The sequence below is a fragment of the Rhyacophila brunnea genome, unplaced genomic scaffold, assembly GCF_057557595.1.
Source record: "Rhyacophila brunnea isolate RB1 unplaced genomic scaffold, BYU_Rbru_1.0 scaffold_4, whole genome shotgun sequence".
In the NCBI taxonomy this organism is placed as follows: domain Eukaryota; kingdom Metazoa; phylum Arthropoda; class Insecta; order Trichoptera; family Rhyacophilidae; genus Rhyacophila; species Rhyacophila brunnea.
The window spans coordinates 51933985-52072517 of NW_028233068.1; the positions used below are offsets into that span (position 1 = coordinate 51933985).

General features: G+C 31.8%; 1 protein-coding gene across 1 annotated transcript; it reads left to right on the forward strand.

Annotated features, from left to right (window-relative positions):
- Window positions 1-56505: 56505 nt before the first annotated feature.
- On the forward strand, window positions 56506-115673 carry Cadps (calcium-dependent secretion activator 1). The gene is made up of 28 exons (XM_085953888.1): window positions 56506-56720; window positions 58137-58217; window positions 58917-59086; window positions 62780-62806; window positions 64570-64717; window positions 65780-65901; window positions 66701-66845; window positions 66933-67039; window positions 67733-67908; window positions 68379-68399; window positions 68847-69023; window positions 72170-72306; window positions 77980-78170; window positions 83457-83598; window positions 84538-84685; window positions 86929-87041; window positions 92349-92387; window positions 96119-96275; window positions 96939-96989; window positions 100796-100937; window positions 101857-102031; window positions 103579-103713; window positions 104887-105045; window positions 106262-106342; window positions 107785-107919; window positions 111864-112003; window positions 112088-112190; window positions 114740-115673. The coding sequence occupies exons 1-28, from the start codon at window positions 56535-56537 to the stop codon at window positions 114809-114811; spliced, it is 3480 nt and encodes a 1159-aa protein (XP_085810014.1). The 5' UTR covers window positions 56506-56534; the 3' UTR covers window positions 114812-115673.
- Window positions 115674-138533: the final 22860 nt, after the last annotated feature.

The window sequence follows — 138533 nt, forward strand, 5'->3', positions numbered from 1 at the left end:
TTTATTACAATTAGCTGGTACTTAATATAGTATGCACGAATACTAATTGATTATGACTTATGACAAATGTCAATGGATTAATAATCATTATGAATATCTATTTTGCAATAGACATCCAGCAACTTTTAAATCTCGGGAGTGACTAGCAAAATTATTTGGATAAATTAAAAAATACGGAGGTATGTACCTACCTATAAATCTCTACCATAATGTTCCTTGTTTCGTCACCAACGTTGAAATCTATATAGGTAGTATTAATTTGTTTCAATACCTACCTACGTCGCTTGTTCGGCGCCAGCTATGGCGCGACGGCTTTTGCGCGTATACCATAATATCACTGTTATGAAAGGAACTCTTTAATCTGAGCAAATGACATTAGGTATATTATTATATTATTTATGAGTATTATGACTGATTTATTATGGTTTTTTGGTGTTTTACATTTATCATTTATAATGTGTCTACGTAGCAAGAGTAGTAAAAATATTTTTTATTGTCATTTGTATACGAAACCGAGCAGTCAAAAATAAAACAAAAATTCCTCGCGAAGCGTGGTGACATCATACTAAAATATAGTAAGTACTGGATAAAAAAAACATCCGGAAAAAAACATCTCCAACGCTCTGGTTATAATATAACTAATATAGGTAGCTATTTCTATATAATACCAAATAATTCGACTCGATTTGCCGCCCTTCGAGTATCTGCCGCCCCCAAGCGACGCTCAATCTGCCTACCCCCACGGGACGTCACTGTTAACTATTGGTTTTCAATACTCACTGAAGCGCTTCCCAAATTGAGCTATTTATTGGCGATCGGCTTTTGTATTTTAAATCAAATTAGGTAGTATTAATTTAATTACTAACCGACGTCACGGATCAAAATTTATAATATTAAACAAATATTACAAACGTGTGTTTTGTGAATAACGATGATGTCACTGTGAACGTATTCGACACGTTGCAGACGAGATGAGTTTTGATGTGAGAGCAAACCGTTGGTGTCCGTTTTTGTCGTTTGCGCCGCGCTATGTCGCCTTTTAGACATGCCGTATAACAGTATTCAGAATAAATAATATGTCTTTTAACGCGGTATATTCCGTGCAACATAAATGATTTTTTGTGAGCTTTTTTCGTTTCTGACGGTAGTATAGTGTCTACATTACTGTGTAGTGTGTATACTGTCCAAATGTGCACTAAACTCTTGGGTAAGTTACTAATAATTATTTACCTTCGTCACGTAGGAAATTTTCCCATCTTTTGTTGAACGTCTGTTGTGGGGAAATCCCGGAAACGCCTTTGCGGGTTTTTTGAATTGAAAAATTAATACTCATAATGAAAAGTTAAACGTAATGACGTGACTTGCGGGCCAAGCGATTGAATCAATACAAAGACTTCGGCGAACAATTTTTATACGTCATATTATTGAAATGCGACTCCGGCTCGAATCGGCCAAGTGTCATTTTGATTTATTGCCTCGCCTATTATTCAATAAGAATATTTTTGATTGATTTCGGCCAGAATTTTTTAGATATATAAAGTAACCCGTTTCAGACGGGACACCGGTGTCGCGCTCGATATAATATAGGATGCCTTTGTATTCGAATAAATGGGCCTTAGTATTATGTTTATGAACGCCCCAGAGCTAATGAGTCAACGCGTGTTCGGTACACTTTTCCGTAGCCGCTACATTTTCAAGCCGCCGATACACTTGTTTTTATTACCGCAGCCAGTTTTACGTTCTAATTTATAACGCGAAATTATGCGTTGACTCATTAGCTCTGGGGCGTTCATACACATAATACAAACGGCCCTTTATTCGAATACAAAGGCCTCCTATATTACATTGAGCGCGACACCGGTGTCCCGTCTGAAACGGGCCTAAGGTTACACTTCAGTTGAGGCATGGTCTAAAAAGATCGTGGTTAGGCGATGCGCGGATTGTGCAAATGACGCGTGCCGAACGAAATAATTTGTCATAAAAATCAAACATGCGTCCATTTAATGTTATGTTTATTGTTATATTACTAATAATAATAGTATTTTCATAGACATGTTTTCTTTTTTAATTACATAGGTAAAGTTTTTTAGTCGTCTTTACACGATTTAAGAATATTTTCATCCGACGCTATGACAATTTCTATTTAATCTAACCTAAAAAGTTGCTTTATTCGTCAGCAATGTATGACATAGGTACTAGCTACATTGGATAACACTGCAGCCACTTTCATTTCCCACAAATTTTAAATCCATGTGAAATCCTCCATTTTATTAAATCAGTTGCTAAGGTGGGAAAAGTGTTCTACAAAAACAATTTTATTCCGTGAGAGAAAGTATTAGATGTCACAAACAAATTTAATACAACACTGGGATGTATCACTTTGTATTAAGATTGTCTGGAGTTATTATTCCTTTTCAACTCATCTCACTTTCTGGTACTTACAATAGTATTTAATGAATTATTTATAATAATAATAATACTATTGTAGAGATCAATGACTTCGGGCCTTGCCAGCATTATTTCGACAGTGTAAGAATTAGCAAATCATTTAAACCATCGCACAATAGTCGCATCCACAGTCAGCATATTCTACACGCGTGACATCAAAATGCAATAATGCAGAGGCCAGCAGATTTCTCAATTGCAAACTTCATCAGCAATGATTCGCAATTTACCGAATTTTCATGCATATAATTAGCAGGTCATAGTTGATTAGTTCCTTGGTCTAAACACCTATTAGGATCAATCATAATCTCCGTCCGATCAGCTTCATGTCAGCCGCATTCGATTCTACTAAGTTTGGACCTCGGAACATTATCATAAGTATTGTAACATAACGCTCTTGTAACATACTCTTGTACCAATTGTTTACGCTGCAAATAAAACTCGCTCCTGCATCCATCGTACCAACCACCACCAAATCTCGACATCTCATCTCTAGGGATTGCAATACCGGTATTCAATTATTTATCGATACCGAAATACCGGTTTCAAAAATTCAAAATATCGGTATTTTCGGTATTAAAAAAGCATTCACGTTTATGTTTTTCGAAAATGAATTTAATGTTATTTTTCATTACTTACTACTATTAATTTATTAATTATTGTATATTAAATTAAGTGTATAAGTTTTATGTTGTCGAAACGCAAATATATTGACTTGAAACACAAAAAGTTACATAAAATTAAAACAAAATCCCTCAAACATACTTATGGAATTTTCGCTATAAATTAACATGTTTCGAAAAAGAAATTATTCGTGGCAAACATTTCCAATGTATCTATAACTTGCTACATACGTCCAACAAACGTTGAATTTGGGAGAGATTTTTCTGTGCCTACCCGTACTATTTGTAAAAATATCGATAAAGGTCAACATAATATATGTAGGTAGGTACTTTAGGTTGTCATACAATAATGTTTTATTATAATATAATAATAGTTATATTTATTGATAGGTACTTCTTTTTTTCTATTTTATGTTTTGACGAATACCGGTATTCAATAAGAAATACCGAAATACCGGTATTGATATATTCATTCGGTATTACAATCCCTATACATCTCCTTATCAACCCCAAACATAGCGGTCACGTCCCTCAACAACTAGACCCGCAAAACTATCATGTTTTATCTCATCTATTCACTAGATTTTGATAAACTAAAACATTTTATAATGTCCCTAATTCTTTAATAAAAAATATTACCATCCCATACCTAAATGTTAAATGAAATATATTATGTTTCATTGAACAGGCGTAATTATTGACTCTTGTATCACTTAATAGTTAGTAGAATTATGAGGGTTTAACTACGTAGACACTCGAGTATGATTATATATTATTATTATGGGGCTTAGCACGTACTCCTAGAATCGTGGCGTGTTTTCTATTTTATGAATTATCTGGAAGAAAATCTCACGCAAGCTTTGCAGTAAATTATTGTCAGGCTTATAGAAATATTAACTTGGTTTTTATTTAGTTATTTTATCACTGTATTTCTATTCACCGAAATTATCGACTTTCACCAGGACATTTTCCATATCATCGGTGTTTTGTAAAAAGGGCAAAACAACCATTTTGGCGAAATCGAAATTTTAATGAAAAAACAATATGTACCTCACTAGCTTTGTTGTGTAAAAACGGCGAATTTGTATCTCCACAGGAAAAATATTTTAATTTAGAATACATAAACCGATCGCTTACCGTAACTCAATTTGGAGAGCGCTTATGAGCAGGTATTAAAAAGGCCAATAGTTAAAGTTTGTCGCAATTAATATGTCATCCATGGACTGAAACCGTATGCGGTGTCGAATCGTGTGCTATAATAAGCTTATCGTTTCTGGTTATGAAAATATATTGCCACAAAGTATATTATAAGCATCTGATCGTATCCGTTCATACCATACACGTACACTTACAAATTTAGTGAAAATATATTTTTATGAACAAAAATCATACGTTTAGTATGGCACACGGATCTAAGCCGCATACGGTTTCAGTCCATGGATGGCCTCTAAGCATGGCAGTCGTAGCCATGACCGCCACATCCTGAAATGGGCTCTGAGGCCAGGATCTCTAGCGGTCCTCCCTACCTATCACTGGGGTTAAAGACGGTGTGATGCTCTATTGAAGCGTTTTTGCAAACGGTGTTCCAGGTAAATGAAAGGTGTATTTTTATCATGTTTTGTATTATTGAATAAATCCACTTGAATGATGAGTTTTTGAATATCGACACACAATCATCAAAATTTACATCACATCACCACATATTTTAAAATGTTTTAAAACTTTTTTACCATTACAGAAAACTTGTAATGTGTGTATATCTCACTTGATAGGTCGACCCGCCACGACGGGCCCTCCAAACCCCGGTCCCCGAGGCTAGAGCCCTGTCAGCCCTCCCTTTGTGGGGGCCATGGTCGTAGCATGTCTTATTTTTTCATTCTTTTTTTCTATTGGCTATATTTTCTCATGAGTGTTTTCAGAATTATAAATACATATTGTTCACTCTTTAGTGAATATGAATTTAATGTAACATAAAAACATCAAGGAAATTTCACACAAAGATTCCTAGATTTATTTAAAAGTTATATCTATACGCAGATTTATAACTGTTTTTAAATAAAGTAATCATCTTATAGTTAAACTTCCCCAATTCAACATGTATAGTGCAGGATCCCATAGACTTTTCGTATACATATTATGCGGAACGCATTCTGACAATTGGAATAGGTTTTAGGGGTCACCAAGATATATAATGTCGATGTTGCCAGGCGATATTAGTGGTCAATTTTTTATTATTGAGGTTTTAATTTTTTTTCTCATAACCCACCAAAAATTGTTCTGAATTCTTCAATAAAACCAGGACCGAATCAGGGATTGATTGAAAATGCAATAATTGTACCATGCCATCGGCATGGTCGTAGAACGGTTCGTCCCATTTGAAAAAATAAAAATAGCGGGTAGTGCAATGTGATCATAATTATCGATGCTTAGGATACTCCTTGGCTTAAATTATTTTATTTAGTAGATTTTTTGTATAAAATCACCCAGATTGGTTTCTTTACTATATCTATGCATATGACATTAGTTTTAGTATTATGGTTAATCCAGAAACAGTATAGGTTGAATATAGAGGTAGGTGAATAAATGAAATAACGATAACCACTAACCACACTAAGTACACATTTATTAAAAAAAAGAAACAACAAGTCAATTGTTCAAACTGCTTTAAGTAAAGTATCATGATCACAGTTTTTACAAACACTACTTACACATTTGCACAATGATATAAATGTCAAAGCCGAATTCTTATAACTACATGATAATGTACGGCAGTTAGAATTACATTTGTAAAATACAATTATTGCATTTTCAATCAATCCCCGATTCGGTCTTGGTTTTATTGAAGAATTCAGAACAATTTTTGGTGGGTTATAAGAAAAAAAATTAAAACCTCAATAAAAAAAAATTGATCACTAATATCGCCTGGCAACATTGACATTATATATCTTGGTGACCCCTAAAACCTATTCCAATTGTCAGAATGCGTTCCGCATATTATGTATACGAGAAGTCTATGGGATCCTGCACTATAAAGCTAATCCCGAAATCGAATGTGGTACTGGGATTCGTAATTCTACTTGTGATGTGTCACCAAATAATGTCCGTAATCAGTGCGTCAATATTTGACACACATTATTTACTCTCTTTGGGTCCTTTCATAGGTCAGTTCAGTTGTTTGTTCAGTCGCAGTTTCAGTTCGGTTTGGAAGCGGCGATGCATTTAGACGACCAGTTCAGTTGTCCCTCGTCTGAGTTGTCAGTTCAGTTCGTAAATAGCGATGTATATTTACGTGTATTTTATCCTAAACAACGATTGTTATTTACCACGTTTTTATTAGCCCGTATTCTTGTATGTCCAGTACATTTTTTTTCTTGTTTGTCCAATACAAATCTTGCAATCGATTTTTAACTAACTTTCCGACTAGATAGACATTTGAAACTTTTAGAATACATCAGAACACGATGACAATGCATTCTTTTAATACTTTTAGCCATCTTTAAGCAGAATTAAATTCATTTTCATTTAATTCTGTTTTGTATGGAAAGTCATTTCGGAAAAAAATCGTAAAAAGTAAAACACTATTATTGGTTGCTAAGGGGGCCCTAACAACTAAATTGTTAATATATACGTGCGTTACTATGGAAATAAATATGAAATGTCAAAATGACATCTCAGTATTCTATATGTATTCAGTATTTCTATCGAGTACAAAAAAAATATTTATTAATACATAGAATTGTCAAGTTTATATGATTCAACAGAAAATTTAAAAACGTGGAATATAAAAAGTTCTTTTTATCTTGTAATTATTTTTATAATGACTTTCCTGACAAAAATGTTGATTGATAGAACGCACTACGTATATGTGAATAATAATATTAATATATTATATACAATTATTTCAATCGAAATTAGAAGAGTGGTATGAAAAACACGACATTGCAGTGTGTCCCTGCGATTATGGTCATATCTAAATACTCATATTAAGTTAAATGGGTAGGTACCTAAATTAATTGGGTCCTTTCTTAGTTACAAAAAAAAACCTTTATATTTGGTACGTAATTCGATTTTTGTCGTATTTTGGTCAAACTAATTAATCGTTGTAGAAAACTTCTTTTTGACGTGGTGAAGTGATATCGCCTCCTGGGTGATGTGCGGTTCAGCGAAATACAAACGAAAGTTTGCGGTGTAGTTGAATTTTAGCGAGACTTGGGTCAGGTTGGGTTAGGTTATGTTAGAATGGCAATATGGTGATAACTCGTTGTTTCCATAACCTCAAACAATTGAAATAAATCTCAATACACCCTGTCATAATTTGGTAGTCTTAAGCCATAGCTTACGGGCCGCACAAAATTGTGTTTTTGCTAATTACTTTTCAAATACAAATTAACACGTTAATTACAAAATTAATTAAAAGGGCCCGTAAGCATTGTGTTAATATTGCGAGGAATTTGTGGTCTATAGGCTATCGTGACAGCCTGAGCCAGGCACGGACGGTTCTGTCTACGCGTCAGTTTAATTGACAACCCTAATAATAACTGATGGCATATCGGGCCACGTCTCCGTGTCAGTTTCAGTTGTCCACTACAGTTTAACAGTTCAATTGAAACTGACACTGAACGAACAACTGAACTGATAGTATAAAGGCACATTTTACCGTTGCATATTAAAACCTTATTAGATTATTTAATTAAAATTGTTAGGGGATTGTTTAATTCAAATTTAACAAAACAATAAAGCCCCTTACACACTATCAACTAGTTGCTGGCAACCAGGTTGACGGCAACCAGTCGACAGTGTGTAAAAGACCTAAAACTTACTATTATAGGAACTCTATCATATTTTTGTAACGTAATTATTAGCATATTATATACATAATCAGTATAACTTATTCATTTAATTGTAGTTAGTTGTATATAGCGATGATGATAAACTTTCGCTCGAAATGTTTAGATACAGTATTGGAGTAATTAGTTTTTTTCTGTTTTAATATAATATTATGAGAAAGTATTTTAATGATATTTGAATATATTGAAGTATCCATATTAGTTGTAGAATAGTTTCAATACTCGTGCAGTAATAAAATGTAAAAAAAGAATAACGGTCTGAAACATTTTTTGTAAAAATCCCGACACGGTTACCAGATCGCAGATTTTTTTATTATTCTGTTAGGGGTCGTCCATAAATGATATCACACGATTTTATTGAATTTTCCATAGTCACTGTTGTTACTCTTCCCATTCGTTATAAATCGTATATTTCAGTATAAATTATTAACTCGTTTAGTGCTAACAACGCGACTGGCGCGTTTGCAGTTGTTGGCCATTAGATATAATTAACATGATATTTAAATGTGATTAACTGGTCAGCAGTGAATGTATTAACAGCAACAAAAATGTATGTATTATAATATGTTTAACTGGTTTTGTGAGGTCAATTTTCCACCACCCTCTCTCCTCCCCCCTCTACCCATACGTCGCAAATCATCACATTGTATCAGACCACTGAATCCTTCCTAGAGCGTGACGTCATAATATGTGGACAACCCCGTATACATATTGTTATATATCTGAAATAAAATAAATAAATTGCTTAATTTATTATTCTTCAGATATAAAAAAAGTTTAATTATTAAGTTGACCTACAAGCATTTTTTACAATTAGAAAAATGCGATAAATTCAATTAATTAAAATGTTTAAAGACGGAAGAAAACCACTAGGCAATAAAACTTTAATGATTTGAATCGCGTTCCTCCTTTAGCTTTGTGTTGGGCTTTGTCCAAGAGTAAAACGTGACTCGTTGAACCTGATTCACCGACTCGGTGAGCTGTCGGGAATTTTTAATCCGCATACCGAGGGGAAAAGACTGTAAGTCACCCTACGTAATATATCGGGAATGGGACGACTGGACTCCGGACAATTGGACGCCGCACTGTCGTAGACACGTATACAGAACATAGATGAGGTATTTTAATCATTTCCTATCTACTACTTAGTACAGTGATGGGCAAACTCATTTGTCAACAGAGCCAAATATCAACAGTACAACGATTGAGATTTCTTTTGAGAGCCAAATTTTTTAATCTTAAATTATATAATAGTATGTAGGTAGGTACAATGTTTATTAACTTGATATCATACGTAATAAAGATCTTATTTATTTATAAAAATTAAATTGTAAGTATGGTACCATAAAATTAAATCATGACAATGACTGACAAACACTCAATATGAATAGTGGTCTTGCATCTCCTTGGATAGTTTGGGAAGTCGGGTTTGCATGTTGTTGTTTTTAATTTTAAGCACAATTCCAGGTTCTCATCAATAAGACAACTTCTCAGTTTACTCTTGATTTTCTCTCTTAGAAATCTCTTTACTAACCGGAAAACTTGCAATAATAACATTGTTGGAAGATTGTCTTCAGTAATTAAATACAGAACTTGATTTTTCTTGACTCTTCTAAAGTTTCTCAACTGCTTTCTTCCTTGCATCACCGACATGATATTTAGTGCTAAATGACGTGATAGGGCGTGTTTAGTTGTAAAGTGTCTTTCCAAATTTGACCTCTTGTTATACGTCAATTTTTCCCGACAAATAATACAGGTCGGTGGGCGATTTAGGTTATGAATAAACGCGAAAGTCTCGGTCCATTCAACTTTAAATTCACGGTTTTCATCTTCCGTTTTTCTTTGCTTCTTCTTTGTAGCCATGCTAAATAGGGCAAAGGGCATTTGTGGAAGAGCCGCACTCAAGGGGCCAAAGAGCCGCATGTGGCTCGCGAGCCGCGGTTTGCCGACCACTGACTTAGTAGTTTTAATTCATTTGACTCTTAATATAATATATTCTTTATTGCGGATTGAGAATTACCATGCCTAAGGCTTTATATAAAATAAAAAACTCTTTTTTCGTTGGAACTTAAACATATGCACGATTAAATCATTATTTACGTCTGCATATTTACATTCTCACCAACTATTAAATCACAATATAATCATATATGAATAATAATATTAAATTTTTTTAAGTACCTACCTACCTACCTACCTGCCTACCTAAGGTCTATTTATTTTCGAATTCCGTGGCGTCCAGTTGTCCCGGTGCCAAATCGTCCTAGACCCAATATACCAGTGGGTAGGTACCAACTTTCTTTGATTTTTGTATACATTTTTTATGCGTATTATAATAACATTATGTCAATTGATTGATGCCCAGCAGTGACATCCCTAGGTAAAGTGCCGCTTTTGAGCAGACTTATAGGCCATCCATGGACTGAAACCGTATGCGGTTTTGAACCGTGTGCTATACTAAGCTTATCTTTTCTGATCATGCAAATATATTTCCACAAAGTATATTATAAGCATCCGATCGTATCCGTTCAGACCATACATTTACACTTACACTTACAAACTTAGTCAAAATATATTTTCATGAACAAAAATCATAAGTTTAGTATGGCACATGGATCTAAACCGAATATGGTTTCAGTCCATGGATGGCCTCTTAGCATGTCGCTCCGTTCCATTTTACAACGTTTTTATTAGCTTGTATTCTTATTTGTCCGGTACAAATCTTGCAATCGATTTTTAACTAACTTCCCGACTAGCTAGACGTTCGAAACTTTTAGAATATATCAGAACACGATGCCAATGTATTTTTTAATACTTTTAGCCATCTTTAAATAGAATTGAATTCATTGTCAGTTAATTCTGTTTTGTATAAAAAGTTATTTCGACACCATTATTGGTTGGTAGGGGTCTGGGGTCCTAGCAATTAAATTATTAATATATACGTACGTTACTATGGAAAACAATATGACATTTCAGTATTATTTCTATCAAGTACAAATTTTTTTGATCGTTTAAGCTAGTTAAGTCAAGTTTATATGATTCAATAGAAAATTTAAAAACGTTGTGTATAAGAAGTTCTTTTTATCTTGTAATTATGTAATTTCAAATTATCTCAAAATTTGTTAGATACCTACTTACAGCCCTACAAACTAATCTGGTTTTCGATTGTGGCTCCCTTATCAATTTGTAGGTTTATAGGTACTTATTTTATTATTTATTTTCGGTTATCCTAAACACCAATAATCTTTAAATTTACATATTATATACCATCTACTGATAATTATAAAATTTCCACGTCTACTCGGAAACTGTGATAATTTTATTTATGGTAAGGCTTGTGGCGATGACAGGTATGAAGGCACCATTGTGAAAATTATGCGTGTATGGTAAACCGACATAAAATATGTATTGCAGTGGGCATGGCCCCCATATCCTAAAACGCGCCCCTTTGCCAGGATCTTTGGTGGGCCCACCTACCTATCGCTAAGGTTAATGGTAGCGTGATGCACTACAGTTGTGTTTCCCAATTTGTACACGGAAATTATCATTTAAGTATATCAATCATCGTATCACATTAAATTTCAACGCACAACCATATAATTATAATATTTAATAACAATAAAGGAAAGTAGCGCCTCAGGCGACGTTTTTTACTATTAGTATAAATTTGTGATGTATGTTAATTTCACTTAGCTGGTCAACCTGCCACGTCGGGCCCCCAAGTTGGAGCTAGCCCCCCCCATGTCGGGGCCATGGCAGTGGGTATTGCAATAAAATAACAGTTATGTTGTCAGGGTTTTTAGGCTTCGATTATTTTTTAAACTAAGATATTGATACTATCAAATAATGCAACAGCTTTGTCTTCTTCATGAAAACTCGCCACTATTCTTAAAAGTTGTATAATTGATATTCGTTTCTTTCAGGGAACACAAATGTTGTGTTCCCTGGTTCCTTTATATTCCTTATAATGTGCCGCCCCTATGCAACGCATGGCCTGCATACCCCTACGGGACGTCACTGATGCCTAGTCAGTGTAGGTACACTGCAAATATAGTATATTTTTTGTCAAAATTTTCGAATTGGAGTGCTCAATATCGTACTCGACCTTTTTGTTATATACCTTGAACGGACGTCTAATATGTATATTTACCGGAGATTTGGGAAGGCAACGCTTATCAGCGCCGCAGGCAAAAAATCTAACTTCCAAGAAATACAGTAGAGCCTTGGTTATCCAGATCTCGATTATCCGAATAAAAAAAACAGTTCAATGTTATTGCGATTATATAGTAAATAAATATAAAAATTTACGAGTTTCGCTTGACGTAGCTTATCTTAAGATTGGATAAATGAGCAATAATATTTACATATCTTTTGAAAGAATCATATTTTGTTTTATTCATAAGATCTTTGTTATGAAAATAGTGTCTCGAAACTTTGCTTTTTTGTGTTTCACTCAAATTTCCTCTTGTAAAAAGACACACTTATAAACATCAATATTAAAAAAAAAAATGACACGGAAAATTTATTTTTTATTTAGATAGCTCTGTGCAATATAAGAAAACGTACATACATACTGATAATTTATTTATCATCATCATCATCAGTGGCGCGACAACCCGGTGTGGGTCCTGGCCTCCTCCAACAGCTCCCTCCACCTGTCCCTATCCAGTGGCACGGCAGTCACTGGCAGCTCCATCCAACCAGCGAATCTTTGGCCTGCCTCTTCTTCTACGCCCTATTGGATTGCTGGACATCACTCTCTTTGCCGGTTCATTGTCATTCATATGGTGCACATGACCTAGCCATCGCAGTCTCCCAATCTTAATTGATTGAACTGCGCTGCAATATTCGTACAGCCCGTAGAGCTCAGCATTATATCTTCTCCTCCAATTGGTGCCGTCCTTGATCGGTCCATATATACGGCGGAGAATTTTTCTTTCGAAGATGTTCAGGGCTCATTTATTTCGCAGAGTTAATGTCCAGGTTTCCGATGCGTAGGTGAGCACTTGTTTTACAAGTGTCTTGTAAAGAGTGCTTTTAATTCAGCGGATAATTTATTTATAGTCTGTTTTAATACTTACATTTACATGTTAACATAACATTTTTCTTTATATTGGCGTCGTATGTGTAGCTATAAAGAAGGTTAACTAATAATTTTGCCAAAACGCAGTGACATATTTTTATTATGAAAAAGCCAAAAAGTGACTCAATTGTTTTACCGCACTGTTCTGTCCCCAATTCGTCTAATATGGGAAGTAATTCTGGCCCAATTTACTTTTCTAACCCCTCAATATTTGGCGCGAGTTTTACCCGCGTAAGTGTAAACATAACGATACAAGTTTGATGGCCCGTGTAGTGGTCGCCAATTTCATAATAATATGGAACTTAAATATGGGGATGATTTACGAACATTCACTCTATCGTTAAAGTAACCACTATATTTATTCCGAATCCGTGGTGGATACTTTATAGATTGTATTATAGAAAATGATTATTAATTATTATAGTTTATATTGACTAATAAAAAATGTTCACTTCCATCTATACAGCAGAGTGCTTAGCCTTATACGAAGCCACTAAAATTGCACTTAATTACAAAAATAAAAATATCAACATTTTCACTGACTCCTTAAGTCTGATTCACTCGCTCGAAAATCCAAATTTCAGCATCAAAACTAATGACTACATTCTTAATATTAGAACCAACATTTCCAAATTTAGCAATAGTAACGAACACGGTACAAATATACAGATATACTGGATTCCAGCACATAAAGGAATTAATGGCAATGAAATTGCGGATCAATTTGCAAAAAAATCTGTAAAATACCCATCAGAAAATATAAGAATTCCATTCACAGATTTTAAAGCCCAGTTTAAACAAACAATGAGCGAAAATAACGGTAAATATTTAGAAAATCTTGGGAAAGAAAAGGGAACACACTACTATCAAAACTTTTATAGTAGATCTCCTAAAACTTGGTTTAGTAAACATTGTAAAATAAAGCGAGATGTAATAGTGACAATAGCTAGAAGCAGGTCAGGGCATTACAGTCTTAACGAATCATTGTACAAAATTAAAGTGGTAGATAGCCCTCAGTGTCAGTGTGGACATCCCACTCAAGATCTTAACCACATTGTCTGGCAATGTGATGCCTATGACCAGGAGAGAGAAGTGTTATTGAATAAGTTGGGGAAATGCAGGTTATACCCTCCTTTTACGATTAATTCGTTCCTGGCAAAACCAAATATTTCAGTTATGAAAATTGTACATGAATTTCTCCAAAAATGTAACGTAAATGTCTAGTGTATAGTGTAACAAAAATGTAATTCTGTATCATTAACAATGTAACTATTTATGCCTGTCGTTAAAAAAAAAAATGTATGTATACTTTTGTAAACCATTGTAAAGCAGAATAGCCTTCCATTCAGAGAAGAGCTCAATTGCTTCCAAATAAAGAAAAAAAAAAAAAAAAAAAAAAAAAGATCCGCCGTAAATAGTGCACATTAAATTTTGTCAGTCATACCTATTTGTTTTCATTGAAATAAGACTACAATTTACAGATGGTGTTGGTTAGTTTTTAAAATTCAATTAAAACCTGCGAAACCATGCCATAATAGATAATAATAAAAAATACTCGTCTATCTATAAAACATCTAAAATTATGCAATTAAATCATACATACCTTTGGATATTTTATAGATAGAATATAATTTCTATGTATTATTACTTTTTAGGCAGGGTTTGATTGATTTGGCTGTTAAGACCCGCCATAAACAGTGCACATTAAACTTTGTCAGTCATACGTATTCGTTTTTATTGAACTAAGACTACAATTTACGGATGGGGTTGAATAGTTTTTAAAAATCAATTAAACCCTGCCTAAAGCAAACCATAATAGTATTGGTATATTTTGAGCGATACGACAAAATTGTGCACACTTTTTCATTCATACTTATTAGTTTTCGTTGGATTAATAATACATATTACACATAGTGTTGGTTCATTTTTTTTAATTCATCAAACACTGCCTAAACCAAACTATAATAGATAACAAATATTAGTCTTATCTACATAATATCCAAAGTTATGTATGATTTAATTGCATAATTTTCGATTTTTTTATAAATAGACGACTATTATTTATTATGGCTTGATTTTCGCAGGGTTTAATTGAAATTTAATAACCAACCAACACTCTTAGTCTTATTTCAATGAAAATGAATACGTATGACTGACAGAGTTTAATGTGCACTATTTATGTCGGATCTTAACAGCCTACCTCCACCCTTCGCCACTGGTAAAGATTATAGGAGCCAGTCAGCGGACCATGCCCTGTAAATATAGAGGGAAAAATATCCTTGTAGTAGTGGACTTTGCCGCTTATTTTATTTGATGTAAGTAATGTTTTTTCTAACAATAATATTGATAGTTAACACAATTAAAGTAATGTTTCACTTCTTTTATTCGTTATCTGATTACACAAAAGGTGGATTAAGTGTACTTAATACATTTTGTTTGACTGTATTTACCATGTCAACATGTTTGGATGCGCTATTTTCGAAATTCACTTACCGGCCTCCGGTAAATTAATTTTCACTCCGTCGCGGAAGGGGGAGTGAGGTGACACACAAGTTTGAGAACCGTATTTATTATTGCTTTAACGCTTCGAGCCCCGGCGGAGTATGATGAAACTTTTCCAACTTAACTTTATTACTATACTTGCGTTTAAGTTTTATCCTAATAACGAGAGGGAATTGAAATTTCGTTTAAAGACAGTACGTGACGTCTTACTGTTTCATACAAGAACAATGATAAAGGATTCTGTGAGATTATTTTAGAGAAAATTGTTTCAAATTTTATTCCAGTTTATAAATATTATTTTTAGCAACAAAAATATGATTTTATAATATTAGATTTTATCATTTAACATTGACAACAAACCCAGTTTAAAATATTGTAGTATAAATAAAAATAATTATTGTAAATATTTCCTTTCGTTGAAATTATATTTTTCACAGAAAGGTGTTGAAAACAACCCTGTTCTATAGATACGGAACCTCGATAAATTATATGGTAGTGAAATTGAAAAAATGTTAGGAATTAAAGTAGTGATTGTATTATTTATTAGCTGTAAGTTATTTCGTATTGCACATAGCTTTGAAGCAACTCTACACTTTTGTATATTCTGACATTTATTTAATAAGGACGTACTGAGTTAACAAGGCAATACGTGAGAGTATAGACCCCACAAGACGGGGGCTGACAGGGCTCTAGTCTGGGGGCCCGGGATCAAGAGGGGCCGGGCGTGGCGGGTAGTCCAGATAACTGAGATAAACCTACATCAAAAATTTGCTCTAATAGTAAAAAATGTCGCCTGCGTTTACTTCTTGACCATTAATTTTTTATAATATTATGTGACAATGCGATATAATTTTTGATTCTTGTGTGTCGAAATACAAAAATCGCTAATAATACACTGAATACCCTTAATTTTAACTTAAGCACCATTTACAAAATACCATTGTAGAGCGTCACACTGCCTTTAACCATATCAATAGGTAGGGGGGCCGCTAAAGAACCTAGCCCGAGGGCCCGCTTCAAAATGTGGGGGCCATGCATGAGAGTTACAAGCGTTGACCAGTGAAAAACTAAGTAGGTATACCTCGAGTAAAATTATTTAAATTTAAAATTCAAAATTACGTAAATCGCAGGGGTGGTGGAAAGGCATTGCTTTTATACCGAAATCTACAAGTAATTCGTACACATCATGAATTGAATATTTTCTTGAACCATTTTTATTAAGAAAAAAATAGTTAAAAACGTGACTATCACTGTGTGCATTCCATAGTATAGATATTAATTAGTTTTTTTCACTGACGACTTTTATGATGTAAGTACTCAATGCTCAAACATTGAAATTTATTTCAATGTCAATTTTATTTATTTATTTTTATTTATTTATTTTTCAATTTATTTATTTATTTTACATATTGTGGACATTACAAATTATAAGTTTAAGACGTTCACAATATGACATTTAGAAACAAAGAAATATTATTAAAACAGTTTTATGTACAGTATAAATGTGTAAATACAAAAAATATTAAGTATATAGGTACAAGGAAGTACACCGGATGAGTTAAGCAGACCCTAATTTAAGAATTTAAAAAACCACGTCCACCTAAATTCACCCTCACGTAAGTGGAATATATCAATATCTGCAGCGATTTCATTAAACATGGTTATTGCCCTCCCAATTAGCATTACTAATGGCAGGTTAGTTCTGCACCATGGGAGAACAAACAACGGATGCCCTCGATTCCTAAGGTAATTATCAGAGACACACAAGCCAACACCACCAAGAATGGCAGAGTTCACATTTACGCCTCAATTGCCTACCTACGATATCCCAAACAACAAAGGATATGTGTAACGCATTCGTATAACGCATGCTTTTAACGCACATGCGAAAGTACGATCTTTGTGCATCAGAAATAATTATTGTCCTGCACATCTATTCTATACACAATACTGCTTTCGGCCTTTACGGCAGCTAACTAGGGTAGAAAAGTATCGATATATTAACACTTGTTGTATCAATTACAACTAACTAAAGTAATTATTACAGTAAGTGCCTAATACTTGGATACTTTCCTACCGGGTCTAGGACGATTTGGCACAGGACAACTGGACGCCACGGAATTTGAAAATAAATAGACGTTAGGTGCTTATAGGTACTTAAAAAAAAATATTCAGTATTATTATTTATATTTCAATGATTATATTATGATTTAATAGTTGGTGAAAATGTAAATATGCAGACGTAAACAATGATTTAATCGTGCATACGTTTAAGTTCCAACGAAAAAAGAGTTTTTTATTTTATATAAAGCCTTAGGCATGGTAATTTTCAATCCGCGATAAAGAATACATTATGTTAAGAGTAAAATAAATTCAAACTACTAGGTAGTAGATAGAAAATGATTAAAATATCTCGTCTACACGTGTCTATGACAGTGCGGCGTCCAATTGTCCGTAGGGCAGTCGTCCCATTCCCTTTCCTACCCTAGATGGCGGCCGAAAGTAGTCTTATGTATAGAATAGATGCGCTGTAATAGCTTATTACTTGAAGACCACTTTTATTTTATTTATTATTACATACATTATATTATATAGGTAACACAAATGTGATTTAAAGAAGGGGATTAGTAAAGTTTCTAAACAAAAATATACCGAAAACTCATAGTCATCTAACTTTCACGATCAGACGGGATCGGATAAAATAAATTATAAAAACATCGATTAATTAGATTAATTAAATTATGAATCAAGTGAGATTTCATGTATGTTTCATTTTGTTTAAAAATATTTTGATATTGTGTTGATACTACCCACAGATATTGCGTAAAATTGTGTTGTTCTTGTCTAATTCCGGGATTTAAATAAGGTTCAGGATTACAATCCCTAATAGGGATGATATTGTAGATAATTTTTCACGCATTATAATAGCTGTACTCAGCAGTAGCGAAGAGTAGAGGTAGGCTGTTAATAGCTGCCATAAATAGTGTACGTTAAACTTTTTTAGTCATACGTATTTGTTGTAATTAAATTACAATTAGATGGTGTTTGTTGTTTTTAAAAATCAATTAAACCCTGCCTAAACCAAACCATAACAGTTGTGATATACTTTGGGTGATACGACAAAATTTTGGACACTTTTTCATTCATAATTATTTATTTTCCTTGAATTGAGAATACAGATTACAGAATATATTGTTGGATATTTTTTTAATTCATTAAGCCCTGCCTGCACCAAATTATAATGGATAAAAATATTATTCTATCTATAAAATATCGAAGAGTTATGTATGATTTGGTTGCATAATTTTAGATATTTTATAGATATACGAGTATTTTTGACGTATCTTTTATGGCTTGGTTTTCGCAGGGTTTAATTTAATTTTAAAAACTAACTAACACCATCTGTAAATTGTAGTCTTATTTCAATGAAAATAAATATGTATGATTGACAAAATTTAGTGTGCACTATTTACACTGCAAATAAAATATGTTATGTTTGCAAAAGTATTGGTAAACAATTCGAAAACGGCGAATAGCGAAATAAAATGTCTTTAACATCATTACAACTCGATGATGACGAAAATGATGTTTAAAGTTATTCGTAAATATAAAAATGATGGCTGATTTATTATAAACAACTTTACAATCATCCTCTGTTTTGATTGTATCTAACTATAAAACGGAGCTGGTTTTGATATTTTATTAACATACATACGCTGAAAATGTACTTACAGAATCAAAATTTCAGAGAAATATCAAAAAAAGTAAAACGGTGGTCACTTTGAAACTTATAATATAAGTCATATTATGACGTAGCCTCATATAAAGAATAAATAAATACTTATATGAAAATTATTGTATAAATCTTTTTGTAAACTATTAATTCACTATGAAACAATATTGTCAATTACTTCTAATTGGTGTAAATACGAGAATGAAAGAAACAAACCTACAAATTTAATAAACACGACGTTTGCCAACTTAGACAAACTTTCGTGAAAAACTTTGCAGACTAACTTTGCTGGTTAATAGTTAAGTCGAGATGTGCTGATTATTTAATAGGGAGCGGAACCGAACTTGTATCGTGTGAAACGGCCTTAACCTAAAGTCTAAACAAGACTCAATAATAATTGATAATTGACATCCGTCGGTCCGTATCGGGTTTTGTTTGCACTAAAAGCATTGGTCCTAAAATAGTGCATTCACTCATAAGGCGGCAGGAGGTCATTTTTACATATAGATAATAATTATAATAAAATACAGAAATATTATAAAGAAAACAATGATGATCCCAGTGGGTACTCAAATAATGATCAAAATGTTAGTTCATCATTAAAAAGTTGGAAAATGGTTGGCTGATATGTAGACAAAAATAAAGATAATGTTATAATTATAGATAGACCAACTTCTAAAGTATTTAGTAATATGAGTTTAATATTTTTGTAGCATAATTATTTTAGTTTTATAATTAAACTTTATGTTGTCACAAATTATAATATTTTTAAGGATATATTTTGATTTTAAATTCAAAATCGTTATTTTTATAACCGAGGTGAGTTCACCTCGGTTATGAATATTACATACATTTTTTTTATTATGCGAGATGGTCATTAAAAATGTAGGTATTCTGGCATCAGATTCTTGTGGCAGCGAAGGCAACTCATTAAGGTGTTGATATACTATGACTTCTTTTTCCACGGCGCTACATCCCGGGGTGGGATTTGGCCTCCTCCACAACCGCTTTCCACTCACTCCGGACTCTCGCCACACTTCTACAGTTACCGGGTCTTCTTATATGAAGCCAGTCCACTTCTACGGTGTCAGCCCATCTCCTTCTTGGACGTCTCCGTTGGGGTAGCCACTTCGTCATGATTCTTGGCGATCTAACTTCAGGCATTCTCTCCACATGTCCCGCCCATCGTGGTCTTTGGGACTTACAGTATATTATGATTGTTTACTGTTCAATCAGCTCTTCCAACTCGTGGTTCATTTTTATTCTGTAGTTCCCATTTTCCAACGTGGGTCCAAAGATTTTTCGAAGTATTTTGCGCTCGAAGACATCTAATTTGTTTTCCTCGTTTTGAGTTAAGCACCAAGTCTCACAGCCATAAGTGACCACTGGCCTTATAATTGTTTTTTTATATATTAGAAGTTTACTTCTTCGGCCTAGAATTTCGACCCCACCAGTCAGTCGCTTGCAGGCATGCCAGCATTTATTCCCGGTGTATTATAAGGCGGATTTTTATCTCCTCTGCTGTCTTATTTTGGGTATTTAGGCTGGATCCGAGATACGTGAACTTGTCCACCTCTTCATATGCATGCTGTCCTATGTCTATTTATTAGTCTATACCAGGGCTTTTTTTCCATTTAACGCGGTGGAACGGCGTTCCGGCACCTTTTTTCACGGTTTTATTTCAAAATCAATTAAACGAAAAAATATTTGCGCTTAAGTAATTACAATAATAATTCGTTAAAATGATAAAATAAGGTACAGGTGGAAGCCATTTTGAATGTTGGCGTGTTAGTGTTAGTGAAGTAACCGTATAGTTTAAATAGCAAACATGCGTATGTAACTAGCTTCATACGTATGCTGCGTATTATGATTTTGACAGTTTGACGTTTATCGCATGGCAGCATCTGCGTATATTGTTATTTACGTTTGTTTAGTCAGTTTGTGTTACGATTACGTGTTGTGCAACTATTTTATATATTATTTAGTGCAACCCCAAGTTTAAATATGAAAAAAATTTCCTGTTACTTCTCAACCACCGGCAGCGGCGCCGATTCCGCAAATAAAAAGCTCAAAACAGAAACGATGACAGAAGATATGGAAATATCGGTACATGTAGATGTTCCTGAATCATCTCTAGCTGATCTCGGGGATCAAGGTCGAACTCAAAACGATTGGCCAGACTGCTGGTCATTAGATCAAAAAAACGATTTTTGCTCAAAAAACGAATGGTTGAACGTACACAAAATGAAACTTGGCTGCACAATTTGCAGAAACGTTGGAACTCTTGGAACTGAAACGACAATGGGAATGAAAATATCCAAAGAATGGGCCAATAATGAAATCACGTATTCTGGGAAAGAGAGGAAGCTACAATTGGGGTCACTTCGAAAAAAAATTTTCGATCACAGAGGATCTATTGCACACAAAGCAGCGTTAAAAATCATTTCTGAAGCCAAAAAAAAGCAGATTGAAAATACTTTTTTAAAATCGTTATCTCGCGAAAAAGTAATAACAGCAAACATTTTTCGAACTGCATATAAAGTAGCTAAGGAAAATCAATCATTCAATATGTTTGAAAGTGAAATTAATCTCCAAGAACTAAATGGGATCGAAATGGGTCATATTCTGCATTCCACTAACGCATGTGTTAACATTGTAAATCATATATGTGATGAAATGAGAAAAAATGTTTTCAAAGAAATTGTTCAATCGAAAAATATAATTTCTTTGATAATTGATGAGTCTACCACCATAAGCCAAAAAACCACCCTCATTGTGTATGTTCGATGCTGTGTCGAAAGTGTTGGAATGAATTCACCAATTAATTTGTTTTTGGATTTGATTGAACTTAAAGACGTAACGGCAAAAGGAATATTTGAATCATTACTCCAATCTCTTGATTTATATGGGATGACAGAAGAATATTTAAAAAAATATTTAGTTTCGGTTGCATGCGACGGCGCTGCTGTGATGTTAGGTTCTAAAAATGGAGTGAAAAAATTGCTGACAGAAAAATTTCCTTCAATTATAGTTTGGCATTGTACTAATCACAGATTAGAATTATCAGTAAGTGATGTTGTAAAAAAAATTTCAGGGATCAATAGATTCAAATCATTTATTGATAAACTTTATGTTTTATACCACGCGTCGCCGAAAAATAATAGAGAGTTGCATTTATGTGCAGAATCACTAGGCGTTGAGGTACTGAAAATCGGAAGAGTTTTAAGTACCCGATGGGTGGCATCTAGTTTTCGTTCAGTTTCGGCTGTGTGGAATAATTATGAATCCCTTGTGCGTCATTTTGAAGAAGCGATGAATGACCCTACAAGAGATAAAAATGACAAGTGTACTTACAGTGGCTTAAAGAACAAAATAACATCAACAGCATTTTTATTGGATCTAGCATTGATGTGCGACGCTCTCCAAGAATTGTCGGAACTTAGTTTGGACCTACAAAATCGCAATGTGAACCTTTACATTGCAAATCGAAAAATAAATGAACTCGTTCAAGTTTTTGAAGAAAGAAAACAGAATTTTGGACCCTATTATAAATGTGCTGCAGCTGCTATAAGCAATCTGCATTTTCGTGGAGTTTTACTTCACGAAAAAGTTTCTAAAAATGATCCTCCTATTGATCCGAAAATATTTTATTCCACGTTGAAAACGTCAATTGAAAAAAGGCTGCTAGATAATAAAGATGTTGAGTTTGCACTTTGGGCTCGCGTACTTGACCAAAAATATTGGCCTGAAGACATTGATAATCGGTTGACATTTGGAGAGATGGAAATTAGAAACATTTCGATCAGGCTACAACTAGATGAACGAGAAATGATTCGTGGATTTCGCGAATACATTCTCGAAAAGACATATTCTGAAAAACTCTTGCGTTTGGTATATGCTCTGAATTCTATTCCCATTTCTTCAAGTGAATGTGAACGGGGGTTTTCGCAAATGAATCTTATTATTACCCCAACAAGAGCTTCGTTAAACACTAAAACAGTTTCGGCACTCTTTTTCATCAAACTCGTGGGACCACCCTTGACACTTTTCGATCCTTCAAAATATGTTGATAGGTGGTTACTTAAAGGAAGACATTCGGCCTTAGACTCTAACACTAAGAAAAGGAATCGAGATGATGTATCAGACGAGAATTGGAAAAAACTTTGGAAATCACTCTAAACTTTTATTCAAGTTCATAAATAAATACATTACATATGTATTTACAATTATATTTTAAAGTTAGTCTTATTTAGTCTTATTTGTACAATATATTTCAAATATAATGTATGTATTTTATTGTTTCTGTAGCTTTGTTTTGACTAAAATAAAAAATTATCGTAAAAATCAACCTTTTTTTGTTCGCTTCGTGGCATAGCTCCTTTAAATTTCATTTAAGTGACATTTGAATATAATTTTATTTAGTAAAAAGCTTGACATGAAGTGAGTTCCGGCACCTTTTTTTTTAAAAAAAAAAGCCCTGGTCTATACTATGAATAGACCAGATTTTAATTTTAATTGGAAATAAATTTTGATTAAACTGATCATTTTTTTAGAATTTATTGATAGCATAGAATTGTTTTGACTGTTATGTTAATTGATTTATGTACTAAGTTAATGGATGTCAAAAAAGTGCAGGTATTAATTGCTACTATACTGCTTTGAAATGGAAGTAATGTAAAATGTAAAATATGCAAGTTTAAATGTAAAAATTGTGTCAATCCACCTCGGTCTCCCCTGCCGGAATTAGTTAATTTATATTTAAAACTTAAACAGTTTATTTTGGGTATCGTTTTTTGGAATTAGACGTCTTCCATCGAAATGATTTTTTTCCTTTATAAAAAGTTTTCGTTAGACTGCTTTAACAACAAAATTAATACCAACTTCTACACTACTAATATTTATTATAGTTTAGTAATTGAATCATCAAATTTAATACCTCGGCATCGCGCTGAAGTTTGGAAAGCAGCTGTTATAATAAAGCCGTGTTAATTTTAAATTAATTAGAGTAGGTAGGTACGCCGTAGATTAAATTCTACCACACCAAGTCTTAACGAAGTTGAGTGATGAAGGTGCTATATTAGGAAGGAATATTAGGCAGGTACTAAAATGTCCTGAAATATCTACATATCTGTTCGATATAACAGAGCTTCAATATATATTTTTTCTGATAAATTAGGTAGAGAGTAAAGGAGATATTATCCTTCTGGGTTTTGAATGTGTGAGTATCCTACGAAAATAAACCACGCATTATGGACGTGCAATAGTGTGTATAATACACTAATATTAAATGAGCATCAATGGATAACCCGAGACCAGTTCTCAGTATTCGACGTATGACGTATCTTGACACGTGTTTAAGTTTATCCCGTATTCTTCCGCACTCGAGATCGGTTGCCTGCTACTCCTTACCCGTTAGGTATTTCAGTTAGCATTATTTCTGAGTTCCCTGCTACCCACCTACAGAATTAAAATACTACAACCACATAATATTATATTAAGTCGATATTGTAGCAATTCGCAAACAAAACACCGCATCTATAGCGATGTCGTTTTTACGATATGTCAACCTTTATTGTAATTTTTTTTGTGTCTTACCTATAATCTTTATTTTACTAATTTATGTTACCAATTTATACTTAGTCATATTATCTATTAATTGAATGAGCAGTGGTTACACTCGGTTTCATACTACACTCGGTATCACAGTTCATCTTGAGCTGTCGTACCGGAAAAAGATGAGCACATATAGTTGCATTGCAATAAAAAATGTCGCGTCGTTCGTTGACCACCTACCTATTTTCTTCTGTCTTTCCCTTATATTCCGGTGGTTTTTATTGGGTATTTTGTTTTATTTCGACTGATCACAATGATATACGGCCATCAATTTCTGATACACATTCTTACGGTTAAATGTGATGCGGCCAACTGCATACGTCAAATTAACACGACTACACAGTTCTTATTTTTTCTGAAATTTTGATCGCTTTATAATAATGGTTATCAACTCATGGAAAACCCCCTTGAGGACGCAAGATGTTTCTAAATAGTAAATAGAAAAACATATTGCGAATCAAGAAATCTAGAGGCCATTCATGGACTGAAACCGTATGCGGTTTAGATCCGTGTGCCATGCTAAACTTATGATTTTTGTTCATGAAAATATATTTTCACTACATTTGTAAGTGTAAGTGTATGGTATAAACGGATACGATCAGATGCTTATAATATAGTTTGTGAAAATATATTTCCAAGAACAGAAAAGATAAGCTTAGTATGGCACACGGTTCTAAACCGTATACGGTTTCAGTCCATGGATGGCCTACTACACTCGATTAGCCTCGTCAACAAAAAATCAGATAATGCAGTTTGATCATACAATTTTTGATTAAAAGTGCAATGAACAATATAACCTCAATCAACTTGTGGAAACAACAATGGAAAGATAAAAATATAACATCAAGATACTATAAAAATTGCAATATTAATTTTGACGTTTTTTAGATTTTTATGTAGACATTGTAAACCTCTTTTAACTTACAACTTTATTTAAGTGCTTTATACGGAAAATTTATACTATATCCATTCTATCAGAGCTAAAACCAACCAACGCACAAACATATTTTAAATATTAGTCGTTTGACTCTATACTTGATTATTATAATATTAATAAAAATATATTTTTCTATTTTTTGTAGCTTGCTGTGACGCTGGCAAGCTAATCATATTCAATATTGGCTGAAGGAAGGAGTCACCCACAGTAATGTAAGTATTAATTTTCAATTACCTACCTATAATATTTTCTCCACCGAAGCTGTTTCGGCCGCTATTGGCAGTAATTGAGAGTGGTTTTTATTTTTTAGTATTGAAGTATTATCACTTATTGTAACAATTACAAAAGGTGCCATGTTTTAACAGCACTTCTCTTGGCTGTGTTAAATTTCGGAGCGAGATAGACAGTTTTGACTATTTAGACGGCTAACTTATTGTAACAATTATAATACTTCGATACAAACATATGAAAAACTACCCTCGATAGCTGCCGATAGCAGTCTTGTGTATAGAATACATGCGAAGATCTTTAAAAACTGTTCTGGAAATAATTTTGGAATGCAGTTTTTCGTTAAAGCTTTGACAGAAAGTTCCATAATATTCTCATACGCGTATTTTTCACAATTTGAGCTTTTTAAATTTATAAACTCATTGCAGTACAACTTTACTATATTACCCTTAAAGCTTCGATGACATTGAACTACTTTACAAGCTGCTAGTCGACGAGTGTAAAAGCGGACGAGTCAGCTAGTACGATTGTGATGATGACGTGATTTGACAGGACGTCATCATCACTACAAATATTAGTTAGTTCTTTTACCGGCAGGTTCGCCATTATCGCTCTACTGCGCAGACGCAGATCGGCCCACACGCCAGTGAGTAGCCCAGCTTTCAACTTTTCTCGATAGATTGTTTACAATCTGCTTGTTAACAATCTGCTTGTTAGCTAGTTCGATGATGACACTCAGTGACGTCACTAGACAAAATGCCGCCCCTGGGCAGCGCCATAATGCCGTCCCACTGTTTATACAATATTTTTTATCTTCCGTGCTCGTGTCGTTTCTGGTCACCAAGGACGTCGAAGGGCAATGGAAGTAAACTAGACATCGCGAACCCGATAAAAAAATTAAAGTCCTGTTAAACCTTTTATGTTATTTAATACACTTTTTTTCCAACCAGTCAGCGGAATTGTTAAGGAAAAGATATTTTCGTTATTAAGTACTCAATTCAGGTAGCTATTTCTATATTATATACCTACCAAATGATTCTCCTCGATTTGCCGCCCTTCAAGTAACTGCCGCCCCTAAGCGACGCTCAATCTGCCTAACCCCACGGGACTTCACTGATGACACTGGGCGAGCTTACAAGCAGATTTTAAATTCGCTGACTTGTAGCTTGTAAAGTAGCTCAATGTCATCGACGCCTAATTTATAACTTAGTGGCGGATTTTCGAATAGGGTATATTTTGCAAGACTGCCTCTTAACCATAATTTTTACTAACATATAAATTATACATGAAACAGCTTCGTACGTAGAAAGTACGTAAAAGTAATTAGTAGCTCTAACTTTATATATTAACGAAACTATATGTATATTTAGAAGATTTTTGGTTTAATATATTATTTATAAATATAATATAATACAAAGGGGGTCGAACTCAGGCTCCTGAGCCCTGCACGTAGGTACCTTACACCGCCATTGATAATCTTAGTAAAGCACAGAGCTTAAAGTTGTTAAGTACTTTTGACTCTTGCCAGCTTGAAGATTTGTAGGATAATAACTTGAATACGTTTTGTACTATTTGGCTGAAACTCATAGACGAAACTCTTGACTCAGTTCCGTAGTTTAATGGGTCTTATGTGGGTTAATGCTTTTTGCACAACGTACATATTATTATTTTCTCAGATGCGTTTCAGTAAATGGTACGTTATAGTCTTAAAACGTGTAGTATACTAGTATGCACGTATTGTACATAATATAAGCAGTAAATAATATGTTTTAATCGTTTTTTTTAATACCGACGTATTATAATAGATTAAATTCTTTATTGCGCACTCGAATACATCGTAGGGAAAAGTATTATTTGTAGACCGTCGACTGGTAGTCGTTTGTAGCGGTTTTGAAGCGCACATCTTGTTTATTATATGTGTATTTGAACCCGGAGCATGTTCATTATAAGTTGAATGTTTTACCTATATATAAATAGGAAACAACTAAATATGTTTAATATATGAACATAGAGATGGAGTTTCAAATTTAAGAAAGTTAAGATGAAAAAAGCTGCTCTACTAAGAGTCCGATAGGCATCCAATATTTTTGTTGTATTGCCAAGTGACACATAATGTCAAACTGAAACTTGCTTGAGCGATTTAGTTAGGAAAACACAGAGGGCTTCACCTGGGAGGAAAAGGTTTCTTAAATGTCTTTGATAACAATAATTTTGCGTAAAATTCATTCATCATTCCAGGTGGCTAAAATACAAAACCGTGTTATGCGAGAGTATATTTATGAAAAAACATATTATTCCGTAATTGTCGAAATTGGGGTTTTGATAGATTGATGGATGAAAGCTACAGTACAGTCATTTACAACTAAGTAAGTAATTGCGAAAAATATTAATAACCTGAATTTAATAATTGGTTATTGATTTAAAATTAGATAGCTAACGTCTTAAACTTGGTGAACATTTAGTAATTTTGTGAGCCAAAAAGATTTTTTTACTATTAATTAATTTAAGAAAATGACGACTGCCAATATAACTTATAACTTTGGCATTATAGACTAAAATTTGGTAAACATTTACAAAAAGTATTTTAGTGGCAAATAATATTTGACTGTAAAAAGGAAAAAGGACATAACCCTCGGTTTTTTTTTAAATAGGTTTTATTTGATATTAATGTTTTACGCGACTAAATACACGTTGTGTTCAAAGGATAAAAACTGCACATGCCAATTTATTGTCCAAATTTATCTGACAATCTAAAAAAAAAAAGATGGAAGTGAAATAGGAAAAACGACTTAACCAACAATTTGTTGATTTTTATTTAATTAACTCAATAATTAATATCAGATTAAGAATATAAAAACCAAATTATTAATATAAACCCTTTTTGTGCTCCCACGGTCTGTCAAATTTGATTTGTGTGGGTTACATCCGTTTTGCCTTTCTACAGTCGATGAGTAACAGAGGACAAAAATGTCTAGTTAATTGGTGAGCTTTTTTATGTGCATATTTTCATCAAATTTGGTAAGCAGTTAAACACAGACCGTAATTTATAATACAAACTAAAAGTAAATTAAAATGATAAATGGTTATAAAAATATTTATTTATTTCTACGCGACTTATTTTTTATTTGTAATAAATTTTATAAAGTAAACAGTAAACACGAATTTATAAAAATATTTTACGCTAATAAAAAAACGTAATATCTGGCCTAATAAAATGGCATAATACTCGACTCGAACTTTCAAAAAGTTTTGTCGCTTTTAAATGTTTCCCAAATGGATTTTATTAAAAAAAAAGTTTTACGTAGATTTTCTTGAGGTGAAGGAATATTAATACTGTACTGAAAACAACAGGGGTGCCTGCGGAAAGTAGACCTAAAAATATTCTGAATCTAATAAATAGTAAATAATTTTAGTAAGTAATTACAATATTGGCAGCAAATTATGGATTGAGGCGATAAATGACTAATCATGATAACATTATTAATTGAGTTAGCATTTACTTGGTAGAATTCCATTTTACAAGAAATGAAAATATAAATAATATTAAATTCTACAGGTTTTTTAAAAAAAGGTTTTGTCGATGGCTATTTCGGTTGTAAAACCATTATCAAGACTATTCAGATAGGCCGTTTGCCTTTGCTTAAATACTATACGTATAGATAGAGACGTAATATATTCTCTTATTCGTTCCAACAATATTATGACAGTAACTTCAATACTTTGAAAACCCTTAAGTGGGTTTTTAATGGATATCAAAATTTACAAAATTTATCGAAAATACAGTTCGAGTGCTTGACATTATTAATCAATTAAAATGTTATTAGTATAATTGGGCTAATCATGTGCTTAAATTATATTTAATAGTGGCGACAATAATGCATTACCAAATTTTCATTAATTATGTGATTATTTTTGGATAATTTTAGTTAACGATAACATTGATAAATCTAGAATACTACCAAATTCTGGATCAGTTTTCTCCTTCTTTCCGTATTCTCTGCAAACCATGTTTTCAGTGAATTCCTTCATTATAGTCACTCCACATACTGCAGTGGCGGAGGTTGGATATAGGCTGTTAAGATCAGCCATAAATACTGCACACTAAAGTTTGCCATCCATACGTATTCGTTTTCATTGAAATAAGACTACAATTTATAGACGGTGTTGGTTAGTTTTAAAAGTTCAATTAAACCCTGCGAAAACCAAGCTATAATAGATAATAGTAAAAAAAAATACTCGCTCATCTATAAAATATCTCTAATTATGCAATTAAATCATACATAACTTTGGATATTTTATAGATAGAATAATATTTTTTATCTATTATAGTTTGGTTTAGGCAGGGTCTAATGAATTTAAAAAAATACCCAACAATATATTGTGTAATACCTATTATGTATTCTTAACTCAATGAAAACAAGTAAGTATGAATGAAAAAGTGTGCACAATTTTGTCGTATCGCCCAAAGTATACCAAAAATATAATGGTTTGGTTTAGGATGAGTTTAATTGAATTTTAAAAACTAACCAACACCATCTACCTACATCCTTCGCTACTGCCACATAGTCAGTGTTCACTCACTGCCTCTTTTACCCATTGCAATACCTAAAACAATGCATCTAAAGAAATCTTCCAAAGCTTTGTCATGGACACAGTCTTAGAATCGTATAATGCAATACAGGCACACATATGACCATGGCCCCCACATCCTGAAGCGGGCCTCCATACCTCTCGCTAAGGTTAAGGACAGTGTGATGTTCTACACTAGTGTTCTCTAAATGGTATTCCCCAATGGAACCCTAAGGTTCCGCAAGGTTAAATTAAAAGGGTTTCGTGTATTTTTAGTATTTTTAAATAAATCCACTTGAATTATTGAGTTGTCAGCACTCGTCATTCTATTATGAAACACTGATCGCGATTCCTTTTTATGGAAGTCAAGTAACATGCGACCCTTCAATATATTTAAAAAATAGTAATTTTTATTAGTTTGGAAATACACTAAGAACAATTAAAATAAATGAATGTACGTGAATTATCATTTAATTATATCAATCATCATATTATTACATTTAATTGTACAACATAGCCACATAATTTATTATGTTAACCGTTTTCTAGTAAAATAGCGCCGCAGGGGACTTTTTTTTTACTATTAGAGTAAATTTGTGATGTGTGTTTATCTCATTTAACTGGTCGATCTACCACGCCAGGCCCCTAGGCTAGAGTTCTGTCAGCCCTCCCCTTGTGGGGGACATGTATATAAACAGTTTTGCATGTAAGCTTCTGTTCTTACAGTATCGATGTATTCAGTTTGTGTTATGTCTATACCCGCAACCAAATTTCAAATACGTCCACTATATTTCTTTCCTTGCATCGTAACCTCCCTCTATGCTCTTTCTAGCAAGATATTCACCCTAATTTAATGTAATGTTCCCTTGCCCTGGAATGTCTACATATTTTTAAAGTAAAGTTTCTTTAGTCGATTGCGTAAAATCGCTTGAAGAAAAAAAAATGGTTTGCAAAATATCGATAATAATGTGTCACGGTTGCATTATAATATGAAAGAAGCTTTTCGATTTTGAGGCACTTCAGATGAATACTTCACCTACCGAAGGCAAAATACGAAGTTTGCAATTTGCGATATTTTTTTTGATAATTTACATTTTAAAGTATTTTAATTAATAAATACATACCTATCTAAAAACCATTAAATATAATCAAATTTTGTACATATATTAAAGACAGATTTTCACTGTGAATTCGTTAGATATTAAAATAAAATTTTCTTTTTTATGTTATCTCTAAAATGTATTGTGTTTCGATATTTTCTGCTTGTACTGTTTCTTTCTGTTTATGTCACATCCGCGGTATGGTTTGAACATAAACCAAATCGCTGTTCAAGGATTTAAACTTTGTTTAACCTATATTGACGTAAAAAGCCGTTTCGTGAGGCGATGTATTTTTATGAAACAAAATGTGTCAAAACTTTGTTTTAAAGCATCACTTTTTTTCAGTGCAATAAATAAGTATGCCAACATTCGTATATTTTAATATTAAATAATAAACAAAAGTTTTTGTACCTCGAAATCATCCGGAAATGAAAAAAAGTCAAATTTGACATCTAGACTATTATCATATTATCTATAAAGGTAGGTTCATATTGAATGTTTCCTTTATAATAAAAAGAAAAAAGAAAACGTGGACTGAGAGAAACATAATCAGGTTGGAGCGACTATAATATCAAGCAGTGGATATACCAGCATTGCCAACATAGCTTTTTTCTTGCCAGATATAGCATTCTTATATCTAGCTTGCAAAATTTGCATCTAGCGTATAGCATTAAATCTAGTGTTTTTCGACAACTTTACAAACAGCTTGAAGCTTCTCATAATGCAGCCGGAATATTACACAAGATTTGCTTGAAAATCAACAATATATCTTACTAGGAAAGAATATCAGGTGGCAGTGCCATTTGTCAACATTATTGTCGATGCGCTCAATGCGTTCAGTTTGTTCAATTAGCAGACATTTATAGAGTATGACGTGTATTGTGCCTGGCGCTGCGTTACAGACAGATAAATCAAGACAAATATATTTTAATACATTTTATAATTAATAGACTAAATGTTACTTACAAAATGATGACAAAATTTTTTACCTGCATTCATTTTAAATTTTATGACCTATTTATTAGTTGTAAAAATACTAAATTATTTTTCGATCTTTGTTCGTATATAACTATTGTCACACATATTTTTTGAAATAAGTACCTACTAGTTTCTAGGCACTTTTCCAATATTAAAAAATCTACCATTTTATTCTGCCATCTAGTTTATTTTCTTACCCTATTTGGCATATTTTTGTGAATGCAGTTGGCAACACCAGGATGAACCACGTTAAAGACGATAATAATGAAATAATATATATCTATATCTAAAAGCTAGAAGATCCACTTAAAGATGTTTCATACGCTTAATATTAATCAACTTATCGCTTTATGGCGTAATATTTTCTGATTTCTGTTATGAATAGACTCAAATTGTGAATTGGTTTTGAAAGATATGATACAGTAGGTACAAAAACTGTACTTAACTAATTTGTACTCGGAGGTACTTACCTACAGATATTTTAAATATAGGTAATTTTAATCATTTACATATTGCAGACTCTTTGGAGCTTTTAAAATATATTTTTTTTAAATACTTATAATAATAATGTATGCTCACGATATTAACGTGTCGGCATAATATAATATCGTGTGTCCTGGGTTTGAATCCCGGAACTGGCAACAAAAAAAAACTATGCGAGCTCAATTAACTCAGAGTTAATTATAGCCTCCACTCAGTCGAGTCATATATTATCATCTTCTTTGGATTGGACATAGTAATATATAATTATATATACTATATATATATACTATTTTGTCGAATCAATCTCATTTTTTTAATGGAATTTATCGTTGGGCCCTGTAATCCCATTACATTTGGGAGTTCTGGATCCTTTGATAATTTTTGGCCAAACTATATTATTTATATTATCCGAAAATTAAGAATGTATTAATCATCTAAATACCCTAAAGTGTTTTTATTCTTTATTACAGATAAGATGATAGATCCCAGTTCATCAGAGGAAGACACTGATGATGAGCACAAGACACAAAAAGGTATTATTTTAAGTTATAATGACCAAAGATTTATCTTGGTTTTGAAAATTATATCTTTCTGAATTCTTAATTCCCGTGTAAGGTTAATTTTTGTAAACTTGTTTTTATTGATAATGAATATTGATATATTATAGATATAGCAATTCACTTAATTAATTTAAAAAAAATACACATATCGGCTTAAACGTGTAAATTGTACCAAAGCTGCATGATTATAAAGTTGTGATCAAATTGAGGTGCATGTCGCCTACTGTCACGCTGTCGCAGCGACAAATTTATTCTATGGTTTCGATATTTCGCAGAATATTTTGAACGATCACCATTTCTGTAAATTCACTGAAGAATGACACTGATGAATAGTGCCAACTATAATGCATTATTAAGTTAAATTATTATTAATTATTCATGCTAATTTTAATTAATTTTAACAGTTTTTACGTGTGCGCACGTTAAAATTACTTGCGACATGACATCCATAGATAATATTTTGAATTGAACCCAACCTGCAGACTATAGATAATAGATAATATTCTTATATAAAATACATAGTGCCAATCGCTAAAAACAAAAATTGATTTTGAGTGATTTTGACATGACAGTTGAAAAGTGTAGGCGTGTAGAAGATGATAAAAATGTTTATTGAGTTATACAAGTGTCGATGCAGTGCAGTTCAGCGTGAGGTGACCTCATAGTTGTTCTGGTGATTTCAGCAGATTTTGCTGATAATGATAATGTTTGTTTAAAGGTTCAAAATGTGCTACGGGATGGGAGCATCAGTCTGTTAGCATTTTAAACATCAAGAAAAGCGACATTACACATTTTTCCCCGTAGCAGCAGCTTACTGTACGTCACGTGATAGTAGGCGACATGCACCTCAACTTGATCAGAACTTAAGTGTCACTATTCGATCGTCGTACTAATCTCTGCTCCGGAGTGTATGGCAAATGATTGATTGAACTAATAATATTTAATCTTTCGTCGAAAGTTTCAAGTAGTTATCTACTTAACTACTTACGTTTATTCTTATCCAATGTCACAAAGTAAAATAAATCACCTTCTTTGCCATCTGCCAATCTTGATATCTAATTTACGAACTAGAGCGGAATTATCTTTTACTCGAAATGGTGCGATCTGTCTATCGAAAATGTCCTTTTGGCTTTATTCTTCGCAGTGAGCTCGCAGACTCGTACAATTTTCCTATCACGCGATTAGGGCCATACTATCACACAGTTAGCTCATATCACGGAGTAACCTCAATATTTGTCACTATTTTACAACGTTTTTATTAGGACGTATTCTTATTTGTCCGGTGATTGTTTATCTAGTACAAATCTTGCAATCGATTTTTAACTAACTTCCCAACTAGCTAGACATTTGAAACTTTTAGAATATATCAGAACATGATGCCAATGCATTCTTTTACTACTTTTAGCCATATTTCATAATTTCAGAATTCATTTTCAGTTAATTCTGTTTTGTATGAAAAGTTATTTTGACACCATTATTGGTTGCTAGGGGTCTGGGGTCCTAGCAATTAAATTATTAATATATACGTGCGTTACTATAGAAATCAATATGACATTTCAGTATTATTTCTATCAAGTACAAATTTTTTTGATCGTTTAAGCTAGTCAAGTCAAGTTTATATGATTCAACAGAAAATTTATAAACGTTGTATATAAAAAGTTCTTTTTATCTTGTTATTATTTACATCGCAATAACTCTTTTGCTAAATACATAATTCTGAAAACACTCATGAGAAAATATAGCCAATAGAAAAAATCTTTTTTGAAAAAAGTAAGACACCCGGCAGGAATCGAACCTGCGTCTCTTGGGTATTGCGCCCTGTGCAGTACCACTATGCGACCCGGGTTTCGCCTTTCGCAAAAGGGAAATACACACTGACAACGAATACTATTAACTCTAACTTATATAACAAAGCAATTCAATAAAGTAGGTAAAAACTGTATCACCTACCTAATATGAAGTCAAGGATCAACAATAAAGAATATAACAATCAAATTATTAATAGATAGTTGAAGTGTTTTAAAAAAAATTCTACCTTAACAATAATAATACACTCGATTAGCGCATAATAAATCGTCAAAACTTAACAATAGATCATATTCATAAGTAATTATATACAATAAAAATACTACACTCAAGAGGTGCAAAATCATTTATTCGATATAATTTATTTGTTATATTTTTTATTGTTGACCCTTGACTTAATAGATAGGTGATAAAAAGTGACGTCCCTAGACAAAATGCCGCCCCTAAGCAGCGCCAATATGCCGCCCCATTTTTATACAGTATTTTTTACCATCCTTTCATGACTCCAATATGTAATAAATGTGTTATGGATACATTTGTAACAAAATATATACCGCTAAATTTAATTTAAATGCCATTTCTTCTTCAGTAGATAATATTACGGGTCCACGGTTTCAGATACATTTAAAAATACATCTGACAACTTTCTAAGCTCGCGAGTGACTGGCAAAAATATTTGGATAAATTTATTAGGTTATTATGTATATACCTATAATTAAAATATAATTCGCAAATCTGCACGTGTCATTGCTGGTTATCAACGACGTGGTGTCCAAGAACAACGGAAGTAAACTAGACATCGCAAACTCGACAAAAAATTACATTCCTGTTAAACCTTTCATGTCAATTAATGCATTTTGTTTCCAACAGTGAGCTCATTTTTTTAATGAAAAGATATTCCCGTTATTACTAAGTTTAAGTACCTATTTCTATATATTCCTAATGATTCTCCTCGATTTGCCGCCCTTCGAACAACTGCCGCCCCCAAGCGACACTCAATCTGCCTAGCCCCACGGGACGTCACTGGTGATAAAGTTTTTACTTAATATATTGTATTGATTTGTTATATACGTTATATACGTCAGTGTGTATTTTTGCCTTTTGGTGAGTTTACGTACACGTGAAGATGCCGAAAGGCAAAAACCCGGGTCGAAAAAAACGACTCAAATGGACTCTCTCTAAATATTCTTACTAGGTACTTATATGGTTATAAAAATATTATAATGATTCTTTAATAATGTAGTTTATTGTTACTTCCAGGAGGTAAATCCCGCGGTCATCACCGCTCGGCGGAGGCGTCGGGCGGCGCGGGCGCGGGCGGCGGATCCCTCCCCGGCGGCGTGGGGAGGGCTTCAGCGTCGCCCGCGAGAGCCAACCAGCCCGCCCAGGCGGCGCACGCTTCACCAGCCGCCGCGGCAGCCGCTGCGGCGAACCCGTCGCCTCGTCCTGCCACCCAACAGCTAGCGCCACCTACACAAACGCCTGCGTAAGTTCTATTAATCCATAAAGGTATTAAATAAAAAGAAGGTCAAGGAATCGGCTTGCTCGTTCAACTGGATGAAGCAGGCCAACAATAGCCGATAACTTACGAGAAATAGCGACGTGATAAAAAAGGGCATCACGAAGGATTTACTTTGGTCATTATAACGTACCCATATAATTAATAATGTTAACGTTAATTTTGCCGCAAATTGATTACCAGTCTATATATGATATAATAACCTGCCTGCTTCACCATACTTTCATATAACCTGCCGCCCCTAGTATTAATCATTCAAAATGGGAATGCCCGAGAATGTACTCCGAGAGGGAAGAAGTGCTCAAGTCAGCCCAACCAGCTGATGGGCTCATCGAGCCATTTGATCTGGTCCCCACAAAGGCAGACTTTATATTTTTTTAAAAATTGCGGCGTGTTATTGCGGACGTGAAGATCTCTTCACATAGTTTTTGTATGTCAGTATTGTTTAGTTTTGTTTTTGTATTATGTTTATAATTAAATTCGGTACAAGTCTGTTATAGGAAAGCCAGGCGGAAACCGCGCTAATTGTCATAGCTGATTTTGGCAAAATTAATGAATTCAAGAATGAAAACCTAACCTAACTTAACCTAACCTAAACTAACCCAACCTAACAAATAATCCAGTATATCGGCTATTTTAAAAATGTGTTTGCCGCTGGCTTCCCCATAACCGACTTGTGTCAACAAAAGGAAAATACGAACACCAGAAATCCAGTGGAAAGGAAAACCGAAAGAGTTGGTCGATTCCTTTAAAATTCTTGGCATAATACTAGACAGGCACATCAATTGGGCGAAACACGTCGACTACATATGTAAGAAAGCAGCTCAAATGGGAAAATTCTTTTTAAAAACAGCAAGAGCCACTTGGGGGGCGTCTCCTGAAGTTTTAAAAATTATATATCATGGAGCTGTGGAGCCAACCTTAACTTACGCGGCATCGGTCTGAAATAAAGCAACTCACAGAAAGTCGATCCAAAAAAGACTGAATTCCGCGCAAAGACCTTTCGCAATATCAATTTGCAAGGGATATCGCACAATATCGCTAACGTCAGCACAAGCCCTGGCAGGAATAGCGCCAATAGATATAAAAATACAAGAACTTACAGGAATATACCAAGTTAAAACAAGCCACATACTTCCCCGACACTTACCTACAGACAGAACATACGAAAACAAAATACACTACACACAACTTCCACATCCTGGCAACAGACATCTAGAAAATATAGAACACATAGAAACAGTTGACGAAGACACTAAAACAAAATACCACATCACAGGATTGGAGATCTACACAGATGGCAGTCTAATCGATAACAAAGTAGGGGCAGCTTTTGTAGCCTACGAAAATGGAACATTAATAACACCCCAAAAATTTAAGCTCGAAAGCTACTGCACTGTTTTCCAAGCAGAAATATTTGCTATCAGAGAATCTCTCGAGTGGACACTCAAAAGATTAAAGTTCCACAGACACGACTATGTAAACATATTCTCAGATAGCCAATCCAGTCTGGTAGCTCTCCAAAACCCATCATCGACACACCCACTTGTAAGAGACATTTTAACACTGTCAACACAGCTTCGAATGATAGGAACAAGCCCCAGATTCTTCTGGATTAGAAGTCACACAGGGATAGCCGAAAACGAGGAAGCTGATAAATACGCTAAACAAGCCACAACAGACAAAAGACCTTTAACCTATACACACTTCCCTCTGAGTTACGCAAAACAAAAACTAAACGAAGATACCATAGAGCTATGGAACCACAGATACACAACATCCGCCACAGGATCAATAACGCAGAAATTTATTCCAAACATAAACTGTGCCATCACTCTCGCCAGGAACTTAAAAATATCACACGAACTCACACAGATACTAACAGGCCACGGATCGGTGCGAGCTTATCTAAAAAGATTTAAATTGAGGGATGACGACTGTTGTCCATGTGACGGCAACACATCTCAAACTGTGTGGCATGTCATCAACGACTGCCCTATACTAGAAAGGGAGCGATGGACTCTCAGGACTCGATGTAGACAACATAATCACGAAATTGACCTCCAAAAGCCTCACGAAGCACTAAGCAATAGAACAACACAAGAACACTACACAAAATATTTAATCCTGGCCATAAAGAAAATTAAAGATATAAATGGAGGCACCTAATTAGCCCCACATCAATGCAACTAACCCACCCAACCACCTTGTACGAAAAAGCAAGGGTATGGTTATTATTAAAAAAAAAAAAACCGACTTGTACCTTAAATTCGTTTTCTTTTATGCTAGCTCTCCGTGCCTTTCGCTCCCATGGCACTTTTTTATTAACTGAAGTAAACTCAGTCAAAGCTCACTTGAGAACGTGGCGACCTAAGTCTTGGGTATCTGCTCCTGAGGTATTTCTAGGCATAAAAAAACTGCTGATACTTCACAACTAGGGAATCCAATCCCGAGCCAAAATTCTGATCCCGGGATTTCGGGATTACAATTTGACAATCCCGGGATCCCGGGACTGGTCCCGGGATTGGCATTTTTTCCATTGTTAATATAAAAATTTTATATTCACAAATAACATTGATAAAATCGGTCAAAAATAAATCTAGTAATATAATTTATACTATTTAAGACATTTATTATTAATATTGTATATCTACGTTCAATCTTGGAAAAACATAAGTGTAATGGAGTAAATAAATATTGTAATATAAATAATAATGTGAATTTAATATGAGATTGCTGTTTCTGATAGTAAAGACTTAATGAATGGATTAGCGAGATTTAAAATAGTAGAGTAAATAATCATGGCGTACTTATGGCCTTTCCGCTTCATAAATCTAATTAGTCAGCCAAATATGAAACTGCCGTAAAACGTATGAGATCATGGTGGAATTTATTATAATTGTTTATATTATAATTTAAGTTCGCCATCTAAACACTCAAAACTGTCAACGGCCAAGAGAGGTGTTGTTAAAACATAGCACTTATTGTAATTGTGCTAATACTTCAATAGAAAACTGCCTTAGATAGCTGCCGATAGCGGCCGACAGCAGTCTTGTGTATAGAATAGATGCGCAGCTTTGCCACGTGTAATGTGGTTTCAATAGATCAGTTGACATTTTGATTTAAAAAAAGATAGGTAACATTAAAACAAACTCGCATGTACTCCATTTGGGTAATATGGGTAGTAAATATTAAGTTGAAGCTAAAGTGCATAGATATTCTAAAATGATATGCAGGATTCGTACGTGAAATTTGTTATACTCAAGTCCTGTTGGGCAGAAGACAAAAATTGACATCTGGGAATACAATCGTAATAAGACATTTTGCTATTTCAGACGAAGCGGAGGACCTCAACCTCCCGCTCCCTCACCGAGTCCATCGGCAGCCAGCCAGTCGGATAAAGATAGTCAAGATCCACAGGTCTGTAAAATGCCTTAACTTTAATTAATCATTCTTCTAGATTCTAGAAAATAATAAGCACCTACTCAATATCCATATCCGGTATAAGTGTGCTAGACGGTCAACAAAGTAAATAAAATTAATGCACATTTTTCGGGAAACAAGTTTTACGAAAAAATTATGACCCACCTCACGTCAGTGGAATGTAGAAATTATATTCAATCATAGACGGATAAAATGCTTATCGAATAATTCGATAAGCACTGAAAGCCAACCTTATAACGCAATTATTGCGTTATAAGGTTGGCTTTCAGTGTTGGTATATTAAATTAAGGTAGGTATTAATTAATTCCTTATTTACTAATCGACGTCGCGGATTACTCCATTATTTATTTTTTATAATGTACTTATACTTGCTAATAATTTTAATAAACCATTTTTTTTTCAACGAATAAGACACACGAATTGAGAATGTAAAATTCTTTATAATATACTGAATATACATAATTTGAAAACATCTCATGCATATACACACTAGAAAAAATCGTTTATGTAGCAATTCGATAAGCATTTCATGTAACAACTACTAGTTAAAATCGTCGTAATTTTCTAAGGCGCCCGTAGTTTAATGGTAAAACATACTGGCGCGAATCCAGCAGATACAGGTTCAAGTCCCGTCGGGCGTCGAGTTTTTTTTCTACGAACTTAAACGATTTTTCTAGTGTGTATATGCAGGATATGTTTTCAAAATATTATGTGCTTATATTATTGTCTTAATCGTTGAATAAAAACAATAGTTTATTAAAATTATATAAGTACATATAAGTAAACAAAAATTCCGTTTGTTTTTAATTCGTCTATAATTTATTCTAAACTATCCTAAACACCAATTTTTCGAATTACATTTTTTACATCAATCGATTCTCTATGAAATTTCCAACATTGATGTATAAACCTAAATGCATAGGATTATATTGAATTTAAAAAACAATTATTTTCATGCCACTTCTTAAGTATCCTAAGTGACATTATTTGCCAATGTATTTAATTTTTTCATAAATTTGAAATTGAAAAAAATTCGCCAAAATTAATTGTAATTTGAAACAGAAAAAAATGTTTTTTTTTAATATTACGATATTAGGTACAGTACTAAATCGAATTAAGTAAAGGTTCCTACACATTTTATGGTTTGGCGTTTAGGACACCTAGTTGAATATACGATATTATGAATAAACAATTATTTTTGAAACAAGTGTTTTTATGTTTCTATTAAATTTCATTTTCTTTTATTACCATCGATATTCGATAATCTAATCTAACCTAACCTAACTTAACCATGAAAAACAATCAATCAATAATCCATTATATAATTGGTACCTAGTCAGTAAATAATGTTGAAGTTTATAGTCAATGTCGTGTATTATTCACAACCACTTACTTAATCTTCTAATAATCTAAAATTTAATACATTAGCCAGAATTTGGGTAAAAAGCCCTCTTAAAATAAATAATATTATACTGTGTGTTGATATCGAAGTCACTCTAACCCTGAGTGTCAATAATCAATCTCTATAGATATCGAACTGAAATTCTTGTCTTCACTTATCTTGAGTTATTCAGCGATAGTCAACGTTGTTTTTAATTTAAATACTAACCGCCATAACTAATAAATAAGATAACGCACAGACGAAACGGATTATATATGAGCAATTTTAAAAGTAGAAAATAAAGTCTTGTTGAATTCGAAATCAATATAGCGACCCAGTCATAGATAGAGAATAATTTACCGTTTATCTTTTAGAATTTTCTTCGTCAATTTTTTAATCGTAGTTTTGCAAACTTTTTTTTTTCACTAAACCCCCAACCCGGGAATATTTTATCTTTATCTCAACTAATAATAAATTCGTAAGTGTATTATTTTAATCTTAAAAATATATGTCCGTACTAGAGGTGAGTTGGAAATACTGTCACCAGTTTGTGTACTCAAGTCTCGGATGCAACTACCCATACTCAGTACGTGTAACCCAATAAACTTGTTCCAAAAAACTTGTTCTAACGCATGCGATGATGTCATCGCGAGTCGCTCGCTAGTTTTGCAATACCTACAATTGACATTAAATAATGCGCTCTAGCGAGATAGCACTAGTGTGTACACATTTTTGGCTGGTTTGGTTTTTGGAAGTTATTCCTGGGACGTACCCAACGCAACTTTAAAGTGGGCATTGCACTCGTTATGCTACGGTATACACCTGAAACGTGGTGACGAATCATCTGTATACGTGTGTATAATTTTTTAATTTCATAAAGCTAGTTTGGAAATAAACCAACTTGAAAATAAAAATACAAAACAATATTATTAATCGATTGGCATACTTATCTCAATGTCGACGTTTTCGCTTTATCTCACTATTGATTTCAGGTAATGAAAGCACACCCCGAAACTCAAGAGCCACAATCAAAAAAAGTCAAATAAAGAAAATGAGCTTTCAAGTTTTTACCTTTCACATTTTGTACTGTGTTTTCGAAATATAATTTGATATTGAACGAATATTTGACTTGCAATTGATGACTTAGGTTTTTGAGATATATTTTCGCTTTTTATGAATGATATGCTATGAAATGTAGTGTGTAATTAACTGAAAGCAAATAATTTTGGACTTGTGGTGGTTTAGTTGCGTGGGTGTGAAATAACAAATAAACACATTAGACTGCTCACTATCAATTCGAGTGCTGAAAGTCAGACAACGTTATCTACAAAAATTTGAGATAACGTTATTTTACATTTCAGGCTACATGATAGTCAAACAACGTTATGTTAATCTTTTCTAATTTCTTATTAAATAGTCAGTAAAGTTTAACGCTAACTACATAAGTTACCCTTGTTTTCATATTTTTTTAAAACTATCCCTATAAATTTTAACATCATCATAAGCAAGATAAATGTACAAGTACAATACACAATAAATTATAAAATATTAACATTAGGTTTTAAATAAACATTTCCCTTGTTGAGTTACAAGAATCTAAAATAACGATTTTTGGCTCTCCTGTAAAGTTGCACTTTTGTAGATAGTGTTGTTTGACACTAAGCCCTCGAATTATTGGTAATCATACCAGTAAAATTAAAAATAAACCTTTAATAAGGCTCTATATTTTCCATCACCCACTTGCTCCTGAGCACCCCCTACTGACTCTGGGACCAACCGTACTCCTCAAATCCCTCCAGAGCCCACTTTAGGAAACTATGAATTAATAGTGTTTGAGCATTAGTATGGCGTCCGTAAACAACTGCTTGGACACCACTGCATGGAATCATTCAACAAAATACACATAAGTATACTATAATAAAATCAAGTGCATTGAATGTTTTGGTATAATATAATAACATAGCACTTATGATCGGGGTCGTCATATTGAAAAGAAAATGATCAATTCCAAAGTATCGAAGTATCAGTCAAATTCAAAGTCAGTTATTGGTGTTTATAATTATTTTATTAGGAGCGAGCAGAAAGGGTGGAAGAAGAGAGAAAAAGAAGATTGCAGCTGTACGTGTTTGTTTCCCGGTGTGTCGCCTACCCTTTTAATGCAAAACAACCAACAGACATGACGAGACGACATACAAAAGTTACACCACACCAATTGGAGACAATACAAGCAAGATTTCAGGTAAAAATAAAATACTATCATTTGGTACAAACCTGTTTATTGGAAGCCAGGCGAGAACAGCTGCAATTTTCATATCCGATTTCGGCAAATTTCGTGAATAATAATTCAAGAATGATAATCTAACCTAACCTAACAAATAATCCAGTATATCGGCTATTTTCAAAATTTGTTTGCCTCTGAATTTCATTAAACAGACAAGAACGTTTCATTTTTTTTAGAGTTACATGTTTGAAATAGCATGTAAATATTTTCAAATTCTCATTTTGACATAGCAGTCTCGACATTACCATGTTCATATTATTATATAACCATTCTATCAATTCAGTGTAGTATGTTTTTTTAGTTAATTTCGACAGTGTTTCAACTCACAGAACTAATGTTTTTTTTTTATCAAAATACCTGGTTACATAATGTAAATTTTACGTAAAACATTTCACTGTAGCACGTGAGGTTTCTATCGGAAAGAGATGACCGTATACTATACGGTGTCCAATTTTATTAGATTCAATGTGAACATTAATTCAGTTTTCATAGCTGATTTTGGCAAAATTCATGAATTCAAGAATGAAAACCTAACCTAACATATAATCCAGTATATCGGCTATTTTCCAAATTTGTTTGCTGCTGGCTTTTGTAAAGTGCAAACCGACAAAAACCGTATTTTATTTAGACATGAATTTTATGTCAGTACCTACTATGCGAGCCAAAGAGGTTGGTAGGTCTTTAATATACAGCCACATATTTCCGATACAACATTTCACGGTGAAGTGTGATACGGCGAACTGCATACGTACAAGTTTCCGGACACGATTATACCTACCGGCCGGGAGGTGGTGACGAATACCTAACTTCGAATCAAATCCGGTATTCACTTCGTCACAAATGAAAAATTTCAAATATATTTCATGTTTTTTTCATTAGAGTAATAAGAAATTTTATTTTTTATAAAGAAATACTTGTCATAGTAAATTAAATAATATATTATGTCATTTTTAGGCGGTTTATTCTTAATAGCTATTGAAATTATTGGTGATGACTGATTACTTTAATAATACCTATGATTTGGTTTACAGGCTTTCTTGAAAGGAGAGACTCAAATTTTGGCCGATGAAGCGTTCCAGAATGCAGTTCAATGTTATCACGACGTGTTCCTCCGGTCGGATAGGATCGGAGACATGGTGAAGTCAGGTGCCTGCAGTCATCACGACTTCCGAGAAGTCTTCAAGAATAATATTGAAAAAAGGATTAGGTATAATATGAGTACAGTATCTACTTCACAGTTCACGCTATAAATTAAAATAAAAAACAGGGTAATATAATTTTAATAGAAGAAACATTCAAGTATAAACTGAATATTGATTTAATTGATTTTTTTAGATTACACATTTTATTTAATTGGACTGTTGAACATACGTAATATTATATGAACGTAACCAAGAAACATTCATATAATATTACGTATGCACAACAAACATTCAAATCTGCAATTGAAGCGCCTAGTTTCAAAAGCTCCTAAAACGATTTTAGGTAGGTAGTTATGAGAAAAATTAGAAAAACTCATATCTATTAAATCTGTGAACTTTATGTATTTATTTTTTATTCGATACATTCTAAAGAGTATTTTCGCTTTACATTTTAGGGGTATTTGAAAAGCACACCCAACCATTTTAGCGGGTTTTGAAATTTACCCTAATTTTTGATCATACGTATTGACGGTTTTTGGCGTTTTTTTAAGTTCAATCTTTGGCCACCATATAGGTAACAAAATATCCATCTAAATCCATATCTAACTAAAAAAATTTCAAAAACCGTTTTAGGGGGATTTGAAATTAGGCGCTTCCTGTCACTCGATATTTAAAAAAATGTAATATGCTAAATAGTGAGACTTTGGTTTAGTGTCCCAGGTTTCGCCTGTCGACATCTTCAGGGTCTATCGATATTATATTTTATATTATTACAAAATTAACTAAATTAAAAAAAAAAACAATTAAACACTCGTAAATGATGTATTATTTATAAGTTCAAAACATTAACGTCCCCTGAGAGTAGGCAGACCATGCACTGCTTGTAGATGGCAAATAAGCGAAGAATAGATAATAATACAATTTCATTGTTGACAGTATATTTTGTAAAAATTTTAAATAAACTGCCCTAATATTCTCCAGTTCATAAAATTTTACTTTGAAAATTATAATAATATATTCTACAAAAAATACAGTTGTTGATTTTCAGAAGCAGACCGATAATAGGGTAAGTATAGATTACTTATAGCATGAGGAATATTTTGTTTTCAGATCATTACCCGAAATCGACGGTCTTAGCAAGGAAACTGTTTTAACATCGTGGCTTGCCAAATTTGATTGCATTTTAAAAGGAACCGGTATGTTAAAATGATTATATTTTATTTATATAATTCATTATAGTAACTATATAATATTATTGTTAATAATTTTAATAAACTTCAATGATGTAGATTTATGTATTTGTAAAGAAATAAATCAAATATATAAATTATTAAACTTTTGAAGTTAATTTTATCACTACTAATTATTAATCAACCTTATTCAAATTATTATTCATGATTCAAAAATGGAACAAATCTAACTTGATTTAAAACAGTTCAAAACAGAATTCTCATTATTATGTACATGTTTTATACATTGATTCAGAGATTAACTTTACTCAGTGGCGAAGGGTGGAGGTAGGCTGTTAAGATTTGACATAAATAGCGTACATTAAACTTTATCAGTCATACATATTTCTTTTTATTGAACTAATAGTACAATTTACAGATGGAGTTGGTTAATTTAAAAAAATCAATTAAGCCCTGCCTAAACCAAACCATAATATATAAAATTGTGCACACTTTTTCATTCATAATTATTTGTTTTAGTTGAATTAAAAATACATATTATTACACATGTTGTTGGTCAGTTTTTTTAAATTCATTAAGCCCTGCTTAAACCAAGCCATAATATATAAAAATATTATTCTATCTATATAATATCCAAAATTATGCATGATTCAATGTCATAATTATTATAGATATTTTAAAGATAGACAAGTATGTTTTGACAATTATCTATTATGGCTTGGTTTTTGCAGGGTGTAATTGAATTTTAAAACAAACCAACACCATCTGTGAGTTGTAGTCTTAGTTCAGTGAAAACAAATATATATATATAATTGACAAAGTTTAGTATGCCACAGTTCGCCACTGACTTTACTTATGTACAAACAATACCACATAAGAAAACTAGATATATTACATAATAATTATATAAAGATGATTTAAAATTAATTACTATTCATGAATAATAAATAAGTTGTTTCATTTTATAATATAATTTTACCATCATATTATTATTATACCAATAACTTACTGCATTTGACTTCTCCCAACTTGATTTACTTACATGAAGCACTGGGCACTAAACTCTTTACAAACCAACTAGGTACTAACGAATCTATATAAATCCTGCACAAATAGTTTTAGCGACCACCAATAAAGAAAACCCCCATAGTTACACATTGATTTCATTATAACTATATAGGTGACTGGCACGTGAGTGTAAACATTGTGACAGGTTATGGTTGTAAAGGCCATTTGCTACAAAAATAGTATGGACGCATATCTACCTGAACATTTTTTTTATCATATATCAGCAGAAGTAAAAATGTATGAATGGTAGAAGTTTCATAATATTTTTTATAGCAAATGCGACTTCAGCTGTCACCTGCCAAAGTTTTTACATTCAAGTGCCAGGGACCCTGTATATATAAAATTTTAGCAAATCTTAACTAAATTAAAAACATGCATTGTATTAATATTTTCACCTGAATTGAAGTCATTATAAACCAGGTAGATAACAATACAATTATTACTATACTCCTAATTAAAGGAAATTCAATTAATTTCAATCAATACATAGATATCTCTGTTCTGTTATGATAAATTTAATTAACCCTTATTTTTTATTATTCAGAGTCATTCTTTTCCATCAGGTCTATTCTTAACAGTTATCGCATTAGCACGTTTACGTTATTTTATGCACGAAGGTATTCTATACACGACTAAACGGTTATCGGCAGCTATCTCTAATTCGTAATACAGCGAAAATTTAGATTGGTAGACATGCGGATAAGAGCGAACACAAGTGAATAAAGCTGAACCAGCGCCATCTAGTCGGTAATGAGCAAAACACAAGAATTTTGTATTGACACGTCAGACATATCAATATAACCTACAATTTTATTAGTCATGTCATTGCGATTGCAGCAAAACAGTCGGATCTTGTATCTCAATTCTCGATATGTAAAATTGACGTATTCTGTCTCGTTCTTAAAGTTAGCATGGCCAAAAGAGGGGCTGTTAAAAGATATCACCTTTTTACAGTTCAGACGGTTAACTTTTTTACATAATTAACCGCCAGAATACGTGAAGTGATAAATGTGATATATTTATCACAATTAGCTCTTTTTTGATGTTAAGTGATATGTAAGAATAGGCCTGCATAATCTTCTATTAACTGATACAGAGACATCTAGTAACAGAGAAAATACCTTCAACAGATTATCTGATTACATGCAAAAACTTAGTGACACAAAAATAGGAACGTTCACTCTGTAAAACAATAATTAGGTTAGGTGAGTTTGTTGCTTAGTGCCTCATAATATCTTTATAAAACATATTTAATCCCTGCCAAGTAATGATTGTTGCTATAATATTATATAACTCTAATGCAATTAACCTGTGAAAAAATTCAAACACATAATCAAAAATGTAACTATGAAAAAATAATAGATTTGATGACTTAACTTAAGTAGAGGTGCTAAATTTATATTTATTGACAATTCAAGTTTATAGTTATATTTGCATTGGTTTCTATAATTTTTTCCCTCCCTTCTGTCCCTGAATAAGGGATGAAAATATACAAAAATTCATTCAGGAGTATTAAAAATTGACAGACAATAATAGTTTTGTTATGGGTCAATATTTACAATAATTTAAATTGTATTCCATGACCTGAAGGCTAAGTTCATTGCTACGAGTAGTTCCATCTAGTGCCATAATATGAAACATGCAATTTAATACAATTTTCTAATGATTTACATTTCAAAGTGTTTTAATTAAAAAATTCAAAAGTAAACTTACAATTTAAAAAAAACCATTAAAAAATACTTTTTTTAATTTATTCTACAATCTAATATGAATTTTGGCTCACAAAGAGGTATCTTTACAGATTTTTATGTTATGAGAATTGTATATTAGCCACTTGCTCCATCTAGCGGTCATTCGAACCCGAGACTCACAACCTTATAAGTCAACACGTTACTGTTCGGCCATCGCATCAAATTATATTGAATTGCATACTTCGTATTCTGTCATTATATACCACTAGTAGGATGCAGCAGTGAAGGGTGGAGGTAGGCTGTTAAGATCCGACATAAATAGTGCACACTTAACTTTCTCAGTGATGCGTATTTGTTTTCATTGGCATAAGACTACAATTTTCCAGATGGTGTTGGATAGTTTTTAAAAACGAATTAAACCCAACCTAAACCAAACTTTTTCATTCATACTTATTTGTTTTCATTGGATTAAGAATACATATTACACATATTGTTAGTTCATTTTTTTAAATTCATTAAGGCAATACTTCAGTAAAACGGCATATAATTCTCAACTATAGGCGTGACAAAATTTTGGACTCGCTGGCACTCGGAGACCGAACGTCGAGGTGTGAATACGTCAATTTGTTTTGTGATGGCGACGGGGGTATTAATTCTTAAATCATGTAAAGATGACTAAAAATGTTACCCATTTACTTTAAAAAGAAAACATGTCAATGAATATATTATAATTGTTACTAATAGAACAATAAACAGAACATTAAATGGACGCATGTTGGATTTATATGACAAATTATATTTCGTTCGGCATGCGTCATTTACACCCGCGACCCGCAATCCGCCCATCACCTAGCCACGATCTTTTTAGACCATGCCTCAATTGAGGTATAGCCTTAAACCCTGCCTAAAAGAAACTAGAATAGATAAAAAAATATTATTCTCTCTATAAAATATCCAAAATTATGTATGCTTTAATTCCATAATTTTAGTTGTTTTATAGGTAAACAAGTATTTTTTGACTATTATCTATTATGGCTTGGTTTTCGAAGGGTTTCATTAAATTTTAAAAACCAGCTATCACCATCTGTAAATTGTAGTCTTATATCAATGAAAACAAATACGTATGAGTAATAAAGTTTAATGTGGACTATTTATTGCGGATCTTAAAAGCCTACCTCACCCTTCGCCACTGGTAGCATGTCTTTATTTAAATGATATTCACAAAAATTCTCATTCTCTTCCTTTGAGTAAATAGTTGTGGAGGGTCAACAAGACGGTTGTTATAATAAATATGTTTGAAATTTTTCACAGTGACTTTTTGATTAATGAGCCCTTCTATGTATGGTACCCCTATCTCTTATATGTGTGTATTTGCTTGTTAATGTATGTGTGTTGGGTGTTAAATGTGTCTATCTGTCTCTGTCGCACTCACTCAAAACACTCCACACCAAACAGGAATAACAGGTAAGCGCCGAGCGCCTCTTTTAAACTGCTGTACTATCTTAATTTTACTTTTTTTGTTTCTTATACTAACATACACATTAACAAAAGTATTGATTACTAAATGACTCCATTGTTTAACAAAAACAATAAAGTCGAACCAACCATTGAGTAAATTAAACATTATCTTGAGCTGCATTTAGACCAAGTGAGCGAATGTTTGTTCTTCCCCCACTCCAGCGAAATTCTCTTGACGTAAACGTTTTTTGTTCACAAAGAATTTCACTGGAGTGGAGGAAGAACAAACATTCGTTTGCTAGGTCTAAATGCGACTTTGTATGAATGACAAACAGAAAAAAAATGGTTTTTCAATATTGTTATTTTGGCAATAGAGTCATTTTTTCACATTGGTTAACTCTTTATGATGTATTGTTATACTTTTTTTTATGTTTCATTCCTTGATACAATTCCTTGATACTTTTGAGACACTTTTCAAAAAATATACATTTGCACCTTATTTTTGTTTATAACAAATATTAAAATAAATTATGTTACACACCACTGATTTCTAGCACCAATTAAATTAATGAAACTATTGAAAAGATATATTTTGAATTAAATACCTACTCAGGACAATAATAAATGAACAGGAAGATATTAATATAAAAAATATTTATTGTGTCTTATATTAATATGACACTTGAATTTAGTTCACATAATATAAGACAGGCGTGTCCAACACATCAATCACAGGATGGATTTGAGTTGTGAAAATATAAAAGCCATCCACATTCAGTTGTAATATAATATGATTTCTTATAAACCAATGTAACATTCCATATATTACCCACTAGATTAAACCCACTAGACCCACTAGATTATAGATACCCACTAGAAAAAATCATATTTGAAAAAATACGATGCTCGATGGGATTTGAAACTCGTTTGTTTTCAAATGTGATTTTTTCTAGTGGGTATATTATCTGAGGTATTTTCAAGTTATGAATGTTCAATATATGGAATGTCACATTCTCCAAATCTTGTCAATTATTCGTTGAATAAAAAGAAATGGTTTATTAAAAATTGTTAGCAAGTTCAATTAGACGTTTTAACTAAATATTTGGCGAGAGCCGGACGTCGGTTAGTAATTAAAGTAATTAATATTCCTTGATTTAAAACACAAAAACCGATAGTCAATAATAGCACAATTTGATAAGCATTTCATATAGAACCTATTAGTTTAAATTATCGCAATTAGGTAGGAAGCTCATAGCTTAATTGGTTAAAGCATATTAGTGGATACCAGTGGATATATGGGTTCAAAGCCCATCGAGCATCGTATTTTTTTCAAATGTGATTTTTTCTAGTTGGTATATATCTGAGATATTTTCAAATTATGCATATTTAATATAATTTCATTGTGATTTTGGAGGGGAAGCATTTACTATTCCTATTATTAATTCTTTAACCAGTTTACGTGAAAATCATTTTTTAAATTAATCACGTGGAAGCTCTCGTGACTTCGTTGTATTAATTGATTTGTATTGCATCACTCACGGCTTGCCACAGGAGTGAGAGAAAGAGGTGATGTGAATCCCCGTACTTGAAACTGAGGCGTAGTTTCCTCTTACAGTAGGATAATAGTTTAACGAATGGGATATTTTTAGTATTTCTTTAGAATGATGATAGACGAGTGTTCTTGTATAATTTGTAACACTTAGTGTCCTCAGGCCAATATAATACGTCTATTTAACTTGAAGAATGACAATGCGAGAGTGTGGTAGATCACTACCAGTTTTGATACTGGATGATAGATCACAGCCTACATGAAGTTGGACATGCCTGATAAAAGAGATCAAAAGTAATCTATAATCAATATTATTATTGATGACGATTTAAAGATTAACGCCCACAATATTCTCAAAACATCAGCATTTGAAAATGCACACTAAATAATATTATATTTTTAACACAGATTATATTATATTTTTGATATTATCAATAAAGCATACCTACATATTTTTATGCACTAAGTATCTATTTATTTTATATACGTAGCAGATACAGTGCGACTTCTATATTATGGTCAACATTGTCATATTGCTGTGTGTAGTATGGAAGAACAGAACAAGGGGGCAGGATTGATATGTACGCAAAAGGGTGGTTGGAGTTTTTAGTTCCCTAAATGGCCACTTTGACGTGTCAGACACAATATAGAAGTCACAGTGTATATTCTTGTTTGTGAAATATATTTTTTTAAACTAAAATAGCATCGTGCCTAGCACCATCTACTTATTCTGCATAAAAGGTTATATATTATTGTGCTTTATCTCAAAGTTGAAATGGAATATCCCTATATATTTTTTTTAAATTGACTGCTATGTGAAATTACTGAAAAATCAGTTGAATAAATAAATAAATAAATAATTCTGTAATTTTAGTCTATATGCCATAAGAAGTCAGATAGCTAAATCGGACATGCTGCCTCTGACTTTGACATTTTATGTAACATTGTGTCTATGTATCATTGACATATGTAATATTCATAAATCAGTTAATAACCCATTAAATGCTGGGAGATATTAGTATGGCGGTACCCAGCAGGCCGCAAATTTCTATGAAAAAGTAAAACCTAAGGCCTAAAACCCACTTAACGCAGCAAGTGGGGCTCTCGCGCAAAATTTCACAAGTGGCGCGTAAATCATCGAAAATACAATGTAATCAAATACGCCAGCGCACACTGGATTTGACGACGCACTGTGCCCGCCTACCCCATGATTCATCGTTTGTTGGCTTCTCAGCGATACGAATTAACGAAAATACAACGTAGTCCATTCATTGAACACGGCAAGCAAAATCACGCTCCTGGAAGCGTCGTCGATAGACGGGCGAGAAGCCATTATTTAATAACAGTGAACTCTTTGTTTAGTTATTGCGTGTCCGATATTTCGCTGGTATAATGATGTCATCGTGAATAATAATTACAAGCCCCGAGAAATTTTATAATATTTTTATTGCTTTGTTATGAGAGACGCTGATAATAATAATTATTTTGTGCTCCTTGAGCCCCTTATTACATAGGTGAAGGGTAATGCGCGGGTGGGAGGGGGCCTACTTCGTAGAGAGCGTACCGAGCGCCGCGTTGGTGGGCTTTATGACTTAGTATAATATCATAAAGACTTGTATATCGGTTAAGTGGTTCACCATGATTCTAAGAGATGGCAGTATATGAACAATATATTAGATTATTTTACAAAGAGTGTACAGTACAACGTGTTTACATACTAGTTTTTTATGGCCAGCCTAGCGTGTACGGAATTGTAGAACGCGTAAACACGCTTTGGCATACATACGGTTAATCACGTAGGTAGTTTAACTTATAATTCACGACAATATTCTTTAATAAATTGTTTTTTCTTAATTGATATTATTATCAGAACACATGCTCAAGAATAGGTAGACTACAAATGAAAAATTTAAACTAAAATTAAAATGCCACTGACGTATGTAAAATGTGAAAACGTATTGACAAATGTCAATATTAAATATACCACGTGGTACTTGGTTAAATTCTGCAAGACAGTCTGTTAAAGACAGCATGTATTATCCAGCTACATGCCATCCTAAATCAGATCGAGTATAAGTATTAAAAACAAATTTGTGTTCCTCGTTTAAGGCTTTGCTTGTTTGCATGTTTAAAATATAGAATGCTTTTCATTTATTTTCCCGCTCTTGCATTTAGTTATATTAATTTCTAGTACGTAGACATTATAAAAATGATTTTATTATGAGCAATAAATACTTTAATAGCGAAAAATATAGTAATTCAATACATTTGAATTATTAATTTTTGGCGAGAAGATTTTAGTTAGCATAATTTTATTCTATTTGTCTAACTATATATTATTGTAAATAATGAAATTATAGCATTTTTAACAATCTTGCATGCTAGATTAATCTTTTACATTTTACAATCATTTTCAGTTAAAAAATGTAGGTATACCTACATAATTATTTACGTTTCCTACAGTATCAATACATAAGGTAACAAAAATGCATGAACATACAATATTAAACTTACGATAATTAATAAATTAACCATTCATTCTAAATAATATGTAAACAGATGATAATATTATGTTTTTAATTTATTAAATTGTTAATATTACATTAGTTAAATAAATATTTTATTTCTTTCTCGACAGACATCACCGTCTTGTGCAAAATGTAAGATAACTAACTATAAAAGATATCTTATTTTTCACAATAGTTTTTACACTTACAGTTTTGTATTTTGTATTACAACCATTTTTAATTCATAATTAACATTCAAATAGGCAGTCACAAAATTGTCACAGATGTTCCATCAGTTCATATTAAAACTTATTAATTAACTAATTTGTATTAAGATATATTATATTATATCTACTGAACTCATATACCTATAGCCTTCGTCAATACATCACAATATGAAATATATCCGATACTAATCAATCAATTATGACATATTTCAATAAATCACTTTTATAGACAACATGTCGTGGGGTTTCCAAAATTCAATTAACTCAACTCAATATTATTTGAAGCAAATGTAAATAAAACAGAAATTTATGTTGCCAATCTAGAATCTATTTTGTATTTAATTTAAATTGTAATTAAATCCTTATCCAGATGTCATACAATATCAAGGATTATTTAACAAAAAAATTTGGGTATTGAAATTTTTTTTTATTTATTTGCTGATGTATGACAAATATTTACATAATATATAGGTATTATACTATGCCTTATTATCTATATCTACCGAGATATTATTATACTTAGTGCATTGTTAGTACACAAAAATAATATATTGTAATGACAGTCTTTATCATGTTGACTTGCTGATTTTATAACTGTGCAAGTTTTTATAATAAAGTGATTTTAGCCTACTATATAGTTGAGCAGAGTTTGATTAGTTGTCTTTCTGTTCAGTAGGTCACGGGTTCGAATCCCGTTAATTGGTTGAAATTTTCACTACCTCAAGCCAACATTTCGCTCCTAGACAAATCATATGGGTTTCCACAGTGTGGAGGTTTTGTGGGAATTAGTTACCCATTGGTTTCTGGCTCTGAATCAACACACACATTTGAAAGATAACATATGATTTTTGCTAGACGCGGTATTCAAACCAGAATCTATGGTTTTAGAGACAGTTGGTTACTGCACCATGAGGTTTTTTCAGAAGGTATTGATGGACTGGCTGTTGACCAACTTTTTTTTATCATAGTCTGTTAAGATTCCTCTATAAAAAGTAGGTCTATATATATAATCTATTATGGTCTACCAGAGTCTGGAACGGTAATAGTGATTTACTTTTATAATCTGTATTCACAGAAATTTTATCTCAATATCACTATTCATCATAACGAATTTTCTTTGAAGTATTTATCTTGTATACTTACCATAGAGTCTGAGTTTTTTTACTATATTTTATTTATAATGTAAAATAATATCCTAAGAACTCATTAAATAAAATGAAATCATGAATGAACAATAAATATAAAGAAAATTCATTAATACAGGATTAGGGGGTATGTACTTATATACATAGTATAGTATGTACAAAAAAAGAGTAAACAATATTAATTTAATATAAAAAATCTTTATGAACAGAGAAAGGCACAGTGACTTTTACTTACATTATATTAGTTAGGTACTATACTATGACTCCATCTATCTCTTAAGTAAAAGTTGAAAGTACTGTATACCTAAGTCTTGTAAAGTCTAATATCTAAGTGTTCACCGCACTTTAGATAAAGCCTAGCTGATGGAATTATTATTTTCATAAGCGTTGTAAATATGTGTCTATTTGCACCGTCGTTATATTTGATGATTTGTTATTTGAAACTTGTGGTAGGAATTCCCGGAGACGACGATTCGAAGAGGCCTTCCCGGTTGCAGCAGCAGAGCCTCAATGCGGAGTGCATCCTTTCCAAAGAACAGCTTTACGATATGTTCCAGCAAATTCTGGGCATCAAGAAATTTGAACACCAGCTGCTGTTTAATGCCTTATTGGTAAACCATATATTATAATATTTAGCATAACGGATCGATAATCAATCACTAAAGCCAAGATGTTGAAGAATAGTATTTTTCTATAGAGATGGAGCCATTATAGGGATGAAAGTGATGCTGATAACGTTGCCGAGTCTAATAAATATTTTTTTATTTCGAATTACAGGTTCATTCCTTCATATTTTGTGCTTGTTAGATTTTATAAAAATATTTTTAACTTTTATTATACAAAAAAGTTAAAACCAACCTAACCTAATCAATTCTTTTAAAGAGAGACGTGTGCTTGTATTTTTATAACTACGTCAATAATACTTAGAAAGAAGTAGGTGCTTATAATTTTTTCTATTCTTTAATTGAAATATGAAAGCTCGTAATATTTTCGCATTAATGATAAAAATCAATTCAATTAAAGAGGTTAGGTTAGTTTACAGATTTTTTATGGTTGACAGCCATTCGCTCAATTCAGGAAATCCATACTCTGGACCGAAAGATGATACGTAATGGTGTGATAATATTTTTAATTATTTTAATTATCTAATTGTTAATTAACTATTTCTTTTATTCAACAAATAATTCACAAGATTTAAGAATGTACCATTCTAATTATTGAACATACATCATTTAGAAAAACACTTATGAGAAAATATATTATAACCAATAGAAAAAATCTTTTTGAAAAGACACCCGGCAGGAGATGCAGGCTCGATCCTGCCAGCGGGTCTATTCTATACAAAAGGCTGCTTTCGTTCGCTTAAACCGCTAACTAGGGTATGTTTGTATCAAATTATTAACACGTATTGTAACAATTATAATTAACCGGTATTAATTGTTGCAATAAATGATATATTTTAACGGCATGCCCCCTGCCTGTGCTAAAATTTAGAGCATGAGCGATAGAGAGAGAGCGAGAGAGAGACAGTTTCCACTGATTAACTGATTACAATACAATTACAATTATAATATTTCAATATAAGATATATGTAACAAATACTAACACATTATCACGTTAGCGGTCGATAGTCGCCTTTTGTATAGAATAGACCCGCAGGTGTCTTACTTTTTTCAAAAAGATTTTTTCTATTGGTTATAATATATTTTCTCAGAAGTGTTGATAATATCTCAGTCATTTTTTATCAATAAAACAGGAAAATGGTTTAATGTCATTTTGGTATTTACATAAATTTTAACTTTTGTATAATAAAAATAGTTTTGTAAACTACTCTCTAGCTAGGACCTAGGTGAATTATTCTTATGGTGAATTGTCCTCACAATGAATTGCGCGGTTCTACAGTGAATTGTCCGTGAACCATAATAATTATGTTTTTACTGCCAAATGGTTAAATAAAAAACTTTAATACTATAAATTTTGTATCGGATAGGATATACTAATGTATGACTTTATGATTTTTGTTTTAGTTGGATTCAGCGGATGAACAAGCAGCAGCGATTAGAAGAGAATTGGATGGAAGAATGCAGAGGGTGACAGAGATGGAAAGGGTACGTTGGATGTGAGATATTTATTTGCAAACTGGGTATTTACCTAAAATTACTGTTAATATGTCATTCATTACATAAAATACACATCACTTCTGCTGATGTGCACACAATGAATCAAATGGTTATTGAATATTTTCTTAATTCTCATTCCTTATAATAAACAATCGGTGTTCACTGGTTTAGGCAATGCTTTTTCTGAGGATATATGCAGGGATAGACTGTATTCCTACAGTTTAAATATTCAATGATGTTTTCTAAGTAGTCATTAAATATTTAATGTCTAAGTATTATAATATATTCACCATCATTTTTAGAAAGAAAGCACTACCTAGGTACTTATAATGTTTTGATTCTCATATGACAAAAATACCTTTTTTTCTCTATTATTTATCAAATTGAAATTTTTTAAAAATTATTGCCATCTCAGTATTGCAGCTGCATAAATATCTCACTTTATAATAGTTAAGAATTTAGAAAAATGTATTCCTGAACTATTTATAGAAGAGCAGCTCATGAAATCCCATGAAGTTCAAAACTCATCAATCGTGTACTTATAGGAAATTGTTATACGTGATGCTTATAAACCGCAGTATAACATAAAATTAGACAATCAAAGCCAGGAGTCACATAGTACTCTACTCATTTTCTGAATTTTTTTCCATTCAATTGAGACTATAATTTGATGGTTCCCTGTTTTAGAACCGCAAACTTATGCCCAAGTTTGTGCTGAAAGAAATGGAGTCTCTCTACATCGAAGAGTTGAAGTCTTCCATCAACCTTCTGATGGCCAACCTGGAATCCTTGCCTGTCTCCAAAGGAAACATGGACTCCAAATACGGCCTGCAGAAGCTAAAGAGATACAACCACAGGTACGCGTCATGACTTTCACTAATCCAATTATTGGATGCCAAAAATATACTTTCAACTCAATGAAACAACATAAAGTTTCCGTATTGACTTAAGTTGGACTAATGAATGAATTTAATTTAATATTTGTCAATGAAATTGACTTACAGGAATTGACTTGACATTCATAATATAACTTATGTAATATCATACTTCTTAAGTATATAATATACAATGCACTTACTTTCCTATTCCTTATGATGAATCAAGGATTCATAATAATAATATGTAACAAAAGATGTTTTTACATAACATGCTATTTCATTAATAACATTGATGTAACTAATGCAGCAGTGTTCTATAAAAATCCTTTTATATAAACAGTAACAATTTTCACTTATTAGGTATCTACATCAAACACCCAAATCAATTATTTCAATACTTAATTGAATTTAACCAATAAGGATGGACAGCTAATTTTTACATTATAAATCCTTTGAGAAATTCTCTTTGTCACACATTTAAGATATAATATTTTAAATTATTATTACAATATTAAAAAAAAATAAATAGTATAGGTTCTCAATTTTAATATTAAAAATTCTGCAATATTGGGCATGTGAATGAGATTGATTAAGCATTTAAAAAATGTATTTTAACTATTTCTGAAATAAGCATCTGTTGGAATGATTTTTTAAATAATAAAAAATACAGTTTTTTTACATCTTTAGATAAACACTACAATTTAAATCATTAATATTATTAAAACAAGAAATTACCCATTTATTTTGTAATAATTACTAAGTATATGAACATTCACGCATTTGGTACCTAACAGGAAAACTAAAATTCATTACTATGATAATGTTCTGAAAAAAATTGCCAATATGTGAAGTCAAAAATGTGGTAATTATTACAAAAATATGTATTTATTTAATTTCAATGGAATAAAGATTATATTTTATTGATTCAGGTATACTTCCAATATTAAAAATAATATAAATATTATAATAAAATTATTCCATGTTAGTATTCCTAATCACATACATACAAACAACCTCGGTATGTGAAGATATACATTATCATTGGTAATTAATACTTTGCTTACGATTTATATACAATATTTTTCAATTCATATAACATTTGAAAACCATTTTATTCAATTCATTATAACATTTTCAAATATACAATAAAATATCATCAGAAGAATGATATCTAAAAGAATTGTACAATTGTATAGTTTTCATTATTTATTATCGTGACGTTGAAATCTTTCGATGACATCTCGATAATTTATTTCTCTCCTGTATAATTGCACAAAACTTAATCAAAGATCTTTTATTACTGAGATCCAAAAACCACATGAAACTTCATATGAATTATAAACTATTGATTTTATTTAGCCTTTCATCAACTTTTTGCATGTTCAACAAAATATTAATGATAAAGGAATTCACAGTATAATTTATTTTTGTCACATATTTATTAGTAATAAATTATATAATAAATAATTATTTACAACAAACCAGTACACAGAATTAGATATTTTTCAAATTAAGTAGGCAATATTGTAGGTAGGTATGTTATTTATAATAATTCTAGATGATTTTTCTATAAATAATATAATACTTACATAATAAAAATAAATAAATGACTGAGACAAATTTATTTAATAATTTTACTTGAAAATATATGTATGAACTAAACACTGCTAGTAAATTTAACGTTTGAGACTTTCAGCATTGTTTGTTATCGTTTTGATAGATTTTTGGGTTTTCATCGCGTGTACTTCTTCCTTCTTTATTCGACATTACGGACTCGTTGCAGAGGCCATTTTTTACCGGATGATTGCTTGCCGCGGATAATTCCACATGCGGACGTATTCACAAGCTGCTTTAAAAAACTTTTACATAGGCACTGCAATATTGAAGAAAATTAAAAATTACTGTTATATTATAAAATAATAATAAAATTGTGCATTCACTACTTTGTGTTTCTCAACAAATCACATTTGAAAATATGTCTTCGTTAAAATTTTTAAAAATTCGACTTTACTGCCAATTAAGGGAGAGAGGCATGCCAGCAGAGGCGCCTCGCGGAAAAATACGAAGCTTGCAATTAGAGACATTTTTTTGTTAATTTACAATTTCAACTGTATCAATTAATAAATATGTATCTATCTGAAAAAATTAAAAAGATATTTTTTTTATGTCAAAGATAAACTTACAATTGAAAAAAAATGTAATAAAATGTGAATTTGTTGCAGGGTCCCATCTTATTATTACATTATATTTTATGGTCATATTTATTATTAAAATTTAGTTTATTAAGTTTTCAATTTTTTAATGTTTAGATTTTTGACTATATATAATAAATTTTAATAATAATTGTGACCATAAAAAATAATGTAATAATAAGATGGGACCCTAGAAGAAATTCACGTTTTATTACATTTTTTACAATTGTAGGTTTATCTTTGACTTAAATAAAAAAAAATCTTTTTAATGTTTTCAGATACTTACATATTTATTAATTAATACAGTTGAAATTGTAAATTATCAAAAAAATGTCTCAATTTGCAAGCTTCGTATTTTTCCGCTAAGTGCCTCTGTTGGTATAAGTATCCCCCTTAAAAGACTAACAGCTGTGAATTTTCCTTTTATCCATTAAAACCATAAAGTTAATAAATAAATGGTTAAAATTTCTGAGGTAATAAACTTTCTTTTTTGTCCGCGGCAATCAATTTTTCATGAAACATCACATTTACGTAAGCTGTTCAATGAAACCTCCACATTGCTTTATAGACATAATATAAATTAAATTATCATACTTACTTAGTTCATACATTTATTCTAATCTTCACTGATTTTTGCTATTTTTGACATTTTAAGCAATTGGGCACAATGATTTATTTAGATTATCACGCATTTTAATCTATTGATAGGAATGAAAATAAACAGTTCATTAAAACTTTATATAAATCAGAAACCATATGTTTTATTATATGTGTAGAAGCATTCAGTATATTGTTACATGAATTGTTTATCGTCATTGTAAAATACCGCTAAATTAAAAATAAAGTTTTAGCAAATTTTTAAGACTTTCTTAGATACGCCATGGTATTGTGTGGAAGATGGTACATTTTTACAATATTATGCAAGATGGGCAGTTTTAATTCAAAGTATATCATATTCATTGACCATTTGTTGGATTCACATATTAAGATTGTTTAAAATTTACATGTTGTAATGTATGTACGTAATTTGTTTTAAAAATGCCCTTCTTAGAAATAGTTTCGTTTGTTTTTGTAGATGGCACATTTTAGCTTTTATTAAAATGGATTGAATTTAATTTTTAACGCTAGTCTACCTTGTTAGCAGCTTTCAATTTTTACAAAATCATTCACTTTGCGCAGACGCAGTAGGCCCACATGCCGGCATGTAGCGTGTAAAGTTGACCGGCTTTCAACTTTTCTCGGTAGAGTGTTTACAATCTGCTTGTTAGCTTCTACGATGATGACACTGGGCGACTTTACAGGCAGATTATAAATTCGCCAACAAGCAGCTCGTAAAGTAGCTCAATGTAATTGACGCTTAACAAAGTGGACTACAGTAAGATATAGTTTTAATCAAAGCCTTCAAAAATAATATTCAATCCATTTGTGTGCATTTCACGCTTCTTAATTATTTTGTGTTTGTGTTTTTTTTTCATTTTAGACAACCCGCAGTTATTGCAAGTTTTAAGTAAGTCACTTTGTTTTAACACACTTTTTATAATACATTAATAAATTCCCTGAGAACAATTCATAATAATCCATGAAGGATCTTTAACAGATTCTGAAGCTTCACAAAAATTTGTGTAGATGCCGATTACTGAAATTGGTTATCACAAACAGATGGCGATGTTGAACGAATTGTCACTACAAATAATATTTGGAGACTATAATTTAGATATTTTTGACCCAGTAGATTGCATGAATATACCTAGAATTTTACTTAAAAATAAAACTGGGGTTTTAGCGACGTATTGTATTTTATACATTGTTCATAGTTACATATTATCATAATAGGCTTGCTGAACTAATAAGCATTAACCAGCAAATTTACATCCACGTTTCAAATAATTGATGCATTTTAATTTTAGATTTTAAAAACTAGACAAGCTTGATGCAGTAGGCTAAAAGGATTGTAAATGCAATTAGCAAAAATTTGTAATTTATACCTACACTAGTTTTTAATTATATTTAAATGTACCTTTGTTTAAAAATATATCTCACACGGCTTTCTCGATAACAAAAAAAAAACTATGTTTGTTTGTCAACTCACGCAATATCAAGTTGATTTATTTACGCTTACTCATTTTTGGATTATGGTGACCCTTTGTAATATATATATTTTGGACACTACATTTTTTTTTCAATTTTAATCGACTAACGCAAATGTCCGCCTTGATTATTTCGATGACAATCATTATTAATCGATCGATTTCCCCACAACGCCATCTATTTAAAATAATAACAACCATCATCTAACGCCACCGTCTACATATTTTGCATCTGTCACAAATAAAAAAATATATTTTAATAATTTTCGACGCCTTGAAAATAATATTTATTTATTTTAAATTATTTTATTGGCTGGAATTGATCAATGTTATAATTGATGTTTTATTATTTTCTGATTTGACACGAATAAATGTTAACCTCGCCTGACTTGCGATCGCATTGGATCCGATCGAATCAAATTTCAATGTCTCACTGGTAAATGTGTAATTGATTATTGTTTCACCACCGGAATGGCATCTGTCTCACACTTGAACCCAAATTGAACAAACCCTCACTTTGCTGTCGTTGATAATATTATTGTGGTATCCTCTCAATGTACTCTTTTCTATGACTGTTGTCTTTTCAACTTGTTTTCTATATTATGGCCCGTTATCACAACTGACCGTGATAATGTTTTTCAATGTTTTTGTGAACGTTTTATGTTGATAAAAAAACACTCTTTTATTTAATTTATCCCATGTCTCTGAATAAAACAAACATAAATATTTGTATTGTTATAATATCAACTGTTATGGCTGCCGTAAATGATTATTTATTGTTGGCAATAAATTAAATTCTCACTAAAAATTGATAAACCTGTTTTTTAAAACTTGCACATTATTAATTATTGCAATTTGATGCTTTTATGACAATGTACATTTTATTATATTCCATTATAATCAACACTGTTTCGCTTTCTTTTGAAAAAAAATGCAATTCAATTACCACTGTAATTCTTTTTTAATAATACCACTTTGCTTTTATATTTTAAAACACAAAAATGATTGGTTCTCCTAACATTCACTGTTATTATTATTTCTCTTTTGACGTCATATTACATAATAAACAAAAACCGCCTATAAACTGCATCGTCAAATAATCGTCTAATTGGAAATGTCAAAAACTCCTTATCGGTATCGGTGTTGGTTGTGTTAACTGGTGGTTGGTGGCTTTCGTGTAAAGGTCGCACGGTGGCGGAGACCCAAGTCCAAAGTTGAGTAAGCAACTTTGTTTTAGGTCGCAAGGCTCCCTCGCCAAACTGGAAGGGGACTCGGCCGACGGAGACACGCAACTGACAAAGATGGACGTCGTGCTCACTTTCCAATTGGAGGTAATGGATTGTTATGGCGTCTGATGTATATGACAGGCACATACGACTTTACTCCTATAGTGTTTTATGCGATTGTGATGTGTTTTTACATCACTATCCCATACATCACACAAACATCATAGATAGCACTCAGGTTCTCAAGCACCAAACTACTATTTGAATTTGCATTATTTTTTTAAAAATCGCTTATTTATCTGAAGTTAAGTTTCCATGGGCAATAGAAAACGTAATGGGTTTGCTATGGATAAATTTATTGGTATTTCAAACTCCTGTCAATAATAAATATGCCCATATATTATCATCATATTAAAAGTAAAACTCATTAAGTGTAAAGACTTATTGAGTTTCACCTCTGCCACAATGATAATATATTTACTTATTGAACATACATAATTTTGAAAAACACTTCTGAGAAAATATGTTATAACCAATAGAAAAAATCCTTTTTGAAAATAGTAAGCCACCCGGCTGGAATCGAACCAGCATCTCTTGGGTTTACGCTGTATAATGCGCGGATGGGTGGCTTACTTTTTTCAAAAAGGATTTTTTTCTATTGGTTATAATATTTTTTCTCAGAAGTGTTGTTCAAAATTATGTATGTTCAATAATTAGAATGGTACATTCTTAAATTTTGTGAATTATTCGTTGAATAAAAGAAATAGTTATCTACTTATTTATTACGTAGTTCACTTATGATCATTAAAATGACGTAAGGGTTAATTAAAATGTATGAAGAAGTTAAACAAGATTGAAAACAATCTAATAATTAATTATATATAGAAATCTAGTTAGTTATCATAACCATTATAGAAAACTCTGTTACTGTATTCAGGTAAGTAATCACTTATAGTTTGATTTTAAAAATATCTAATAATATCACATAAAATTTAGTGTATATTTTGATGTACTTAATAAAAAAAGCATAACATTTTGAAACATGGTAAACGCAATGTGATTTAGTAAATTTGTCAAGATGCAGGTGGTTTTTCTTGTAAAACTTAGCAGAGACTTTTAATATCATGTTTTATTTATTTTTGTTTATCCTGACAATGTGCAATGAAGGTAGTGGTGATGGAGGTGAAAGGATTAAAATCTTTGGCTCCCAACCGCATTGTCTATTGCACTATGGAAGTAGAAGGCGGAGACAAACTGCAGACGGATCAAGCAGAAGCGTCCAAGCCCATGTAAGTCCATTTCAAATTTTTATGATATTTCTTTTTCCAATTTTTTTTTTATATCAGAATAAATTTCTTTCTGTCACTGTCACTGGAACTGTCAATTATTCGTGGTAGAAATGCATTGTATTAATATTTTAATAAAACAATTTTTTGTACTGAATCCACTCTTTTTTAGTGGATTCAGTACAAAAAATTGTGTATTATTAAAATTATTAATTAGAATATATGTAACTTATATAAATTTGTAATCAAGAGGTATTTTTTAATAAATATATTTAAGCATAAATGCAGTAGGAGTATAAATGAAAAGGTGCGCTTGTCAATGAATAAAACTAACATGCTATTAGTGATATCAGTAAAAAGGGTAATGTTTCTGTTCAACCAAAAAGTTTAGATTTAGATTAGAGAATATTTAGATATTTTCTACAACTTACATGAGGGTGAATTTAGGTAGATGTGACGAAATGCTTTCATTCATACAGTAGACTCATCACTGTTTGCATTGTACCAGTTTCTCACAATTTCACTGATGTAAATCCATAATGCATTAAAATAAATAAATTGAATCGGTGAGTGCCAAATACATTTTCTTCTTATGAAAAGTAGTTGTTCTAAAATTATTGCTTACTAATTTACATATTACTATGAAAGGGAAGGCTAGAATTAATACTAGTCTATTATATCCTTATTTTTTTATGTACAATATTAAATTATGTATGTTCAATATATAGAATGTTACATTCGCAAATCTTGTGAATTATTCGTTGAATGAAAGAAGTGGTTTATTAAATGTTGTTATTTGAAGGTGGGACACGCAGGGTGATTTCAGTACGACCCAACCTTTACCGGCTGTCAAAGTCAAGTTGTATACGGAGAATCCCGCCATGCTCGCATTAGAAGATAAAGAATTAGGAAAAGTTGTGCTCAGGCCGACACCGCAAACATCTAAGGTAATATTATTGATACAATATTATCATCACAAAACTTGATTAGTCTTTTAAAATATAATTTACTCTAAATTGGCGCATTGTTTTAAGGCCCCAGAGTGGCATCGAATGACAGTGCCTAAAAACCTTCCCGACCAAGACCTAAGAATTAAAATTGCCTGCAGAATTGATAAACCTTTGAATATGAAACATGCAGGGTGAGTAAGGAGTATCTTTTTTAATTCTTCAAACAATAAATAAATACAGTCGAACTTGGTCATTACGAGGAAGATGGGACCGTCTGAATTTGCTCGTTATAAGCATTACTCATTATATCGTTATATAACATTTTTCGCGCCACATTCTATTTCAGCATAGAACATAAAAAATCTGAAAACCATCGTAAAATCCCCGAAACAAGCATGGCATTCATAAACTACAAAAGAGGCCGGCGCTAGTAGGTACCTACTGACATCACAAAGCTTGAATTTTTACAAGCAATTTCAACCATATGCGTAGATACTTTTTCAATGTTGTCAGCGAAAACACCAATTAGGTACTTATAGGTACTTACGGTGGCATCGGTCTGATTATATTGCATAGGGTCGAAAATGTTGTTTTTAAACGATCGACACATTAACAGTTTTGCTTGGTATACCCAATAACTAGCTCGTTATAAAAGTGAATAAATGTATGGAGAAAATCATAAACTAAAATGTCAACGAATGTTTCCTCATTACATCCGTGATCTCGCTATTTCCGTGGTCGTAATAATCAAGTTCGACTGTATACAGTAAAAAGTAATTTATTCTAAATTGAAGATAATTTAAAATTATGAATTACAAAATAATTCGAATTAAGTTTTACAATTATCTACTTTGTTCTACATAATTCGTTAATTATTGTTCAAGACACCTCTACGTTGTGGGGAAGTCCGTATGGAGAAAGTGGAAGAAACGGTACATGGTTTTAGTGCAAGTTTCTCAATACACTTTCGCCCTCTGTTCATACAAAGACAAGAAAAGCGAGCCTGCGGAGATGATGCAGCTCGATGGCTTCACAGTAGATTACATTGAACCAGCTAGCGGTGAGAAAAAATATATTTTTCAATTTATTTATAATCTCTATATTTCTCATTGCGCCTTCATTAGCCTCAATCAGCTATCTCTACACTTTTTATGAAATAAAAATTTTGCAAGAACAACAAAAAATAATATAATATATTCAATACACTGTTTCTCAAATCCAGTTATGTATATTATGTCAATTTAATTTGTCAGGAGATCTGTTTAAATTAAATCAGCAATGTACGATATTCGTTGAAGGTATTTTATAGATTTTATAAATATGAGGGTTCATTCTTAAATTTAACGGTACATGATACTGTTAATAAAGGCATAAGTCCGAGAAATAATAAATATGGGAATAGCTCGCAACAGGTTCTAACTGACAGTGTGTTCCTACTGTTTTCATAAATTAAAGCCTACATGGTTTATTGCAATGTAAATCATAATTTTATACAACAATGTTTTTAATTTACAATATTTTTTATTTCAGCACAATTGATGGTTGGAATGGGTAAGTTATTTTTTATCATTCCTATTTCAATATGATTGTTTTAATAGATTTTTCAATAAATGAAAACATCACCTGACTTGATCTTCTTTATGGCAATATCAATTTGGAGTTATTTACACATTTTTGATCATCTGTTACAACTACAACGACTCAAATATCTATGGAGATATATATGGAGACACTTATAAACGAAGATATTTGGTTATTATTATTATCAAACGTTTATTTTTAAACATTTTCATTTTCTCATGCTATTTGTTGACAAATATTATGGTCTATTCACTCAGACCATAATGTTAGTTCTCAGCTGTACCCTCATCTTTTGAGAGGTCAACCAAGGGACAATAGACAGCGATCTTTCATCAGATTATTATTTGGTTGTGCAACATGTTTAAACAATGTTTTTGGGAAGATTACGATATATACTGCTTCTCCTTATTATCACAGAGTTAGAAGGTGGAAAATACTTCATGAATGCTGTACGAGATGGAGAATCGGTGCTGATGGGAGTGACGGATGAGAATGAATGTCACCTATGGGTTATGGCGATGTACCGAGCGACGGGACAGAGCCACAAACCGACGCCACCTACCACTAGCGATACACACATCAAGATTATGGGAGGTAAGTATTTTATTGTGCAGTGAATAGTCTTGACATTTTAATTGCAATGTGCATTACGTTATTCTGAAACAAGTGAAGTAGGTACATACCCATATTTTTAATAAATAAATTTGCGACTCCATTGTTCAGACCAGTACTTCTCAAACTGGGAGGCGAGGGCCCACGAGGGGCCCTGAGGCTCCTGCTAGGGAGCTGGGAAATATGTCAGTATTTGAAAAAAATATAAACATGTGATCACTGGATGACACCTGATACAAATCAGTCAAAATCTCGATGTCGAATTTTCACACGATCACAATATTTTATCCGATATGGATAAATAATCTACTAATTTTATTATTTTATTAATTTAATTATTTATGTAAAATATGCAATCACACCCCTCTCATTTTTTGTAGGCTGTACCTGTAATAAACTTGAAGCTACGAGGGTGGGTCAATAATTCCTTAGAAAAAAGCATTAAAACAGTTTTTATTTTTGTATTTTTTTTTTATTTCTCAACATAATCTCCTTGGAGCTCAATACACTTGGTTAGACGTTTCTCAATATTTTTTAAACCGTCAGAAAAAGAAGTTTTCGGAAGGTCCTCAAAATAAGCATTTGTCCGATCGATGACTTCTTCATTTGAAAAAAAAACGTTGTCCACTTAGCCATTTTTTTAAGTTTGGGAAAAGGAAAAAGTCACTGGGGGCTAAATCTGGCGAATACGGTGGGTGGTCGACCAATTCGAACTTCAATTCTTCAATTTTAGCCATTGATCGTAAACATGTGTGAACACGGGCATTGTCCTGATGAAAGAGGATTTTTTTCCTGTTTAAATGAGGCCGTTTTTCTTCAATTTTGTTTTTTAGCTGGTCCAATAAAGATGCATAATAATCCCCTGTTATTGTTTTTCCTTTTTCCAAATAGTCAACGAAAATAATTTCACGTGCATCCCAAAATACAGTAGCCATAACCTTACCAGCTGATTTTACGGTTTTCGCCTTCTTTGGACATGGTTTGCCTTCGCAATCCACTGCTTTGACTGTTCTTTCGTCTCGGGAGTATAGTGGTGTATCCATGTTTCATCTACAGTCACAAAGCGACGAAAAAATTCATCCGGATTGCGTTGCATGAGCGACAACAGGGCTTTAGAGGCCACCACCCTATTGCGTTTATTGTCGACTGTGAGCAAACGCGGCACCCATCTTGCAGAAATATTTTTCATGTCCAATTTGTCATGTAAAATAGAAATGACGCTACCTTTTGAGATCCCTGTAACCTCAATTATCTCACTCAACTTTAATCTTCGGTCACTTAACACCATATCGTGGATTTTATTGATCATTTCTGGTGTAGTCACCTCTACAGGACGTCCTGAGCGTGGTTCATCCTTTGTTGATGAACGACCACGTTTAAATTCATTTAACCAGTTATAAATAGTTGCAAGTGAAGGAGCAGATATGCCGTGAACTAAATCCAACTCATTTTTTATTTCCTTTGCTGTTAACCCTTTTATATTAAAATGTTTAATAACAGCTCTAAACTCAATTTTCTCCATTTTCCATTTTTCCATTTTCCACAAGCAAATTTTTTTTTTAAATGTACGAGAAACACACAACAACCCGACCAATCTGATTGAAACTTCGCAGCATACTGAATCGGTAGTGCCGCTGCATGAAAACAAACCGCTTACAGTACTAGTCGCACCACCTGTCGGCTTTTCTAAGGACTTATTGACCCACCCTCGTATTATTTTTTTTAATTTTTGCTTTACAAGCAAGTAAATGAAATGTTCTATTATTTTTAATAAAAATGTACCTGTAATAATAATTAATGGTAAATAAAGTACTGTTGGTCACTAAAGACTAAATTTTTGGGGAGGGGAGGGGACCCTCAGATTTTTCTTTTTGATTTTGGGAGCCGTGGTATGAAAAAGTTTGAGAAGCACTAGTTCAGACCATGTCTCAAGAATTGAAGACACTTAACAACGCAAAAGGATCGTTTTCAATGGACAAGAAAATAAAAGTATGGTTGGTAGTAAGTTCTAGACTGTGTAGAAAGAAACAATGCATTACTAACGCTAAGGCAACGGAGGAAGCTTGCGGCAGACATAGGAAAGTGGAGATATTTCCTTGTAGACGTAGTGCCGATCATGCAGATGATATATAAACAAACGGTAGATGAAATCCATGAAGAGATTCGTTCTTCACCTCTACTGAAAAAGTTACATTTGTTACCAATTTTATTTACCTCTCAGATACAGAACAGTTAAGATATAAATATTACATTTTTTTTTTGTTCTAGCAACACTGTGGCATTGTTCATTACTTTGTACAAAATTATTTGAATCCAAAGTGATAATAGATGGAGTTATAAATCATATTATTTCCATTACAACATTTGAGGCGTCTAATTCCAAAAAGCGATAAGTTCACACTTGGTCAAAATCGAGAAAAAATTATGCACGTATTTTTTGTATAATTTTATACAATACGTATTGATCTATAAATTCCAAAATGCGACAAAACCCTACGAAAAAAATATTTTAAGTCTCGATTTATTACAAAAAGGGCCAAGTTCCTGTTTCATATTATTTAAAGCTTGGTTGATTTCGCGCATGTTTAAGTCAACCAATGAGGGAACGTTCAATATTATAAATGGTGTCTCCCATGCTGTAGCATCTGGTAAACTCATGACAGTGCCACGGAAATATGTGCCTTATGCCGAATAAATTAAAAAGTGAGGTACAAGTAGCGCTATGTCCAATTTTATTTTGCCTATATTACATTTAAGAGTTTATCGGCTGAAACAAATTGCCATTTGGTTCTAATTTCGACATAGAATACAATAGAAAAAATAATCTTACATTAAAACAAATAATTGAAGCTTGAAACGTAAAAATGTTGTTTCCTGCAAATATCAAATTGTGGACTTGTCGCAATTAGACGCCTCATTTGATAGCAACTTTGGAACATTTCTTGGCAAATAAGCCTCAAATTAAAGCAAAAGTGTAAAGTTTACAACAAATAAACCTACAATTCAAAATAATTTGCCACTACTATCAGATTTACTACATTATTATAAAGACTCCATCTTCATAGAAGAAGATTTTTCTTCAACATTTTTATTTGAATGACCTGCAAAATGGACTTGTGATGTTTCAGATGCAGACAAGGCGAGAAAGCACGGAATGGAGGATTACATTCAGGCCGATCCCTGCACGTATGACCACGCAACGCTCTTCTCAACCTTACAAACGCTCACCCTAAAATACAGACTCAACGATCCATATTGTTCTCTGGTAAAAACAACACCAATTTTATTAATGCTACTTCTTCGATATAAATTCTTCATTTGTACATTTAGTTTTACTTCTTCATATTCTTTTGTTGTTATTAAAATTATGTATTATGTCTCATGACATGTGATTTTTACAATATTTTTTTTACCCATAAACAATTCCTTTAAAGGGGAAACTTGACAAATATGCATAATAATATATAAGACTAGTTTCCAGTAAGTGTTACTGCCACCATTTTGGAAAATAGTGGCCATTTGAAAAAATTTAAGACTTTTACAAAAAAAATACGTAATGCTTGAGATGCACAATGAACTAAAAATATTTTTTTTTATTCTACATCTCGATAATTTTATTGTCCTTCGGCTTTTATTTGATTTTTTTTTAGAATCTAAAAATCGTCCGCCATTTTCTAAGATGGCGACCATAGCACAGCATGTGTGTTGATTTTTAGTTTATCATTAATGGGCACATTCAAAGTCATCATTTTTTCCTGATAAGTGGTTATTTTTACCTAATATGAACTAGTACGACCTACCATAAACACTAAATTTAATACAAATGTTTAAAAGTATTTTTCATCTAACGATATACAAATGTTAGATTGTCCGCTTGAGGGCGACAACTATGTTCAACCAAATTGCTTCGCGTGTTGATATATTCCACTTGCGTGACGGTAAGTTTAGGTGGACGCTATTTTATAAATTCAATACCTTAGCAGACTCAGCGTACTTCTTTGAACTTCTATAGATGTATAATAATTGTATTTTCAGTGCTTTTGTATATTATGTTCTCTTTTTATATTTTCCTTTTTATCGCTTTATTACTTTTTTTTTCTTCATTATAATAATGTATCGTGTCATGTTGTGAACATCTTAAACTTATACTTTGTAATGTCCACTAGGTATATGTTAAAAAATAAATAAATTGAAATTCAATTCAAAAGTCATTCATAAGTTTTGGTTTCGAATACCATCTAATAACATATTTTTACATGTTGTTTTTTTAACCCATTCGCTGCGGATCTTTTAATTAATATTTATTTACCACATTTAAATAACATGCTAATTAAAAAAAACAGATTTGGCAGAATTGGGGGTCGATCCCCCATAAGTATTTTTCCCACCATATATTTATTTTACACCTACTGATAATAAAAAAATTCTAAGTGTAAAAAATTAATTCGCTGTCCTGTTAACACAACCCATTAAGGTGATGTCTCTAGGTAAAGTTGTTATCGAAAAATAGCTAGAAAAGTTTATTAATCGGTAAATATATATTCAAAAGTAATGAGAAAAATAAAATAAAAAATTAAGATGTATCGTGGAGTTCTATATACCAAAAATACGTGTCAAATTCGGTACATTTCTATCGGGTGGTAAGAATGAATGACATAAGATTTATTATCAAAATTACGATAAAAATGTACGTAAATCTATTACCTAGGGAAACGCTGAACGTTAATTGGAATTTATTATATCCTTATATCTTTTTTTTCAAATTTAAAAAACATCGATTTAGAGGTTAGAAAGCATGCAATTAAAATCGAAACATCTCGGTTCAGACGTAATTTATCGCAAAAAGCGCTTAGCGTTTCTATTAAAAATATTATTTAATAATTTTTAGGCTAGTTATTTAAATTTAATCTTGTATTTTTGTATATTAACGAATCGATTGTAAATAAAATGAATATTTGACAAGACTTTATCGACATATGCTGCTAACGCGGAAATAAATCGAACTATTTTTGAAACAGAACTTGCATAGATTAAAAAATACATACACACACACATACATTGAAAATAAAGGTTCGCCAGGTACGAAGACAAAAACTGTGTTAATTCTGCTGTCAATAATTTTTGTTTGCGATATTGGAGCATATGTCAATGGACTACATATATCAACCTCCACTTTCTGAAATAGTGTTGTGTAATTATTTCAGATATTTATTACTGTTTTGACGTACCTACCTTTTATAAAGCGATTTTAAAATAAATATAGTTTCATAATAATATAAAGAAAGCATACGAGCGAAAATGCCTAAGATACTTCTGACACACATCAAATTTAATCTTTGTCTAGTAACTGTACAATTTATCCATATTTATGTTAAGTGTTTAAAATGTTATAAGTAAAAAAAAAATCGTCTATTCACGTGGTAGTCGCGAAAATTATGAACAATATACAATGTTAAAAATAATAAGAATTGTTAAAATTTCTAGTCACAATATTATTCAAAGACAAATTAACCCGATCAAAACAGCCTCGACAAACTTCCACTTCACTAACTTTTGTTCTATATGTTTATCCTGGATACAGCGGCAAACACATTTTGAAAATAGCCGATATACTGGATTATTTGTTAGTTTGGGTTAGTTTAAGTTAGATTAGGTAATCCTAACAAATAATCCAGTATATAGGCTATTTTCAAAATGTCTTTGCCGCTGTATCCAGGATAACCGACTTGTACCCTAACTTTAATTACATACATACTATTGTACTATATTTGGGCCATCAAAAGTTCATTCCTGTCTACGGCCTTAAAATTATTATCTACGTGCCTATATAACTGTATGCCGTCCTGTCAAAAAGTGGAGGTTGATAATTTAGTATGTAGAAAATAGAAGTTATTATTAGTCTCCATAAAATATAGGGTAAACAATTCAGTGAATGAACACATAAGAGGTGAATTTGAAAATAAATTAAATTAAAAACGATTAAATGAACTAAGAAAATTATAACAATAGGTAGGTACAATAAATTGTGTATAACCGTGGTATTACTAATTTTATGCCGTGATGCTTTGATAGTTGAACTTTTCATAATATTTGGATCACTATTTAGTTGCTCATTTATCTGCTAAATCATAAAGTCGTAAATATTGTTTTTTTATGAAGCAATCATAAATACAAAAAATTAAGATCTACTTTTCAATCATAGTAGATACCTAGGAATATGGTATAGGTGTTGATAATTTTTAATTATTTATTCGAGATCTTCAGGGAATTACAAAAGTCCACACCTAGAAAGCACTGGGCCAATAAGGTTTCTTTTTATATCTCCAAATCCATTTCACTTACACATTTATAGGTAAAATAAATAAAACTATCTTTTATTTTATCTTGCACTGTTCTTTAAAATCGACATTAGATTTTTTCAAACGTTCTGTCTTTTTCTTAGAATATTATGTAATCAGTGGTGCACTTACTTCAAATTATAAATTTTTTTCTTACGTTTTACAATTTTTTTTTTAATTTGTCACTTATTTTGTCCTTGGGTTTGCTTATCAAGATTTGTTCGCATGTTTATTTACGTTTTTTCTTACCTCCAACTTCTTTTTTATTCAATTCGTTGCGTGTCTTACTTTATTCTTATCTCAGATATAGTTAGTTAGTTAATACAAACTGTCCACTCTGTGGAGGCCCATATGAACCCATTAGGATCGGACATGGTTGAAACGAAATGAATTGGGATGTCTATATAATATCGACATTGTCATAATTATAACTACAGTCGAACTCGGTTATTACAATCTCGGACATAGCGAGATCTCGGATGTAATGAGGAAACAGTCGTTGACATTTGGTATATGATTTTCTCCGTACATTTTTATTCACTGTTATAACGAGATACTTATCGGATATACCGAGCTAAAATACTGGTAATGTGTTGATCGTTTAAAGACATTTCGACCGTAAGCAATAAAATCCGATCGGACAGGATACCGCCGGGGACAGATTACGTTTATGACACTAGTTAAGTGTCTAATTGAGCCGTTGCCCGGAATAACGTTGTATCCAACAATATTCTTGTTTTGAGAAAAATGGAAAAAAATAAACCAGTTATGTTTTGTTACATTTTATATTTTAAATACAATAAACATACAATTATTAAGAGTTTTTAATGTAAAGTGGCGAAGAAAGGCAATTAAATTTGGATTTATTACAAAAAAATATAGTAAATTAGTGGAAAAATGTTGTATATGAAAATTTCACATACAACATTATTCCACAAAATGTATTTTATTCATTCTGCTTCACTGAATAGTGCCTTAAAAAAGGCAACATGCTCATCTAACATGAATTCACACATGTCATTGAGGTCTTTGAGCTTAGAATTATCTTCGTCTGCTTTCTGAACATAGCGTCCGACATTCGACTCTCAATACATGAGACGAGATGATGACTTTGTCCATTGTGATTCAGTAACCTGAATGCTAATTGAATATTTGTCTTGATATTAAAATCGAGAACACATCCCGGATTAAATTTTTTTTGGCACAAACGCGACCTTGCAAAATAGAACTAGGAACGATTAAAAAAAATTGAAACGGTATTAGATTAAGTTACAATATATAGAGCACTATAATGCCAGCATTATTATCAAACAACATTTCCAATAACAATATGGATAAATCAATTGAATACAATCGATTAATGTTCGACATATTAATAATATGTCGAACGTAATAATTTTTTTCATGAGATCAACAGAACTGTCAAATGGTATACAACATTATTCCACAAAACTGTTTCGACGGGTAAATTGCAGGCTTAATAATATTTTTTTCTGGATAAATACTCTTTTCCTACATCCTTCAGCTTCCTAGCTTTGATATTTGTCCAGTTTAAAACATTAGATGTCCGTTTTCTTCCTTTATTCAAGTGAATTATACCACGCTCCGTGATATTGACGGATGGCGACGCCATTTTGACAATAGCATATACAACGTTCTTCCACAAACCAATAACTTTAAACTGCTGCCACAAGCCTAAATATTTTTTCTTTGCCATACTACCTACCTTAAACGATGCATAAAAACATACCCAACATTATTCCATCAATAACTCAACATTAACATTTTTGTTGGATACAACATTATTCCGGGCAACGGCTCAATTGTTGTTTTCGCCGACAATAAAAATACCTATTCTCTGATATAACGAGTACCGCTTATAACGAGCACATTCAGCCGGTCCAACCTTCCTAGTAATAACCAAGTACAACTGTATATTCCTTATTTTGTTTAATAATAATTCGAATGGCATTTATTTGCTATTCATTTCATATCATTCTTTTATTCCACCTCTAGTAGAAATTCAATGTAATTGTCAATTGTACAAGATTAAACTCAATCTTATAAACATTTGTACTTAAATGTTCATTTACTACTATAAATGAATTTTACTGTAGAAAAATATTTATATTAATTCGTATTGACAACGTAAAAAAATCTGGTTCATTGACTGGACAGGATACCCTTGTATTGCCACTGTAAAAAAAACTACGGTAAACAAAATGTAAAAATCATAAACACTTTAAATCAAATCAAATAGACATGTTAGAATTGTAAATATTTTATGGGAAAATATTAATTGTAAATATTTTTACATAGGTAAGTAAATATATAATAAATTTAAATGCATTTTTATCAAGCTTATGATTTTTAATATGTGGCGACACACAATATTTTATTTTATATTTTATTGCCATCTGGTTGCGATCGACGAAAGTTTTTAGTAACACATTTTTAGAAATTCATGGTAGATGCCTGTAGATGCCTTTAGATGGCGTTGAAGTCACATTTGATCGTAAATTGAGGCAAAGAATTCGCCTTAAATCAAATGTCAACTATTATAGAAAAATGTAGCATATGTTTATTTTTGTGTTTTGCAGGGCTGGTTCTCACCGGGCCAAGTTTTTGTGCTGGACGAGTACTGTGCACGTTACGGCGTACGAGGATGCTACCGTCACCTATGCTACCTGTCAGACCTGCTGGAAACGGCGCAGGCCGGCTCCCAAACCATTGACCCAACGCTCATCCATTATTCATTTGCGTTCTGTGCGTCACACGTACACGGCAATAGGTGAGTGACCGTGTTATTCTTCCGAGGACCGCGGTTTCGAATCCGAGACCACACCGAATCTGCATATTAACCGACGATGTATCTGCGGCTTACAAGATGAAGCATAAGTCACGCTTTCTGCAATCGTGCGTTACAGATCCATTACAATATTAACATAATGTACACCCATGAAGATTCTTTGAAGTGAAATATGTTATAATATAAAATATTTTATTGACCTGGTGCTAAACTGGAATTATGACAATTTAATACACTTATGAACATGTTTTTATAATATTTACTTTACAATTCAATGAAGATGACATAATATTTACCTCCTGTGAATATGGGTCCGTCTTAGATTATCATTGTTTATGGATCAGTGGTTCTCATGTGCGGCCACCGACACCATTTTCAGTATTTAATTTAATTAACTGGGCCAACGTTAAATATGCGTTATGGGAAATGAGTCATGACCAAGTACTTAAAAACCATTTTAATAATACCACAGTTGAAAAATTTTGATCGAAGTTATACGTTGACCAAAAATAAAGCCAATTCAAAGAATTGGCAACAATTGCTTTATTAATATTGTCGATTTTTCCTACTACTGTATACTGTGAAAGATTATTCATGCACTTCATAAAAAATAAATATCGAAGCCAGTTGACAGATGTAAACTTAGAAGCAGCCATGCGGCTCGCATTGGAAAAAAGGAGTATTGAGGAATTTCCATTTGCATTATTTTTAAATCAATACATATGTACTAAAATGTCCAAATGTCTTTTATTAAATGGACTTGTCTATAAATAAATTGATCCAGTTTTTTAGTAAATAAAATTTAGCTTTAATTTTTTCAATAATAACAACAGTGAAATTTGGTGCGGCCACAGTTAAATTTCACGTGAGAACCACTGGTATGGATAATATAGTAGGTACAAAATTTAAGTAGTACATATTGATGTATAATTAGTATAGCTGATTTCTTCAGGTTTTTTATTAAAAAATCATTTCAAATCACAATTTTCGAATTACAGCTAAAATTAATTTTATCTGATTAATAGTAGATAAAAAATTCGTATTATGGCGAGGGTGTATGACTGTACCCCTAAATATTATTATCTAACAGAACACATAATACCATAATTCAAATCATACACTCTATACAAATTTTATTTTATTATCTTTTTTCGAATGCCACATTTTATCTAGGTATGCACTATGCACTTATTATAATGATAATCCTTCTACCCTTTAAATAATTTAATATAAAAAAAAAATCGTATTTGGTCTAAATAGTGTTAAAATAATATGAAATAATTACCTTCTTACTCAGTTCTTGCACTAGGTATGTATATTTCCAAAGAATGAAAATGGGTATTGATTTCATATGCCGATGTAAAAAATCATGCTAATCATTGCATATACCAACAGATCAGGAAGTATTTAAACCACTCGAAGGTTTCTAATTTTTCCTCTTCATTGTCCATTCTGCCGCTCTGCTTTTCCGTCTGATATTATTACGATAATATCGAAAACGGAATAATGGACTTACATGCTTTATTTTCTAAGGTACAGATATGAACATATGAATATTTGGCGTGAGCTCTGATTTAAGATAAACTGGGCCTTTGAATATTAACTTGGCGCCTTATTCCTTCTACGGGTCGGCGACAACCAAATAAGAAAGTACTTTCTGTCTTGGTTTTGGATGTGTCGTGCAAGAACGTCTTAACGACCTACAGAACCACTAAAGTCCTTTATGAAGTACTATTCTATTACTTTTTATTGAAATCATCTGATAAAGCTCATCGTATTCTTTCATTTAAATTTTTTTAAATGGAAATAGTCATAATGACGCATTCATTTATTGTTATAACTGAATAATTAATATCGGTAATTCGGTTACTAAAATTTGTAATTTTAATAACTTTTGTTCCACAATTTACTTATTACATTGACTTATATAAAAAAAAAGCAATATTGCAGTTTTTTGATACACACAGATAAATAAATGATTGTATCAGTAGTTCATGTGCACATATTATGTTCATAGGACTATGACTAACCATGGATAATATCATGCCATGTCCACACTGGCAACAAGTTGTTGGCATCCTCATTAAATTTCATGACATTTCATGAGAATTAGACAATAAAGTCTATATGAAAAACGTAATTTGTAAGTTAACTGATTACTGCTATTTCGGATAGATAGTTGACGTCCCTGTAATTTGGATTTTATGATTGGGATTGTGAGTTAACTCATTCTTGCATAACAACATTCATGTGAGAACCATAGAAGAATTAGTATGTATTCTTTTTTGGTCTTTTCTGGTAGTATGTTCACTTCCCAAATAGTGACTGTTGCCAGTTCGCACATTTATTATTTTATTCATAATAATTCAAAATCAAATAGACAAATAAACAAACTTTCTTCTTCTAGACTTCGATACTAATAATACTTATCTGGAATGAATTCGTGGAAAATACTATTCAAAATTGATAAAACCTTATGGTATAAAGGTAAGTTCAGAGAGGGGGCTATGTCATTCATCCACAGAACTTCAACATTTAACACATAGATTTGAAATCTATACACGAATTATCAAACTGACTTTGGAGTTGTACAATATACTTACATACTATTTGGGTTATGTAAATAAATATAGTGACCGTCGTATTAGAGTGCGTAAACACTGGTTTTTCATACGAGGGGTTCCGAGTTCGATTCCCAGATTCATTATCTTCTCAAGCCTGTGTGCATCTGTGATGTGTTTCACTACAGTAATCAAACCTTCACCAAGCCGTAAAGCATAGTATTTTGTTGAAATATTAATGCATTAAGATTTAATAAATGTCATTCATTTACCATTTTATTTGAGGGTATAAATGTATAAATTTACTATTACATAGCATGCACATTGTCCAATCACATTAATATCACATATTATTCACCACATATGAAATTGTTTTAATTTTATTAAAGTTGTTTCATTTATCTTATAAGCATTAAGTAACACACTTCTCATAAAATTAAAACAATATAGTTTGCTTGGGGTGAATATAAGTGATTACGAAGTGATTTTTACATATACACTGAAAATGGACCGCCGCAAAATATTTAAGTACAGAAACTATTGAAAATATTATATTTAATGATCTTAATTTATTAGGAATTACTGGAGTTATTAAAAAATATGAAATCAAATAAATCTTATTAGTAGTGATTCTTCTTCTTTATTAAATAAAGTATCCAAATTGAGTTTCTTAATAGAAATTTCAAACAGAACAAAAACATGAAAACAATATAGTACTTATATCAGAAAGACATAGCTCTCTCTCTTTTACCAGACCTTTTAATTATGACTATAATAAATAGTTCCTAAAGCTTATTTTATTCATGAGTTAATTTTCTTTTCTACAATGAAAGCACAAAAATAATCGACGGTAAGTGAAAAATTCGCATTCGCTTCTTGCTGAAAGTAGGCTGATAAAATTGTATGAACTTATTGAAATTGGATCAACATTTATTTATGTTTTCAAATTCAATATCATAATAATTATTGTCATTGATTGGATAAGCTGGCTGAAACAACTGAATGTCAGTATTGCTGGCTTGAACCGATGTTGAAACTAATGAAATGGCTAGTGTAGTTATCTAGTTGCTTTGGCATTATTAATTTTTAAAATCTCTTTGAAACGTTCTTGTAGTGAATATTTTATTAAAAAACTGCACAATTTTTTTTTTGTAAGTATTTAAATTAAAGAAAGTTTTAACGTTAAGGGAAAGCTCACTCGCAAAATTTACTATAAATAATATTATCTACAAATTTACTCAATGTATAGTGTTCTTCCACTGCTGCCTAGTATAGAACAGATGCTAGCGCGTTGTACTTTTAATCAATGGATGACGTATTATAATCTCGCCATCTATGTGAAATTCACATTGCGTATATTCGGAACCCAACAGGTTGTACGAATGTCCAATATCAATTCTCGCAATAACAACAAAATCTGTTATAATATATTATGTTATAACAGTGGAAATAAGGATTATTAAAACAAAAATATTGGAATATCTTATTATTCATTATGTATATGGATACGTAACCGATTAATACAATACAATTTATATACATAGCCAAATTAACATTTATTTTTATTAAAATGAGTGAGCTTTACCTGTAAAACTATAGTGAGTTTATTTACAATAGTTAAATAATTACCCTAAATATTAATCCTACGGTTAATTAAAAAGTTGTCGATAGCCATTTCGGCTCAGCTATCACGCCATCCTCATGAATCTAGTGTTATAATTCAGCGTAATTATTTAACTATTGTACATTGAAATTCAACCAAGTAAACGCTGGAGTTTATATTTTTGTAGACAGTTCTGTTTAATTTTTAAATGAAGTAGAATGAATGTAGATTACATATTTATTTAAATTATTTATTTAACATAATATACAGAATGATTAAAATAATATTCGAATTAACTCATTTGAGTTTTGATTTATACACTTTTATTACTCTATCACATTTAAATCACTATAAACTTTTTTTAAACAACATCAAAACTTATTTTGAATTAAGTAATGAAAAAGTTTACTAAATCTGCAATTTTAAATATACATACTTATATATTATATATTTTTGTCAAAACTTCTCAAGGGAAAGGGAGTTCTTCAGCACATAAATTTAATAACTTCTTTGTGACACTTATATTTTACAATAATATTACAGGACATTATATTGTACTAGATATCACTTGTATAAGTAATAATAATTCTGTGGTGTGTTAAAAGAAAAGACAGATAAGTCAAAAATCAAAAGAAGAATCTTTGTGTATTGAACTACATTTTATCTATATAAATTTATTTCTATATTTGTTTGAAATTTACTATTTCAGATGTATTAATTCGACTTGTATCTTTTCTACTTCATGCATGTATACATTATGGTTAGTTTGGTGACATATTCTACTCATTTTTAAATATTCAGACTAATCTCTCTTTTCCTTTCACATGCAGAATTATCACATTTTTCAACGATATTGCTGGTCTATTTTCTACATAGCAAAAGCCTACGTATATAAATAAGTAAATTCTTAAAATTATAGTAAAGTTGTTGGTATTTAAATAACCAGTATTTTTAAAAAATAAATTTGTTCATTAATTTTTTTTTATTAATTCGAGACATTAATTGAGCATGCAATTAAAAATTATGAAACTGTTTGCGTCTCAAATTATTACGACTTTTTTTAATGCACTTTTCATTGATTGCTGTTACAATGTGTGTTCACAGACCTGATGGTGTGGGTAGTATCACGGTTCAAGAGAAAGATAAGTTTGCCGAAATCAAGGAACGACTTAGAGAACTTCTTCAGTATCAAATCACAAACTTCCGATATGCTTTTCCTTTCGGGAGACCAGAAGGTGCACTTAAGGTGAGGTCATACATCAAATAATTATTAATTTTAACTAGGTAGTGATTTCATATCATATTATATTAATTAAAGTTGTGATTATATTAAGATGCACGTCGGGTGCTGTCATCACCATCTACTGTACTGATCACCACCTCTGTAAATTCAATGATGGAGAGTGCCAACTCTAATGTATTATTATTTTGAATTATTATTCATTATTTATGCTAATTTCATTTAATTTTAACAGTTTCTACGTGTGCGTACATTCTAATTACTTCCGATATTATATCTATAGATAATATTTTGAACAGAACCCAACCTGCAGACCATAGATAATAGACAACAATCGTATATAAAATACATACTTAGTGCCAACGGCTAAAAACAAGAAACATGCGATTTTGACATGAGTCGAAAATGTGTAGGTTTGTAAAAAATGATAAAAAACGTTCATTGAGTCATAGAGCTGACCTTGTTATTCTGGTGATTTAGGAAGATTTTGCTAACTAGCAATGTTCGTTTAAATGTTCAAAATGTGCTACAGAATGGGAGTGTCAGTCTGATAACATTTTTAACACCAAGGAAAACGACATTACAAACTTTTTACCCGTAGCGGCAGCTTACTGTTACCTCACGTGATAGTACGCCAATATAACTTAGCGCGTAAATGGGCTAGACTATTGAAGGGCCAAAATGCAACTGATTTATTGACTGTCATTTTCTGTTCGTATTATTGTCTATGCTATTTAAATGAACATAGACAGTAATGCGTCAGTTGTAGGGTTGAGTAAAGCTCTACATATCCAATACATGAAATAATAATAGTTAGATAGATTGTAATTTTGATTAATTTTGTAGTATATTAATTACCTAATAATTATTATTGTAATCAATCAGTGGTGTGAGTATTTTCGTCAATCGAAATATTTCATTATTTCTTTTTGTATTCTTTGACAGGCCACTCTTAGTTTACTAGAACGAGTATTAATGAAGGACATTGTGACTCCTGTCCCGCCTGAAGAAGTGAGAGCGATGATTCAAACCAGCCTTGAGACGGCAGCCTTACTAAATTACACACAACTATCTCAAAAAGCAAACATTGAAGGTGGGTACAAGTGAAACCGATTAAATATTGTAAATTAAAGTACCTACTGTCTATTTAAGTGTTCTACTGCTCAAAATAAAAATTAGCTTAAACGTATTTCCCCAGAATATCGAACCAGCAGGCTTAGGGCAGCCATGTGGTCATTTAATACCCCTTGGGCATGGCCCCCACATCCTGAAGTGGGCCCCCAGGCCAGGATCTTTGCCAGGTCTCTTACCTATCACTAAGGTTAAAGACAGTTTGACACTGTATAGTCATCATCATCATCAGGGGCGCGACAACGTTCAGGGCTCGTTCATTTCGCAGAGTTAATGTCCAGGTTTCCGATGCGTAGGTGAGCACTGGCTTTACAAGTGTCTGTAAAGAGTGCTTTTAGTTCGACGAGATAGTAAGTGGGACTTAAAATGTCTTAACAGACACTGTATAGTAACATTTTCTAAATGGTGTTCGAGGTAAAATTAAGGGTATTCAGTGTATCGACACAATAATCAATAATTGCATCGCACAACTACCTACATATTTTAAAACCTTAACATCCCTATGCATCTATTCTATATACAAGACTGCTTTCGGCCGCTATGGAAACTATCTAGGGTAGGTTTGTATCGAAGTATTAGCATTTATTGTAATAATTACAATAAGTTAGTTGTAATTTTATTATTCTTACAGTAAGTGCTATGTTTTAACAGCACCTCTTTTGGCTGTGGTAAATTTTAGAGCGAGATAGACAGTTTTGACTGTTTAGACAGCTAACTTATTGTAATTGTTACAATAAGTGCTAATACTTCGATACAAACCTACCCTAGATAGCTGCCGTAACGGCCAAAAGCAGTCTTGTGTATAGAATAGATGCGTTAAAGTAAAATAGTGCTGTAGTTTTTGCGATTAGAACAAATTTGTCATGTGTATTTATCTAATTTATCTGGTCGATCCGCCACACGGGGCCCCCCTGCGCCCGGGTCCCAGGCTAGAGCCCCGTCAGCCACCTCTTGTGGGGGGTATCATAGTATCACTCCATTGATTGTCCAGCGATGATCCTTTCGCCGAATGTCATCTGTCACATAATTTTCACCAGATAATTTTCTAGTGTTTTTATCTTTTCCCAACATGCACCTTTCTCTCCCATATTGCGCTACTCTTATTATTAAGATCTCTGCTTCTAAAGTCACAGGTCGCAGGTTAAGCTCGGGCGTTCCAATAACACACGCAATGAATTAAGCGAATATCTGTTAAAATAACTTCCACTGTGTCCATAATTTGCTCTTTAAAGCGCCGGCTAGATGCTCATGCTTTACGACAAGCTTTCCTGTACAAACCGGTTTGTATCGGGAAGCCCGTGTGTATGGACGGGAAAACTGTATGCGAAAACCGAACAGCACTGTAAGTGTTCCATATTTTTATACCGCGCAGGCAAGTCGTTATACCGTGCAGGCAAGTCGCTGCCGTCTAGCCGGCGCATAAGAGTGAAAAGGATAATTTAAGTTTTTTAAATTCTTCTTTGGTCTGAATGTGTGAGAAGCATCGGTGAGATTTAATTTCGAATTTCGCTATCGCTACTGGAATCGTCATGGACCAAAATCTTATATTGACAACTGCCAGATTGGTCAAGGCGAAATGAACATACTATGTATTTGAATAAGATAATGTCTTCTCAAATGCCCTACTTGGACATACAATACTGTGATAACATATACATATGATGCAAACAGGTGTTTTTTTTTGCAATAACTCAATTTCAGTAAAAACTTGACATACCATATCGTCGGTCCCTATTTAAAAAGTCGGATCTGCAAAATGATATGTTTCAGTACGAGCAATCAAAGATGTTTCATCAAATATCCTTTGTGACCTATTGCTTGCCATAATGAATAAAAATACGGGTTATAGAAACTTTTCTAAACGTTTATAAAAACATCCGTCTGTCCGGTGAACATAGCAGCAACTGTCAGATCCGACGCATCTTGTTCACCCACGCCCAGCCAACAATGTCGGTTGGTAAGAACCGACATTGTTATTCGGACACTCTCGGTAGATCCGTCATTTTTAACTTGAATATCTCGAAATTTTTCAAACAAACAAAAAAAACTGTGATTGTGGTATAAATGTTTAAATAACTTTTACATAATAGTCCGAAAATTACAAAATTTCAGATCCGACTTTTTTGATAGGGACCGACGATATTTGTGTTCTAATTCATCGATTTATCCATCTGCCATTTTATCATGTTGATTTATTGATTTCAGAGGATCTTCGAGGAGAGACCATGGCCACTCCGGCCAAAAAATTAGAAGATCTCATTCATTTGGCAGAGCTCTGCGTTGACCTTCTTCAGCAAAACGAGGAACATTATGCGGAGGTTATTATTATTACCGACTTTCTCATCATCATTCTATATATATTTTTATATTATTTTTTTACGCAGACAGAAAAATCTTTATTGGAATCCATTGGAATCATTAATAGTTTGTAGCTCTTCAACAACAGACTTTGTTAATTTTATAATTTAACGAATTATGAAATTATTTTTCAAAATATGAGAAAGTGGCTATGTAACTATTATAGTTACATATTTTATGTGCAGTTTAGCCGCTTTTTTTTGTAAATGTTTTTAATATGACGCTCGCCGTGGACTATCATAACCTAGTATGTTCATCTCTTTGTTCCGTGGGCTGAGAGATTGAAGTTGATGGCTAGAAGTAATCAGTTGAGTGAATTTCTAGCAACCAATCATTGTGAAAAAGTATTTTAATACAAACAATTTGATAACAATACTATTTTAAATAATAATTAGGCATACGGATATATCGCCTGATTGTGTTTCAACAAATCTCGTGTATGAAAAAATTCATATTTAGTTGTTTCAATGTGTGTCCTATTTCAATACAGAGATAATGTCTAATAAAAGACTAACAATATTAAGACGTTAAAAAAACTCATCGGTTGGTGCCTTAAATCAACGCCGGATTGTAGAGCAAATAAATTCACTATATTTAATTGCAATGTATTCTCCAAAATATATTCCTATCATATATATGTATTTTGGCTTATTGTTAAAAAGTGCCAAGAAGTTATGGTCGGTCTATAAAAGTATTTCTGTCTGTCTATTTTAAGTATAGTTTAATTAGTGGTAAGTTACTACATAATTATTTTAATTTTGATTCTTTTCTTTATATTATTTTTATATTTATCACATCTCCTCGTACGCCCGTAAAAGTTTGTAAAAGAAATCAGAATTATTTAAATAAAAATTATAAATAATTGATTAATGGATCATAATTAGGGATTGCAATACCGAATGAAAGTATCAATACCGGTATTTTGGTATTTCCTATTGATTACCCGAATTAATACCAGTAATCGTAAAATCATTAGAAAAAACAGAAGTAGGTATCTATCAATAAATATAATATATGTAAAAATATCTTTAAACTATTAATATTTCATAGCATGTCTCATTGCTGGTCACCAAGGATGATGTACGGCCACGGAAGTAAACCAAACATCTCATAATACTACAAAAAAGTTACTGTCCTGTTTTTATGTTAATTAATACATTTTGTTTCCACAGTCAATACTGAATATATCGGTATTGTCTGATTTTTAAAACTGGTATTTCAGTATCAAAAAATAGTGGGATTCCGGTAGGTATTGCAATCCCTAATCACAAGTAAAATATCTAAATAAACTTGCCATTGTCTCGATTTTTGTGAACTAAAAATTCACTATGCGCAATCTACAGGGATGTTCTTATAACTATGAGGAATTCCCATAGTTGATAGAATCATAATGATTTACTATTTAATTTTAGTTCTAATAAAGTCACAGTTTCTTAGCGGTGTTTATGATTAGGGGCAGGTGAGGGCTGAGGAATCATATTATATTTTTTTCATCTTATAGAGATAATCAAAAAAAATTGTAATATACACAAGTAATCGATGGTATCCCGCGATATGATTGGACTGTCACTCCCAAAATTCGATGTTAGAAAATTATTTTTGTGTGTATCGATCGATATTATCAATAAATATTTATTTAAGAACACAAGGAATACATCATGCCAAATATATTTTTAATACAAAAACATGATGCATTCCTCAATTCAATAATAAAAAATGGTGTGAATTTATCTGAAATAATATTAGGGAGTGAGTATAAAGTTCAAAAGCTTAAGGTGATACATCAGTGAAACGGCAAATGATTTTCAACTATAGGCGCGGCGAAATTTTGGACTCGCTCGCATTCTGAGAGAGAACGTCGATCTGGAAACACGTCACTTTGTTTCGTGATGGCGACGGACGTGTTAATTCTTAAATCGTGTAAAGATGACTAAAAACGTTACCCATTTACTTTAAAAAGAAAACATGTCAATGAATATATTATTATTGTTACTAATACAACAATAAACAGAACATAAAATAGACGTATGTTGGATTTATATGACAAATTATATTTCGTTTGGCATGCGTCATTTGCACCCGCGACCCGGAATCCGCGCATCGCCTAGCCACAATTTTTTAGACCGTGCCTCAACTGAGGTACAACCTTAAGTGAAATATTTAATTATTTCAAATAAATATACAATTTTAATTAATTTGAATTTTATATGATATTTGCACCATTTTTTATTTTTTAAATTCTAATATCAGATTAATAAATGATTTAGTATAAATCAATTAACATTAAAATATTTACCTATTATAATTATTATGAATGAAACTATCTATTACCTATATTATTATTATCGTTGCTCTACTTTCATTTTTACTGAATTCTCTTTATAATCTGAACTACTTTGACTGCCATCAAAAATCTTTGAATTTAGAGTTATTTTATTTTTACCAGAGTGACAAGTGGTGTAGTCAGGGTAATTTACTTCCTATACCTTTTATTAAATCAAAAACCTTAAAAAAAAGATTCAAATTTTGTTACATTTCCTTTATAAAATCTTCACTAAATATTGATAACTTTATATATTGCCCTATCAACTGTGCATTCTTATTGGGAAACCATTAGGCTCTCCGAACATTACAACGGCTAGACATAAGGTAAAGAGTGTAACGCACAAATACCACAACGTGTGTTTGACCATACTCCTAATGCATCCCTGTGGCGCCAGACTAATGGACTGGCGATACTCGCGCATTACCCCCACGTCAAAACCGTCCCTGCATTAAACATCAATCTTGCGACTTCCTGCTATTTGTAATAACATCTAGCCATATTAATGTGTGTAGAGCTATATTTTCTTCTTTTTCAAAATTTAAAACCAAAACCAAAAAGTATTTTTTATAATAATATGTCGTAATCAGTTAACTGTCAGTAACCAGTAACTGGGTTGCGTACATACTAACAATGCTGTAGGTAGAGATGGGTATTTCAATCTCGAGATTTGGGATTTCCAGATAATAATTCTCGAGAATTCTCGAGATATCAAGAAAATTTAAAAAAAACCTTTTAAATATCGTAAAATCAGTGTGAAAACAGACAAATTCCATAAAAATATGTTTTTTTTTTATTTAAGTAAGAAGACAAACAAAATTTGTTAATTAATATTTAATATAAGTTGAAAAAAAAAATAATTCAAAACATTACTAATTAAAATATAATTTCAAAACACACAGACTGTCAATGGCTGTGTGTGACTATCGTGTACGCTATTGAGGCACAAAATTCCCTGATGTTGAAAAATTGCCCTCATTTTGAGTCAACGTTATAGTCAATCAATCAGTCTTATAGATTTTTTATAGAATACAGTATAGAAAAGAGTCTTTATAGAACTAAAATCACACGATCGCACATTCGAACTCAAATTTTGGTAATTTATTTCAATTTAAAAAAAATGGTTTTTTTTTCAATTAATTGATTGATTAATTGATAATTGATAATAAAGAAATCCCAAATCTCGAGAAAAGATTCTCAAGATCCGGGATTTCCCTAAACGTTTAAAAATTTCAATTCTCGAGATTCGGGATGGAAAATCTTGAAAATTTCTCGAGAATTCCCGCCGGGAAATTCCCGAAACCCAACTCCAGCTGTAGATATAAAGAATATCTTCTTGTTAGTTCAAATATTTCATTTAAATCAAAACCTGGTCATAAGTGTCATTATTTTCCTTTTTCCAGTTTCCTTTCGACAATTGAGCAATTGCAAAATAAGAGCTAATACTATTACTCCTAGTAAAAATGGCAGCTTAGATCCATCTGTATGGTGGAACCTTTTTGGTCTATCTACCAGAATCTTTTTTACTTTCACCATAATGGTTACTTTGTCTACTCTTTTTGTCTCACTTCATAACAAATATATTTTGAAGAAGAAGGATGTCGATTTTTGGGAAGATATTAATTATTGTGTTATGAAGTGTTGAGATTTAATTTTTTGTTTAACCTTATCCGTGGACAGTAATATTTATTTAAAAATTAATTTAACACCCCGTTTACACGCGCATGGATTTACTGTTGACAGTAAGTATTATCGCAGCCATAACAAGAAAATGTATGGGTAAACATGTATTATCCTGCAGTTGACAAGATTGCATGCATGAATCAAAAAAGTTTGGAAGCTTCTGAATTTTCATGCAACGGTAGAATTTTTAGTTAATGTAGGAAAAAACGAACTATGAACGAATTTTCAGGTTGACCGATTTTCACTACCTGTCCTCACGTACGTCCCTGTACGCTCACTCTTAAAGAATGAATTGGAGAGACAGTCAGGACTTTTACGTGTAAACAGTTATTGTCACGATAGTTTAAAATACTCACTACTGCTGCCAGTAAATCCATGCACGTGTACAGGCGCTATAACTTCATAAAGGTATAATTCCTAAATAATATTTTCATAATTTTATTTTATGAATGTTCATGGAAAGGGTGAAAAGGTTTTTGATGGCCTGGATAATATTCAAAAAACTTTTGACAAGCACATTTTGATAAAATCTTTCTATTAAAATTGATTCTTCTTTCAATTTGTTACAATCATTAAATATTTACTATTGTTGAAAGTTGTAATATAAATGTTGTCTCTGTATGTCGTGTCTATGGAATCACACACTGAATGTTATTGATATTGGGTGCCTCTTTATCTATGGTTCACTTATATGATTAATTCAATTCAGAATACAATTATTGACATCTTTGTAGTTTCTTTGTGTAAGCTATGTTCTAGCGCAGGTTAGATCAACCAAAATCACAGAATATTTTTTTATCCTCGGATAGTTATATCACATAACTAATGTTGTCTTCAGCTTTAGATAAATATGAGATATACATTGCCATTCCCGTGATCAAAATAAACATTAAATTCTCACATTGTATGTGGTATATGGCTATGTGTCTAAACACAGCAATTTGAAATTAAACATTGTTTTCTTTAGCACGTTAACTAATTATGATTATTAAAGTTTGTTGAATTTAGTTCATGTGTATAACACATAAAGTGCATTTTGACAATTGTCAGAATTTTAGTAATATTTTAAATCGGGTATTTGATGATTTTATTGCTTTTATTTGGCAACATTAATTTCACAATAATATAATATTATAATTAATTAGCAATATTAATCTTGTAAGTGAATCATCAATTGCACTTTTGGCGTGTATCTGTGTTGTCTGTTTATCTACCTCTCTCTCTCTATGGTGTGTGCTCCTTCTGTCGTTTTGTTTTACAGGTGTATAACTCAAAAACGGATTCTAGCGGTCAGCCAAACGTAATTAAACAATATATAATAATAATATATAAGACATTATTTTAAAGATCACTTGATTCTTTAAATATTGTTATCATAGATTTACTATAATATATATTATATAACTCACACAACCATTCACAATATATATATATTATATATATTTGTTTTTCTCCTCTCCACTTGTTAATACCTATCATATTTATCGATGTAGAAATTTATTTCTATTAAATATTATGATAGCTGGTCACTTTACCATATTAAAAACGGTGGAATAGTAATTGGCACCAACTATTCAACCGTTAAAAATGTTTACGCCAAGTTAAAGAGATGGCAAACATATTAATTTCAAATATCCTTTTCCCTTCAAACTCATGCAACACTACTTTTAATTCAAATATTTCATTTCAAATTAATATGATCACTTTATTTCAACTTATCACTTTGTATTAGCTACCTACTTATTAAAGTAGATAATATGTATGTAGTAAGTACTGTTTTATTGTAAGATATTTCAAAATATTATTGCAAAAGATTGCCAGCAATAAAACATAATTGTATGCAATAGAGAAATAGCTTTTTCTATCAGTATAATAATTGAGTATATTTTGCACTCACCACTGCAAATTAGACTCACTTTAAATTTTAAAATGTTTTTCTAGAAATCTGTAAGTAAAACTTTGCAATGCAAATTTAAATATCACACTTAAAAATATATATCTATTTTTCTATTGTTAAAATAGAAAGAAATATATTCACTAAAGATTTTTTAATTATTTTTATTCTACCTATCACTTTTAAACGATTTTCACAAACACTATTAATAAATTTATATTCGCAATCGACTCACATAAATCAATCGATTATTTTTTGAACAACGTGTCACATAAATCCGCAAATATGTTTTGTTTTTTTGAGAATCCTTGTTTCTATAATAAATTGAACCGATTTGTAAACAAAACTGGAACACCTATCCATATCAAAATTGTTGACCAAATTTCATTTTGTGCCATCTGATAAATGGCACAGAATTAGTTCAATGTGCTTCAATAAAAAAATGATTTATAGAAACAAAATTGTTTTTCGCTTCATCACCATTTTAGAAACGCTTTGTCTGTTGTCACACATAGTGTACATGCGATTGCTGTTTGCCGTAGATAGCGTATACGTTGAAATCCTTTTTTAAATAGTGCGTATTTAATATTTTTATTTTATAAACTTTCTTCTGATAATGATCAGTTGAAACAATGCTAATCGGCCAATGGATATCTATATACATACTTATATAATTGAATAGAAATATGCTGTTTTTTTAATCTCAATAATAAATAAACATAATAGTTTTTATATAAACTGTTATTATATAAAAAACAAATAAGATAACTTAATTACAATCAGTAGGTCTATTATATACACAAGGCGGCTATCGGCAGCTATCGACGGTAGTTTATCATATTTATGTATTGAGGTAGTATAATTGTTACAATAAGTTAGCCATCTAAACTGTCTATCTTCCTCTAAAAGTTAACACAGCCAAGAGAGGGGCTGTTAAAAAATAACACTTATTGACAGTTTAGATGGTTAAATTATTGTAATAATTAACCGCCTCATTACATAAATAATATGATACACTACATGTACATGCATGTCTAATTTTATTTACTTTGAACTGTTCTTGTTATCCTATTCTAGCAATCATGCTTACTGCTAAAACAAGATTTAGCACTAACACGCTCACTTATTAAGAAATGTACCAAAATATAAATTATATTCATTATAATTATTACTACGGCGATATTGCGCACGTGCAAGTGCTAAATAAAAATACGATAGCTACAAAATAATAGGACTAGTGATTACTGTTAATTTCTTCTTAATTATTCATAATAGTTTCATTTATTAACTTATCTTAGTAATGTTACTTTGTTAACTTTACTAATCCAAGAAAATTACTCATTGTAACTATGTCAAGAGTCTCCTTACTTAGTCATTTATGAACAATTAGATTTTATAAAAATTATATACCAAATATTATAAAAATTTCAGCATATTTTCAACCATATAATATATTTTTAAGAACAAACAATTTTATTAATATTTCGGGATTCAAACTATGTTTGCTTAAGTATATAAATATTCACTGGATCTTTTATAGTATTTTTTATTTAGACTACGTTTTATTTGTTTTATAATATAAGCCTTAATATGTTTGCCTGTAATCACCTAGAATTTGTTTTTTTTTTTTTTTGAATAATTATAGCTATTGAATATATTTAAAATGTACTTACCTAATTTACTCTTCAGCTTACGATTTTATACACCTACCTTATAACAATGCCAGAGGACATCAATACAGTATAGTATGAAAAACATGTTATTAAGTATATTAAAATAATTTTAATTAACTTTTAAAAAAATATTGTAATAAATGATAACAATCAATTATTACCATTGACACACAGCTTTTATTACATACTACTTAAGTAAAGTTAATAAAGTAAGTTGTAAGTATCGTAGTTTAAATTGATCATAAACCTGAAACATGGTTTATTTTAGGCTTGAAATTTTTACAGTTGGTTATTGTTTTAGTTGGTTTTTGGGCTGTCACCGTATCATTCTTTCCTCAAGGCTTCGGGCTCGTTGTACAGGCTTTTTTCAAGAGATAATATAGTAAAATGTACTATTAGGCATATGAATTTGTACGCTGCTCTAAATGTGTCAAAAATGGTTCAGCTTATCTGACAGTGAATGTGGCTCAGAAAGAAGGTCAGCAAACTATTGTTTATCACTCAATTGCATTCATACGTCTAACAGTACACTACATTATTAGCTCTTGAAAATGGTCTCTGCAATGAGTCTAAAGTGTTGTGAAAATGAAGAACCCACAGTAATACCCCAGAAACTAATTACAATTATAAATATTTCAACACCAAAAAAGATTTGTACTATTTCTTTGAATGTAGCGCGATTGGCCTAACTTTAAAGCTAAATTATACCAATTCATTAGAACGTCTCTTAATTTAGAAATGCATAATATATTTCAATTAATACTTTACATATAAATACCATCTTACTTTTTTTTAAATATGTAACTATATCTGTGATTGATATAATATTATGTAGCTTTTTTATATATTATACAAATGCCAAGAAATTAACTGGAGTAATGTCTCGGTACCTACTACTATACTGATAGTATCAAAGTCAACTTTAAGAATAGATTTACAATAGATTTATAGAAATTAATTTTTAAAATAGATTTGAGACATTACACTAGTTTGTATTCAAAATGTATGTTAGATTGTGATGTCAAAAATAGTAAAATGAATGATGCATTTGCTTTTCCATTTATTTGAAATCTATGGTCTTCAGATTACAAATGGTAAATTTCAACAGAATTGGAAATAAAATAATTATTAAATTGTATTGCTCCAAATATGAAATACATACAATCTATCTAAAATTGAAGATAAATTAATTATTAAGTACTATTAGTAATTCTTGATGAAAAGTGATTTTAATAACTTCAAAAATGGAACAAGCATTTAGTATTAAGTACTTCCAGAATAAAGATTTGGAAGTAAATACATAATAATATTATGTACTAAATACTTGCTTTATTACAGTATGTCACAATAATTATTATTAATTTTTGGACCATGGATTTCGAATACCATACCCATGATTCAATGGTCATTTGTATAATGCGTGGTAGTGGAAATACTTAGTGAGCGGTGTGGTGTGTTATACAGGCATTTGCGTGGTTCTCCGATCTGCTGGTGGAGCATGCGGAGATCTTCTGGGCGCTGTTCGGAGTGGACATGGACCGTGTTCTCACGGAGCAACCGCCCGACACCTGGGACTCTTTTCCATTATTTCAAATTCTCAATGATTATTTGCGATCAGAAGGTACCAACTTACTTATTATCTGTTTTTCTTATATTGTCATATACTTTCAGTCGACATAATAACAAATGTGTATATTATAGTAATTAGTCAATCTAAATTTTGATTTATAAAATTTCCAACATAACTACGTTTACTATAATAGCAATAAGTTTTATATAATTAATGCTAAAATAGCTAAAGGTTACTCAGCTTGATCATTTAAGACGTTAAAATGAGTCATTATTTTCATCTAAAACCTGTTAAATTATTATATTTATTAATTAAACATCTGTTAAATTAATCTTTACTCGTGTATTTTGAAATCTATATTACTTATTTAAAGATAATTAAAAGTCTCTAAAGCTATGGATTATGGGTTTAAATCCTTCATCAGGTAAATTCATTTTCAAAGTATGTCCGATCCAGATCAAGGATCCAACATGTTGAACAGATGGCTAACAATCATTCCTCATACAAAGGTGTCTTTTGAGATAACCTCAACTCTATGGAGACACATGTGCTTAGATTTATCTAGTGGTAGAGTTTCCAACTGTTTCTTTGTTTCTTTCGATGTTAAAAATGGTAGGTAGTTATTTTATTTTGCTGTATCTAATTAACCTTGAACAACATTATTTCATCGCATTAAGTAATATAATATATTCAATAAACATGTTCTTCCGACAGCCTGCTCACACGGAATGACAACTCAACAACGCCAGGCGGTAGCTGGTAACCGTTTGTCTATTTCCTTTCTAAGTTACCCTAGCGTTGGCCTCTATCTATTATCACTAGTTACTTATCTCCAAAGTCTTTTTCTCTATCTCTTTGAGTAGAAATATCCGGGACAGACACCACCAATCTGGTGGGCGAGTATCTAACTACCGAGTACAGCAGTCTAGTGTGGATTCGAACCTTTCATATTTTGTATATTGCTGTTATCCTGGATAAAGATAGAAAAACCTTGATATCATTCGAAATATTTCTTTACAATAATATATTTTGTAAGAATATAACTAGTCGAACTTGGTTATTACGAGGAAGATGGAACCGACTGAATTTGCTCGTTATAAGCATTACTCGTTATATCTTTGTAAAACATTTTTCGCGCCACGTTCTATTTAAGCATAGCATTTAAAAAATCTGAAAACCATTGTAAAAATCCCCGAAACATTGGGATGCATTCATAAACTACAAAAGAAGTTGTTATTGTAATAAGCCGCCAGCGCTGGTAGGTACCTACTGACTTCACAAAGCCTGGATTTTTTACATGCAATTTCAACCATATGCGTGGATACTTTTTCAATGTCGGCGAAAACACCAATTAATTACTTAGACACTTAACTAGTGTCATAAACGTAATCCGATCCCGGCGGCATCATGCCCGGTTAGATTTTATTGCTTAGGGTCGTAAATGTTGTTTTTAAACGATCGACACATTAACAGTTTTAAATAAAATTTAAAAAACGATGTTTTTGCTCGTCATACCCGATAAGTAGCTCATTATAAAAGTGAATAAATGTATGGAGAAAATCATAAACTAAAATGTCAACGAATGTTTTCTCATTACATCCGAAATCTCGCTATTTTCGTGATCGTAATAACCGAGTTCGACTGTATTTTTACAATACGAACTATGTTTAATCTCTTCTTATACTTAATTTTAAATTGTTTTATAAGAAAAGACAATTGAAAAGGTTTTTCTATATTTCAATTTTTTTATTACCATCTATTGTTACAGTCTACAAGGTTTGGCAAATTTACTACAATAATCTTTGTGTACCTATCTAAAACTTTTGTTATGAAATGAATGAATAAATATTTATAAAAAAGCATTTTTACATTTTTTGATATACACAATATACTATTAATGATACGTAAATGTTTATTTATGTGTTTATGCCACATTTTATAGCAAAAGTTGAAGATTTTTTTTATGTATGCACGTACGTACATTATTGTCCAAATGGCTGAACAGAATTAATTCACGCTTAAAATTTACACAATGTTATGACGAAATTAAAATGAAAGAAATCACATCACTGTCTTTACTATTGTATTTTGAATATCTTGTGTATAATACAATTATTACAGTATTGCTTATTTACACACATGGAGAATAATTCAAACACATTGATGTGTTCAGATGTGTTTGAAGTTTATTTTTTCAGAAAAATTCAACTAAAAGTTGTAAATTATTAAATCCTTCAATAGATGTGTCAGCAATAATGTAATTCCCCTATACAATAATATCGTCTCTGTTCTGGCAGAACACACTAACTGGAGAATACTAATTTTGAGTAATTTGACTCTGAATTTGTTAAAATGTTTGAAGTGGGTCTATCATGTGAGTTTATTAAGTAATCGTAAAAAGGATGATTTTAAAATAAAGACTGTTTATTTATTAAGAAGGTTTCCAGACGGTAAAGTTTTAAATAAGGAACATTTTGGTATAACTAACTCATTATATCATTTTTTCGAATTATTGTCTTCTGCCAGAACAGTGACGATATCGTGCATGCAGAAACAATGACCGAAACTAAATATGTAGTTTTTATGACCAAAATGATGTTATATCATATCGTGTGAACCGTGGCGAAGAGTAAAGTTAAAATGTGATGTTTGTAGCATAACTAGTGCACACTTTGTTAACCATATTTATATTTGGTTCTTATTGAACTAAGAATACAAATTCTAGATGGTGTTGGTAAGTTTTTAAAATTCAATTAAACCCTGCATCTAACACACATCCACTAGATTCGCACCAATGTGCTTTACTAATTGAGGGTTTAACAAAAAAAGTTCAATGAAAATAATATATAATCTTGACTAGCAAAGTGTGTATTTATTTATGTGGGATCTCCACAGTCTACCTCTACTCTTCGCCACTGGCGTGAACTTACCGAGGAAATAAAAAATATACATATTACTTGCATCATATCACGGAATGACAGAAACAATTTAAAATGGTTTGCATGTGACAGAAACAAATTAATACGGTGTCTACACCTTGAATGTAATATTGTGTTCAGTGTTGTTTTTAATTTTAAGAGGACAAGAAAGACAATCAGCGTATCTTGAAATATCAGTTATTCAAAAAAAAATTACCTTGGTTTCTAAGATAATATTAAGCAAACGCCTGCATAATTTCAAAGTTTTTGTATTTTTGTGCCCAATATCTAATGCATGTTTCCATGTAGAATATGTGATGTTACTTTTAATTAAATTCTATCAATTTATACAAGGAAATGCAGGCAAAAAGTTCCCAGAGTTTTTACATTAATTAATAGTTTAATGAGTGAACATTATTTGGTTTGTAATTGAAATCAACTTTTATATTCCCTTGTTTTAATATAGGTACTTTAATGCTGCTTAGTCCAAACTGTTTCGAAGGAACTAACCATATTTTGGACATTTTACTAATTGTATGATTTTAATAGCAGTTATCATTCATAACCAGTTTCATTACATATGTCACTTGAACCCAATAATTCAGAGGCTTACAAAGTTTACGCCTCGTCATCCTAGGGCACCGGGATTAATTCCCAGGGACGCCGCAGGGCTTGGTCTAAAAATTTAATGATTCCAAGGAATTCTAATTCAATGCACTGATGCACAGTTACAACAAGTTTAGGCAACCCTTCTAGTTCAGTGCGTCAAATTCTGGCATTTCATCTGGGGGCTCCGGGTTTGATTCCTGATGAGATCACAATATTCTTTTCTCAAAGCCTAACATATCATACTGCTTTTCTCTTATCACAGACATTTCACACGTAGTCGAAATCAAATATGATTTTAATTCTGTTCCACTTTTTGCCAAATGGCCAATAACAAAACGACACCTTTTGCCAAGCCAACTCATAAAACAATGGTATTTTTAAACACATACACCAAGGATTAAACGATTACCCTTAACCCTTTAAACTTTCAGTCAATCTACTAGAACAAATTTTAAAAACTGACTAAGTACTGGATGATTCTGGGAACTTTTTGAATGTTTGCATAATTACATAATTAATATTTCCAAGTCACCATAACATACCTAAACTCTGATTCTACAATGAAAAAAAAAGCCTTATATGTTATATGTATTAGCTATCTTTACTTCTAAATCTGCTTTATTAATGAAATCATGATATTTTTAACAAATAAAACTAAGAATATGACGAACGGAAGAACTTCATAAGTTGTATTTTTATTTCAAGCGGCTTTTAAGCTACGGAAGAATATGAAATTAAAATTAAAATTTGAAATATGTTAATCTAATTAGGTCATGTATATCTGTAGTTATTAGTGATATATGAATAGGTATATAAATGATAACTAAAACCGTATTTAAATTGTTCTAACATCGTCAAGATGCTTTGTATGACAATAAACGCAATGTTCATTGCATTAATAATCGACAACTTTCATTAAAGGATCTTCAATAAACATAATAAGCTTATTTTACACAAGGTATGTAAAATAATTAAGTACTACTTGGATGTTTTCAATATTTTTAAAGACTAGTTTTATAATTGTACTTATGTGTGAAATTATAGATAACCTAAAGAATGGCCGATTTCATGAACATCTCCGAGAAACTTTCGCTCCACTTGTCGTGCGATATGTGGATCTCATGGAGTCATCCATTGCTCAAAGTCTTCACAAAGGATTTGAAAAAGAGCGTTGGGAGATTAAAGGGTATTATTATTTACATTTCTATATCATTAAATATTACATATCGACTGTAGAAAGGAAAAATGACGTAACCCTCAGTTTTGTCAAAATAGGTTTCATTGGGTAATAACGTTGTGTCCAATGGATGTAAGCTGCAAATGCTGATTTATTATCTAAATTTAGCTGACAATTTTCAAACAAAGAAGAAAGTGAAGTGGGAAAAACGACATAACCAGCATTTTTTCTTTAATTAACTCAATAATTAACATCAGATTTGGGATATAAAAACCAAATTATTAATTATCACAGTTATGTCTATTTTGTATCCGAAAACCATAAAAAAACGTTTTTGTGCCTGGATTACGTCCTTTTTCCTTTTTACAGTTGATATTATTTAGTTAGCCAAGAAAAGTGCCATGTCAGAATTCCATGTACGACAAAAAGAACATTCTGAAGTAAAATCATCTTCTTATGATAAACGTGAAAAACCCGCATTCAAAAATATAATTACAAAGAATTCTGCAATTCTGTGGCGACATAACCAGAAAATAAAATAGTTGTTTGGAGAAGCATCAAAGGAAATATCGAGGGTTGACGCGGAAAAGGGATGTAGCCTATCTATACGATAATCCAACCAATTGAATAATACAATGGGTCTGTCAATATCTTTAGCTATGCAGATAGCAGAATGCAGGGATCACTGGAGAGACTCAATTAGGACATGAAAACGAAGACGACGAGTAAAATCAAAGATGAAGATGAAGAATACTTCTTCTATATTATATATAGACTTCAAAGGTTATAAGCTAGCAACAATTAATTTTGATTTGCAGATTCATCTGTAACAAACTTCATAATGTCAAAAAACACAAAAATTTCAACAAATTCTAGATTCATTCAATCAGACTACAAAAAAAATTACTGTTTTGTTGTCTTCCTGCAGAAATGGATGCGGTACATCAGAAGAGTTATTCTGGAAGCTGGACGCCCTCCAATGCTTCATCAGGGACCTCCATTGGCCTGACGTAGAGTTCAGGACGCACCTAGAACAGAGACTCAAGTTGATGGCTACGGATATGATGGAGAGTTGTGTCCAGAGAACAGAAGCTGCCTTCCAGGTAAAATAATAAATAGCCAACAAACCAAAACGTCATATTGCTGAACAGAAACGTCTCACGTCACTATCTATATTATTATTATGTGAATATTATCTAAGTAATATAATAAATATATAAATATTTATTCTCACACATCAGCAGAGCTATTCTTAATAGTTAACACGGTAACACGTTTCCATTATTTTCATTACTCTAAATTAACACAGAAGCGATTCCATAAACAAGGTGGTTATCTACAATAATTGGTAACACCGTGATAATTTGTAAAACTGCGAAAATTTAAGTTGTTACCCATGTTGTGTGAAATGAGTCTCTTTTTTTTGCGATGCTCGGTCAAGTTCGTGTGTGCTCGTGTAGCGTATCTCTATGATTTTCCTACCCAAAGCGAAATTTTGTGTACAAAAGTCAAAATGTAATTGAACATAACCTACAATATTTGACAGCTCGCGGGTAACTAAGTTGAGGCAACATTGATAGTATTAATTTTCAAAATAGTCACATCTTATTTCGCAATATGTAATTGACGTACTTTATCTCGCTCTAAAACAGTTAGCAAGGTCATGAGAGACCATGTTAAAAGATAGCACGTTTGACTTTTATAACTCTTATAACTCATAAATGTGTTATAAGATCATTTATCACTTTTTTCATTACTTTTGGAGTTAAGTAATTTGTTAGAATAGCCTCACAGAAACAATTTAAACAAAATGTTGAACATACATAACTTGAAAAAACTTCAGATATATACCCACTAGATAAAATTATATTTGAAAAAAATACGAAACTCGACGGGATTTGAACGCTTATAACCATTGGTGTCGCGCCAATCTGTGCATTAACCAATTATGCTACGAGCCTCCTATCTAATGACGACAATTTAAAGTAGTAGCTCATACATAAAATGCTTATCAAATTGGGTTATTATTGACTATCGATTTTGTGTATTAAATTAAGGAATATTAATTACCTCAATTACTAATCGACGCCCGGCTCTCGCCAAATATTTTTAGTTATAACGTCTACTTGAACTTGCTAACAATTTTTAATAAACCATTTCTTTTATTCATTTATTTAATTCACAAGATTTTGAGAATGTAACATTCCACATATTGAACATACATAACTTGAAAACACCTCAGATAATTTTTAATAAACCATTTCTTTTATTCATTTATTTAATTCACAAGATTTTGAGAATGTAACATTCCACATATTGAACATACATAACTTGAAAACACCTCAGATATATACCCACTAGAAAAAAAAATATTTGAAAAAAATACGAAACTCAACGGGATTTGAACCCGTATTAGATAGGAGGCTCGTAACATAATTAGTTAATGCACAGATTGGCGCGACACCAATGGTTATTGAACAAGCCAGCCTCTTCATTGCCTCTTTTAAAATTGTTACTGTCAACGCCAGCTAACCTGACCTACTGATGCACAACAAAACTAAACAGGATCTTCTCTACTCAGTAGGTGGATCTGTAGTTAAACCAATACATCTTTGACTGAAATATAATAATTTTTGTGTTTAATTTTCAGTCGTGCTTAAAAAAGAGCGTAACGTTTATATCAACGGACTACATCCTACCATCGGAAGTATGTGCGATGGTGAATGTGATTCTAGATGCAAAAAATCAAGCCTTTAAGCTTTGTACTGTTGAAGGAGTAGATGTGGTAAGAATTATACCTATTTATCATTATCTAATTTATTAATTGTTCTGTCTTTGTGTTGTGCGTGTATATCCAGAAAATATGTAATCGGTTTTTTATCGGTTGAATAGCAATTTTGCAATAGTTGTTAGCCATCTACCTAACTCATTAAGACGATACTTAAAATAATTTTCAACTTTAATAGGCGCGACTATTATTAATGCCTGATTTCACGTTTTTAATTCCCGCAATTTAACCATTAATTAAACCATTTAAGAGCATACTTCTTTGAAACGGCAAATAATTTTACTAGGCGCGACGAAATTTTGGATTCGCTGGCATTCGGAGAGTGAATGTCGAGGTGTGAATACGTCAATTTGTTTCGTGATGGCGACGGGGGTATTAATACTTAAATCGTGTAAAGACGACTAAAAATGTTACCCATTTACTTGAAAAAGAAAACATGTCAATTTATATTATTATTGTTACTAATAGAACAATAAACAGAACATTAAATGGACGCATGTTGGATTTATATGACAAATTATATTTCGTTCAGCGTGCGTCATTTGCACCCGCGACCCGCAATCCGCGCATCGCCTAGCCACGATCTTTTTAGACCATGCCTCAACTGAGGTATAGTCTTAAGTCTTTACTCTGAATCAAACACACATTGAAAAACACAATATGTGATATTTTCCAGATGCGGGATCAAATCCGTACCTACGGTTTCATAGAATGGCACTTTATAAACTATTCTACCATGGTGCTTACATAAAATTATCACTTTCGACTTAAGACTTTCGCGTTTATATTTGGATTGACCGTTCTTTTTCTTTTCCTTCCTTTCTTGACTTTTCAGGGTGGTAGTAGAAACCAGTATATTACTGTTTCATATGAAGTGTGTATGAATGCAACATTGTAGGCCAAAAATGTTAAAAAGCATGATAACTGATCGCCAGGTCGGACTTTGGATTTATTTGGAAAAGCTGGAAGACTTGGAAGGGGTTATTTTAATGGCTTCCTATACCAAGTGCAAAAAGAATCCTTTACTTCTTCCCAGTACCTATCTTGATCTTGAAGACAAAAATGTGGCCTGTTTGGTTGTAGTGAGTTCTTGAGGATCGCTGACATTGTAGGTACGACAATGTTTGAGTTTGCTATCGATATGTCATTACATTTTTTTTAAATTTCTAGCACTCTTACCATAGTCGGATGGACAAATTAATAGATGAGTGTATTACGACCATGACAACTGGTCTGAGCAGTCGACTCCTTGCCGTATTAGAAGCAGTCATGGCAAAGCTCGCAAGATTTGACGAAGGCAGTCTTATTGGATCTTTACTAACCATGGCTGTAAGTAATATTAAGTACCTACTTACTTTTAATGGTAAAAAAGATTATAATATAGGTAGTTATAACATTTGTATATACGTACTGTAATATACCATTTTGTAAGCCTCTAAATCAGTGGTGGCAAAACCGTGGCGCAGTGGATGATTACAAGTGGCACATTGCCTCTTTGCCTCCCCTAAGTAAAGCAGATCCTACACCTATCCTCATTTTCATGCCCCAACCGTGAACGTAAGCAGGAAGAAAAGATGCTTGAGTTGTATGGCGCATCTGAACTCGTTTGTGGAAAAAATTGGCGGATGGTATGCAAAGGGTCGGCCACCCCTACTGTAAATAGTTGCGAAACTATATATATGGCTTTGAAAAAATTCAAAAGAATCTGATTTGAATATAAAAAAATATTTGAATTTCACATGTGTCACATTGTACAGATCGCTTTACACGGAAGGCGCAAGGGGTAATTGTTGCCGGTGCGAGCGATGGTCAAGAAATATTTTAGAAAAAAGATGCGTGTAAACATGTGAAGAGAATACACGTTTCTTTAAAATTAACTAAAATTTTTATTTTTGGAATTACGATATTATGTTGAATAACTGAATAAAATGAAGGAAAAATTATTACTCGAGGCCTTCTTCATACTGGAGACCAAGAAATAATATTGTTTCTGGAGTTAAATTCAAAAGTGTCGCCTGTACAGGTAGTTGGAGCGTGTCTGGAAACTTGTACATATGCAGTTCGCCGTATCACACTTCACCGTAAAATGTTGAATCAGAAATGGCCGTATATTAAAGACCGTCCGACCTCTTCGGATCGTATAGTACTGACATAAAATTCATGTCTAAATAAAATACGGTTCTTGTCGCTTTTACACTTTACAGGAAGCCAACAGCAAACAAATTATGAAAATAGCCGATATACTGGATTATTTGTTAGATTAGGTTAGGTTTTCATTCTTGAATTCATGAATTTTGTCAAAATCAGCTATGAAAATTGAATTAACGTTCATATTGAATCCAATAAAATTGGAGACCGTATAGTAGGTATACGGTCATCTCTTTCCGATAAGAAAGCTCACGGCGAACTCTGCCATGGTGAAATATTTTATGTACAATTTACATGTAACCAGTTTGGAGCGCCTTCGACCCCACAGTACCTATTTAATTAGAACTTAAAATATTTCCCAACTATTCTGTTAATAATATATATTTTTCATTTCCAGAATGTCTCTGGCTCCGGTAAAGATATGGGACAAGGTTATGTAACATTCATGAGAAATTGCATGGATCAAATTAGATCGAAGGTAAGTAAATAATTATTACGTATATAAATTATTATTAGTCTAAATTATATTGAAATAAGTTCCCATTTGAATGCAAAAGTTAATAGTATGGATGTATGTGAACAATGATCGCACGGGTGACTGTGCTGTATATCATTGCATCTCAGTGGCGAAGGGTGGAGGTAGGCTGTTAAGATTCGCTATAAATAGTGCACACTAAACTTTGTTAGTCATGTGTATTTGTTTTTATTGAACTAAGACTACAATTTACAGATGGTGTTAGTTAGTTTTTGAAAATCAATTAAACCCTGCCCAAACGAAACCATAATAGTTTTGGCCTAATTTGGGCGATACGACAAAATTGTGCACACTTTTTCATTCATAGTTATTTGTTTTCGTTGGATTAAAAATACATATTACACATATTGTTGGTTCATTTTTTTTATTTCATTAAGCCCTGCCTAAACCAAACTATAATAAATAAAAAATATTATTCTATCTATAAAATATTCAAAGTTATGTATGATTTAATTGCATAATTTTAGATATTTTATAGATAGACATGTATTTTTTGACTATTATCTAATATCGCTTGGTTTCTCAGGGTTTAATTTAATTTTAAAAACTAACCAACACTTTCTGTGAATTGTAGTCTTATTTCAATGACAAAAAATATGTATGTCTGAAAAAGTTTATTGTGCACTATTTATGGCGGATCTTAACAGCCTACCTCCACCCTTCGCCACTGTTGCATCTGAGGGTAGCAGTAGATAACTCTTTTAAGTAGATATCTATTAGGGAATCCAATCCCGGGGTCCCGGACAATCTTCGATACCTATGAATCCCGGGATTAGTAAACATAATCACGAAACCGTTGGGATTCATTTTTTTATCAATCACAATCAATTATTATAATATGTACAAAATTATGTTAGTTAAGTGTATGTACCTGCACATGTCACAGGGAGAATCGCCGGATGCTCAAGGATAATAAATAACCAAGGGGGGACATGCTCAGCGTACGTCAAAATGAAGGTTTTATGCTATTTTCAGAGCACAACCCTGGACATTCCTTAAACATTGTAGATAATCTATTTATATTATTTTGAAGCCTTATTATCCTTTATGAATTTTAAACATTTATTGACTGCATAAAGTATTTTTATTAATCGAAACCGAAATCCCGGGATCAAAATTTTGGCTTGGGATTGTATTCCCTAGTATCTATCATATCGGATGGGATAAGTACCAGATATTCACGGGTTATAACAACTGTGTGGTTGTAAACACCAATGGAAAATTATCATATTATATATTTATTTAATTTCGTAATGAAAGTCTCATGATCGATTTGCTAATTCCATTAAAAGAAGATCTATTTAATTTCAATTGCATAAATGTAACATAAACACAACTATATGTAACATATTCACACATTCACACACGATCAAAACATTTTACAGGTGACAGACGAATTATGGATTCTGACATTATTCGAGCAGTGGTATGCCGCTCAACTGAATTTAGTCAGCAATTGGTTGAATGAGAGACCAGCTCTTCACCCTCATCAATGTGCCTGTCTATCCATCATTGTTAAGGTAACCATTGAAAATTATTAATTTATCAGTCGTATTAATTATATATAAGTGTTACAACTCAGAATCGATTGCAAATAAATAAGTAAGTAATAAAAACAACGTCTACGATAGCCGAGCGGTTAACGCGTCAGCTTATAATGTCGTGGGTCCCAGGTTCGAATCCTGGGTCTGGCAAGTACCTACACATATTGATTTTAAATTTGTTTTTTGGTGTCACAGTGTGGACCTAATGGGTTGAGCAAGTTTGGCTAACATGCATTTCTCGTAAAACCAAAAATCTGTTAATACAAACCTCCAGGGGCCCATATCATCTTCTTAGAATCGGACATGGTCAAAAAAAAATATATACAATATTTCGTTGTTGTATTACTACGACTCCAATCAATAGTGACACATGTAAAAAAAAATTAATTAAGAAATCATTTATCATAATATAACAATCAGTTTGGTTTGGTTCGGCAAGGTTTAATCGAATTATAAAAACTAACCAACACCATCTGCAATTTATATTCTTTGTTGAATGAAAACAAATAAGGGTGAATAAGAAAGATCAGTGTGTACTATTTATGTCAGATCTCCACAGCCTACCTCCACCCTTCGCTACTGACACCTTGTCAAGTAATTGCGTGTCCAAAAAATTTCACATTTGACATGACCTCAATTCTGTATTTGGTGGTCGCACACTTGATCGTCAAACGACTACCTTGGATTTTAGTACATTTGGAGATAATAAAGTAAAACTTTATGTGAGGCGTCTAATTACAAAAAGTCCACAATTCAATATTTTCGGGAAAGAAAGTTTTTATGTTTCAAGCTTCAATTATTTGTTATAACGTGAGATTATTTTTTCCGTTGTATTTTATGTCGAAATTAGAACCAAATGGCAATTTGTTTCAGCCGATAAACTCTTAAATGTAATAAATATAGGCAAAATAAAATTGGATGTAGCGCTACTTGTACCTCACTTTTTAATTTGTTCCGTATAAGACACATATTTCCGTGGCACTCTCATGAGTTTACCAGATGCTACAGCATGGGAGATGCCATTTCCAATATTAAACGTTCCCTTATTGGTTGACTTAAACACGCGCAAAATCAACCAAGCTTTAAATAATATGAAACACGGACTTGGCGCTTTTTGTAATAAATCGAGACTTAAAATATTTTTTTTCGTAGGGTTATGTCGCGTTTTGGAATTTATAGGTCAATATATCGACCCTTAATCGGCAGAACAACGTAAGCGACAATTCATAAATTTTAGAGGAGAAGGTTTTTTCTTAATTATTTCCGTAATTAGTTCTAAAAATGAATTCTGTTAATGTGGTTACTAATAATTGGTTACTGCCTATACGGAAATTATAAAACAATTGCATTAATGCTTTTAGTTTTCGAGATAGTGGCGGTAACGCTGTTTTGCTTATGTCTATGACGCGATATTTTTTCCAGGCATGTCGCTTACGCTATTTGGCGTAGTTGTTTTTATTTATAAATTTCATGCTAATTATCATGCCAGGGCATTAATAATTAAGTAATAAAATAAATAACATAAGTACCCATTTATTTTACGAAAGGGGGCGTTGTTAAATAAATTAAAAATACTTTTTAAATTAATATTTTTGCTTGTAGATACTTAACCACATAGGTAAAATAAAAATAAATGATTGGTATTTTTAAGGGTTCGCTTATATTATTAATATTATTAGGTATTGTTATTTTTCAAAATGAAATATGTACGTATCTACTCGTACATAATTAAGTACGGGGACCTACTAATTATGATAAAATAAAATTGTAATCTTACAAAAAAATTATTGTCCCTTATTTTTTAAGCAGTAATCGCTGTATTATCCTCATTCACATCTTCCTGATCGGATTCCGGTAAAGTATCTTCCACTGATAATCTATGTGGCAGTTTCATAAACTCGTCCGTCATCTCTGAGGGATATTACATTTAACACAGATACTTTAAAGATCGTTATACTCGATCTCCGATATTGGTGATTTAGCACTATACAGCAAGGGTGGCTGGCGTTTAAAGCATCACAGCATTTGATCGGGATCTGATGACATTTTCTAGGTCTAACAGTTTAGTCCTACTGTCACCAGAGTAGGTACAATATTTGGTAAGTTTTTTTAAATTATGCCTTTTGTAATTCACCAAATTAATTTTGAACTTTGAAGCAATGCAAGTAGCAGCGAGAGATTTCCAGTCACGGAATTCTGCATATGAAATGATGACCTAGCGTTGGAAATGATGGTGGGTCATTCTGATAGTGCCCAAACTACTCTGATTATAAATGACTCAATTCTCGCATGAATGGAATCGACCAGCATCGTAGTACGACCAGTTGGTCTATTCTATACTTTATAGACCGCTAAAGTGATAGATATTATCAAACTTAGGGTAGGTTTGTATAAAAGTATTAGTACTTATTGCAACAATTACAACCAACGTATTGTAATTGTTGCAATAAGTGCTGTATTCTAACAGCAGTAAGAGAGGTGCTGTTAAAATGTAGCGCTTATTGCAACAATTGCAATCAACGTATTGTAATTGTTACAATAAGTGCTAATTCTATGATACAAACCTACTCTAAGTTTGATAATATTTATCACTTTATCACTTTAGCGGTCGATAAATACAGAATAGACCCACTGGTAATAGAAAATGTATTTCTATCAATTCAATGAAAGTTGAATTTTTCATAATATAAAATAGCATAGCCAGTGTTGCCCGGTTCTTATTCTGACCAATCACAGTATAATAAATCCTTGATTTTTTCCCGCTTTGTCAGTCCTATCCAAAGATTTGTGCATTATTTCGGAGATCTCATTACTGCCACGTTTACCATCAGTTTCACCCCATGAAAAGCAGTATCCATTATTTTTTCCACTTTCATAGATACTTTCATTATAGTATGCGTATTTTCGACTACGGAGTTTTTTGCACCTTCTCGAGGTCAAAACTTGCGCACAAAACATCATTGTGATTTTTACTTTTGGCCAGATCATTAAAGAACATCTCCTTGCATTTATCCTTTATGGTAAGGGGACATTTCTAAGTATCCATTTCAATTAGCCGATGTCTCTTGTCACCAGACATATTTGTTATTTTCTCGCAAAAAGAACTGTAGTATCTTTTTTGCTAGATGAAAACCCAAGTTGAACTTACTGTCTATTAAATACGTTTCTGAACATTCTGAATCACGACATTAGTGGATTCATTCAAAGAATCCAAATTTTCAGTATAAATTTTATATATATTTTCAACATTTCAAAAATCTACAGGAAGATACTATTATTCGTAGATTATTCCGACAGTAGTGAGATGAAACGGCGGGTAATTATTGTTTAATAAACTCTATTACCAGGTTTATTTTATCTCAGCCAGTTTTACTGGACGGCGCGAGCTTTGCTCCCAAATCGGTTTTCGCACAACTCACTACCAGACGGACCACCGAATAAACCGTACCGTAGCTTACACTATCAAATAACGTCGGTTACGTTGTTTTGCTCTACTTTATAATGCGGTACAAGTTAAAACGCTAAAAGGCACAGACCCTAAAAAAATGTCATGCGAATGAGATCGGGCTCTAATATTTTTGTCCTTTACGCGCTAGGTGATATTGAACGGTTCTCAGTTTAAAACGCAATTTACCAAAAAGTGTCGCTTACGTTGTTCTGCCGATTAAGGGTCGATATATTGTGTAAAATTATACAAAGAATACGTGCGTATTTTTTTCTCGATTTTGACCAAATGTGGACTTATCGGTTTTTGGAATTAGACGCCTCATATCGTCGTTTCCCACACAATATTTCCTATGTGGATTTTAGCACATTAGGAGATAATAAAGTAAAACTTTATGTCTATAATTTTGAAAGCAATTACAATCATGTTCATATCTCTTGAGATACCAATTTAATAATGTGGTATTGATTTTTAGAAAATGTACAGTGATTTTGAACTACAAGGAGTAATAGACGACAAACTTCATTGTAAAGCATATGTAGCAGTGTCGGCTCGGATGCAGGCGGAAGAAGCCACGTGTTCACTCATCATGTCGCAGAGAGGAGATGACTCACAGTGAGTTATATCTTATTGTTTAATTAAAATTACGTATTTGAAGTGACAGTGTGTATTCACTGGTTTGTTTCATCTGTTTTCTAGGGACGGCGGGGACGGTTCAGAAGATGGAGTTAAAGGAAAATCTAGATTGGAGGCGTTGGCTGAAGAAGGAAAACTTGGCAATGTTACTGCTGTAGTTGGAAAGGTAATACCATAATAGACTTCACCAAATTAGAATAATACAAACAAAATTACAAGTATTCAATTTAATTTTTATAATACTTAAGGGGGGACATGCTCAGCGTAGGTCAAAATTGAGCTTTTGTTCCATTTTCAAAGCATGATCCTGGACATACCTTAAACGGTGTAGATAATCTATTTATATAATTTTAAAGCCTTATTATCCTTTATATTTATTTTAATCATTTGATGACTGCATAATGTATTTTTATTACATAAAATAGTATTCTTTTAAACCTCTCGCTCTAATGTTTTAGAATATAGTCATATTTCAGTACATAACTGTGCAGTGGTGTTAAGATTTTTTACATTCATTAATTTTTAAACGCATTTATAAAACCATTAGTATAATTTATGACGAGATAATTTTAGTAAAATGTTTACGATAAAAAATTATATTGATAATCTCTGTGATCCCAAATTTGACAAGAATTAGGCATTTTATTATTCAAAAAATGGGCATGATTAACACATTTGAAGATAATTCTAAAGATATTAATTATAAGCTATGTCTTTGACCATTCAAGTGTAATAAACATCCTACGAATAATGATTGCTTTATAATAATTATTGACCTAAGAATAAGGTAGTGTTTTTTTGAAATACGCCATTTCTTTTGTCATCCCCCAGTGGTTAAGCTACAACATACGGCCGTAGCCATAAATTGACAAACTAAAATTAAAGTAGGGAGTAAGATCATGTTAACGTGCGTGTTTGAACATGTACCTAACCGAAAAAAAAAATCTTTTTTTTAACGTTACATGTTCAAACACGCGCGTTAACATCATTTCAATCATTCACTAATTCATTCAGACATTCAGTCAATAATTATTATAAAGCAATCATTATTCGTAGGATGTTTATCACACTTGAATGGTCAAAGACATAGCTTATAATTAATATCTTTAGAATTATCTTCAAATGTGTTAATCATGCCCATTTTTTGAATAATAAAATGCCTAATTCTTGTCAAATTTGGGATCACAGAGATTATCAATATAATTTTTTATCGTAAACATTTTACTAAAATTATCTCGTCATAAATTATACTAATGGTTTTATAAATGCGTTTAAAAATTAATGAATGTAAAAAATCTTAACACCACTGCACAGTTATGTACTGAAATATGACTATATTCTAAAACATTAGAGCGAGAGGTTTAAAAGAATACTATTTTATGTAATAAAAATACATTATGCAGTCATCAAATGTTTAAAATAAATATAAAGGATAATAAGGCTTCAAAATTATATAAATAGATTATCTACAACGCGTAAGGTATGTCCCAGGATCATGCTTTGAAAATAGAAAAAAAGCTCCATTTTGACCAACGCTGAGCACGTTCGCCCTTAAACATTTGTGCCTGTTTGTGCAGTAGAACTGAATGTACGCGTCTGAATCTCTCAGTCACATATTCAAATCTCACAGCTGGATTAAATTCACATGTTGTTAATGTAATTGGATCTAATGGGTTGATTAAGTAAATGATTACATATCAACCAACAGTTCAAATAGAAAAGATTATGAACGGGTCGATAATTTTCCGAAAGTGCGAGTTTTTATGGTATATATCTTCTATACCTACCAAACTACCTTAAACAGATAGATGCAATAACAGTATGTAGACATCAGCTAAAGATTAAAGATTTGCGGAGGCAACGATTTTCAGCGCCTAAAAAACTAATTTTTATGAAATATGCCATCAAAAATGGTATTAATATTTTTCCTTACATCTGCCATAGTATAAGCATTACATGGTTTGTCTACTCTCATGTGACGCCACTGCTTTGTACTTATATAAATAATGTATTATTTATGATCATTTAATTAGTTAAATTAGTATTATCATACAATATCTACAGACTTTGAAGATATCAGAAGTTGAATACCAGGCATATTAAAACCAAATCCTATGGAATGGTACAAAACTGTCATGTGACAACACATTGACTGCTGACTAGATAATTACTTTTTAATACTCACACAATGGCTGCTATTTTTTACGTGCAGTTGGTTTTGCACAAATTTCACAAGAGTTTTCAACTAAATAATAATACTTAAGTGTAGTGAAGCTGCTTGTTACTCGTGAAGGATTCAAAAATGAAAAAAGTACGGCCTGAGTGGACAGCGTTTGGTGGGGCGTGAGCGGTGTGCTCAACTCAAACGTTTAACCGTGTGTGAAATGTTCATAGACAATGTCTTTTTTTGGTTATACGTTTATACAGTTATACGTTTGACCGACCGCTGTGACCACTCAGGCCGTACAGTAAGTCTCATCTCATCTGAAATAGTAAATTACTCATAGAAACATAAGTTCTCAAACAAATGTTATCCAAAACTCAATTTTATTTTAGCTCTTCTGAAAATCAGTGATTATAGACCTATAATTTTCTTTTCCTTTCGCATACAGAATAATTATTTTGATGACTCGAAAATAAACTAGATTTTATACAATTTAAATAGGTAGGTACCCGAAGAAACCTTTTTGCTAATTTTGTTATTTGTCTTTTTAGGTTGGAAATATGTTTGGCAAAGGCATCGGCGAGCTGTCCACTAAATTCGGCGGCGCCTCCAGTTGGTTCTAGCTACCGCAAATTCCACTTGTGACCCTTCACACGAGGGCTTCTGGCTAGCGCCTGGCGGCTAGTCAGCGTGCGAAGCGGATGCCGCCACTCCGAGGCCCCGACTCATCGAGGAGAGCCTGAGACCTGTTCGGCGGGCGGCGGTCGGATCGGAAGAAGAAGATATATATTCACGGGAGACTTGAAACCATGGACTGTAATTATATTAGAAAAACTCAGATAGATAATTTTTAGGGCTCGCGCGACGGCACCACGTTTTGTGGCCAAAAATAGTTAAATTGTTGCGTCAACCGAATGAAAACCGATGTCTGCAATTGCCATATGAATAAAATAAAATTTGCGTGTTTTGTTAATGTAAAATTCTAATAATATCACAGTTGAGAGTATAACTTCTCTTCGTTTATCAACAAATCTCTAAAAAATCTATTTTTAGAAAAACTTAGTAAAAGCAAATTTATCTAAACTGGTTATCAATACAAAATTGCTAATAATAATATGTACTAAGCAGGGGGATCCAAATAAAACAAAAAAATATTTGAGTTATGACAATAAAAATTCGAATTATGTAATTTGTATTATATAATGTACTTAATATCACTGTATTACTTGGATACTATATAAATTGATGATACTTATAAATATTTAATATTCCTGTTTTGTGGCATACTCTCAATTTACTTTGTCTAGAAGTTTAAAAAAATAATAATTTAAAAGTAAAGCAAAAATGTGATTTTTATAATATGGCAATTCAGCATTAGGGTTTGGAATATTTACTTGCTTACTCGTATCGATCGTTGAATAATATACAATACGGTTGATATGTAAAGACTTAGCTTAATGAATAAATGAATAATTACTTATAATGAAAAAATAATAAAAGAAATTTAAATGCTATAAGATTATAAAAATTATGACTAGATCAGAAATGAGAAAAAAATGCTTCTTGCAAAAAGTTACCTACCGTGATCATAGAGTTAACGATAAATAAAAGTTGGGCTTCAAGTATTGTTACTATTGTAGTTGTTTTTGAAAAAAAATCAAGACTTATGCCGATCATCTTAGCGTGGTCAATCTATATTACGTTTTATTAACAAACGAATCACCAGTAGACATGCATTTTCGAACCGCTATGGTCACATATACTACATATTTAGTGCCTACCTACATTTTATTACATAATAACAGCCTTCATCGAGAAATGTTACACCTCTGATCAGCGGATAATAATATAAATTACATGTATGTGTTTTCATCCGGACTGAATTGAAGTGGTTTGGTATTGTGATTCTTAGATTAATTGTCAATAAATTGAAACTTCATAATATGTCATGTGGTTCTTATGTCTTTTAAAGTGTTGTATTATTAACAAATTTACCGTTCGATATGACATATTATGTTTCAACGATAGTAATGTGACCATAGCAGATTAGTGCCTACTTCCAATCAACTGTTTTATGCAAAATATCAATCACTAAAGTATTAACACATAAAAACAATTAATACGTTAATATTCCACAAGAGAATTCAATGACTTAGAACAAAACCACGTAAGCAAACGTAATAAAACGGCACTGGCTAGAAAGCAAAAAAATGTAATGAAAAATAATAATATAGTAATAAAAGAATAAAAATAAATCAAAACGAAAGAAGAAATATTTTTCCAATCTCCTCTTCTTAAAAAATAATCTCTCTTTTTGCTTATTTTCTCTTACTTAATTCTTATAAAATACAAAATAATACCTACCTTCATTTTATCTATAAGAACTAAAAAAAACTAAATAAATAATTATATATTTGAAAAATTTAACACAACTTTGCTATAACACATTATTCACTTTTCTTAGAATGTCACAAAATGGCTACTTTAAGCCGTGTGTACAATCAAAAAACTATCTTATTACTTAAATAATATTATAATAGCGACTGTAGCCATCGTTTTAATGTTTACTTTTTGATGAATACTCCAATAATAATAATAATAATAATGTATTTAAAGGATCGTAGAAAGTCTTGCAGCCAGTCATCTATTTTGAAAAAATGACCATTAAGAAACAAAATGTTATCAATAAAATTAAACTATATCATATTACAGAGAAAACGTGTTCTATAAAACCAATTATTTGGTATCATCATTTTGAAATAGTAGATTAAACGATATTTTAGTATTTTAATATTCAACGACACTACGAGTGTATAGATTTTTTGAAGTCTTGTAGATTGTTTGGCGGGAATCGAAAAGGATTATTGTTCTAAATATGAAATTCATTATACTGCCTATAATTTTGGTCATACCGATTGTTTGAAAACCTTGTAATTTCATTTGTTAAATTATAAATTGTTTTACATTCTAAAACAGTGTTTCTTAACCGGCGGTCCGCAGACATTTTCTGCTATCCTAAAACTTCTAATAAAATCTTGAAAACCTGTGTACCTGCAAGTATTAGTGCACTATGTTTTTGTGACGAAATCAAAATCAGACAGTTATTATACGTTAATTTATAAATAATATATTTTTATTTCTGTGTTAGCGGTCCGCAAAACGTTTCCCATATTTTTAGTAGTCCGCAGGTGTAAGAAGGTTGAGAAACACTTTAGAATCTACAACAATATGAAGTGAGAACTAAATCAGATAAAATTCTTCATATCTATTCTATGTATTTGCAAACAAGGATACATAAAATCAAAATCTAACAAAACTACCAGTGGCGAAGGGTGGAGGTAGGCTGTTAAGATCCGCCATAAATAGTGCACATTAAACTTTTTCAGACATACGTATATGTTTTCATTGAAATAAGACTACAATTTACAGAAAGTGTTGGTTAGTTTTTAAAATTCAATTAAACCCTGAGAAACCAAGCCATAATAGATAATAGTCAAAAAATACATGTCTATCTATAAAATATTTAAAATTATGCAATTAAATCATACATAACTTTGAATATTTTATAGATAGAATAATATTTTTTATTTATTATAGTTTGGTTCAGGCAGGGCTTAATGAATTTAAAAAATGAACCAACAATATGTGTAATATGTATCTTTAATCCAACGAAAACAAATAACTATGAATGAAAAAGTGTGCACAATTTTGTCGCATCGCCCAAATTAGGCCAAAACTATTATGGTTTCGTTTAGGCAGGGTTTAATTGATTTTAAAAAACTAACTAACACCATCTGTAAATTGTAGTCTTAGTTCAATAAAAACAAATACATATGACTAACAAAGTTTAGTGTGCACTATTTATAGCGAATCTTAACAGCCTACCTCCACCCTTCGCCACTGAAAACTACTGTATATATTCTTTACATAATAATATTATCTAATTTCACATAATATGACTTGTAATTTCCAAAACCCATCAAAAGAATTTAAAATAAAAAGTTGGAAAACTCAATGACAATTCATTTTAATGATGATGGATTTTAATTTAAATGATGATTTAATTTGTTTGTGATGATGTTACAAAGGGTTTTAAATTAATAATAATAATAACAAAGAACAAAATATGATTTCTTTTTAAAATGACTCTTCTTCAATCTTCATGAAAATTGTTATTTAAATTCAATGAAATACATAGTACTATTAAACAGAGAAGCTCAAAAAAATACTTAAATCATAATGTTATATAGATACAAAGTAATAAAAAAAAATATTTTCCTCTATATTATTATATAACGATATAATAAAATAATAAACTATATAAAAAAATATGTATATCCTTCTCACGGCATGTGCGCTTAACTAAAAATATTTAGTCTCTTACGTATTATGATCTTCTTCTATATTACTTATCTTATAATGATAATAAAACATATTGCCTATCGCTCTTAACTAGTAAGACATACTATACTTTGTTACCTTCCAAGTGTGGTGATCACGCGGTAGCGTGTCTGTCGGAACTGCGGTTTGAAACGATTTTGAGACGGTGACCGTGAAATCGCTGGAAATTTTCAGACTCCTTGTATAAAAATATTCATGAATATATTATTTATAGATAGCAATCGACCGCATTAAAAAAATCTATTTAGACGTAACGTCTGTCGCCTTCCCTATATAGAAATGCTTTCAGTAGATCTCCGGTAACTTTCCTTTTGTATCTGATATACGTATTATTGTATATATTTATTAAATGAATCGTTGCCCGAGCTAAATGTTTTGTATTATATTTAAATGAAAGTTAACAGTACCTAATAAATTCATGATGTATTTTTTTTACATCAGCGTCGAAAATATTTTATGAAAACATATCGAAAACGGTTGCGTGGATTCACCAGTTCTCCCTCAAAGGCGGTAATTATGCATTCTCCAAAAATTTTTTTTATTTCATCGTCATATTGATAAAATATAATTTAATATTACATTCAGTAATATACCTTCCAATATCATTTTGATCAATTCTATGAAATAAAAAATTAACTATTAGTTTGTAATACCCAATAAGAAAAATACAGGTCAACACATCGAATATTTTATATAAAAATACTTTTTAAAAAAGACTACAAATATACCTACAATAATGATTGGTCAGAGATTCGAAATTATTGTTGTTTTTGAAGTTTAGGAATAATTTTAATTGTTTTCTTTGTCATAGTTTGAAAATAATTAAGTAGGTACATACCTTAACGAATTTAAAAACAATAATAAAAAAGTGAATGTAGGTAACAATCTTCAATAATAACACAGGTTTTTTTATACTATTTCCACACATTTTAACCAAACAGGTCAACAATTTGAAAATGGTCCAGTAATAAACTAAATAACATTTAATTACAGAAAGAAAAATTAGTACAAATAAAACTTTTGGTATTATTTTATTATTATTAAATTAAAAAAGTCCTTCAACAAGAATTTATTAACAATTAGCAAAATTATGTTAAATATACAGTAATAAGTAGCTATATTATAAAGATGTTGAAGTATAATGAAATATAATATGTTTTAATTAATTGTATTATTATATCTGTTTTATTAGGAATTTAGTAATGCAAAATTACTGTTTTTGGGAGAAATGGTGTACAAGGAGTGTTTTTGGAAGATTGGAGAAATAAATAAATAATTTAATAAACGTTGGAACAACAAAAAACACACCATGTTATTTATATTATAATAAAATTATATTGAAAAATATTTCAAATATTTTAGTAAAAAGTATAGATATACGTTATATATCATGGATTTAGCGTTTAATGAGAAAAAATGTAATGGGTGTATATTCATAAAAATGTTCTATCGGTTGTTGAGAGATTGTTTACTATGGGAAGGTCCCTTGTTTAGCGCGGATGTTTTGTGAACAAAAAACATCCTTGATTACTGAATTATAAATATTACATTATTATGTAATGATTAAATTAGTCATAATTTACTGTCCATGTAAATGTAATAATTGAGAGCTTACAGTTTTTATTATTATTTATTGATAACATTATGTATTATATAGTGCTGTTATTATTATAAAATTATTAATTATTGTTAGTATATTATTATTACCTATGTATAGAATATTGCATACAATTTTAATGCATCGGTTATATAACTAAATCATTATCTTCCTTTCTGCTCATTTCCTGATAATGTTAATATAAAATGAGCGACTTGAGACCTGATAGATCCACAGTGCAGAGTTTCTAATCAAAGTTGTAATTTAAATCACTCTACGTCTGCCGTATTTCTTGCCGCTTACTACATATTAATATATACATAGCAGAATCTTTGACATAGTGAACCATATTTTTTATGAACCATAAAAAAATATTCTAACACTTCAGAGTGTCTGTTTTCAGTTCTACATTATCTATAAATAAAATTATAAACAATTCTTATGATGACACAAGATTTTTTTGTAATGATTGTTAGATACTTTGCACATACTTTTTGTGAAGACCGGTTCGGATTAGTCGAGTAATTTAGTCAAGAGGCGAGTAATTTTGTAACTAAACATTTATAAACAGACAAATCATTTAGTCGAGTCAATCCATTTTGATCTGATTTTTCAGCTAAGTAGCATCCCTACCACATCTCACTAAATACTAAACAAGCCACGAGACAAGTCTGAACACGTTATCTTTAATCAAGTTCATTAGTAGTTGTCATAGAATTTCTTCCTCCAATTCTTCTAATAAGGCCATTACAAATGAAGTTATTAACTTATTTATTTTTTGAACATAAGTGTTTTCAAATTATGTATGGTCAATAAAAAGAATGTTACATTCTTAAATCTTGTGAATTATTTGTTGAATAAAAAAAAATAGTTAATTATTTATTTTTGCTTTGTTACGTTGTGCTCTGTTCATTTTGACACGTCACTCACTAATGTACTGTGTTCGGACACTTTTAAGTTACTAAATCATTAGCCACTCGACTAATCTGAACCGGCCTTTAGGAAACCTCTTTGTGAAGCGGCCAACATCCACATTGGATTACAGAGCCAAAGAGAACATGAACATTAGGTACTCATAAATCCATAATATTTTATTAAAACGTCTCTTCTTTTTAGAATTCTTACTGTAGACGGTTAGGTCTTTTTTATTTAGATTTTTGCTAAATTAATTCCCAGCTATCTTGTTATTTTTTGGTAGACTTAGCTAAGAGTATGATGGCCAATATTTCTTTTTTGCAACGCGACATGTGGGATTCTAATTTAACCTTTTTCCAAGGTACAATACAATTCATAATAATATTCTTGACTTTTTTTCTTGTACAAACATAGATGACATGAATATTGTGGCCCCATGGCCTGACATTGCATTCAAGAAAATGAAAGTGTAGATATAAATAAGTGAGAAAAATATGAATTTGAGCCAGCTACAAATTTAGGGACAGACCACTCCATTATAGGCACGATCTACTGATTTATCATAAAACTATAAGTAGCAAATATATCATAACGATGGTTAAGTTATTTTAAGCTTTGACATGCAAAAATACTATGAAAACTTGAATAGTACGAAAACAACAAATCATCAGAACTCATTATAATGTTGTATTTATTATAAATACCCAGCTACTGCTCCGTCAGAAACTATGAAATCGAAAACATGAAGTCAGATATTATACTGTCAGTAGATATATTGTCTGAAATCAGTAGGTATTTAAAAAATCGGTGTGTGTACTTATGTACGTGCGTTAGAAGTTATACTTCTTTGGCGTAACAAAACTTGTGATAACCTAGATCCTTCGACTAGCTCTTAACTATCTTGATAAATTACACACTTTAAAAAAAAAGCCGCTTATTGGAGTGCCCTTTGTTTATTTCTATACACTTTAACTTACTCTACTAAATTATATAGTAAAGTAACAACTGTCACTCTGACGTTTAATTGTTTGTTTACATAAGGAATTGCAAATGGCCGACAATAATAAATTCGTTACAAAAACGTAACAATTTTACTATCAAACTTGCGTTTGTATACAGCTGACTGATTTGCAGATAACTTCATACTGTCGGGCTCTTTCGGAACGGTGTACGCGTGCAGCTCTCAATTTCACTCTCCTACAAACGCCCCAAAAGAAGTATAACTTCAATAAATCTTTATTCACGTAAACACTAAAAACTTATATAGCAATAAAATTAACAAGTCATCAGAATGTATTTTCATTGTTATGATCCATTAACTTGTTGATGTTTGTTTATCATTTATGAAACATCGCAAGATCAATATTTGTATCAGTAAATTAAAATTAATAGGTACCTACATACCAAAAAATAAGACATGATTTTTTTTGACAGAATATATCATAATATTGTAATACTATGAGAACCAAATACTGGTTTCATTCAACATCTTTGATGAATTACAATGGAATTAAAAAGATATCAGAACGGATTATTATTGTAGTGACGTGTCCATTTCACCAATTAATATACAATTTAATACATAGGATCCATATTGGTGTAATTAGCATGTTATATCTGAGAGTAATAATCAGAATGATCTGAACTATCTACTTACCTCATCTCCAGTCATCATGTATATGCAGCCGCGGTTAAAGATTAATAAGTACAACCAAATACACGGTATTTTTTATAAAACCAAAGACATCTTATTGTAGGAACCTTAAATGTCTTTCGGTTGTACAAACAATGGCAAACATGTTGTTAATTAATACCTACCACCGATTGCACCTTGGCCCTAAACCATTACAATAAGTAAGACTTTAAGACGAGTTATCCATGGGTGTTGTATAAACCATATCAGTTTATGTTTAAGCGATGTTGGATGATTTTAGAATTGGCTTTAAATTTAAAAGTGTAAAGCTTCTAAGTTTACATTATATTATACCAAATTATTTTCATGACAATATTTATTCATAGTAAGTTATTGAGGTTTGCCTAAGTAGTCATTTCTTTATGTTAGCATTTTAAGCTTCCTTACAAATATAAATATAATATTTTGTATGTATCTATATGCATTGTTTCATAGAAAAGTCGAGGACCTCCCCTTTTTAAACAATCTTCTTTCAAAAACGTGTGCTTAAAATAATATCCAAAATCAATAACTGTTCATTTATTAACAATGTCGAAATTGGTTAATTTTTCAATAATTATTTATTATCCAATTAAAATAATATTACAATACAACCCATCCATACCCATTTACCTAATAGATATAGTAGAGAAAATCTAAGTTTCTTAATAATTAGTATTTTAACATAAAATTAAATTTGTTATATTTAACTTTTAGTGGCTATTGTATGCAAAAAAAGATGGAATAACTATTTTTTTAAACTGCAGTCTTTGAAAATGAGTTTTCATAATAATATCTACCTACCACTTATAATAAATTATTAACTTGATGACAATTGAATCCTTTTTTATATTTAGGTTCTTTATATATTACAATAATTATTACCAATTAAGCCAATATCTGGAAAACGAGCGTTATCGTGATAACGCTATTTTTTGGTAAATCGGTTTAAATTACGCGGCATACAGCTATGCATGCACTCACCAAATATTACTTTGATATTCTAAGGAGAGGTGGCAGTAGACAGTCCAAACTGTCCACGTGTTGCATGCTGTTTATCCGTAACTGAAATGTTTAACTGCCAATATCTCTGAACGCCGTTTTCCGTATATGGGCTCAATTTGTTTACAATAAATTTTAAATGAATGCTCTCCATGTAGTGAATAACATGTCAATGTCAGTCAATAATATATAACATTTAAATTCTAAATAACATTAATAAAATTGATTAACCTGTTTAGTTCTTTATATTTTAATTGAATATAAACTTGTTGATTTTGGATATATATTTGTGTGCATTTAAAATATTACTAGAAAATACTATATTTATAAAAAAATGCCTTTCTGGATGGGATTTGTTCGCTATATAATGTATGAACAAGGGATATAAAAGCTTGGTGTAAAATTGTAAATTATTAATTTCAAATGACATTACAAATAAAAGTATTTGCATCATTAAACAAATGAGAGTTTTATTCATGACCACCATTGTTAGACTTCAAATAATATAACATTCAAATGATTGAACCTGCGTTTTCATGATAAAGCTCTATTGAAATTAAGTGAAAATTCTTTGTTTATTATATAATTTTAAGATGTTAATTTTGAGATTAGGTATTATTTCGATAACTAATACATCCACGATGGCCGCGCGGCTGAAGCGTTGGCCTATTGCGAATTCGTGTATGAGTCAGAGTATGGACCTAATAGGTTGAGCAAGTGGCTGACATCCATTTCTCGTAATAATTCTCTGTCAATACAAACCTCCACTCTGTGAAGGCCCATTTGATCCTATTAGGATCGGACATGGTCGAAAGAAGAATTATTTCGATCTAAACCATGAGTTCATAAAGCGTGTCCCGTGGGACAATAATTGTATCATAGAAGCTGTTTTTTAAATCTGCAGTCAAACTTTATACGCCGTTATAAGCCAACGCTTAATTAAGCTGTATGATAATATGCCTGTTGCTCAATTTTGAATGCTGTCAAATTATAATTCTTTTTATTAAATACCAAAAAAAGTTAACAAGTGAGATTGACTAAGCCAGATTGACTAAAACAGATTCAAATTTAGGGACTGGCATGTCATTAACGACTGCCATATATAGAAAGGAGTGATGGGCTCTCGAAGCTCTGCGCAAACAACATAATCATGAAATTTACCTCCGAAGCCATCACGAAATATTAAACAATAAAAAAACACAAGAACACTACACGAAATATCTATTTCTGACGTTTAAAAAAAATAAGGAAAAAATGGACGAACATAACTAACTCATTACATAAAACTATAATCTAATAACTCTATATAATTATCTCTACAGAACTACTTTGTATGGAAAAGCAAGGGCATGGTTCGTAATAGATCAATTAAAAAAAAAACCTGTAACCCATCTATCAAAAAATGAGCGCAATATACTTTGCTCCACAGTGGGCACTATATAGGATAATCAAAATTATTAATAACATTCATCATTATATTTTGCGATTCTAGTGCTATTGCTAATGTTGCTTTAAATGCTTTAAATCAGGGGTTCACAAAGTGTGTCCCGCGAGATTTATGTCAAATCTGTATTATTTTTTATTATCAAATATTAAAAATTATATTTATAATTAAATATCTTCCGGCAAGAATGAATGGTCAGACACTTTGATATTTTGTGTATGTGGATATGCGAAGTGCGAAGTGCAGTTCCTGTAAATATGCAGTTTGAATCAATAGATTTTCAAGAGAACGTGGCAGCAAAAGTATCTTATCGTGATAAGAATTTAATTGAATTCTACAAAGGACTTTCACTTGAGGTATATCCAAATATAGTTAAACATGCTCATCAAATGGCTTACTTATTTGGTAGTATGTACTTATATTTGTTAAAAAACATTTTCTACAATGAATTAAACTTAAGATCAAAATTAATAGACAACCATATTGCATCTGTTTTGTGTATTCACACCACAGACTTTGAGCCTAGATTGCAGGATTTAGTTTCAAACAAACAATAATTGCATAAATCACAAAATTTTTTAATTCTTATATTTTTTAGTATTTTAATAAGAGTATGTAATAATAATATATATTTAGTTAAAAATATAAGTTTACACAATGAAATATTTTTTTTATTTTTTACCTTATGTTTTTTAAAAGCAGAAAATATTTACAAAAGAAAGGGCGGCCCGCCAAATATTTTTGATTTCATAATTGTCCCTTTGACGAAAAAGTTTGTGAATCCCTGCTTTAAATTATGAGATGTAAGATAATGATAATTAATATTTTTTTTATGTTTTATAAATGTGATTATTAAATTATATGTTGGTTGTGATAAAATATTCTATATACAAAGTAATAACTGCGATATTATCTGATTTAAAGGTTAAATCTAAAGGTCGAGGAATATGTTGCATTTACATATTATTTTCAAAAACATTTTCTAAATAATATTAAATATAATTAAATCGAATGAGGTTGAATCTATTGGATCTTATAGATTTGATTCATTTATGTTTCTCTCGTCCACATAAAACATTGTAAATACTGAGAACATAGGACAAAAATAATATCTAAAATAGTACCCACATAATTTATTATTTTGATAATCTTCAGAATAAATAAATAATAAAAATCATAAAAAAAATATTAGAAAGTGTTAGATTTTGTTAAAAAATGTTTCAAAAAAAAATTTTGCTGTTTATATTGATAATTTGTTCTGTGTATATGGTGGAAAGTAAATCAAGTAAGTAATTTAATGTATTTATCATTTTGTAACTATAAATAAAATGTTCGATTTGATAACTGAACTGATTGATAATTGAACTATCTAATCTATATGTTGTGAGTCGCTTAATGTCATAACTCACATTCTCCAAAAATAAATTATCGCAGATAAACACTAGAGCACTATTTTTCGTAATCACAAAATAGTAATGAAATATCAGGAATATTAATGAGTGACATTGTCGATTTGATTTTTTTTTAAGTATATAATATGGATCGCATTATGTGTCCTTCTTAGACAAGATGTAAAATTCATGTTGATAGTGTGAGAAAAAACACAGATTCCAGGTTGGTTAGAAAGACCTTAGGACCAGAATACAATTATTTACCAAAGAGTGATTTTTGAAAAAGGTTTTTACAAAATTAAAAATGATTTTTGATATCCAACATTTGTTTTTAATAGATTTATGCATTTAGATTTTAGAATTACTTTGCAATATGTATTAAGTAACTAAAAATGAGAAAATCGGAAAATGTGTGTTATGACTCTAAGCAATTCATATTATAAAAGTCAAAATATTATGTTTATTTGATTTCCTTTTCCTACTTGGCCCCAACTGATATCTACATAGTTTAAAAAACAGCTGAGTTCCTGTTAATTCCTAATTTGAATTTTCACATCAGATCATGATAAAGTTTGCATATTTTGGATTCGATTTTAATTTGATGTTCTTTTGTTTGACTTAGTTGTCAGAATTTTTATCTTTCATTGACATTTCATTTCATATTTTATTGTAATATTGAAAAAAGTAATTATTATTGTTTTATTAAGGGCCCACATGCCCAACGTAGGTCAAAATAGAGCTTTTATGGTATTTTCAGAGCATAATCCTGGACATTCCTTAAGCATTGTAGATAATCTATTTATATAATTTTGAAGCCTTATTATCCTTTATATTTATTTTAAACATTTGATGACTGCATAAAGTATTTTTATTACATAACATAGTATTCTTTTAAACCTCTCGATCTAATGTTTTAGAATATAGTCATATTTCAGTACATCCATGTGCAGTACATCCATTGCAGTGGTGTTAAGATTTTTTAGATTTATTAATTTTTAAACGCATTTATAAAACCATTAGTAAAATTAATGTTAACATTATATATTGAAATATTTACGATAAAAAATTATATATTTTATAATCTCTGTGATTAAATTCAAAAAATGGGCACGATTAACATATTTTGAAGATAATTCTAAAGATACTGATTATAAGCTATGTTTTTGACCATTCAAATGTGATAAACATCCTACGAATAATGATTGTTTTATAATAATTATTGACTTAAGAATAAGGTAGTATTTTTATGAAATAAGCCATTTCTATTGGCATTTCCCAGTGGTTAAGCTACAACATAAGGCCGTAGCCATAAATTGACAAACGATAAATGAAGTAGGGAGTAAGATCATGTTAACGCGCATTTTTGAACATGTACCGCTTTAAAAAAAAAACGATTTTTTTTCGGTTAGGTACTTATAAGGGGTACTGTACTAGGTTTAAAATCAGAGTTATCTAGTTGTAGTATTGAGGTGACGAAATGGTAGTGATTTTACTTGTACATGCGATCATCGCAGGAAATTACAATTTCAAATTTTCCTTGCGATCATCAAAATTGAATCAATGTTATCAAATGTCAGCGATTTTACTTATGCATGCGATCATCGCCCTCGATTTTGCATTTGTGCATTTTATTTTTAAATTCCCAGAAGAGACTTATGAGGTCAATGATTATGTGTTTGCTGACATTTTGACCTTCTGGATTCACGTGTGTATTTAACGTTATGATATTTTGTTGCAATTATTTACTTAGTGACTCTTCGTACCATGCCACAAATGAATGCATAAACAATATATGAGTAATCACCATCTTTTTGTTGATAATCATTCTTACACGAGTCTGACTGAAATATTTTTATCACCAATACAGAGACAGTACAAATAGGCTAATTACTGTCTTATGTCGCCCTGAGTTTATATTAAATCACTTATTATCAGTTATCAGACTTTTATTGATATTATCATATTATATGATATCATCATCATCATCGGCACTACAACCCAATGTGGGTCTTGGCCGCCTTCAGGAAATGTCTCCACTCCCCTCTGTCTGCCGTAAGCTCCCTCCACCGTCTCAGACTCAGGGATGCTGTGTGTCTTTCTATACAGTCCAGCCACCGCAGTCTAGGTCTCCCGACCCTCCTTTTCCCTTCTCTTCTGTTGAAGAGAAGCCTCTTTGAAGGTTGGGTGTCTTTCATCCTTGAGACATGGCCTGCCCAACGAAGTCGCCCCAATTTCACGTGTGAGACTACAGGGGGATCTTCATATAACGCATATAGCTCATGGTTGTACCTGCCTCGCCACGTGCCGTCCTCCTCACGTACAGCTCCGAAGACTCTTCTTAATATCTGACATTCAAAGTTACCCAGTTTCATATGTATTAGCTATTATATGATATAGCTTGATATATTAGTACGATACAGTGGCGAAAGGTGGAAGTAGGCTGTTAATATCCTAAATAAATAGTACACGCTTAACTTTATTAGTCATACGTATTTGTTTTTATTGAACTAAGACTACAAATTGCAGATGGTGTTGGTTAGTTTTTAAAAATCAATTAAAACCTGCCTAAGCCAAGCCATACTAATTTTAGTATGCTATGGACGATTCGAAAAAATAGTGCGCACTTTTTCATTCATGCTTATTTGTTTTCGTTGAATTAACAATACAAAGTTCCCATGGTGTTGATTAGTTTTCTTAAATTCATTAAGCCCTGCCTCAACCAAACCATAATATTTAAAAAATATTATTCTATCTATAATATATCCAAAATTATGTATGATTTAATGGCATAATTTTAGATATTTTATAGATAAATGAACATTTTTTGACTATTATCTACTATGGCTTGGTTTTCGCAGGATTTAATTGAATTTTGAAAACTAACCAACACCATCTCAGTCTTATTTCAATGAAAACAAATACGTTTGAGTGACAAAGTTTAGTGTGCGCTATTTATGTTGGATCTTAACAGCCTACCTCCACCCTTCGCCGCCAGTACGATAGCACGTTAACACTTCCGTTACTGTAATGTCACCTTAGTTCACCAAGTCCATTAAATTATAAAAATAATTCAGTTAATATACACTTTGTGATCTTCATGTTTCAGTTATTCCTAGAATCATCAATATTACATCTAATTAAAATGTTATTTATTTCAAAATCGATAGAATTATACAGTAAATACATAAAATTGATAGATACTGTCAGACAAGGCGATGTCTTTACCTACCAGAGGCATCTAGCGGAAAAATACGAAGCTTGCAATTTGAGACATTTTTTTGATATTTTACAATAAATTTCAACTGTATACCTAATAAATATGTATTTAAAAACATGAAAAAGAAAAATATTTTTTATTTAAGTAAAAGATAAACAGCTTACAATTATTGTAAAAAATGTAATAAAATGTGAATTTGTTGAATCGGAACGCATCTTATTATTACATAAATTGTATTGTCATATTTATTATTAAAATTTAGTTTATTAAGTTTTTAAGCATCGCCTAAGAGATTTTTGACTAATTCATAGTTTTAATATTTTTTATATCTATTTTAAAAAACATCGATTTTTATAAAAATACAAATGAGTGTATAACTTGAAATCCTTTTTATTTAGATCAAATTTAATTTAATCAATCCAATCAAAAAAATGTCTCAAATTGCAAGCTTCGTATTTTCCCGCTAGGTGCCTCTGGCAGGTAAAGACATTATCTTAACCTGTCATCATCATCATCATCAGCCTGTATCTATCCACTGCTGGATGAAGGCCTCTCCAACCCGATTCCACTTCTCTCAGTCCTGTGTATTGCGTACTTCCGCAGAACTTTATCATTTCATCGATCCAGCGGCCTCTAGGTTTACCTTGCGGACATTTTGTACCTCTTGGGTACCACTGGATGATTAAATTTGTCCAACGATTAACCATTCTTCGAGCTATATGTCCAACCCATTTCCATTTGAGACCTTTAGCGTACTCTATTACATCGCAAACTCTTGTCTGTTTCCTTATCCACTCATTTCTCTTTTTGTCCTTTCGCGTTATGCCCAGCATGCACCTCTCCATACCACGTTGTGCTACTCCAAGTTTCTGGACCAAGTATCAATACTTTTTCTCTTAATATGATATTCTCAATTACGGATCTATTATTATAATTTGTTTATCTCTATCCAATAACTCTGTAACTGCTATAGTTTATCGTTTCGAACAGTGGTCTCCAAACTCAATAAGGATGTGAGCTACTTATACATATTATTCCTTCTTTATAATTTTTTATCATCGTCCTATTTATATCGTACCATACATAATATTATTATATTACTTACAATAAATTAGGACATCGGACTTCCAATAAAACATAAAACGCGTACTTTAATTATGTATTTATAAACAAAATAATAATTGAAAAATATCTTGAAATATGTAAGTTTAAAAATAATTAGTAAAAAGAATGACATTCACTTTCCTCCACAATTTTAAAAATTCTCAGTAAGTACCTTGTCACTCCCATCCAAATTCAATTATCAAGATGTACATCTGTGAGTCTGTTTATATATTTAGTTTTAACCACCATCATAGTGGAAAACGTTATTTCACATAAGTAGGTAGAACAAAATAGTGCCTTCATTTTGAGCGCAATTCGCAAAACTAAAATTGGATACTTTTCTGTTGGGACGAATGTATCAAGAAATTTATATTACAACGGCAACTTGTTAAGCATTTCATTGAAACTTAGTTCGAGAAATATTTCATTTCGGAGTCCAATAATAAAATTTGAGAGGAAAATTTATAAATAATACCATAAAATATCCTACGCGAGCTACGGAAAATGCCGCCGCGAGCGACCGTTTGGCGATCACTGGTTTAGAACATTTCTAACTGGAATTTTAACTATATTTAAAATTTGCACTTTCACTAGAGATGTCACTTGCTTCAGAATAGAGATATAGATACAATGCAAGAGCTTCTGAATGAGAAGTGGAGATGATGAAAAACATTGACATTATTTATCTTTACAGAAAAGAAAGTCTTACGTGATGAGTATGATTATATTATAGAGGAGAAGCAAAATGAAAAATACTGTGAAAATTATCCCTCAGAGTAAGTAAAAAAATCATTTTCATTGCATGTAGCCTAGTACGGGCCAACATACATCGTTCAATTGACAAAAACATTGCTTGTAAAATTTTACCGTTGCATAAATGCCCACACACATACATTTGTTTATTAAAACTCAACGCATGTCCATATTTGTAAATACTACTATCAAATTATATGTTATTTAGACAGTTCACATTATCATAATTTTAATGATTTTATACTCCATTTACATGTGCATGGATTTACTGGTGATAGTGCGTATTATCGCGGAGATAACAAAAAATTGCAAGATTGCATGCATGGATCAAAAAAGTTCAGGACCTTCTGAATTTTCACGCGACAATTGGACTGTGCGTAGTAGAACGATAGTGGCGAACCTGCTTGTAAAAAAATGAACTACACCGCGCAGAGACTCAATTTGAGGTTAACCGATTTTCACGACCTGTCAAATAGCACAATACAATGACAACATCACGTCTCGATTACTCTTGAAGAATGAGATTGGCGAGGTAGCCAGCATTTTTACGTGTAAACAGTTATTATCGTGATGGCTGCGCGGCTTAAGCGTCGGCCTATAGCGTCGTGGGTCCCGGGTTCGAATCCTGGGTCTGACAAGTACACATATTGTTTTTCAATTTGTGTATGAGTCAGAGCATGAACCTAATAGGTTGATCAAGTGTCATTTCTCGTAAAAACAAAATCTGTTAATACAAACCTCCACCCTGTGGAGGCCCATATGATCTTATTTGGATCGGACATGGTCGAGAAAGAAGTTTAAAATACACACTATTGATGCAAGTAAATCCATGCACATGTACATGCGCTATTATACCGCTATTTTGAGTGAAAATGTAAAATTAAACCCGTAAACACATACATACTTGCTTGTTTGTCAATGCGTTTGCACATATTTTCCATTCGTGGCTGAATAAAAACAGGTTTTATTCACTATTTATGTGTTCGCAGGCGATGTATGTAGGCCCGTTCTAGTGTTTTAATTTTTTGATACAAACATAATGTTTCTGTATGACATTTATTCTGAATTGAAAGTATATTAAGTATTGAAGTGTGCCTGCCCAGTAGCAATATATAAGCAGGAATGCAATACAAAAGATTATTGCGTTATATTATAATACTTTCGTACGCACAGGGCTCGAAATGGACCGGAACGCACCGGAGCGCCGTTCCGATTAATAAAATCTCGTAGGAAAATAATTTGACTGTCTGAGCTAGATTGGCCATAAAACAAAAAACCTAACACTATTTTTTATAAAATACTCATAAATTTAGATAACTATGTTAATATTTTCGTAAAATCATCGAGCGCTCCGGTTCGTAAAATTTTCCATTTCGAGCGCTGCGTACGCACTACTATTTAACTTAAATATGAGAGATGCAATTTAATACATTTTATTGTACATAAGTAATCAATAGGTACATAAAACATTTTTTAATTCAAAGTTGTACAAACATAAAGTTATAAAATGTGCATTTATTAAACAACTTCATCTTATTACATTTGTGCGGTTACTGCCGAAAGTTGGTAAGTCTCGAAATCATGTTATTGCGTAAGCAAGTGCATAATATGTGAGTAATTTGTGAGGTTGAGTGCCACATGTAGATGTATCTGATTAAACACTAGACTAGAGTATCAATATTCCATATCTGACTGTGGAATTATGACATGAATTATGAATGATCACACTTATTGTGCTTACTGAGGTTGAGAATTGGAGAATTGGAAAATTGTCAGAAGCAAACGGAGATAATATCGTCACTGTTCTGGCAGAAGACACTAATTCGAAAAATGACATATTGAGTTAGTTATACCAAAATTACATATAATATTTCAAACTTTACCGTCTGGAATCCTTCTTAATAAATAAACAGTCTTTATTTTAAAGTCATCCTTTTTACGATAACTTAATAAACTCACATGATAGACCATTAATTTCAAACATTTTAACAACTTCAAAGTTAAATTACTCAAAACTAGTATTCTCCAGTTAGTGTGTTCTGCCAGAACAGAGACGATATTATGTATTATATCACTGTACCTATACCAGTGGTTTCCAAACTTTATGTTACTACGCCTCCCTTTAAAAAAAATGTAATCCTGGCGCCCCCCCTTTTATTTCATTAAATAATACAGATACCTTTTTAAATAGTCAACAATGTACTAATACAAAAATGAAAAAAAATATATAAAAACAAACAAGGTTTTAAATGTGCTTGTTTATTAGCACAATCAATTTCAATAATAGTCAATCCAAATTCATCATCGTTCATTGACAAATGGATTCTATCATGGGGCCCACATCCTGAAGTGGGCTCCCAGGCCTGGATCTTTGGCGGGTCCACCTACCTATCGCTGAGGTTAAGGGCAGTGTGGTGCTCTAATGTAGTGTTCTCTAAATAATACACGGAGTTATCATTTAAGTATATCAATCATCATATAGGTATCACATCAAATTGCAACGCACAACCACATATTTAAAATATTCAATAGTTCTGAAACAAAGCAGTGCCGCAGGCGACTTTTTTTACTATTAATAAAATAATGTGAAAGTGCATTAGCAAACTAACCAAGAACTCAGTAAATAGATTTTTGTTTGTTTCAATATATCTAACGCAGAAATCGTTTAAAAGTGGAAACATTGCAAACTTATTTTTTTGTAATTTTGATTTCCAAAGCTCCAAGTCTCATGAATACCTCCACTTTGTCTATTTAAATAATCATTGAATGCATTAGTGGTCCTTGGATTGATTTATTTCAACCAAATAGGCAAGTTTAATAACAAAATTATCGTTCCTAAACAAATTTGCCTCAAATTTCAACATTATGATTTGACCTTTATTTCATTTTTTCACGAGATAGCCAGCGCGCTTCACAATAGTATTATAGAAGTGAGGTATCATAAAATTAGTCCCCATATTTTCAGACAGGTTTGCAAACAACCTTTTATAGGACTGTTTTTTTGTGTAGTTTAAAACCAGTGGCCGTTGTATAAACTATGAATTTACAAACTGCAAACCTGTGGCTACTTGTACATTAATTGTGTTAAACTTTCCGCGCCTCCCAGCTTGGAAATCGCTGACCTATACAATAAATACCTACTACAAGGACCAATTGCTATTTTTGCAAATCATAATTACATGCTATAACTATTTAAGTTTTATTCACAACGGTAATAATTACTATACCTACATTTCAAATAATTTTGTTTTTATAATAACATTTCAGAGTGTTAAGGGAAAAATGTGAGAATGACATTCGACAAGCTTTGAAACTACACAACTGTACAGACGATCCCAAAGTAAGTTGTAATTTTTATTTAAAAAGAACATTTTCAATGAAATATTTATTTTCTTTTTGTCGCATTGTTAAGACCTAATTACACTGGCAGACGCACATATCCAACCCGATCCAACGATCAACGCCGACCGACGTGACCAACGTTCTTGCGCGTTAGTCCTTGCTTTTGATTGGTTTAAAATAAACATAGTGTTGCTATTATCAAAAATATAAGTTGACCGAAAACTATTTCTTCGTTAGATTGGTGGCTACACTGAAGAGTTTTCCCTCGCAATTTTACGTCAAAACTCAGATGTCAAACATAACCATAAATATATAATTTTAACTTAATGGATAACTACCGAGCGAGCGTGAATCTCCAAGCGAATCAATTGAGAGTGATCAGCGCTAGACCAGACAGTTTCAATATTTTTCGCCATCTTGGTGTTTAGTGAACTAGTGTGAGATAGTGTGAGATGGTCGAAGCGATGAATTCAGAATGACCGGCTATCTACGTCGGCGAAACTAGCAAGCGGGCCGTAGCTTTGGATATTTTGGTACGTTCTCAGCAATCTTTGCTTGAATCTGGATGAATCACAGCAGACGGAAATAGGATTGTTTCCAATTTGCTCACGATTGTTCACGATCCCGAAAAACCATAGATAATAGATTTTGGCAATCGTGGCAGAAGATCGGGCTAGACGCAATCTGCCAATGTAATTTGAGCTTTATACATGTCTTATCTTGAATATATATTTAAATACAAATCAATTTTAAATAAACAAACGTTATTGATCAGCAATTGGAAACTCTGATTTCAAGGTAGACTACTTCACAGATTATGTGTCATTATGAAATATCTACCTAATATTATTTTGTAATTTACAGTAAACTCCCGATTATCCGGGTTAATGGTAGGGAGAGGCGGGACAGATAAACGAAAAACATGGATAATCCGAATTATATTTTTCTTTTTAAAATACTATATTATTATACATTTCTAAAGCAAACATGTTTTATACTCATTTTTTATTAATAAAATCTGTGAATTTGGTTTGTTTGCAGGAATCTTTTAATGATTTTTTAATATCAGCTCGAATTTTCCTAAGAGCTATTATATCGTTGTGTACACCGTATCGTGCACGGATAATCGGGAGTTTACTGTACCTATAAAATGGACCATTTATTGAGTGGTTACAGGATAGACCTTGGCATTATAATATAATACAATACAAAATCATTGCAGAACATGGACATCATGGCACATATTGAATATGCTTTAATTTTATCCAAAATACGAAATCCAATAGAAAGTTTACCAAATACATTTAACAGAAAAATATTAAGATGAAATTAAATTTGATTTGCATTAGCATTTCCAAAGAGCAATAACTACAGATAGGCTCCGATTTCTATAAGCTGGCGTATGTGTCATCGCGTCGCTAGCGTCACATTGATGATGGAGTTGACGGTTGGTTGAGTCACTTTCCATCATTATTTAATAGTAGCTGACGACCCTTTAGAAATCATACGAGCCATGGATTGAGAAACAATGATTTAAATTTATTCCTAATAGTGATAGTATTTTTTCGTTTTGCAGTGCTTACCTATAAAGAATTTCGGAAGTTTGTATACCTGATCTATACCTGATATATACCTCTGAATAATCTGTTATTGTAATTTATCATTTAATTAAGAGAAAAACTTTTTTATTCCATTGGTCTACCTACAGGATTTGGGATAAAATACATCAGTTTAGATGATGGAACAAAAGGATGATACAATGAACCTAATTGGAGAGTAGTTAGATGGACAAAACAAAAATCAATATTTGAATACGTGTATTAATTAAGGCGCTAAGTACCAAAAAAATAAAAACTGACATATAGAAAAATGTTCTACATACCAACGTCAATAACAGTCAACTATGGTCTAAGTGCCTCAAGCAAGTCAAAAAAATACAGCAAAATATTTAAATCTGATTACGTTGTAAGTCCGTTGGCGTGTTTTATTTATAATGGTGTAAGTACCACTGCAGTGGTCAACGGCATTCAATATAAAATGGCTGACGACAGTGTATTGACACTCGCGAGTTCTTAATTCCTAAAATTATGGAAGCTGCCGAGATTGCTTCACACTGTGAAACCACATTTTTCAAAAGGTCTTCTTCATGCAATTTTACTGCAATGGCTCAGTATTTTGTAACCACAAGCAATACTGCTTTTTGGTACTTAGAGCCTTAATTATTACACGTATTCATTTTATAAAGTCGCTTTTGTCTTCTGTTTATAACCTGCCATGCCGGGCCTCCAGGCTAGAGCCCTGTCAACCCCACCATTGTGGGGGCCATGATTGTCCATGTACTGTTATATCCGTTATTGTGAGATCCGTTTCATTGCAGATATGCCATGACGATTGCAAAGAAGGATTAGAACGAACAGTGTTTGGCAAAGAAGAATTTTGTGGGAAAAAAGGAACTACACAATATGTTTGTTGTATGGTGAGTAATAAAAAATTACATGACACAAGATAGATAACCCCTAATTTTAAGATTTAAAAAAATGTTAGTTAAGGACAATTCCACACCCTGCATGCCCGGCCCATCAGAACTATTCTAACATATCATATAACTCCAAAATCAATAAAAAAGGTGATAAATATGATAATATATTATGTCGTATTCTGACAGCTAAATTTATCCCGGAATATGAACTGTCAGGTGTGATCTTTTTAAACGCGAGTTGAGATGACTGCGTTAATTGGTTTAGAGTGAGATGGAATGTCGAAAAATGTAAATTGAGAATTGAGATGCGGCGATTTTGTAAGTTACTAGCGCTGTTAGATACGCATGCATGAAGCTCCACACATGTCCAGGTGAAGTTTGCCGAGCTCTATAAAAAAATATATGCGGTTCACACGACATGTGTACCAACTTAAATATTCGCTTATCACTTTGTTACCAATTATTGTAGATAACCACCTTCTATATGAAATTGCTCCGTTTGATATCTGTGTTATTTTGGATCTTGGAGAAAAATAACGGAAACGTGTTACCATGTTGGAATAGCCCTGCAGGTGTTTTAAAAACAATTATCTAAGCTTTAGAGAATATTTCTAATTTTAACACTTTTGAGGATACGCATGTACCATAAGCTGGCAGCGTAGGCAGCGATCCCATGATTAGTTACTTGGAAATCTAACTGTACTGATACCAAGCCACAATTGATTTTAAGGCTTCGCCGACGGCACTCTCGATGTTCGCCCTGCTATTCGCTTCAACCAGCAACAGCACGTTGTCCACATGAGCGATGAGATTAGACACTAGACGACCAAACGAAAGTTGTGATAGTAGTGTCATCAATGAGATACTGCGGATCATACGATATAAGACTTAACATGCAGTGGTGTCGGCTATCGAGTCAATACTGATTCCTGGGGTAGGGTTTGGTTGGACGATTTACATTACACGCTACACATCAGATTCGCTTCACTTATTAAATCTTTGTGCAATTTTATTAATGCGTGAAGTTT

Coding starts and splice junctions, on each gene's coding strand:
- Cadps (XM_085953888.1), top strand. CDS start 56,535: ATGATTTGTTATTTGAAACTTGTGGTAGGAATTCCCGGAGACGACGAT. Junction 64,718..65,779: donor TGCTCACTTTCCAATTGGAG/GTAATGGATTGT, acceptor TGTGCAATGAAG/GTAGTGGTGATGGAGGTGAA. Junction 78,171..83,456: donor TCACACGTACACGGCAATAG/GTGAGTGACCGT, acceptor GTGTGTTCACAG/ACCTGATGGTGTGGGTAGTA.